At 52.1% G+C, this 126513-nt stretch overlaps 5 protein-coding genes across 20 annotated transcripts; 3 read left to right on the forward strand and 2 right to left on the reverse strand.

Annotated features, from left to right (window-relative positions):
* Window positions 1-403: 403 nt before the first annotated feature.
* Window positions 404-15904, reverse strand: GUCD1 (guanylyl cyclase domain containing 1). 8 transcript variants are annotated; one of them, XM_078336226.1, is made up of 7 exons: window positions 15605-15904; window positions 8132-8216; window positions 7486-7612; window positions 7124-7289; window positions 6158-6249; window positions 3477-3718; window positions 404-2746 (listed from the first exon to the last, which is right to left on the reverse strand). In XM_078336226.1, the coding sequence occupies exons 3-7, from the start codon at window positions 7578-7580 to the stop codon at window positions 2655-2657; spliced, it is 687 nt and encodes a 228-aa protein (XP_078192352.1). In that variant the 5' UTR covers window positions 7581-7612; window positions 8132-8216; window positions 15605-15904; the 3' UTR covers window positions 404-2654. The 8 variants fall into 8 exon arrangements, with proteins under 8 accessions (XP_078192352.1, XP_078192346.1, XP_078192341.1 ...); XM_078336220.1 differs by lacking the exon at window positions 15605-15904 and adding an exon at window positions 14604-14793; XM_078336215.1 differs by lacking the exon at window positions 15605-15904 and adding an exon at window positions 14604-14793 and having other exon boundaries at window positions 404-2749.
* An 85-nt stretch (window positions 15905-15989) lies between these two features.
* Window positions 15990-39550, forward strand: SNRPD3 (small nuclear ribonucleoprotein D3 polypeptide). 2 transcript variants are annotated; one of them, XM_002743599.7, is made up of 5 exons: window positions 15990-16085; window positions 16272-16346; window positions 18202-18343; window positions 29895-30087; window positions 34347-39550. In XM_002743599.7, the coding sequence occupies exons 3-5, from the start codon at window positions 18218-18220 to the stop codon at window positions 34406-34408; spliced, it is 381 nt and encodes a 126-aa protein (XP_002743645.1). In that variant the 5' UTR covers window positions 15990-16085; window positions 16272-16346; window positions 18202-18217; the 3' UTR covers window positions 34409-39550. The 2 variants fall into 2 exon arrangements, with proteins under 2 accessions (XP_002743645.1, XP_009006109.1); XM_009007861.5 differs by lacking the exon at window positions 16272-16346.
* A 10237-nt stretch (window positions 39551-49787) lies between these two features.
* On the reverse strand, window positions 49788-57610 carry LRRC75B (leucine rich repeat containing 75B). The gene is made up of 4 exons (XM_002743600.6): window positions 57400-57610; window positions 54361-54489; window positions 52771-52886; window positions 49788-50567 (listed from the first exon to the last, which is right to left on the reverse strand). Exons 1-4 carry the CDS (start codon window positions 57574-57576, stop codon window positions 50042-50044), a joined length of 948 nt encoding a protein of 315 aa, XP_002743646.1. The 5' UTR covers window positions 57577-57610; the 3' UTR covers window positions 49788-50041.
* GGT1 (gamma-glutamyltransferase 1) lies at window positions 53116-93467 on the forward strand. Of its 4 annotated transcripts, none has more exons than XM_078336127.1 (16): window positions 53116-53317; window positions 71137-71205; window positions 73739-73810; window positions 74027-74296; window positions 74860-75027; window positions 78013-78143; window positions 78280-78366; window positions 84450-84642; window positions 85017-85174; window positions 87033-87182; window positions 87986-88122; window positions 91906-92093; window positions 92323-92450; window positions 92551-92663; window positions 92755-92868; window positions 93158-93467. In XM_078336127.1, the coding sequence occupies exons 5-16, from the start codon at window positions 74864-74866 to the stop codon at window positions 93302-93304; spliced, it is 1710 nt and encodes a 569-aa protein (XP_078192253.1). In that variant the 5' UTR covers window positions 53116-53317; window positions 71137-71205; window positions 73739-73810; window positions 74027-74296; window positions 74860-74863; the 3' UTR covers window positions 93305-93467. The 4 variants fall into 4 exon arrangements, with proteins under 4 accessions (XP_078192253.1, XP_078192250.1, XP_078192258.1 ...); XM_078336124.1 differs by having other exon boundaries at window positions 73742-73810; XM_009007897.5 differs by lacking the exon at window positions 53116-53317 and adding an exon at window positions 67807-68053 and having other exon boundaries at window positions 73742-73810; window positions 74857-75027.
* Window positions 93468-96984: 3517 nt separating this feature from the next.
* Window positions 96985-119865, forward strand: GGT5 (gamma-glutamyltransferase 5). 5 transcript variants are annotated; one of them, XM_035267446.3, is made up of 13 exons: window positions 96985-97575; window positions 107611-107741; window positions 108007-108102; window positions 108544-108739; window positions 109354-109511; window positions 109983-110129; window positions 112809-112945; window positions 113311-113753; window positions 113913-114019; window positions 114155-114321; window positions 114458-114568; window positions 118843-118934; window positions 119407-119865. In XM_035267446.3, exons 1-13 carry the CDS (start codon window positions 97403-97405, stop codon window positions 119465-119467), a joined length of 2019 nt encoding a protein of 672 aa, XP_035123337.1. In that variant the 5' UTR covers window positions 96985-97402; the 3' UTR covers window positions 119468-119865. The 5 variants fall into 5 exon arrangements, with proteins under 5 accessions (XP_035123337.1, XP_035123357.1, XP_078192443.1 ...); XM_035267466.3 differs by having other exon boundaries at window positions 113311-113501; XM_078336317.1 differs by having other exon boundaries at window positions 109377-109511.
* Window positions 119866-126513: the final 6648 nt, after the last annotated feature.

Raw genomic sequence — 126513 nt, forward strand, 5'->3', positions numbered from 1 at the left:
CCAATGAGGCCCCTCCCAGAGACCTTGATCTGTCTCCCTAAACCCCACTTCTGCATGCTCTGAGGAGCCAGCCCCACTCAGGACTCACCATCCCACCCACTTTCGTCTCTACTGCTTCAACATCTCCCTCATTTTGTTGTGTCTCCTGTAATTGCATTTGTTTCAATTCAGTTGAGCTGAGCCACAAGGCCCTTCTACCTCCAGTACTGCCTGTCCAGGATGGGCACAAGCATCCAGGCCTCAATGGGATGGATGTGGCCCTAGAAAACAGGATTCCAGTCCCAGCTAAAGTGCGTATGGCAAGACAAGGACCTGGGTTCCTGTGTGCTCATGCTGAGAACTTGAGGACAGGAATTCTGCAGATCAACGCAGCGTCACAAAGGCCAGCCAGGGGCTGCCACCATTTTGCAGTGAGAATTTATTGAGAATGGCTCATTACAAACAAAATATATATAAAATCTCTGCAATGCAAAAGATCCCTTTCATGCCCCTGTGGCTATAGTGAACAAAGCCCACTGTCCCATGTGGCTTTAGGGGCTGTGCTGGGCCCCAGCATGTGGACAGGCTGGGCAGCTGTGGGTGCCATGTGCTGTGGGCAGAAGTCCCTGATGTCCAGGCTCCCCCTCCGGCCCCATTTTCATGACTTATGCAAGAATGCAACAGTGTGGCTTACATCCTGCCTCTGTGACCCTCCTTAGGCAGATGGGTCTTAAGAATGGGCAGCTTTCTCATTCATCTTCCTGGCAGGTGACGTTTTAACTTGTGGCATGGCCTGAGAAGCCATTCTCTGGGACCAGAGACTGAGTGTTTCTAAATATCCTGGATGGACTGAGGTGCTGGTACCACTCTCCATGAAGGTCACTGCCCAGTGACAGCCCTAGCAGCACGTGCACTGTGTCTGAATCAAATCTCACCATCCTGAAAACTTCCTTTCCTCCCACTGGTTTCCTTCATACAGCTAATCTCACAATTTTACCAGAACATCTGAAGATGCCCACACCCACAGCTGCTATGAATGGGTACTCCTGGGCCACCTGTCATTAAGGCAATGGAGATGAGACCAGTCTGGAGCCAACACCAGTCTCTGAAACCCAAAAGGGCTGCCCAGCTAATAGCACCTCCCTCGTGGTCAAAGGCTTTGTCTAGGGTTGAGGAGCAATTTGGCTGTGTGGTCTGACCACCCTCCTAAACAGAGCCCACCTCTAGCCCCAGTGTTACCTGGTGGGGAAGGGTCCAGCTGCCACCATGCCATGCCTTGGGCACTGTAAGACCAGGACCCAGGAGTGCAGGGATGGTGTCACTGTTGCTCCTTTGAGAATGATCCATTTCCCTTAGTTTTTTAGGTACAGACTGGGTTTCAAGGCCCAGCTCCACCACTGTCCTGGGCAGACTCCCCAGACTGGGCCAGCTGCCTTGTCTGTGAGGTGAAGGGGCGGGTACTCAAACCACCTGCCAAGTCCCTTTGTATGAAAAACAACTTGAGTTGGCTGACTGCCCTGTGCAGAGGTGTTAGTGGTTCCAAAGTACCTTCACTCTTGCTATTACTGTTTTACTTGAAGGTCATTACCCCTCAAAAATGAAAACTTAAATCTCAAAGAAACAACCCCTGATCCCAACCAAAAAAAAAAAAAAGGAAAGAGCTCTATGCTATTTGCTGTGTTGTATGATCCTGGGTAGGAACCCCTCTTCTCCATCAAGATAGAAGAGATCCTGTGCAACCTGGTGTGAAGACTAGGTTGGGTGGGCAGCTGCAGGCTGCCCCTGCCCATTGCTTTGGAGCACAGGCCCTAGCAACCAACCTTAAAGGACTAGGGGCTCCCCATCTCAGAGGGCAGACCCCACTGTCAGGATTTAGGCTGGTGTCGGGAGGCCTCCTGGGTGCGGGGATCCCTCTGGGGCTAGGGCTGTTCTTTATTCCCAGAGCACATGCTGCTGCCAGCCATCAGTGGGACCAGGCCCAGGTCACACCCCTGAGAGCCCTCCATCTGACAGAGCTGGAGGACCTGGAGGACTGTGGGGAGCTTAAGAGTCCCCAGGGACCAGGGCTCTGCATGAGCTGTGAGGTGTATCTATGCTGAGTGGCAGGGACCAGATGCCCTGAAACCAGCCACAGAAACTTGGGCCCATGGGTAGGCAGGAGGCAGTGGTGTCATCAACCATGGGGCATGGGGGCACTTCCAAGAAAGAGGAGCCTGGAGGGGTCCTCAGTGCTGGGGGGTTGGGGTCAGCTATCCAGACACTCACATACTGTTCTGACAAGTGGCATCTGTCAAGCGACTTCTCTCTCCAGGCTCAGTCCTGCAGTCTGTGGGGAGACAAAGCCTCTCTCTTGCCTTGGGTCTGGCTCAAAGGCAACAAGGGTACTGTCGGAGCTGGACTTTCTGTGGGTACAGCTGGAGTCAGGCTTGAGGTCTCGGGGGATGCTTCCGGCAGCCAGCAGGTGCTTGGGGTGAGGGACATGACAACACAGGGCACTGGCAGACAAAGCAGCTGTGCCACAGTCTCCCAGAGTTCCTGGGGCTCTGCCAGATGGGCTGAGGCTGCAGTTCCACATTCCAGCCCCAGCAGCCCCAGGCCTGGGCCAGGGCATCCTGAGTGGGCCCAGCTGGGGTGGGGATGGGGTCCGAGGGCCTGGGCACACCAGGCTCCTGGTGTCAGCTGTCCAAGTAGACAAAGAGGATATCCTCATCTGTGCCATAGCTCGTTCTGGCCTCCTCAAAGTTACTGATGCTGGTGCTGCACATTCCTGCTGGGGGTGGGGAGGGCAGAACAGGGTCAGTGGGTTGCATGAGAGCACCTACCCCACCGACAGTGTCCGGGGGAGCTGGGTGAGGTCTGTGTCCCACCCACTTGGCCACTCCTCTCAGCTCAAGCCCTCCACCCCCAGGAAGTCCTCCTTGTCTATTCTGGTCAAGAGCTTTCTCTGACCACTACCCAGTTGAGCAGTTGGAGAGGGTGAAGCCCAGAGGGGAAGAAACATGCTCTAGGCCACATAGATGGGTTAAGTCTATGTGATCAGAGTGTCTACGTGAGTCCAGTCTATGAGAGTCAGGGCAGCCCTTCCCTGTGCCCGGAGGGCAGTAGGCAGGCCAGGATGGGTCTACAGCAAGGGCTGGGTCTGGCCGGGCTTTTCTTTCTGAGGAATGTGCTGGCCATCCTGGGGTTTGGGGGAGGGGTGCAGCCTGTGCAACATGAGAGGGTAAGACAGGGACCTGGGCAATGGCGTGGGGCCAGCGGTGTGGGAGGGAGGGGTGGCTGGGGTATAGAGGAGGCTGGCACAGTTTGTGGCAGGTTTGCCTGCATGGCATGAAGGGTGGCCCCAGTGACAAGAGCCCAGGAGGAGCAGGGGCTTTGGGGAAAAGGTGGGGAAGAAGGCCCTGGCCACGTGAGATTGAAGGGGTGGGAATCGTGGGCACTGGGCATACAGAACAGTGAATGTGGACCACTCTGCTTCACCTGCCCCAGCCAGCACTCACGGTCGGCGTAGGCTGGATTGTTGTAGAAGATGCAGCCAGTGGCCCGGTTATAACCGCGCAGAACGATGAAGTGGCCCTGGTAGTCAGGAGTGCGGCAGAAGCAGCGGTGGCCACTGGGAGCGAAGCAGCAGTACTTGACAGGGCTGGAGCACAGGTCGCAGTGCAGCACCCCTGAATTCACCAGCACGATGGCTACATGGCCCTGCGCCAGGTGCGCCTGGATGTCCTGCACACTCACCGTGCTGTGGGCAGGAGGGGGTCAGCTGGTGCTGCTAGGCTCCCATTCCCCATCCCTCAACCAGATCCCTGCTTGTGCCTGTTTCTGTTACAAAGCTTGGGGATCAGCTCCTCTCCCCTTTGCCCTGAATTCCCTGCTCTGTCATTGTGGCCCAAGCTCAGCCTAGAGCCAAGCAGGGGAATGGTTGGGGTGTGTGTGTGTCTGAGTGTGCACAAAGATGAGCTGGCCCTGTCAGGCCCTTCATGGGGACAGTAGGTCAGCTCCAGGTGGGAAAAGCAGTACACAGAAACCACCTCCTGCTGTGCCCTAGCCTGGTTAGTGAATTCTTTTTGCCTGGCCATGTCTTTCCTCAACCCTAAATCATGGGTGGTTTACACTGAAAACTGCCAGCCCAATCTAATCTCCCAAATCTGAGCCAAGCATGGCTTAGACACTTTCAAAACCAAATGCTTCTCTGAAAGAGCTATTTTACTTTTTTCCTAAGGCTCCTTGTGGCATAAGGGGCTTCCAAGGAAGGGCTGGGCCACAGTGCTTCCAGTGAAACTCCAGCAGTGATGTCTGCCTGGAGCCCCCCTCACTGGCAGAAGGTGCTGCCCCACCTTGTGCCTTCCAGCAGGCAGCAAATCGAAATTAAAACCCAGAAGGGGGCTGGGCACAGTGGCTCATGCCTGTATTCCCAGTACCTTGGGAGGCCAAAGCAGGAGGATTGCTTGAACCCAGGAGTTAAGAGACCAGCCTGGACAACACAGCAGTACCCTGTCTCTACAAAAACATTTAAAAATTTACCAGGCATGGGGTGTGGTGGCACGAGATTGTGGTTCCAGCTACTCAGGAGACTGAGGCAAAAAGATCACTGGAGCCTGGGGCTGTAGCAGTGAGCTATATTGCACCACGGCACTCCAGCCCATATGACAGAGTAAGACCCTATCTCAAGAAGAAAAAAAAAGGAAAAAGAAAACACCCAGGGGGGCAGTGGGCAGATGGGTTTGTGGGCAGGGGGAGCTTTAGGCCAGGGGCTCCCGCATCTTTGCTGGTGGGGGCTGCTCACCCACTTGGGGCCCTCCCTAGGAGTGGCAGCATCAGTACCATGTGGCCTGGCCCAGCTTCAACCACGGCTGAGTCACGTGGCAGTTTGGATTGCTGCCTTGGCCACGGAAACATGCCATTTTTCCATTTGGTCTTTGAAACAAAATAGCTGGCTAAGTTCCCAGTGGCAGTGTACAAGAGTGGGATTTCAGCTATAGGGAAAAAGTAGGGGCTGGGCTGGAAGGAAAAGCTACAGGCTTCAAGGAATAACAAGCATGGGTTCAGATCATGGCATGGCCAAAATGCTGGGGTAACCTTGGGTGGCTCTCCCATCCTCAGTTTCCTCCTCTGAGAAACAGAGACCGCAACAGCTGAGGGCCGTTAAACAAACATGTGCTCCCTTTCCTTCCAATGTGTCCATGTGGTCAAAGGGTGAATGAAGATTCCACCCCCGCTATTTTCTTTTTTTTTTTTTTTTTCTCGAGTCGGAGTTTCGCTGCTGTTACCCAGACTGGAGTGCAATGGCACAATCTCGGCTCACTGCAACCTCCACCTTCTGGGTTCAAGCAATTCTCCTGCCTCAGTCTCCTGGGTAGCTGGGACTACAGGCGCGCACCACCATGCCAAGCTAATTTTTGTATTTTTAGTAGAGACGGGGTTTCACCTCGTTGACCAGGATGGTCTCCATCTCTTGACCTCGTGATCCACCCACCTCGGCCTCCCAATTTTCTAAATCACCTATCATGTGATTATAGTATGTCAATAATGAAAATATAAATCCACAAAGAAAGGGGAAATCTGAAAAGACTCGTGTCCAGGGAGCCTGCCCAGGACCTAGAGGCAGCAGGCCTGAGCCCCCCCACTCCCACAAAGCCCAGAAAAGAATGCCATTCACATCTGGGCAAACTGCAGCCAGGGTATTCCTAAATCCAGCCCCAGTGCACACAGATGAGAAGGGAGGGCCTTTGTAAGGTCACAGCAGCCCGCAGGCAGATCTGGAAGCCAGGCCTTCCTAGGTAGCCTACACACTGGGTCCTCCCTGATCCCCATCCCTTGTCAGTCACTGCACCAGGACACTCCTCTCAGGCCACTGCCCTTTCATTAGGGCTCTTGTGTTCTGTCCCATGCTGTCGTTCTGCAAGCAGCCCAAGGGCTGGCTGCAGTCTCTCTCACTCACCTGTCCATCCAGCACCTGCTCAGGATCTACCCTGGCCAGAGCCTGGGTCATGTAGCCCCACTGATCTCCATAAACCAAGGCTCAAGGGGGCAAGCTAGAGCCCATAGCCACCCGGGTAGCCAGTTCTGCCTGGCTCCAGAGTCCCAGCCTTTCCTGAACGCCATCCCAAGCCCTCCCCACTGCAGATCTATGGGTGAGCAGGAGTGAGAAGAAGGGCAGGTAGGAAGGTGGGGGGCTCACCATTTCTCCACCAGCACCTTGCAGGCCTTGGCTTGTGCAAACAGCTGATTCACCCGGGTCTCCTCCGTGTCAAAGTGCTTCCTGTAGAAGGACTAAACAGAGAAGAGGGGGTTGGAGTGGCCACCACTCAGGCTGTCTTCATTCCATTCGGATGAAGGAACTAAAGAGCGTGTTATGGAGACAGAGACAACAGAGGGCAGAGGAGCCACACCTGCCAGGGCAGACGGTACGTGCAGTTTGCCTATCTGCCCTAAGCAGGAGCAGAGATGTAGGACAGAGGCCAAAAAGGGGATGCTTAAGAGAGGGGTGGGCAGCTGGGCTCAGGTCACCTTCCCGGGGAGGACTGATCACCCTTGGGCTTGTACACTCTGGCAGGCCTGAGCAGTAGACTGTAGCGAATAAGCAAGGGGAATGAGGCTGAGCCACCTGGGATAGCTCCGCTGCAGCTTGGCTTAGCTAAGAGCTGTCCACGGAACACTCTGCTAGTGTGGCTATGGTGGCATTATTTTTCAAAAGGCAAAAAAAAAAAAAAGAAAAGATGGTATTTTGGTTTTCTTCTAGACTAATAATTACCCAGCTGAAAAGCTGACTCTCCTGGTGAAAAAAAAAAAAAGTGCAAATGATGGCCGGATGAGGTCAGTGAGAACTCAGAGGCTGTGTCCTGCCTTGTGCTGAGGACAGGAGGAAGTGGCCTCTGCATATTCTGAGGGTGTAAAAGGCAGGCGGACAGGAGCCAGGACTTAATACTTAGATCCTCTGGGCAAGCCAGACTGTAACGTCACCTGCTCTGACTGGCTCCCAAATCCTGCCTCTAGCCTCTTTGCTGCTGGCTCCCTGGTCTCTGCAGACCTGGGTATCTACCTGGGGGTCTAGGCCTTGACTGCTCCCTCTTCCAACTACTGGAACCAGGCGGCCTTATACCTCTGTGTGGCCTCACATGGGAAGGCCTGGTGGCTGGCCGCTAACCTGGTTCTTGTAGCCCTTGTCGACGCCCAGGGTCTGGGTACAGAAGCGGTGCCTCACGCCAAAGTGGTGCATCAGGTAGGCCAGGTCAATGGTCCAGATACTCCTGGTCAGCTGCAGCTCCTGCAGGGCTCTCTCAAACTCGCTGTCGTCCAGCTGGCCCAGGTACCTGTGGGCAGATGTGCTGGGGAGCTCAGCTTGCTCTCAAGGATTTAATGGTCTGGGTCACCCTCCCCCCACTGCCCAAGAGCCCCTGTCACAGGTCCCATTCCCCAGAAATCTCCCTCCTTCCTCATGAGACCCTAGGTCCTGCCCACACACTGCCCAGGCTGTGTGGGCACCATCCTGGCTCTGGAGTGGAGGACCTGAACTCTGCTTCCCACGTCTCTTCTTCTTCCTCTTCCCATGTGTCTTGTGACCTTGGGCAAGTTGCCGTCTTCTGTGGCCTCTTTAGCTTCATCTCTAAGATGAGGTCCTTGGATCACATCAGTGCTGTTCAAAATTTTAGGCACAGAACCCTTTTGTTGAATTTTATCTTGCTGGGAATTCCAGGAGGTAAAACAGATGAAGGTGCAGCTGCCCTGGGGTTCCAGGAAGCCAAATGAAAACTCTTGTACAGTGACTGCTACAGTCCCTCTTGGCTCTCGGTCCAGGTTTCTGTGATAGTCACATAGCCTCAGCTCAACGGTCAGCACCCATCTCCCAGAAGCCAGAGATGGGGGGGTGGAGGGCCTCCTGTCACAGTCACGGGGCTGCCTTGTGGGCCAGGCCTGGGCACCTGATACTTCCTGGCCACCCTGAATCCCCAGGCATTAACAGCATGGAGACCAGGAAGGCCTGGTCCATGCCTTGCTCGCTTTTGCAGGTAGGACTAGGCCCAGGTAGAAGCTTGGCCTCCTGTAAGCCCTAACCAAAGACAACTACATGGACAATGGATCCCATCCCAGTCTCAAGCCAGAGCAGGAGACGTAGATGGGGAGCGCCTGGGCCCCCAGTCCTGGCCCCACTCACCGCAGCACCATCCTGGAGCAGGCCAGGCCACAGTCCCAGTGGTAGAGCTGCTGGATGATGGGCACAGGCAGCTGCACAAAGTCCCCTGTGCAGAAACAGAGGGAGGTCATAGACCTTCAATGCAGAGCCCACCACAGCCACCCTCACAGGAGCCAGTGTCACTGCCTCCTGCCTAGACCCTGCAGAGGCTGCTCAGGGACCTTTCCGTAATCCTTCAGCTCGTCCCTCAAATCCAGGCTGCTATAATAGCAGTGATTGCCCCAAAACACCGGCCAAAGCAGGTCAGCCCTACTGAATTGAAAATCCTCCAGTGCACCAAGGGTCCCACATTTCTTAAGACCACCTTCATGGCTGCTGCCCTGGCACCCTCTGCCTCCTTGCCTCCGCTTGTCATGATCCCTCACAACCCCGGGGGCCTTTGAACATCTGGTCCCTTTGTTTGGACATACCTGGCTTCCCAGGTGTCTGAGCTATCTCCTGCCCTTGGATGTCATTTCTGCAGTGTTGCCCCTCTTGGGCCCAGTGACCCACATGTGCACTCATTGCCCGCCATGCCTACTCTTCAAAGTCCTCCTTTTGGTGGGAGCTCTGAGGAGAAGGAACAGGGTCTGATTTTTTTCTTTTTTTTAAACAGGGTCTTGCTCTGTTGCCCAGGCTGGAGTGCAGTGGTACAATCTTGGCTCACTGCAACCTTCGCCTCCCAGGTTCAAGTGATTCTCCTTGCCTCAGCCTCACGAGTAGCTGGGACTACAGGTGCGGTCACCATGCCCAGCTAATTATTGTATTTTTAGTAGAGACGGGGTGTCGCCATGTGGGCCATGGCTAGTCTCGAACTCCTGATGTCAGGTGATCCATCTGCCTCAGCCTCCCACAGTGGTGGGATTACAGGCGTGAGCCAACCCGCCCGGTCAAGAGGGACTGTTTTGCTTCCTGCTTTCATTCCAAGGCTGGCATATGGGAGGCACTCAGCAGATACATGTATCTGAGTTCATGAGGCCCCTGGAGGTTTGCTTGACTCCAAAGACTCCAGGCCCACCAGGGTGTGAGAACACGGCCAGGAGAAGGGAGCTGTCATGTGAGCTGTGTAGCATATGAAATATTCCTGCGAGCTCCATCCCCCACCAACCCTGGGCAACCTCTTCGTCTGTCTTTGCCAGGCTGTGAGGTAGAGCAGAAAGGGCCTGACCTAGCATTCCAGTCTCAACTGTGCCACTGGGTGGATGGGGGCTGGACAGCTGACTTCCTCTTGCTGGAATGAGTCTGGCCATCCCCAAAGGGGGGAGTTTGGTCTGATTCAGTTATTCAGTGGACAGATATTTCCCAAAAGCCTGGTGTATGTACTGGAGATACAGCAGTGACACAAAGTCACTATCCTGATGGACAGCAAAAACAAGCAAACATAAGAGAAAAATAGAGACCTATGCTGGGGGAAATGGTGGGGGTATGCCTTAGAGAGGATGGGGGAACAGCATGTGCTAAGGCCCTGAGGTGGGGGCAGATGGGCATGTGGCATGCAGGACCTTCCTCCACAGCCATCTCACGAATCTGGACAAAGTTCAGAGTCTAAAGAGGAAGGGACTTCTCTCTGCTGGTCACCACCCATTACTCACTCATGACACTCACTCAGCACATGAAAACCCAGCCCCTACTGTTTCCTCATCTGGCAGGCCTCTCCCAGACCATGTGACCAGCTCTGTGCAGAGCCACCCTAGGAGCCCTCCTGCTGTGCCAGCCCCATTTCCCCTCCGTCCCCTACGTGCACTATCTAAAACAGTCACTCACTAGTCCTCGGATCTGTCCTGGTCTTTCCAACCTACCCAGCTTTGTCTGAATCCCAAGTTCCTCCCTTCCCACATCTGACCTTCCCCAGCCTTCAAGGCCTGGCTCAGAGGCCACCGTTTCCAGGGCCTTCCCTGATCACAGGCTGGCTATACCCTTTCACTCATCTGTACTCCAGGCTTGAGTTCAGGCTTTGCCTCCTAGAATGTGGCCCTTGCAAGGAGCTTGTCTGTGCCCTCCTGGGTTGTGACCTATCACTGCTCCTGGCCTCTTTCTCCTCCACATGCAGCAGGGCCCATGGAAGGCACAATAGCATGGGCAATGCAGACCACCTGCTAGCTGGGTCGCCTGGCCTCTCTGTGCCTGCTTCTTCCCCTATGAAATGGACACCAGACTCCAGCCTGCAGGGTGATGTGGGTACTAAGGACAAGAACGTCTATAAAGCCCTTTGCAGGTGCTAATGTGAACCCTGCCCCAAGCTGGGGCCTGGTATGCTACGCCCAGACTGGGCTGAGGCCTCATTCCCTTCCTTCCTCTTACCCCAGATGCCTCCAAAAGACACCCAGGCTGTTCATTCAAGGCCCTCACATGTTCCCCTCCTATCACTGCCATGGATTCAGTGGCACTGACTCCTGCCTGTCCCTGCCCCAAATTCCATTCCCAGCACCTCTCCCACCTTTACATACAGCAGCCATAAGGATTCCCATTCACAGTTTCCCACTGCTCTTAGAATAAAGTTCTCACCTCTTACTGGGGCCTTGCCTAACCTGGGGCACTAGCCTCATCTCTATAAAAAATTTTTTATAGAGACGGGGTCCCATTATGCTGCCCAGGTTGGTCTCAAACTCCTGGGCTCAAGCAGTCCTCCTCTTGGCCTCCCAAAATGCTGGGATTACAGGGGTGAGCTACTGTGCCATGCCTGAGCAAAATAGTGAGACCTCACCTGTGGTCTAGTTAACCTGTTAACTCATCAAGGCTTCATTCTACCCCAAGGGATTTGCATGTGTGGCTCCCTCTGTCTGGACCTCTCTCCTGGCTGCTGTTCTCAAGGCTGTGTCCCTTCTAGTCATTCAGGTCCCAGCTCAAAAATCTCTTCTTAAGAGGTTTTTCTGACCAAGACTTTGAGAAATGAGGGGACTTTCCTTCAGCATCCTATTTGTTTCCTTCACAGTGCTTGGCAAAAGTAACAACAGCATCAAGCCACTCTGTCTCTAGACTGCAAGCTTCCTGAGGGCAGGTGCTATACTATCCTCTCCAAAATTCATGTTGAAACTTAATCTCCATTGTAATGATATGAAGACATGGGTGTGGAAGATATCCACAACCAAAAACAAATAAGAGGTGTGGCCTTTTGGGAAGTTATGAGGGCTCTGCCCTCATCAATGAATCAGTGTCTTATAAAAGGGCTGGAGGAAATTAGCATAGGCCATTTTTTTGCCCTTCTGTTTTTCTGTCATGTAAAGGCACAGTGTTCATCCCCTTTCTGTCCCTTCCACCATGTGAGGACATCTAGGTGGTACCACCTACAAGGAATGGGCCCTTACTAGACACAGAACCTGCCAGCGCCTTGATCTTGGTCCTCAGAGTCTGCAGAACTGTGAAGAATTATTTCTAGAGCTGGACACAATGGCACACACCGTAATCCCAACTACTCAGGCTGAACCAAGAGAAGCCCTGGAGTTTGAGACCTGTTTGAGCAAAATAGTGAGACCGCCATCTCCAAAAAAAAAAAAAAAGAAAGAAATTAAATTTCTATTGTTTATAAATTACCCAGTCCCAGGTATTTTGTTATAGAAGCACAAATGAACTAAGACAGCAGGAAACCTGCTAATGTTGTTCACTGTTATTCTCAGTCACTGGTGTTGGATGTTTAATAGTAACTCAATAAATATTTGCTGGAAGAAATAAACTTTTTTAGGCAGGGCACAGTGGCTCATGCTTGTAATCCCAGCACTTTGGGAGGCCAAGGCAGGCAGATGACTTAAGGTCAGGTGTTTGAGTCTAGCTTGGCCAACATTTCTTTTTCTTCAAAAAAAAGAAATGAACTTTTTTTTTCTTTTGAAACAGGGTCTCATTCTGTTGCCCAGGCTGGAGTGCAGTAGTGTGGCCAGAGCTCACTGCAGCCCTGAACTCCCAGGCTCAAGGGATCCTCTTACCTCAGCCTCCCGAGTGGCTGGAATTATGGGCACACACTACCACACTCAGCTAATGTAAAAAAAATTTTTTATAGAGATGGGGTCCCATTATGCTGCCCAGGTTGGTCTCAAACTCCTGGGCTCAAGCAGTCCTCCTCTTGGCCTCCCAAAATGCTGGGATTACAGGGGTGAGCTACTGTGCCAGGCCTGAAAAAATAAATTTACTAAGCACTCACTGTGTGCTAGGCTCTGGGGACACAAAGGTGACTAAAGACCCACCCAAGCCCTGGCCCCTGGGGACTCATATTCTGAAATAATTGCCCTCAGAGTTGAGCAATGGGGGAGCTCTACACAGGATGTTGTGCTGTCACAGTGAGTGCCTGCCTGTTCAAGAACCCCTCACAGCAGCCACACACTGCCTTTTGGTTTTTCTCCCCACGCTGTTTCCTCCCCAGCTTTTGCTCCCGCACATCTCTTAATCTAGGGGTGTCCAATCTTTAGGCTTCCCTGGGCCACACATAAACTACACTAACACTAATGATAGCTGATGAGCTTTAAAAAAATTGCAGAAAAAATCTCATAATGTTTTAATAAAGTTTACGAATTTGTGGGCTGGTGCAGTGGCTCACAACTGTAATCCCAGCAATTTGGGAGGCCAAGACGGGCGGATCACAAGGTCAGGAGATCAAGATCATCCTGGCTTACACAGTGAAACCCCATCTCTAGTAAAAATACAAAAAATTAGCCGGGTTTGGTGGTGTGTGCCTGTAGTTTCAGTTACTCAGGAAACTGAGACAGGAGACTCACTTGAACCTGGGAGGCACAGGCTGCAGTGAGCTGAGATTGTGCCACTGCACTACAGACTGGGTGACAGAGCGAGACTCCATTCTCAAAAAAAAGAAAAGAAAAAGTTAGTTTATGAATTTGTGTTGGGCCATATTTAAAGCTGTCCTGGGTCACAAGCTGCAGGCTGGACAAGCTTGCCTTACTCTGAAATGTTAATGTTGTCTCCATCCCTCTCACTCTCAGGACCCCTCAATACGGAGTCCTTAAAGAGACATCTGCTTTCCCCTATTGAACAAAAGGAGAATTCTTCAGTGGCAGATGGGGATGAGGTTGCATTTGCCTCTTCCCAGCCCTCGGCCCAGGGCAGGCACTCAGATATACTTGGGGAATGGAAGGCATTTTCCAAAAAGACCTCATACCTTGAGATGCCCAGGCCGACTTGTCACTTCAGTGTTCCACACCCCAGGCTTCCAGACTACAGCCCTCTGTGTGAGGGTCCCTCCTTACTCTGTGGCTTGGGCTGTGACACTGACTAGCTGGGCTATCTTCTGCAAGGCTGTGACTCTGCCCATGCCTTCCTGTGTTCAGTTGTAAAATATGGCACAGGACAGCAGCTCTCCAGGGTCCTCAGAAATTCAGCTGCCCCTCCTCCTCTTGCCCTGCTCTAGAATTCCTTGATCCAGAGGCCCAGCAGCCCCCACATGGCCATCTCCAGTCTTGGCAAAGGCGGATCAGACCTAGAGATGCTCATGTTGGGGGTGATAAGGTTAGGCGAGGCCTTGGCATTTGTCCCCATAACAGCTTTAGCCCACAGCCAGATGTTGATGCCTGGAGCCAAGGGGCTGCCTGGAAGGCCCTGGCCTGACTTTAGTGGTTGTCACTTAGGAAGACATGTAGTGCACTAGCCTTGAATACTTAACCCATCTCAGACTCAGTCTGCTCAGATGCAAAAATGCACATCCTAGTGGGCACCTACTTCAATGAGTCGTTATGAGGATTAACGAGGCATTGCATGTAAACAACTGCCTCAGAAAGCTCCCTGCGAATGTGAGCCATTCCTCCTCTGAAGCTCAGGAAAGACAAGCACCTTGTCTAAGATCACAGGGTTAGATAACTGCAGGAGGAGGAATGTAAATCCCCTACTCCAAACAGCAAACACAAAAGAAAACTCCCTGGGAGTGACACCTGAAGGTCAGGGTCCCACATGCTGTTGACCTCTTCCACAGTTGGCACTTCACCTGAGTTTACTAGCTAGCGCTCCGTTTCTCAACAGCCCTGCCCTTAAGCAGGACAGGAATCACGTCTTCCTCCTCCCCTACTTCTTGGGCAAGCAAACTAACCGCCAAGGCACTGAATACAAGTCCGGGTCTCCGCCCCAAAGGGGCTCAGGCTACCGCGTGGCAGAGGGAACCAGAGGGCGAAGAACAGGAGCAAGACAAAACGCTGAGTCTGGGAGGCCAGGACACCGGCCCTTCCATTGCTCGGTGCTCTCGGCCAGTTCCCTGCCCTTCTCAGCCTGTCTTCCACGGTTCCCCAAGGTACAGAAGCTCCCAAGGCGGCTCCAGCAGGACTTTTCGCTTCTGGGGAAGGTGGCGCCCCTGCTACCCGGACCCTCCCACCATGCTGACAAGGGTCGCAATCCTGCGAGTGTAGGGAAACCCCCACTGACTGGAGCGAGAAGGGTGTGGGGGCGAGGCGGGACCCTGCCCCGCACTAGGGCGGAGTCCCCCTCGTTCCCAGGGTGAGGACTGGGCCCACAGAGAGGCACTGACCGGGCTCGAGCGGTGGCCCCGCTGCCTCCGCCTCCGTCCTCATGACCCGGGCGGCGCGGGGCGCCCATGGCCCCAGCCCAGAGCGGGCTACAGCTTCCGCTTCGGCTGGGGCGGGAGGGCGGCCGGTGCGTCTCCAGTTCCTCCGCCGCCACCGCCGCCGATGCGGTGGGGAGAACTGGAGGCGGCGGCTGGGCCTCCCCAAGGCCCGCCCCGGCCCTTCTAGTTCGCGAATCTAAAGGCCCCGCCCCTTCCATAAGCCCCGCCCCAAACTTTGATTCTAGACGCCCCCAGTCTCTCGATTTAAGCCCGCCCCGGCCATTTGCCGCTTCTGCGTCGGGTGGCCCCGCCCCGTCGCCCAATCCTCGCGTAGACGCGCTGCCCACCAGGACACGGGCCCCGGAAGCCCCACCCCTTTCCTTGAGGCCCGCCCCGAAGCTCGTGCACTTAGTGCAGATGCTTCCTAGAGGTTCGTCTCTTCAGCAAACTCCGCCTCTGCCGTGACCCGCTCCTTTGCAGCCTTAGGTGTAAGCACCGGTCCCGCCCAATGCATTGCCGAAGCGCCAAACAACTCTCTTTTTATTTTTTTATTTTTATTTTATTTTATTTTTTGAGACGGAGTTTCGCTCTTGTTACCCAGGCTGGAGTGCAATGGCGCGATCTCGGCTCACCGCAACCTCCGCCTCCTGGGTTCATGCAATTCTCCTGCCTCAGCCTCCCGAGAACCTGGGATTACAGGCACACACCACCATGCCCAGCTAATTTTTTGTATTTTTAATAGAGACGGGGTTTCACCATGGTGACCAGGATGGTCTCGATCTCTTGACCTCGTGATCCACCCGCCTCGGCCTCCCAAAGTGCTGAGATTATAGGCATGAGCCACCGCGCCCGGCCACAACTCTCTTTCAACTGCCTTTAGGGATGATCCTGAGCCGGCCGCCGCCCTACTCTATACCTAATTTTATCCGTACGAGATACCTCGCCCCGCTCAGGGCGCCCCTTACCTAGCGGTGCCGGGATCAAAAAATTAAATTGTGAGGGGGAAGTCCTGGCCCTTGGCCCAACCTCCTGCTGCCCCGGGTCTGACGGCCCAGGCCCCGGGTCTGACGGCCCAGGCCCCGGGTTTCCGCCTTGCAGTCCAGCCTGTCCTTGGTGTGGGGTGCTTGGAAGTGCGAGCACCCTCTGCGGCTCGTTGCCGGCCCAAGGGTCGTTGTTTCCGGCGGCCCTCGGGCCCAGTTATCAGCCGTCTCTTCTGGTGCCGGAACTATCGTAGCGGTGCCCTAGTTTCCCAGCCGGCGGGCGCAGCGAAGAGGAAGCGGAGACGAGACCGCACTTACCAATGGGGAAAGGAAGGAGGTGGGCCCTGCGCGCTGCATTTTGGGAACGATTGGAATTCTGGGAGCTGGGCCCGCCATTCGCTGAACTCACGCCTTAGCCGTAGACTCATTTGCCGCCGCACCGAAGAGGAGAAGGAGGCCGGAGCTGGTGAGGCTGGGGACGGGCAAGGGGGGGTCGAGGGGCCACTCGCTGCATGGAACTCTGCGGGGCTCGGGGAGGGAAGAAAGCGGGAAGCTTGGGCCACCCAGACATCAGCGAGCATCGCCTCACTAGCGCCTAGAAGTAAGTTCATTAGCTTCAGCGTGCATGCTTTCACTTTTTGTATCTCTCCAGGTCAGTGTTTTTCAGAGCTTCCAGGCAGTAATCTTGAAGTCATTTCTGGTTGACTGTCTCCTTTCCCCAAATCCTGTGAGTGCTTTTTTCTGTTTATTTTTTCTTTTTGTTTTGGAGTAGTGATGGGTTTCACCATGTCGCCCTTACTAGTCTTGAACTCCTGGGCTCAAGGGATCTACCGGCCTCGGCCTTCCAAAGTGGTGGGATTATAGGTGTGAGCCACCGCGCCCGGCCGATCATTCTTTTAAAAGTTACTTGCATCTCTGCCTCCAGCCCCCTTTCAGGTAGTGGTCCCCTCATGGTTTCCACACTGTTGCAGAAGTTTTAACAAGTTTCTCTGCTTCTAAACCTTACATTCTATCCATTTTATAAATAAATGCTGCCACTTTTTTTTTTTATTCAAAAAAAATTTTTTTTCTTTTAAAGACGGGTTTTCACCATATTGGTCAGGCTGGTCTTGAACTCCTGACCTCAGGTGATCCGCCCGCCTCAGCCTCCCAAAGTGCTAGGATTACAGGTGTGAGCCACTGCGCCCGGCAGTGCTGCTGCTTTTTTCATTACGTCATTCTTTACTTAAAATCGTGCAGTGGTTCCCCACTATTTTCAGTATAAAATGTAGACTCCTAAAGCTGAAAGCAAGGGATCCTCACCAAAGGAACCTGTTTCTTCAACCTCACGTTCTCCTCTGTTAAGTGCACTTACGTTCCAACTTTGAGTCGTTGCTTATCTCAATAAAAAGTTCACTGCTTGATTCTTTTTTTTTTTTAAAGACGGGCTTTCACCATGTTGGTCAGGCTGGTCTTGAACTCCCGACCTCAGGTGATCCGCTCGCCTTGGCCTCCAAAGTGCTGGGATTACAGGCTTGAGCTACCACGCCTGGCTGCTTGATTCTTTTAATTAGGTCAAATCAGGTGATTTCCCTGATTTTCCTCCATGACAAGCATTTCCTGAATAGAGCATATTGTCACTTTGATATTTCCTCATCTTTGATGGTAAAGTAAGTGAGGGGTTAAAGGGCTGAATTAAAAGTGCAGCCCCCTCTCCTAGGTGTTCATGGGTCCTTTGGTCTGTATCTGCACCTTCCATAGGGGAGCCACTAGCTACATATGGCCATTGAGCACTTGGAATATGGCCACTGGGATTGAGACTGGGTTTTTTATTTTAATTTTATTTTGTTTTAAGTAAGTTTAATTTAAATAGCTACATGTGGACATGAGCTGTATTGGACAGCTCAGGCCTATATAATTTTCAAAATGTAATCATGTACAATTACGGTTGACAATAACAATGCAACAAATAACATTCTAACCCCCACTCCGCAACACGAACAGTATTCGCTAATGGTCATTTAGATGAAGATTAAGGGACATAGGGTAGTAGGGACATGTGGTTGATGGGAGAGGCTCTCTTTTCATTTCTATTTTTATCTCTGTCCAGCCCACCATTCCTTCTCACCCCACATCTTGCACATATTTGCCAGATAGTTTCCTCCAAGCCAGGAGCTGAGTTGTTTTTGTTTTGTTTTATTTTATTTTGTTTTTGTTTTTGTAGAAAATGTAGCTTTGGGCCGGGCGCAATGCTCACGCCTGTAATCCCAACACTTGGGAGACCAAGATGGGTGGATCACGAGATCAGGAGATTGAGACCATCCTGGCTAACACGGTGAAACCCCATACTAAAAAAGTAGCCTGACTTGGTGGGGCAGGAGAATCTCTTGAACCCTTGAGGCAGAGGTTGTGGTAAGCCTAGATTGTGCCACTGCACTCCAGCCTTGGCAACAGAGAGAGACTCTGGCTCAAAAAAAAAAAAAAATTCAGTTTTGGCATTTTTGCTAAGTTTTATGGAGGGCTAGGCCTTGAAGGAAGCACAGTATGTGCTGCATGCCTTCTCAGTCTCTGAATGATGAACTGACTGTTGCCTCTCTCATTAGAACTCTTCCTGCCAAGATGTCTATTGGTGTGCCGATTAAAGTACTGCATGAGGCCGAGGGACACATTGTGACATGCGAAACGAACACCGGCGAGGTATATCGTGGGAAGCTCATTGAGGCAGAGGACAACATGAACTGCCAGGTATCCTGCTTTGCACATGAGGCTATGTGGGAGGAATGGACCTGTGTCTCAGAGGAACGGAAAGGTGTGGGTTGGGGGTCTTTGAAAAAAAATTGTTCTCATTCAGCAATGATTTTCTTTTGTTTGTTTGTTTTTTATTATTTTTATTTTTCTTATTATTTTGTTGTTGTTATTTTTCAGCAATGATTTTCTGAGTGCCTAATGCATGCCAGGCACTGTTGTTACAGGCTCTGGGAATGTGGGCATGAACAAGGCACAGTCTTGAGGCAGGAAAGCCATTGGAGGTTTGGAATATTTTACTTTGTCCTTTTTGTTTTTTCCATCCCCAGAGTTGGGGGCCTATTTGAGGGAAGTGCTACTTCAGTAGAATTCTTCAGATTCAGAGCCATTATCCATTTGCCTTCACTTGCCTTGTGGTTAGCAGAATCTTCTCCCATACTGTATTTGTTTCCCTTTTCTCTTGGAGGGAGAATCTCATTTGATTATTGCAACTACCTTGTGAGGTAAGCAGGTTTGGTGATAGTCTTGACATCCATAAAATAGGGAGAGTGAGATTAAAGGACTCATCACTGATAATAAATAATGGAGTAGTTTCCTGATATGGTGTCCTTCTCATGGCACAACTTGGCCTTTTGCATAGTCATCTGAATTTTTTTTTTTTTTTGAGACAGTTTCGCTCTTGTTACCCAGGCTGGAGTACAATGGTGCGATCTCGGCTCACTGCAACCTCCGCCTCCTGGGTTCAGGCAATTCTCCTGCCTCAGCCTCCTGAGTAGCTGGGATTACAGGCACACACCACCATGCCCAGCTAATTTTCTGTATTTTTAGTAGAGACGGGGTTTCACCATGTTGACCAGGATGGTCTCGATCTTTTGACCTCGTGATCCACCCACCTCGGCCTCCCAAAGTGCTGGGATTACAGGCGTGAGCCACAGCGCCCGGCCCCCGTCATCTGAATTTTTAGAGTATTGTTTTTCAATTATATCTTTACACTTTCTTTGTTTAAACTGTTGGTTAAAAACTTGGGCTTGGGAGTCAGAGATGTGAGTTTGAATCCTAATTATACGACCTTAGATGTATTAACCACTCAGTTTTCTCATCTGTAAAATGGGGGTGATACTATTTTGGGTTCTTTGATATGGATGCCAAGACAGAAATATGCGAGGTATTTATTGGGAGAAATGACAATAAAGGAGCAAGGAAATAGTAGTAGGTAGGGAAATTTTCAGTCTATGATGCTGGTCTGGCTGGTGAAAAGAGAGGCGAAAGGAAGGAGGATTGAGCAGGAAGAGCCTTAGACTACAGCGTAGTTTTGAGGAAGTCTCAGCAAAGCAGCGATTGCTCATTAGAAGAGTCTAGCATGGGGCAGAAATGAGTGGACTCCTACCCCTGGTGTGTTCAGTTTATTGGCTGGCAGCCTGGGGAGAGAGTAGCCTCAGGTTGGATAAGATGGAGACTGCTGGCTTCCTGCACTCCTAATACCCTGTTCTCTTTTGAAGGGAGATCTGATTAGCACATCCCTAAGACTGCCACAGGAGTAATATCTACACCTCCAGGACTTTTAGAAAGATCAGATGAGTTATATGTGTGCAGTAGCTAGCTCAGTGTCTCACATATTGTGTTTAACATATGGTACCTACTGCTTTTTTCCAGATGAGAAGGTCAGAGAGGTAAAGCATCTCACACCACAGTCAGGCATCCTAACCATCCATTGCTTTGCAGGGATCATTTATTTGTGATTTTTCTGTAGCTGTGAGCGTCTGTCATCTTCCTGCAAGGTTGACAAGCTTGGTCAGTTCCCTGGCATGCAGAGGAGTAAATCTCTGGTGACTCAGGTTTATCGCATCACTGTTAATAGATCAGTTTATTGACAGTAGATAGGTTTATCATCTATAACTAGATTGTCAGTAGATCAGTTTATCATCTCTCTTTCATAGATCCAGTCCTGTGGCTTAAGGTGTGCTCATCCTGAGGAGAATGCAAGATTTGGGATAGTGAATCTTAATGTTAATGAGTTTTTCAACTAGCTATATGTATTTGGACGACTTGCTGGGTTTCCAGGGCCTTTGACATCCCGTCCGTAATGTGAAGGTGTCTAACCAGATGACCTTGGTGGTCATTCAGAGACGCAGTCAACATGACACAAAGGGCATAGACCTTGATGTCAGACAGATCTGGAATCTGTTTGTAGCCTGCCACCTACTGTGACTTAGGGTGAGATTTGGACCTCCTTCAATTCTCTGGTCCCTCCTCTAAATAGCTCATTGGCGGCAGGAGGAACCATAGTGCAGAGGATGCATGTCACATGCCTGACCATAGGTGGGGGGCAGCCACCTGCCTCTCCCTTCTTGTATTTGTATGTTAGTGCTGCCATAACAAAGTTCCACAGACTGGGCAGCTTAAGAACACAAATTTATTTCCTCATAGTTCCGAAGGTTGGAAATCTGATATCAAGATGTTGGCAAGACTGGTTTCTTCTGAGGGATATGAAGGAAGGATCTGTTCCAGGCGTTGCTTATAGATGGCTCTCTTCTCCCTGTGTCTTCACTTGGTCTTCCTTCTGAAGTGTTTCTGTCCACATCTCTTCTTATAAAGATACTAGGCATATTGGATTAGGGCTCATCCTAATGACTTCATCTTAACATAATTATGTCTGTAGAGTTGTGTTTTTTTTTGTTTGTTTGTTTGTTTGTTTTTGAGACGGAGTTTTGCTCTTGTCACCCAGCTGGATTGCGATGGAGCAATCTCAGCTCACTGCAACCTCTGCCTCCTGGGTTCAAGCAATTCTCCTGCCTCAGGCTCCTTAGTAACAGACTACAGGCGCCCACCACCACCATGCCCAGCTAATTTTTGTATTTTTAGTAGAGACGGGGTTTTACCATGTTGCCCAGGCTGGTCTCCAACTCCTAAGCTCTGGCAATCTGCCCCCCTCAGCCTCCCAATGTGCTAGGATTATAGGCATGAGCCACTGCACCCAGCCTTTTATTTTTTTTTTTGAGACTAAGTCTTGTTCTGTTGACCAGGCTGGGGTGCAGTGGTTTGATCATTGCTCATGGCAGTCTTGGACTTCTGAGCTCAAGAGTTCCTTTCACCTCAGCCTTCTGAGTAGCCGGGACTACCAGTGTGCACCACCACACCTGGCTAATTTTTTAATTTTTTGTAGAGGTGGGGTCTTGATATGTTTTCAGGCCAGTGTCAAACTTGTGGCCACAAGTGATCTTCCTGCCTTGGTCTCTCAAACTGCTGGAATTACAGGCATGAGCCACTACATCTGGCCTGTAACGATTCTTTTGTCTCTAAATATGATCACGTTCTGAGGTATTAGGACTTCAACATGAGAAACGCAGTTTAATCCATAACAGGATGTGGAGGCTTCACTGGGTCTACCAAAACCTAGGCACATTGAATAAGAGCCGGCAGACTGTGGCGTAGTTAAAGCCAGCAGTGGGCGAACACTGAACACAGTTGAGTGTGTTCAGCACATCTCAGGCTGTGAGGCTTATGGCTCTGGAGGTACACCATATACTGTCTGTCCTTCCTGGACCCAATCATTCTACCTTTTGGGAATGAGAACGTCCTCTTAGCAATTTTTCTTGCTTGTTCAGTAACGTTTTCTGTTACGAAAGTGGGGTGGGACTAGGTGTGGTGGCTACCCCTATAGTTTCAACACTTTGAGAGGCTGAGGCAGGAGATCACTTGAGCCCAGGAGTTCAAGACTAACCTGGGCAACATGGCAAGACCTTGTCTCTAAAAAAAATAAATTAGATGAATGTGGTGGCACCTTCTGACCCAATAAGCACCATTTCAGGGTTTCACATATACATATTTCCTTCTAAAAAAAAATACACACACATAAGAGACAGGTCTATGTTGCCCAGGCTGGTCTCAAACTCTTGGGCTCAAGTGACTCTCCTGCCCCAGCCTCCCAAAGTGCTGGGATTACAGGCATGAGTCAACGTGCCTGGCCATATTTTACATTTTCAAATGTCAAAAACAGCACTATGGTAACAGGGTTCCTTAAAACGACCTGAGGGAACATAAAAGCATATTTTGTATGGGGATGTTGTTGAGGACATCATCTAATAGTATCTCCTGTATCTGAGTGCCAGGAAATCCACCTGATTGCTATTTTAACTTAAGAACACCATGCATTTTGGAACTGATGATCTTCCCTGCTTAACCTTTCACTGGAATATACCTTTATATATATACAGGGATTCAGGTTTACATTTCTGGATACTGACTACTTGGCTTCATTTTATGTTCTACCCCAACTTACATGCACCATGAATCTATTTATCTATTTTTATCCTGCCATGGAAGAATCTTTTTAATTTTAGAGATAGGGTCTTGCTTTGTCACCCAGGCTGGAGTGCATTGTTGCGACCAGAGCTTACTGTAGCCTGAACTGCTAGGCATGCTCAAGTGATCCTTTTGCCTCAGCCTATGGAGTAGCTGGGACTACAAGTATAAACCATCACATCCAGCTAATATTTAAACTTATTTTGCTTTTTTTTTTTGGAAGAGACAGGATCTAACTATTTTTGAAAGGGGACAGAATAAAAAGTAAATACTAAAACCCCAAAACAGGGAAGGTGTGGCTCAGGCCTGTAATTCCAATACTTCGGGAGGCTGAGGTGGAGTGATCACTTAAGTCTAGGAGTACAAGACTAGCCTGAGCAACAGAGTGAGACCCTCTATTTAAAAAATAAATAGGCTGGGCGCAACGGCTTATGCCTGTAATCCCAGCACTTTGGGAGGCAGAGGTGGATAAATCACCTAAGGTTGGGAGTTAGAGACCAGCCTGACCAACATAGGACCCCCCCTCCCAGTCTCTATTAAAAATACAAAGTAGCCAGGCGTGGTGGTACATGCCTGTAATCCCAGCTACTCAGTAGGCTGAGGCAGGAGAATTGCTTGATCCTGTGAGGCAGAGGTTGCAGTGAGCTGGAATCATGCCATTACATTCCAGCCTGGGCAACAAGAGCAAAACTCTGTCTCAAAAAAAAAAAAGATAAAAATAAATAAAGAGAAATAATAAAACCCCAAAACAAGAAGTGCATATTCAGGGTAACTTGAATCTGTGCTCCCTAGTAAAAAAAGAAAAAAAAAAAGATAAAACCCTAAAAACATGCAGGGAAGAGTCCATACCAATAGCCAAAAGTTGTTTCGGTGGGACTCTCTCATCTTTTCCAAATCTTTGTGCTGTGCTTTTGTGTGTGTGCCTGTGAGACCTGGCTGGAGTGCAGTGGCGCCATCATAGATCACTGCAGCCTTGACCTCCTGGGCTCAAGTAATCCTCCTGCCTTCCCCTCCACCTGAATGGCTGGGACTATAGGCATGTGCCACCAGGTTCGGCAAGGGAAGGCAGGGAGCTTTTGTTCTGGTTCCCACAGCTGCAAGCCAAGTATCCACTAGTGGCCATTGCTGCAGGATTTGGCATCAGCTCTGCATGATGGTGCCCTACTTCTGTTGCTGTGAGCATCTCCTAAGGGCCCAGTGTGGATGGGGTTGAGCAGGGCCCCCTATTGCTCTTCATGGTGTCCTTTTTAGCTGAGTTTTATTTGTAGCAGAGGTGGGACATCACTGATCTCTTCCCATCCCAGGGTTGGATGGCTTAAAGCTAGAGGTCCCCAAATGGGAAGTTTCTGTTCTTGGCTATTTGTACTCACCATTAGCCTGAAGCATCCTGTTGATATTCAATGTCAAAGGGAAACTGAGGTTTTTGTTTTTTTTTTTAATCAAAATCAGAACAAATTAAGAAAGAATACTTGTAGTCAGATATTTGGTCAAATATTAAAAGCCATTAAAGGAGGTTTAAGATAAGGAATGAGTAGGAATAAACACAAAATTTATCTTATAGACTAGACTATTTATGTAGTTAATGTAGAGGGTAGTTAATGGATTTTAGCAGGAATCCCGTGTGAAAGGTTCCCAGAGGTTCCTTCATAGATTCTTACTGAACTCTAGAAGTGTTTTAGCCTAGCTAGTTGTGAACACTTAGGACACTTAGAACATCTCATAATTTTTTTTTTATGAGGGGAGGTTGTTGTATTTCATATACTCCAATTAAAAATAGAGTCATAAAATGGATAATTCACACAAGAAAAAGTATTCACACAAGAAAAAACACATTGTCATGTGTTGCCTGACAATGTTGCCTGATGTGTTCTGAGAGATGCATTGGGTGATTTTGTCATTGAGTAAGCATCATAGATTGTACATACATAAGCCTAGATGGTATAACTAGACTGTGTTCTACAAACCCTGTACAGCGTGTTACCATACTGATTACTGTAGGCAACTGGAACACAATAAGGTATTTGTATATGTAAACAAAAAAGGTACTGTAAAAATACAGAATTGTAATCCTATGGGACCACTGTCGTGTATGTAGTTTGTTGCTGACCAAAATACCATTATCCAGCAGATAAGCAAATAACAGTAAGAATGTCTAAACTTGAAAATTGGCAAAATAAAATTAATGCTACACAGGTTTCTTGCTACACTGCCAGTAGAAGTATAAATTCATATACCCTTTCTGGAAGTACATTTAACATACACCAGAGTAGAAGACTTAATTTTAGTTTAGAAACTCTAGGCCTAGCACACTGGCTCACATGTGTAATTTCAGCACTTTGAGAGACTGAGGTGGGAGGATCACTTGAGACCAGGAAGTGAAGGCTGCAGAGAGCTGTGATCATGCCACTGCGTTTACCCTGGGCCTCAGCGACACAGCAAGACCCTGTCTTAAAAAAAACAATAATTCTACTTTTAGGAACCAATTCAAAATTGTGGACAAATGTTTACGTGCAAAGGTATTCATTGCAGTGCTGCTTTTTTTTTTTTTTTTTGCTTGTCATTTATTTAAGAGACTGCCTCTGTCACCCAGGCTAGAGTTCAGTGGCATGATCATAGCTCACTGCAGCCTCAAACTCCTAGGCTCAAGCATTCCTCGCTGCTCAGCCTTCCAATTAGGACTACAGGTGTACACCACCTTTCCTGCCTCTGCAGTGCTGTTTTTAATAATGAAAACATGAAAACCAACATTTCTAATACTAGAGTTGAATAAATTGTGGTTAAAAAAATGGGGTGCATTATAAAGAATATTATTAATCTAGTAAAATTACATAGATGAATGTCTAATGTCTGTCAAAATGCTGCTGGCATAAGTGTGAGAAAAATAACAAAACTCCAAGGTATGTCCCCAATTTTGTAAAAATTGAACCAAATTATAAATGATACAAGCAAATACAGAGAGTATTGGTCATACCCATTTCACTATATTCTAAGTGACCTGTTAGAAGTTTTAGGGAGAAATTGGTATAGAGTTCTGCACAAGCAGACACTGCTTTTGGGGCTTTGACATGACCACCCAATCGCCGATGGGATTGTTTGAAATCTATTTTCTTGGCTGTGGCAGAATAGCCGTCTTTGGAAAAAATGGTCTCTATGCAGAAGATGGTATTGTGTCACTATATAAAAATTAGAACCCAAAAGAAACTCTTGGCTGGGTGCAGTGGATCACAAGGTCAGGAGTTTAAGACTAGCCTGGCCGATATGGTGAAACCCCATCTCTACTAAAAATACCGAAATTAGCTGGGCATGATGGCCCTTGCCTATAATCCCAGCTACTCAGGAGGCTGAGGCAAGAGAATTGCTTGAACCGGGACCCAGGAGGTGGAGGTTATAGTGAGCCGAGATCGTGCCAGTGCACTCCAGCCTGGGCTACAGAGTGAGACTCTGTCTCCAAAAACAAAACAAAACAAAAAGAAACTCTCCCCAAAAAAAAAAAAAGAAACTCTCACATGACTGGGCCAGAAAATTGCCCATAACTATTGTTAGGAAAGTTTTTGAAACCTCTGAATTCAATGTGGTTGAATTTTTTTAGATACCTAGCCCTCTAGGTTGAAGGAAAACCAGTTCTTTTAACTATTGTATGCTTTTTTTTTCCTGAACTGTTTGTGAGTGGATGAATGCATGGAAGCATTCATCATGCATCGGTTGGTATTCATATAATAGCAGTGGCAACCAAGTGTCTCTGCCTTTGTGTATGTGTGAAATTGTCCTAAAGAGTTTGTGCATTTCTGGTGTATTGACAGATGTGAGACACCGCAATGCACCTTCACAGTCCTGGAGCTAACTTTTTCCATCTTGGCCCCAGATATCTGAGAAACTCCCACCACTTTGACTATATTACAGATTCTCTCCCTCTCCCCCAGGATGTCATTTCTGTTGGGTACCTGGCTTATACCATCTGTTTCATTGTGGCTGTTGAGGAAAGTTGATTAAACTGGGTGTTCCTGCCTGGCTTTGATTAAAATCTGGTTCACTCAACAGTTGCTGTCTTTGGCGTATGATCCAAACACAGCTCAAACTTATTAGCAAGCTCTAGCAGGCATGTGTGCAGTGAGTCTGGGTTTTGTCTACAGTAAGCTGTTCTCATCAGCCAGTGCTGCAGGGAAAGTGAGAACCATAGTAAACCTGATTCTTAAGGTTGAAATAGGAGTCAAATGGTGCTGGAGTCTCCTGCTTCAGCCAGGACACAGTTCATTTATGGAAATGCCTAGATTAAGTCTTGTAACAGCTTCTGACGGGGAAGGAGTGAGATGTGCCCCTATGGTGCTGAAGGGAGTGTGGCTTGGCAATGGCACAGCTCCTAAAACACATTTTAAGTGTCAAGCAGTTTTAGCATTTACTGAGTCTCTATTATGTGTTAGGCAATAGAGACAGCATTTAGACATACTTTTCCTTGTTTACTTGGCTGTTTGTTTTTTTTTTTTTTCTTTTTAACGACAGAGTCTTACTCTGTTGCCCAGGCTGGAGTACAGTGTCATAACCATAGCTCACTGCAGACTTGAACTCCTAGGCTCCAGCCATCCTCCCACCTCAGCCTCCCATGTTGCTGAGACCACAGGCATGCACCACCACACTAAGCTAATTTTTTTGGCTTTTTGTAGGCATGGGATCTTGCTGCATTTCCCAGGCTGGTCTCAAACTCCTGACCTCAAGCAGTCCTCCCACCTTGGCCTCCCAAAGTGCTAGGATTACAGGCATGAAGCACTGCTCCTGGCCTAATTTACTTTTTAACAGTTTCAGGAAGTGCGATCAGATGAAGTGATTAAGAATGTGAGTTTAGAGTTAGACAGAACTGGGTTCAAACTCCAGCCAGGCCATGTAAGAGTGGTGTGATCTCAAGCAGGAGAATAGAGGGAAAGGCCTTGGGTTTCTGGGGACTGATCTGCCTCTGAATGGCTGTACCACTTCATCTTTCTACCTTGTAGGATTTTGTGGGGTAACGTGAGCTGCTGTGGGGAAATCACTTGGGCCAGCACTTGATATCTAATAAGTGCTCAGTAAATGTTGGCTTTGTTCTCTTGTATTTTCCTCAACTTTGTAGATGAGGGAACTGAGTCTGGGAGAAGCCTAAAAGTATACCTGGAGTTACACGTCTGACAAATGGCAGAGCTAGTTCTCACCTCTAGGTCTTCAGGCCTATTTTGTGTCTTCTACAGAGTCATGAGTGTGGCACAGCCCCCCAAAACCCTTCTTCTTTTTTTTTTTTTTTTTTGAGACAGAGTCTTGCTCTGTTGCCCAGTCTGGAGTACAGTGGTGCAATCTTTGCTCACTGCAACCTCCACCTCCCCACTTCAAGTGATTCTCCTGCCTCAGCCTCCCCAGTAGTAGCTGGGACTACAGGCGCCTGCCACCATTCCTGGCTGATTTTTGTATTTTTAGTAGAGATGGGGTTTCACTATGTTGGCCAGGCTGGTCTCAACCTCCTGACCTCAGGTGACACCCCTGCCTCGGCCTCCCAAAGTGCTGAGATCATAGGTGTGAGCCATCACGCCCAGCCCAAAAACACATTTTAACTGTCAGTCAGATATGGGTGAGCCTGAGTTGTATCTAGTTTCTCTCTTGGGTAGTCTAACTATACCTGGCATTCATTTGTGGCACTAGAGGTTAGGGGAAGTAAAGGATTGACAAGGACTTGGGAACTGGATGAAAATTTGGTAAGGAGCTGGGATTGGGGAGCCTGGAGCAGAAGATTTAAGGAAAACTGGAGCCCTGTTGCCCCAAAGGTAAAACAGTGATAGAGTGGGTGGAAGCTCTAGAAATCATTCCTCTAGAAACTGCTCATATGTATCAGGGTGGCCCCAGAGCGTAGTTTTGTTTGCTTTTTGAGAGGATCTTGCTCTGTTGCCCAGGCTATAATGCAGTGGTGCTATCACAGCTCCCTGCAGCCTCGACCATCCAAACCCAAGTCATCTGCCCACCTCAGCCTCCCGAGTAGCTGGACTACAGACACATGCTACCACACCCAGCTAATATTTGTAGAGACAAGGTCTCACTGTGTGGCCCAGGCTGGTCTCAAATGCCTGGGCTCAAGTGATCCTCCTACCATGACCTCTCAAAGTGTTGCTATTATAGACATGAGCCACCACACCCAGCCCATAATTGTTCTTTTCTCACTGAGTGTTCAAGCAGAGGCTGGGTGGCCAGTTAGCACTTGAGGAAAAGAATGAATGAGTATAAGATGACAAATCTGGGGAAACAAGCACATCTCCCAACAATACGGGCCGACCCATTCTGAGTAAGTTAGTCCTCTCACTTCAGAAAGTTCATACAGTAAAAGCTGCTTTTTCTGTAAATGTGGTGCTTGTTGAGGTTGATGCTGGCAGATTGGTGTCACCCTCCCATGCTAAGCTGGTCTCAACTCCAGGCTCCCCATTTGTCCAACCTGCAGTCTATCCATGTTGACACATTTATCTTAGGTCCTAAGTGCTGCCTTAACCCTGTTGATCTTTCCTCTTTCGACAAACTTGAGTGACCCCTTATCTGAAATAACAGCCCTGTCCAGGGTCATTATTTGACTCCTCTGGTCCTTGCATCCTGTAGGCTTCTGCCCAAGTGCCTGCTCTTTTCCTTGTAATCTCAGGCCCTCTATATAGGCCTTGTGGTACCTGTGCACGCTGGGTGTCCTCCATATCTCAGTCCCTAGTCACTCAAGCTAGAGGGTTCTGTCTCACCTTCTAGAGTATGCACTCTGGAGGGTCAGAACTGCATCTGGTATACACTCGTGACCTTTGTGGTGCCTTTGAAATCTGACTGCCAGGCAATGCAGGGGAAGACACGGTTTGGACCAGCAGTTTGAAGCTGTTTTAGTCAGGTCTAGCACCTTCAAGAGCTCTTCACGTTTGCTCAGCAGGCAGTACAGCACAGCTAGGGCTTTGAAGCTAGACCAGCTGGTTCAAATCTGGAGTTCCCTGCATTCCAGCTGTTTGACCTTGGATAACTGCTTTGGTTTTTTTTTTAACCCATAAAAATGGGAACACTCATACCCACGCTGGAGGTGTTGTGAGGACTATTCAGGTAAAGTGCTCAGTGCAGTCCCTGATATACACAGTTAGTACTGACCATTGCTGAGTAATTCACCAGCTTTGTCACAATGTCAATCTGCTTTTCAGGACTTAACCCTCCCAACAGTCAAGGCCCTCCCCACCACTGGTGCTGTTGACTGTTAGCTGATTAGCTGGTGATTTCCTTCCAGATGTCCAACATCACAGTCACATACAGAGATGGCCGAGTGGCACAGCTGGAGCAGGTATACATCCGTGGCAGCAAAATTCGCTTTCTGATTTTGCCTGACATGCTGAAGAATGCACCCATGTTAAAGAGCATGAAAAATAAAAACCAAGGCTCAGGGGCTGGCCGAGGAAAAGCTGCTATTCTCAAGGCCCAAGGTAGGTGCTCTTCATGCACAGGTTTTAAAATACAGGTTTGTCTTGTGTCTTATAGAAAGGGGCCTTGTTAACTGCCTGGGGATGAAGTGGGCTTGACCCCTGCTCTCTCCACACCCACTGCCACCCCTTCCCCTTGCAACATGGAGAGATCCTGTGAGGCCATGAGGCCTTGCCTGGCCTTCTCTGTCTTGCTGCATTGGATCCCAGTAACAGGGCTTACATAAAATCCAAAGAAAAAGAATTCATTATAGGAGATTTATCAACTCTTTCACTGAAGATAGGAATGCTGTCTTAATAATTGTCTTAAGAAGACAGTATTCCTGTGTTCAATGAAAGAGTTGATAAATCTATAATAAATTTCTAGGGGGCCCTTTTTTTTATTGTAATTTTTTATATTTTTTTGAGACAGAGTCTTGCTTTGTTACCCAAGCTGGAGTGCAGTAGCTTGATCTCTGCCCATTGCAACCTCTGCCTCCCGGGTTCAAGCAATTCTGCCTCAGCCTTCCAAGTAGCTAAGATTATAGGCATGCACTCCCATGCCCAGCTAATTTTTTATTTTTTATTTTATTTATTTATTTTTTTTGAGACGGAGTTTCGCTCTTTGTTACCCAGGCTGGAGTGCAATAGCGCGATCTTGGCTCACTGCAGTCTCCGCCTCCTGGGTTCAAGCAATTCTCCTGCCTCAGCCTCCCAAGCAGCTGGGACCACAGGCACACGCCACCATGCCCAGCTAATTTTTTTTTTTTTTTTTTTTTTTTTTTTTTTTTTGTATTTTTAGTAGAGACGGGGTTTCACCACATTGACCAGGATGGTCTCGATCTCTTGGCCTTGTGATCCACCACGCCTGGCATTTTTTATTTTTAATTTAATTTTGTTTGTGTGTGTATTTTTAGTAGAGATGAGGTTTCACCGTGTTGGTCGGGCTGGCCTTGAACTCCTGACCTCAAATGATCCACCTGCCTTGGCTTCCCAAAGTGCTGGGATTACCAGCGTGAGCCACCGTGCCTGGAGAGGCCCTTCTTTTTTACAAGTTCTGTGCAAGAGTCTGGGATGGCTTGCCCTTGTCTATCTTGCTGAGCAGTCACAGCACAGAGCAGATGAGCTGACTCATGACGCGTGAGGGCAGCATTTTCTAGGGAGACTGGGTAATGTGGATAGACACTGAGCATGTACTTAGGGAGATCTGACAGTGGACTTCCATTTTCAGAAATAAAGCCTTCCTTTAGTACATTCCAAAAGTAGGACGGTCCTTTTCCCAGTTTCCTAGTCTGGCCTTGCTTCTTGGTTAGCTTAATTTGGTTTTATATTTAGGTTCCTGAGAAGTTCTGCCATGTGGATCAGGTAACAAAGTATTTGCAGCCCTTAGAAACTGTCTTAGTGTTGGTTGAAAAAAAAATAGTTTGCAGGCAGGGAAGGCACTGGATTCTCCATTGGTATCTTTAGCTGCTATACATGTTTTATATAGGAAAAAAAGTCAAACTGTTTTTCCTCTGCTCTTACAACACAGCAAGCAACAAAGAAGACTTGTGTGACCAAGCAAGCAGTCAGTTCTGCAGTAGACACGAGCTGGGTGTTTTTCAGATCTGACATTATCTGTCTAGAGATAGCCTGAGAAGCCACTGGTTGAGGGCCTGGTCCCATAAGACTGCCCCTCCATTCCCCACTATCCCTAAGTACGGTCCTCCAGAACATCTGAATGGCTTCAAATCAGGGTTCTCACATCTCCCTCCTTAGGTTCAGTGAATTTGCTGGAGTAGGAATCACATACTTAAGTTTACTGATTTACAACAAAGGATTTTTTCTTTTGAGACGGCGGAGGTGTTTTTTGCTCTTGTTGCCCAGGCTGGAGTGCTATGGCGCAATTTCGGTTCATTGCAACCTCCGTCTCCTGGGTTCCAGTGATTTTTCTGCCTCAACCTCCGAGTAGCTGGGATTATAGGAATGCGCCACCACGCCCGGCTATTTTTTTTTTATAGTATTCTTAGAGGCGGTTTCTCCATGTTGGTCAGGCTGGTTTCGAACTCCTGGCCTCAGGTGAGCCACCACGCCTGGCCACAAAGGATATTTTATAGGCTGCAAATAAACAGCCACATGAAGAGATGCATGCATAGGGTGAAATCTGGAAGGGTCCCAAGCACGAGAGCTCTGTCCGCATGGAGTTTCCTCCTGGCACTTGGATGAGTTCTTGTTCACCTTCCTGTCGGGCTCCACGTGGTCAGCTGTCCCAAAGCTCCCCTAAGCCTGTCCTCTTGGGTCTTTTTATAGAGACTTCATTGGATAGACATGATTGAAGGATGGACAACCATGTGGAAATGCAATTAGACAAGAGGGTGTGATCTAATACTAATAGACAGGATGAGGAAACCCTACAAGGCCTGTCCAGATTCTTTTTTGGCCTCTCTGCAGCATTTCTTCCTCCAGGGCATAGGACATGACCTTTCTCTGGAGTGAGGTCTTGTGACCCACAATCAGATTAGGGTCCTGCCTTGGGCGGGTGGAAGGAGGGCAGGAGAAGTTTCAAGAGAGATTCTGTTTCCTGAGTCCTGCTTCTGAGGCCTAAAGTGCCCCAATGTTATAACAAAATACTATAACAAGGTCTACAGGAATTATGAGCCAAGAACCATGGATGAAAGCTCAAGTTTAAAGATGTAATAATAGTGTGTAATCCTTTGAAATGCCCTCCCCCCCAAAAAAACTAATCAGAGTATCTCCTTGCCCTTCCCAGGCAAGAGGCAGCTGTGAGAAGATAGAACCAAAAGCTCTGTACCTTTTGTCCTGGTGAAGGAAGAGTTTTCAGAAATTCTGGCTTTATGGCTAGAACTATTGCTCTTTCTGCTTCCTCAGGGAAGGGCCACCCTCATTGTCACCATCTTCTCTAGCAAAAGATACACCTTGTGGGTGTGCACTGCAAGGCCCTTGGCAGTGAGTGTGCCCAGGCCCACTGACTTCTGCCTGAGCCATCTGTGCCTCCCAGCCCTTTGCTGTGGTCCTGTCAGCTGGTGGGTGAGCTCTCTTCTCTTGCTCTTTGGGACAACTCCAAGGTCTGTATGAGCAGAGAGATGAGGCTCCATTTAGTAGCCATCAGAATATTTCATCTGTCCTTCAAAGCCTGTCCTATGCTGGAACCCCTGGGTTACAGAGGAGAAACAGCAGTTTTATCATACTGTTTATATGAAGAGTGTTTTGTTTTTGCTACTATCAAATAATTTTTTTTTTTTTTTGAGACAGAGTCTTCATCGCTCAGGCTAGAGTGTGGTGGCTCGATCTCAGCTCATTGCAACCTCCGCCACCTCCCAAGTTCAAGTGGTTTCTCTTTCCTTGGCCTCCCGGTAGCTGGGATTACAGGCACACACCACCATGTGCAGCTAATTTTTGTGTTTTCAATAGAGACAGTGTTTAGCCATGTTGGGCAGGCTGATCTCGAACTGCTGACTTCAAGTGATTCCCTCGCCTCTGAAAGTGATGGGATTACAGGCATGAGCCACCACACTCAGCCTGAAATAATTCTTTCTCACAAAAAAAAACACAAAAAATAGTATTACCCTTCATCAAAATATAATAGATGTTAACACCTAACTATATTTGTTTCAGAATTGAGAAAATGAATTCACTACATCTATAATGTTTTCTTAGGTCACCTGAGACCAGCCCCAGGAATTTGTCTTTTCTGTAGCTCTCAGACCACTTCTTTGCCCTCAGTATGCTACCTCCCAGCCTCTTGCAAAGAGCACTGTAGGACTGGAAGGCAAAGTCGTGGTACTAGCTCCTGCTCTGATGCCAGTCCCCAGCCCCTGCCGGTGTCTCCATCCCTGCTGTGAAATGCAGTGACCATTGGCCAGGCACGGTGGCTCACGCCTGTAATCCTAGCATTTTGGGAGGCTGAGGCAGGCGGATCATATGAGGTCAGCAGTTCAAGACCAGTCTGACCAACATGGTGAAACACTATATCCATTGTGGTACGTGCATGTAGTCCCAGCTTTTGGGAGACGGAGACACAAGAATCGCCTGAACCGGGGAGGTGGAGGTTGCAGTGAGCCAAGATTGCACCACACATTCCACCCTGGACAACAGAATAGGGCTGCGTCTCAAAAAAACAAAACCAAAAAAAAGTGGGGGAAATGGAATGGCTAGGGTGGTGTTGGACCAGGAGATCCTTCAGAACCCTTCTAACTGGTGTCCTAGGGCCCTGGCCACTCTGTGCTTTGAGCATTCACTGACCACACAGACCTGGCCTCATATTTTCTCTTCTTCCCTTTCAGTGGCTGCAAGAGGAAGAGGACGTGGAATGGGACGTGGGAACATCTTCCAGAAGCGAAGATAATTTTCTCCGTTGAACAGAACTTCGCCCTTTTTTCTTTTAGGTTATCTGAGTTCATTGGAGTAGGTGCTTGTGTATATGTTCTAGGTATTCTTTTAACAACTTTCTCTTTAGATCAGGGGAAATGTTAAGCTAAATAAATCTGGGGGGTTTTTTTGTTCTGTTTCGTTTGTTTTTTTTCCTTTGAGAAAATAAGTACTTTGTGTTCATTTGGAGTTTGCTTTGGCTAAATTTTGACACTCTGGGGGGTGTCCTGGGAGAATGCCAGTACTTTGAAATAGCACAGTTATTGATAAGAGTTGAAGCTGCTTTTCCTGGCCAGTTGCTGGTTAAGCCCCAGAAAAGTTCACCTTGGAGAAGCTCTGAGAACACACAGATTGTGTCTCATTCATCTTCAGACACAGGCACTTAGTGTGGCACTTTGTTCAGTTAACATTTGTGGAGGCCGGACACGGCGGCTCAAGCCTGTAATCCCAGCACTTTGGAAGGCCGAGGCGGGTGGATCACGAGGTCAACAGATCAAGACCATCCTGGTCAACATGGTGAAACCCCGTCTCTACTAAAAATACAAAAAATTAGCTGGGCATGGTAGCACGTGCCTGTAATCCCAGCTACTCGGGAGGCTGAGGCAGGAGAATTGCCTGAACCCAGGAGGCGGAGGTTGCGGTTAGCCGAGATCGCGCCATTGCACTACAGCCTGGGTAACAAGGGCGAAATTCCGTATCAAAAAAAAAAAAATTTTTTTTGTGGAATTGTCATCAGCTCAGCTTTAACAACACAGGTGACACTGGCCATTCAGGGGCCGGGCGTGGTGGATCACGAGATCAGGAGTTTGAGACCAGCCTGGCCAATATGATAAAACCCCATCTCTACTAAAAATACAAAAAGGTATCTGGGCATGGTGGCATGTGCATGTAATCCCAGCTACTCAGGAGGCTGAGGCAGGAGAATCGCTTGAACCCAGGAGGCAGAGGTTGCAGTGAGCCAAGATCATGCCACTGCACTCCAGCCTGGGAGACAGAGCGAGACTCTGTCTCAACCACAAAAACAGTAACAAAAGTAATTCAGGGGATCCTAGTTGCCAACTTCCTTGCCTCCTATACTGGCTACACAAGCAGTTTTGTGGTGATTTGGGAAAACAGATTCCTGTGAGCTTATCAGAGCATCTCAGTATTGATTGGTACATCCACATAGTTTTTAGTGTAGAACAGGTAACCAGCAGCTGGGCACAGTGGCTTGATTCCAACATTCTGGGAGGCTGAGGTAGAGGATTGTTTGAGGTCAGGAGTTCGAAACCAGCCTGCAAGACATAGTGAGACCCTGTCTCTAACAAAAAATTTGGAGATTAACTAGGCACAGTGGTACACACCTGTGGTCCTCACTACTTAGGAGGCTGAGGTGGGAGGATCACTTGAGCCTGGGAGTTTGAGGCCATGGTGAGCTATCACCTTGCCACTGGGCAAAAGAGCAAGACTTTGTCTTGAGTTTCTAATAAGCTATTTTTGGCTGGATGTGGTGGCTCATGACTATAATCCAAGCACTTTGGAGGCCAAGGCGGGCAGATCATCTGAGGTCAGGGGTTCAAGACCAGCCTGACCAACATAGCGAAACCCCGTCTTTAAAAAAAATTGTTTTTCTTTATTTTTGAGACAGTCTCACTCTGTTGCCCAGGCTGGAGTGCAGTGGTGTGATCTCAGCTCGCTGCAGTCTCTGCCTCCCAGGTTCAAGCAGTTCTGCCTCAGCCTCCTGAGTAGCTGGGAATACAAGCACACACCACCATGCCTAATTTTTGTATTCATCTTAATGGAGATGGGGTTTCACCGTGCTGACCAGTCTTGAATTCCTGACCTCAACTGATCCACTTGCTTCAGCCTCCCAGAGTGCTCAGGCTTGGATTACAAGGGTAAGCCACTGTGCCCGGCAAATTTGTTTTGTTTTTTTTTTTCTTTTTGAGATGGAGTCATGCTCTTTTGCCAGGCTGGAGTGCAGTGGTGCAATATTGTCTCACTGCAACCTCTGCCTCCCAGATTCAAGCAATTTTCCTGCCTCAGCCTCTCAAGTAACTGGGACCACAGGTGTGCACCACCACGCCTGGTTAATTTTTTTGTATTTTAGTAGAGATGGGATTTCACCACATTGATCTGGCTGGCTAACCTTAAGTGATTCACCTGCCATGTCCTCTCAAAGTGCTGGGATTACAGGTGAGCTACTGTACCTGGCCTGAAATCTTTATAAATGGAATTATTTCATGTAGAAGCAATGCTGCCCGCCAGTACCCTGCGTGGACTTTGTTTGTAAAAGTGGGGTCTCTTTGTTGCTCAGGTTGATCTTGAACTCCTGGGCTCAAGTGATCTGCCCACCTCGGCCTCCCAAAGTGCTGGCATTACAGGCATGAGCCACTGTGCCTGGCCCCTATGCGGACATCTTTCCCTTTTCCCTGCTGGTAACCTTAATTTGCAGACATTGATTTGCTGACATTACTGAAGCCTGCTAGGTAATTAATATAACAAATGAGAGGCTGGGCAGGGTGGCTCAACACCTTTAATCCCAGCACTTTGGGAGGCCAAGGTGGGTGGATCACAAGGTCAGGATATCGAGACCGTCCTGGCCAACATGGTGTGAAACCCCGTCTCTACTAAAAATACAAAAATTAGCTGGGCATAGTGGCAGGTGCCTGTAGTCCCAGCTACTCAGGAGGCTGAGGCAGGAGAATTGCCTGAACCCAGGAGGCAGAGATTGCAGTGAGAGGAGATCACACCACTGCACTCCAGCCTGGCGGACAGAACAAGACTTCGTTTAATAAATAAATAAATAAATGAGAGTGGTGGTTTTCAACATCAGCTAAGGATCTTGTTATAAATGAAGACTTCAGCCAGGCGTGGTGGCTCGCACCTGTAATCCCAGCTAAGCATGAGGCTGAGGCAGGTGAATTGCTTGAACCTGTGAGTCAGAGGTTGTGAGTGGACATCAGGCCATTGCACTCCCACCTGGACAAAAAGAGACTCCATCTCAAAAAAGCAAAGACTGCAAGGCCTATGCCTGGAGTGGGGCCCAGGAATCTGCATTTTAAACAATATTCCCTTTTGCCCCAGATAAGTGATTCTTACATAGACCTGAAGTCATATTTTGATCCTGTACTAGAATATGTTGTTTTAGTATAACCATTACTTAATTCATCATACTTTTACAGTAAACAGTACTTTGAATAATAACACATTACACTTAATAGTAGTGAACTTCATCCTGAATCTGAAAAGCAACTTTTGATGTGGTTCACCCTGGACCCGTCCAGGAGCACTAGCCTGCCTTTGACAGTAAACAGTACTTTGAATAATAACACGTTACACTTAATAGTAGTGAACTGGATCCTGGATCTGAAAAGCAACATTTGATGCGGTTCACCCTGGACCTGTACAGGAGCACCAGCCTTGCAGATTCTCCACACAGTGGAAACTGCCTATAACCCTACCTAGATCCTGAAAAGTGAAGGGGGTTCAACCTAAACTATGTAGCTTTGTGAATAGTTTTATATTCTGCATCTACAGGGGAAAAATCAGTTGACATATTGAAAGCAAGTTGTTCTGTAAGGTTTATTAGGAAAAACAGCCCCCCTACCCTGCCTTTACCCTACTGTCCTTGCCTCACAATTGTCCTTCCAACTCTTGGTTGATTTGTTTGTATCTACCTCCATGTCTCAATATGAACATGTTTTCATGGCTATTCCTTGATGGTTTTTTGTCTGCTTGTTTTAAAATGGTCTCACTCTCACTCTTCCCCCAGGCTGGAGTGCAATGGCTTAATCATGGCTTGCTACAGCCTCAGCCTTCCTAGGCTCAGGTGTTTCTCTCACCTCAGCATCCCAAGTAGCTAGAAATACTGGCATGTACCACTGTGCCCAGCTAATTTTTGTATTTTTTGTAGAGACAGGGTTTTGTTATGTTGCCCAAGCTGGTCTTGAACTCATGGGCTGAAGCCATCTGCCCGCCTCAACCTCCCAAAGTGCTGGGGATTATAGGTGTGAGCCACTGCACCCAGCTGGCATTATCTTTGGAATCCTCTCTTCCTCCTGCTCACCAGAGGGATATACTTCCTCTCACCCATCTCCCTGATATTCTGGTTAGATCATATTCAGTGTTAAATTATTAAGATGTGGTTAAACTTTTGAAAAATATGATGGTGTCATATAGACTAGATTACTGTGGAACTTTTCTCTGAAAGTAACTTTTCCCTTTTGCATTTTTATCTGCTTAGTTTTCTATTTGTCTCTGATTCAACCCCAATCTTATCTAAAGATCATGACACTTCATTTATCAGTTATTATTCTTGACCCACCCCAATCCGGACTGGTTTCCACCTGTGCCTGGTGTGTCGCTGTCATCCTGGACACTCCCCACACTGCTCCTCTGTTGAATCTCTTGTTTTCTGTATAACCCTTTATGTCCTTATTTTGGGGGAGTACCTTCATGTCTAAAAATGTGCTCGCACTTCATTTGATTGGGTATGAGATTCTGTGTTGGAATTAGTTTCCTTCAGAATTTTGAAGGGATGGTTACTTTGCCATCTAGCATTGCTGTAGAGAAGTCTGAAGTGATTTTGAGTCCGGATCCTTTCTATATGACTGGGTTTTCTTTCCCTTCCGTCACCACTGTTCCAAAATTTCACAATGATGTATTAATACCTGCCTTGGTGAAGGTCTGTTTCTGTGCCAGGCACCTTTTTGAGTGGATTTTTGTCCTTAATTTCTGGGAAACTTTGTTGAATTCTTTGTCAGTGATTTTCTTCCTTAGGTTGTCTGTGGTTTTTCTTTCTGGAATTTCCGTTACTCAGATGGTGGACCCAGACTTACCTCTCCTCCCTGTGTGTCCCCACTCCAGTTTTTTTGTCTTTTGATCTTTATGGAAGATTACTCCAAGTTGATTGTTCCTTTATATATGTACATATATAGATACAGTACCTTTTTCCTTCATGCAACATGTTATTTTTGAGAATATGAATATGCTCTGTAGAAGCTTTCATCTCTGTCTTTTTGCTTTCTGTTCTTCAGTTTAATCTTTCATGTTACAGATTTTCTTTAGCTGCCTGGCAAGCATTGGTAATCTTGCTTATATTTAAGAGTGGAGTATTAAAAAGAATATGTGCTTGTAAGCTGATCTTATTGAGCTTCTTTGGGGAAATCCCCTGTGTCCATACTTCCAGGACCTTGCTCTGGGCTGGACGGGTTCTCTGGGAGAAGCTTTTGATCTCATATCGGCAGGGTTCACTATGAGCTGCTGGATTGAGAGCTCTTTTGGGGAAGAGGGCTGAGAGTCAGCATTCTATTATGTCCACATTGAGTTCATCCTCCAGGTCTCTGGGAGGGCTTCTAGTTCAGAAACCTTCTAACCCCCTCTGGAGAACAAGCTTCCAACTTTTTTGCCAAGATTGGGGAAGTCAGGTCATGTGGAAATACAAATGTTTAAGCAAGATTTTGCTTTTTTTCTTTGAAAATATATTACTTTGAAGAATAAGGCTGGGCATGATGGCTCATGCTGATAATCCCAGCACTTTGGGATGCCAAGGTGGGCAGATCACCTGAAGTCAGGAGTTCAAGACCAGCCTGGCCAACATGGCGAGATACTGTCTCTACCAAAATTACAAAAATCAGCCCAGTGTGGTGGCACATGCCTGTAATTTCAGCTACTGGGGAGGCTGAGGCAGGAGAATTGCTTGCACCTGGGAGGCGGAGGTTGCAGTGAGCAGAGATTGGGCCACTGCACAACAGTCTGGGCAACAGAGCAAGACTGTCTCAAAAAAAAAAAAACAAAACGGTGAGATTTAAAGAAGATAAAGACTAAAGGATGATGTCATAGAAAGGTAACGAGACCAGTATTTAAAATAAATTCTGGTTCTGAGTGCCACCAAGACCACCTCTTCCAGTCTCTTGTTACCTGTACAAGGGACGGTGTGGACTCACTTGATTCACTGATAATGTGACGTGGTAAAAAGCCCCATAAAACTGCATACCTCAGCTTTCTGTCGAAACTGCTGTCTATAACCCAAATGTGAATAAGTAATTAAGGACTGTGATCCCCACCCTACCCAGACAATGTGTAGACGAATGCTAATCTTAGCTTTTGTGAACCACTTAAGGAACAATCAGAATGTCCGGAATCCCCTCACCCCCATCCCCGCTCCTCACCCTCATTTCCGCCCAGAAGGTGATTTGCAGAATCTACTAGCCCTCAGAATGTTTCAATCCCTTCACCCCCACCCCCGGAGCTGGTTTACGGGTATAAAAGTCTTGTCACCCTCTTTTCCAGGCCACGGGTTGGAGAGACGTGAGTCCTCCATGGTTGCCGGCAATAAACCCTGCAATTTGGCATACTTTTGTCTTAGTGTTGACTTTCTATGCTCGGTCCGGTATAACAATACTATTCCAGCTTCTACACTAGTAGAACCATAACCTTAAAAAAATGAAAAGTGCCAGGCACGGTGGCTCAAGCCTGTAATCCCAGCACTTTGGGAGGCCGAGGCGGGTGGATCACGAGGTCAAGAGATCGAGACCATCCTGATCAACATGGTGAAACACCATCTCTACTAAAAATACAAAAATTAGCTGGACATGGTGGCGCGTGCCTGTAATCCCAGCTACTCAGGAGGCTGAGGCAGGAGAATTGCCTGAACCCAGGAGGCGGAGGTTGCGGTGAGCCTAGATTGTGCCATTGCACTCCAGCTTGGTTAACAAGAGCAAAACTCTGTATTTAAAAAAAAAAAAAAAAAAAAATACAGGAGTTTCTTGCAACTAGCCAAGATGAAAGTAATTGATTTATCATTGTACCTGAAAAAACACACACACAAAATAATATGAAACAGTGGTTTTCAAGGCATTAGACATTGATGGAGAATAATCCCTGAGGAACAGAATAAAGGGAGTTGTACAGTTGCTCCAGCTCACTGCATTCCAAGAGTCTCCAAGCAGTGGCACAGTGAGGGGGACTGATGCTGACCAACCAGCCTGCCTGTGTTGAAGAATGAGAAGCCACCAAGGCAGCTAAAGTTATAGGACACAATAACAGAGAAGAGAGCCGCGCGGAGAACTCAAGAGATATGCAGTGGATCCCTTTTGAATATTCACCAGAATACTGATCAGCACACGAATGCGAGGAAGTTAACAGGCTGGGGAAGACCCAATAAAAAAGAATTGGAACAGCGCTTGGCGTCATGCTGGGCTGAGAATAGTACCTTTTCGTCAGACAAAAAATTCACAGTACTGGCCAGGCGCGGTGGCTCATGCCTCTAATCTCAGCACTTTGGGAGGCCGAAGCGGGTGGATCATGAGGTCAAGAGATCGAGACCATCCTGGTCAACATGGTGAAACCCCATCTCTACTAAAAATACAAAAATTAGCTGGACATGGTGGCACGTGCCTGTAATCCCAGCTACTCGGGAGGCTGAGGCAGGAGAATTGCCTGAACCCAGGAAGTGGAGGTTGCGGTGAGCCGAGATCGCGCCATTGCACTCCAGCCTGGGTAACGAGCGAAACTCCGTCTCAAAAAAAAAAAAAAAAGTTCACAGTACCCCATATCCTGTGAACTGAGATTTTTGTCTGACTGGTAGGAATGTGTTGCTTTAAGATGTGCCATATCTGATTTTGTTTTAATCAGATACAGTGAGACATGGAGACAGCTGCCTTGAAAGAATGTATTACAGGCCGGGCGCGGTGGCTCACGCTTATAATCCCAGCACTTTGGGAGGCCGAGGTGGGTGGATCATGAGGTCAAGAGATCGAGACCATCCTGGTAAACAAGGTGAAACCCCGTCTCCACTAAAAATACAAAAATTAGCTGGGCATGATGGTGCTCACCTGTAGTCCCAGCTACTCAGGAGGCTAAGGCAGGAGAATTGCTTGAACCCAGAAGGCAGAGGTTGCGGTGAGCCAAGATCGTGTCATTGCACTCCAGTCTGGGTAACAACAGCAAAACTCTGTCTCAAAAAAAAAAAATGTATTACGTTCTCAAAGAAGGGGACATACCATACGTTACATGGGCCATATGGGGAAATACCAGCCTGAGTCAGGAGACTGGAGAACCAATGGCGGAGCAAGACCCAAAGCCTTTATTGTGGTTTTCTTTTTTTCTTTTTCCTTTTTGAGACGGAGTCTTGGTCTGTCGCCCAGGCTGGAGTGCTGTGGCGTAATCTCAACTCACTGCAACCTCTGCCTCCCAGCTTCAAGCGGTTCTCCTGCCTCAGCCTCCTGAGTAGCTGGACTACAGGCACGTGCCACAGTGCCTGGCTAATTGTATTTTTAGTAGAGATGGGATTTCACTATGTTAGCCAGGATGGTCTTGATCTCCTGACCTCGGGATCTGCCTGCCTCGGCCTCCCAAAGTGCTGGGATTACAGGCGTGAGCCACCGCGCCCGGCCAGTCTGAATAATTTTCAGCTGGCTTATAGGTGGTCTCCCAGCAAGTACCTTGCCCCAAGGTGATTGAGGGCAAAGGAAATACTGGCTTAGTATGTGAGAATTAGATAAAGGAGGCAACTGGGGGTATGGACGTTGGACTGGTTGATTTGTATATGAAAGACACACTGCCAAGCAAGTTTGCTATCTCTAGGAATTAGCTAACCCTGGGAGGAGCAGCCTCCAGGATTAGCAAGGCCCAAGATATCAAAGCATCATAAAACAGAAAACAAAAGTCATGATTAACACGAATATCCAGGAAGGTCTTGTCTCGTAAATGAGGAATAATTAGCCCAAGAGTAAGCAGCGGACCTGCATAGCAGTCATAAAAACAACACATTAAAGCATCAAACTGTTTTTCCAGACCAACTAAATGTATCTGAGAACAAGATTCAAAAAGATTCGTAGGAATATAAAAATGTCCAGTACCCTCCAACAGTAAAATTCACGACGTCTGGCATCCAGTCAAAGATTACTAGGCATGGAAAGATGAAGGAAAGCACACCACATGAGAATAATCAAGAGACCCAAAACTACACAGATGTTAGAATTAGCAAAGAAGGTCATTAAAATTATAACTGTATTTTACATATTTTAAAAGGTGAGCAGATTTTAAAAGAACACTCCCTGATTTCAAGAATTATTATAAAGCTGTACTGAACAAAACAGCATATTTCTCAAGTTAAATAAATAGATCAAATGAACAGAGTAAGAGTCTGAAAACAGGCCGGGTGCAGTGGCTCACATCTGTAATCCCAGCCCTTTGGGAGGCCGAAGTGGGCAGATCAACGGGGTCAGTAGTTCAAGACCAGCCTGACCAACATGGTGAAACCCCATCTCTACTAAAAATAGAAAAATTAGCCAGGCGTGGTGGCGCATGCCTGTAATCCCAGCTACTCAGGAGGCTGAGGTGGGAGAATCGCTTGAACCTGGGAGGCAGAGATTGTGGTGAGCCAAGATCATGCCATTGCACTCCAGCCTGGGCAACAACAGCAATATTCTGTCTCAAAAAAAAAAAAAGTCTGAAAACAAATCCCCACATGTATATAAAATGAGTTGTTGCAAAGGCACAAAGATAATGCACTGAAGAAAGGATAGCGTTTCTAACAAATGGTGCCAGAACAACTGGATTTCCATATGCAAAAATCCCCCAAAACTTGGGTCTGTACCTCACGTCATACAAAAAAAAAATAATCCTGAATGGACCATAAACCTTAAAACCTACAACCATAAAACTTCCAGAAATGAAACCCTAAACCTTGGGTTAAGCAAAAATTTAGAATCGAAAGTACCAACCATGAAAGACCAAACATATATTAGACCACCCAAATAAACTGCTTTCCAAAGCCACTGTTAAGACAAACCACTAACCACAGAATGTTGGCGAAGCTAAGTCTAATAAAGGATGTGTATCCAGAATATGTAAACAATTCACAAAGCTCAATAATAAAACGGGGAAAGAATCTGAACAGACTTGAGAAGATACAGATGGCAAACACGTGCATGAAAAGATGTTCACATCATAGGCCAGTAAGGAAATGCCAAATTAAAGCCACAGCGGTTCTACTACACACCCAGAACAGCTAACATTTAAAAAACTGACCATAGGCCGGGTGCAGTGGCTCACGCCTATAATCCCAGCATTTTGGGAGGCCCAGGTGGGTGGATCACGAGGTCAAGAAATCGAGACCATCCTGGTCAACATGGTGAAACCCCGTCTCTACTAAAAATACAAAAATTAGCTGGGCATGGTGGTGCACACCTGTAGTCCCAGCTACTCGGGAGGCTGAGGCAGGAGAACTGCTTGAACCCAGAAGGCGGAGGTTGCAGTCAGCCGAGATCACGCCATTGCACTCCAGTCTGGTTAACAACAGCGAAACTCCGCCTCAAAATAAATAAATAAATAAAAAACTGACCATGCTATGTGCTGTTGAAGATGTAAAGCACAAGAACTGCCGTGCACTGCTGATGGAAATGTAAACTTGCACCACTACTTTGGAAAACAGTTTGGCAGTTTCTTAAAACATTAAAAATACATGTGCCTTATGATCCCGTCATTCTACTCCGAGGTATTTATCCAAGAGAAAAGGAAATACATGTCCATGCAAAAACTTGTACATGAATTTTCATAGGACCTTTATTTGTAATAGCCAAAACCTGGAAACAACTCAAATGTCCATCAACAGATGAATGGATAAATTGTGACATGCCCGTCCAGTGGAATACTCAAGAATAAAAAGGAGCTATTGACACACCAGTGAGTCTCAAAATAATTATACTAAGTGAAAGAAGCCATATAGAAAAGAATACATCCAGCCTGGAGTGGTAGCTCACGCCTATAATCCCAGCACTTTGGAAGGCCAAGGCGGGCAGATCACTTGAGGTCAGGAGTTCAAGAGCAACCTGGCCAACATGATGAAACCCCATCTCTACTAAAAATACAAAAATTAGAGGGGCGTGGTGGCAAGTGCCTGTAGTCCCAGATACCTGGGAGGCTGAGGGAAGAGAATTGCTTGAATCTGGGAGGGGGAGGTTGGAGTGAGCTGAGACTGCACTCCAACATGGGTGACAGAGTGAGACTCCACTTCAAAAAAAAAAAAAGTATAACCTATATGATTCCCTATATCCCAAAATCTAGAAATGCAAACTATGGAAACAGAAAGCAGATCAATTGTTTTTGGACGGCAGTGGGCAGGGAGAGGTGGGAGGGAGGGATTACCAATAAGCATGAGGAAACTTTTGGGGTGACAGGTACATTTACTATCTTGATTGTGATAGTGGCTTCATGGATAAATATATATGGCAAAATGTATCATATTGCACACTTTAATCTTATAACGCTTGGAATGTCTATTGTGTTTCAATTCTTCCTCAATGAAGGGTTTTTTGCCTTTGTTTTGTTTTTTTGAGATGGAGTCTCACTCTGTCATCAGGCTGGAGTGCAGTGGTGAAATTTCGGCTCACCACAACCTCTGCCTCCCTAATTCAAGCGATTCTCCAGCCTCAGCCTCCCTAATAGCTGGGACTACAGGCACGTACCGTAACGCCTGGATAATTTTTGTATTTTTAGTAGAGATGGAGTTTCATCATGGTGGCCAGGATGATCTCGATCTCTTGACCTCATGATCCGCCCTCCTTAGCTTCCCAAAGTGCTGGGATTACAGGCGTGAGCCACTGCGCCCTGCCTGCAGGGTAATTTTAAAAAATAAAATATTATTTTTAAAAAACATATATAGTGCATAGTTGGAAAAGAAAATACTAGTTTTCATGGGTGATCTCTAAGTGGAAGAAGTGCATTTTCCTTTCCTTCCATCTCCCAGAGAAAAACCTCTGTGCTGGGTTGATATCAGCAGCTGGAATCAGTTGCCCAAGACTGGATTCTCAGGATGAAGACTGTCAGCAGAGGCTGACCTTTCCTGCGGGCTCATGTCCTAAAGCACCTTATTTGGGCACAAATATCCTCCCTTTTAGGACAGAAAAGAAGTTCTCCAGTCTTGTGGAGCACAGTATCTTTTCTACATATTTCCTTTTGATATTCTCAGCATCCCTGCAAGGCAATCTGAAGTGTGAGGAGCCTCAGACCCAGGGAGTTGAAGGCAGGCTGCAAGAGTTGGATGCAAATGCTGCACCCCTGGGCCTGGGCTGCCTGGGTTTTACAAAGCCTGGGAAGTGCTACCAAACCCATTCCTCACTAGTCTCATAATCCTGTGGGAGAGCAAAGCCCACATCATCATGGCCCCCCGCTCTACCTACCTGCAGATCAGAAAACTGAGGTCCATGGGGGTTGTCAGGACCTGGTTTTACTCCAGGGACAATGAGGCTGGAGGTCTGTTCCCTATAGCGGACCATGATGGTCCTCCTGCTTCACATGGCCTCTTTGGAAGGGGCTTGCTCATTTACGGGAATCCTGGGGTCGAACAGCCCCAGTGACAGCCCCTGGGATGGCTACAGGAGAGGCAGCAGCATGCAGGCGTTAACTAACATCACAGACTGACACCAGGCCGCCTGGGCTTACATCCTGGCTCCTCCAGTTCCTGGCTCTTTGACCTTGGAAAAGTCCTCTTTCTTTCTTTTCTTTTCTTTTCTTTTTTTTTTTTTTTTGAGACAGTGTCTTGCTCCATCACCCAGGCTGGAGTGCAATGGTGTGATCTCGGCTCACTGCAACCTCCGCCTCCCAGGTTCAAGCAATTCTCCAAGCACCCACCACCACACCTGGCTAATTTTTTGTTGTTGTGTTTTCACTAGAGACAGGGTTTCACCATGTTGGCCAGCCTGGTCTCAAACTCCTGACCTCAGGTGATCCACTTGCCTTGGCCCCCAAAGTGCTGGGATTACAGGCATGAGCCACTGTGCCCTGCTGACAAGTCCCCTTAACCTCTTTCTGCCTCACTCAACTCACCGGGAAAACAGAGCACCTATATCCTTCAAAGAAGAGAATTAAAGGAGTATAAGGCCATCAGAACAGTACCTGGCCCAAGGGAGGCTATGGAAGTGCATGTTAAATTTAAAAAATGGCTTCATCTCTGGCCTAGTACCAAAGATTTGGGTTCCTGCCATTGCCACCCAGAGAGTCCTGGGTGGAGGCCCTGCTGACATTGAAGAGTGCCTGCCCTGCTCCCCTCAATGCGGTAGACACTTTCCAAAACTTACGTCATCCTCACTCCAGTGGGATAATGGGAGGCTTGGTGTACCTCGTTCCCAAGATGAGGGAACAGGCCCCAGGAGGACCACATCACCAGCAAGTGACAGGCTGGGAACAAGTCCAAGCCTGTCTGCCTCCAAGACTGAGCCTGAATAAGGACCGGCCAGAGTACAGCCCACCTGCTTCCTCCTCCGTCTAGAGCTTAGGCTGGAGCTGTCCTAGCCAGTGCTCTCTGCCCTACCAGCCTGCATGAGCCACAAGCTGCCATTTCCTGGAGCTCAGTGGCCCTGTCCTAGACAGCCCTGCTGGAGGTCATGAAGGCCCCGAGAAGGCTGTGAACACCTGCATGGTGATGAGCCCAACCTTCCCACTTCTCTTGATCCGTTTCAGGCTCTGACTCCGCTACAGCATCGTGTGCTTCTGTCTGAGAAGCAGAGAGACTGAAAGTATCTGCTGCCGCCTGGATTCTCCCAGAGCTTTCCTGGGACACCAGCTCAGGTCCTCGCAAATCATCCTGGTAGGAATCTCTCAGAGCAGTGATGGTGGAGGGTTTGTGGGCTGGCTTAGTGTTGGGCAGGGTGTCAGGAGGGCACAAGGGACCGGAGAGCTTGTCGTTTCTCTGACAGGACTTTCAGGGAGCGCTCAGCTGCCTGCTTATGTGACACGTTTACCAGCTTGCCTGGCTGGCTCTCATAGTTTTGATTTAAATAATAGATTGCTCACACAATAAGTGCATGTTGATTTAAGCTTTCATTTTCTCACAGTCCTTCTCTCTGCTGGCCCTTCCCACCATCTACCCCATTTTGCCTTACTCTGGGGAGCCTGAACCCCCTGTTCCAGAGTAGGGGCATAGAGAAACACTTCCATGGCTTCTGAGCTGCTGGGCAGGGCCAGTCCTTAAAACAAGGAGAGCTGGGAGGGGGCTGGCCCCAAAGATCGGGTGTTGAGAGCTGGAAGTCCTATTTAACAGAGGGGAGAGAGCAAACTCTGAAAAGGGAAGGACCTGGTCAGGTCCCACAGCAAGTCAGGGGGCCGAATGGCGATCTTCAGTCTCTCCAAAGCCTTTGGGCAAGGAGGCTGCCTAAAGCAGTGAGATCAGTGGGGCCTAAGGAAAATCCTTTTCCTTACTGCCTCTCTCCCAGTGGGACCAGACACCATCCTGTCCTCAACCTTCTTGGCCATCTCCCTTCTGTCCTGAGAGGCTGTAATGCATCTGGCCAGCCTGGGAATGTGCTGGAATTCACGCATCACGGGGGATGGATGTGCCGCTCACAGTCCCCTGTGGGCCAGGGCTGTGAGGGAAGATCGGAGGTGGTGGGCTGGGGTGTGTAGGCCCAGGAGGACCCCGCCTCCTCCTTAGCCTTGGAGCCTCCCTCTGCTGCTGAGTCTCTCATCTAGCAGGCCCCCACTGTGCCCACACCTTACGTCCTGGCTCAGCATGCGACTTCCTCACTCTGGGCCTCAGTATCCCCCCTGGACATCTCTAAATTCCTTTTCTGCCCATCTCCTGGTTGAGCTGAACTGTAACTCCCCACACAGGGCCGAGGGTGACTGTGGCATTAGGCTTCTGGCTGGGAGCCCACTCTGATGGTGCTTGGGAAGGAAGGGAGATAGTACCCCATGACAGGGGCAGCCCTAAAACTACTCCTCCCCCAAGACCCCTGCTGTTGGCTATGCCTACCTCCACCCTCTGCATGCTCTCCCACATAGGGACCCCCAAGGCCTGGAGGGAAAACACAAGCACTTTGCTCTGGCCTGCTGAGTCTCCTAATTGCACAGAGCTGCCCCTCACCAAGTACAGGAGAGGCCTGGGGCTGAGTACTGGGGGTGGCAAGCAGCACTGTACCCTGTGGGAGGCAGGCACCAAGTCTTCCCACTTAGTCGGCTGTGGCCCCTGCTTCTGATCTGTGCAGCCTCATCCCCAGCCCAAGGGGCCCTGGTGGTGAGACTGGCAGCCTGGGCTCAGACATGAGCTTGCCGTGGGGTTCCATGTAGAACTTTGCTCCACCTGGGGCTCCCCGCCAGCTCCTTCACAGCTCCCCTTCTCAAGGAGCCCAAGCCCTGCCCAGATGTGAGGGCCTGCTCCCTGGAGGCCTCCTCTAACTCTCCAGCACATGGGGATGGACCCAGGACCCCCACACCTTGGACTCCATGGGAGACCTGCCCAAGGAGCACCTGGGGGAAGGTCAGTGTGACCTTGGCCCCTCCCTTTTGGATAGACAAAACCACCCCTTCTCCCTGCCCCAGCACCAGGGCTGTTGCTCAGTGACCCTGAGGTTGGTGATGTAGAAAAGTACAGGTGGGTGTCACTCTTTATTGTGGGGTCCACACTGTGGGTGCTGGGGCCCCTTCCACTGAGGGAAGGCTGAGACTCTAGCCGGGGCTGGCCATCTGGCCTCCTATGAGTCCATTCTCCTTCTGTCCCCTTAATCTCAAGATGAGAATTTGTACCAGATTTCTGGGACCTGTGAGTCCTCCTCGACCTTCATCGCCCACTATCCCATGTGCTTGAGAGCATCGCAAGTCAGTAGCAATGAGCCAGGTGGGTGGTGTGTCACCTGGCGCAGCAGACCTGTGGCTCAGGTCCCAGCCCAGCAGCTGTGGAGTCCCAGCTGGAGGCAGGGGTGGTAGTCCCGGCCACACCGCCCTCAGGCTCAATGTCCAGGCCCTCGTAGATGGTGGGGAGTGAGGTGCGCTGGCTCAGCCGCCGGCGCAGGCCCACCAGCAGGGGCTGGGGGAGGGAGGCCACATCCACGTTGTTGCCCAGGTCCACCCAGGCCAGTGCAGGGAACTTGGTGGTGTCCTTGATGGCCTCGGTGAGCTCGCGGGCAGCGGCCCGCGTCAGCCGGTTGCCGTTGAGCAGGAGCTGGGTGAGGCGGGGCAGCACCCACAGGCTGGGCAGCAGCAGGTGTAGCAGCTCGTCACTCAGCCCTGTGAAGCTCAGGTCCAGCACTGCCAGCCCAGTGCCGTGGCTGCCCAGGTAGTGTGCGACGTGCTGCATGTCCCGCGCCGACAGAGGGATGCCTGAGAGGTCCACAGTCTCCCCTGCCAGCGGAGACTTCTGAAGGCTGCTCTTGAGGCTATGGGAGGGTGGCAGGCGGGGATGAACTAGGCAACCAAGCAACTGAACTCTGGGCTGAGCCTGTGTGTGAGGCTCCATGGATGGAGTCACTCCAGGATGGAGTGTCTAAGAGGGACCCACAGCAGAGTGAGCTACTGGACAGCCACCGCAGACACCAACCACAGACAGTGACCTGTTGGGAACAGCCCAGGCCTACAGTCTGGCAAAGCCAGGTTCAGACTCTTTTTTTTTTTTTTTGAGACGGAGTTTCGCTCTTGTTACCCAGGCTGGAGTGCAATGGCGCGATCTCAGCTCACCGCAACCTCCGCCTCCTGGGTTCAGGCAATTCTCCTGCCTCAGCCTCCTGAGTAGCTGGGACTACAGGCACGCGCCACCATGTCCAGCTAATCCTTTGTATTTTTAGTAGAGATGGGGTTTCACAATGTTGACCAGGATGGTCTCGATCTCTTGACCTTGTGATCCACCCGCCTCGGCCTCCCAAAGTGCTGGGATTACAGGCATGAGCCACTGCACCCGGCCCAGTGGCCACCACTTTCTAAGTGGGTGGCCATGGCAATGCTTGGAGCCTGTTTCCCCTTTGGTTAAAATGGGATGTGATGGTTGTGAGGATTACATACACACACAATAAGACTCCATCTCCATGAACTTTTTTTTTTTTGAGGTGGAGTTTCACTCTTGTTGCCCAGGGTCAAGTGCAATGGCATGATCTAGGCTCACTGCAACCTCCACCTCCCGGGTGCAAGCAATTCTCCTGCTTCAGCCTCCTGAGTAGCTGGGATTACAGGCACACGCCACCATGCCTGGCTAATTTTTTATTTTTAGTAGAGATGGGGTTTCTCCATGTTGGTCAGGCTGGTCTTGAACTCCTGACCTCAGGTGATCTGCCCACCTCGGCCTCCCAAAGTGCTGGGATTACAGGTGTGAGGCACTGTGCCCCACCCTCCATGAACTGTTATTTGAAATCTCATGGTGTGCCCAGCAGCTCCATACCTGTTACAGCTGCCATCTCACTTACTTTTCAGATAGGTGAAGTAACTCTTCCACGGTCACACACCACTAAGGGGGGAACCAGGTCCCCAAACTGAGACGCTCTGACTCTTGAGCCCACATGTTTTTTTCCTGTGCCCCTCTGAGGTTGATTCTTTTAGGGTAGGGAGAAATTCTTCTATGAAGGGATAGATATTAGGCAGTACAGGGTGCCAGGGCTAGAGAGGGACAGGCGCAGGGTAGTGCAAGGGGAGATCCTAGGTGTGCAGGGGACCTGCCCTGTGGAGGGCTCCCTGTGTTCTCAGTTAAAAGGGAAGTTCAGAGACTGAGAAGGACTCTCCCCGTGTGGCTCCAACCCTCTAGGTCTCTCCCGTTATCTGAACAAAGCCCACTAGGCAGATAGGCCTTCTGGGGGACTGAGAACAGTGAGCACACCCCGAGGACCCCCATTTGCCATGTCAGGGAATAGCCTTGTGGAGTCCAAGCACAGCGTGGCCCACTAGGCTCAAGGTGGGACAGCGGTGGCAGGCAGATGGGGAGACCTCATGAGGTAAGCTGCTGGCAGCAGTTCAGTCCCCTGGGCCTGGGTGCCTGTGGCCAGCTCTGGGCTGAGCCTGTGCATGAGGCTCCATGGATGGAGTCACTCCAGGATGGAGTGTCTGAGAGGGACCCATGGCAGAGTGAGCTATTGGGCAGCCGTGGAGGCCTTGGCTTTAGGCAGCCTGGCAGTGGCAAAGAATTCCCAACAAGGTACAGGAAAATCAGGTAGAATGCGGCCTTAGGCAAGCCACTTTACTTCTCTGAACCTCAATATTTCCTTCCCTGTAAAATGAGAATCGTGATCCAGAATCTGCTCCCCCTGCAACCTGATGGGAAGTCTCAGCTGAAGATGCCTGCTGAGGTCACCTCGGCTGGTGGGTGGCTGGGGTGTCCAGGCCCTGTGACAGGCCAGGGATTGAGGGACACATGAATGGCAAGAGGCAGGACTGTCCCATGGGAAATGGCAAACTGGTCATTCAGAGGGTACAGCTCGGCTTGGGGACCATCTGCTGCCACAGGCCAGGCTAACTTCCAGGATAGGGCCTTGTGCGGACCAGGCGAGGGCCTGATTAGGTGGGATTTCAGTACCCGCCTCTTGGTGAGAGTGCAGGTGTCAACCTGAGAAGGGACCTTGGAGGGGCAGAGAAGAGGGGCAGTGGCTGGGTTCCCCTTACCAGCTCTGGGTCTTCCTTGGGCGCAGGCTGGACTCCTGCTGCTGCTTCGAGTGGGGGGTGAGGTGGTAGATGAGCTGTCGGCAGATCTTGTCCGAGGACTTCCAAAGCTCATAGTCCTGTGGGAGGGCAGTGTCACCATGATGAACCTGAGCCCCTCCTGCCCACCTCAGGGCCTTGGGGAGAGGGGCCTGGGCAGCCAAGTGTGTGTGTGAGCACAGCTGTGTACCATGGATCATGGAGCTGCCCACCAGGGCCTCCCCCTCCCACCCCTCAACCCGGCTGTGGCCTGGCACAGAGCCAGGGGAGGCTGCCCTCTGGGAGCTGGACAGGCTGGTCCAGTCCCGCAGTGCCCGGCGGGAGGAAGCCCAGACAATGGGCCCTTGTTCCCTGTCCTCAGGCCCAGGGCCAGCATCTCGGGCTATCAGCCGGCTGCCTGCCCACCCTCAGCACCCCTCGGGGACTTGCCACAGGGGGAGGAGGCCAGACCAGGCCCCTTGAGGGATCCCTGCTCCACTGACGCCAGTCCCAGGGAGTGGGAACAAGCCAGGTCAGCATGTTCTTCTTCCTCTCACTCTCCAAGCGAGACTGCGGCTATGGGGTCTGGGTCTGGGCTGACAGGGCTGGGGGATGTGATGTTTCACAGCACCACCACCTGGCTCGCTCTCAGTCCTAACGGAGCTCTCGCAGAGGCCCAGCTCGGGGTGGAATCCAGGGTGCGCAGCCCATAAAGCTGGCACTGAGCATGCTCCACTGCATCCTTTATCCAATGCCTCTGTGAGCAGCCCCAGGAGCAGGCGGCGCACACAGCGGCTGCAAGCCCGGGCCGGTCCTGTGATGACTGTGGGCTAGCCTCAGAGTCCTCGGGGCCGACTGCACACAGACCTGGGTGTTCAGAGTTGGCAGGGCTTGTAGCGGACACTGTTGTTTCAGTTGGGGGACTCACTGTGACTAGGAGTCTGGGGCCTGTGGCTGGTCACAGCCACATATCCTGGGGCTGTGTTGATGCTCACAGCAGGACATCTGCAGGTGCCATCAGAGTGGGGTTCTGGGCGGCTGTAGGGTGCAGGGTGCAGGTGGCAAACTCCACCCCAGCAATGAGGAAGGCCTCGCTTGTGACCCCAGCTGTTGTGGGGTGAAGCAGTGAGCACCCGTCCCCAAAGGTGTCTGTCCAGGATGGAGACTGGTGGACAGACGGGGGGCTCTAGCCCAACTGACGAGGGCAGCTCTCTTCTGGCCCAGGAACCGAGGCTGGGAGTCAGGTTCCGTTCTTGGATTTCTCAGAACAGTCTGTGTCCCGCAGGGTCCTGTATGACTTCTGCCCAGCTAGAGTCTCCCCTGCCTGGGTCCCCAGGCCTAGTGCACAGTGCTGCCACTGAGAAAACGGGTCTCCCCAGGATTTTGAGGGTCCTGCAAAGCACTTGCTCTAGCTGGTGACCAGCCTAATATACTGATGCTGGCATTGGGTCTCAGACAGGGACAGTGACTTGTCTAAGGCCACACAGCAAGCCACAGAAGGACCTAGCCTCCCAGCTCCCAGCCCTGAGCTCTGCTGGCCCCTGTCCACCCTGGGCCCATGCCTACCAGCCTCACCTTCTTGGGGCACTGCAGGTCCCGGGCCAGGTTCACAAGGAGGTCATGGGAGATGGGGTCAACCAGGTTGAGGAAGGCCACATCTCTGTAGAGGATGTCAGTAAGGAGGGTCCCCTCAAGGCCCAGGTCCTGTGAGTGGTGAAGAGAGAGCTGAGTGAGCCAGTTGGGTTTTCCATCTCCAGCCCCCACCCCCAGCCAGCCAGATGCTGCTTATGCCTGTTCCAGTCTCTCCATCTCCTCCCTAAGGCTTGTTGGCTTCTCCCCACAGGCGGCCATAGGCCAAGTGTCCGGTGGCAGGTGGACCCTTTCTTTTTTTGCTTACTTATTTTTTGAGACGGTCTCGCTCTGTCACCTAGGCTACAGTGCAAGTGGCATGATCTCAGTTCAGTATAACTTCTGCCTCCTCAAAGGATCCTCCCACCTCAGCCTCCTGAGGAGCTGGGGCTACAGATAGGCACTACACTCAGCTAATTAAACAATTTTTTTGTAGAGATGGGGTCTCACTATGTTGCTCAGGCTGGTCTCAAACTCCTAGGCTCAAGCGATCCTCCCAAAGTGCTGGGATTACAGGTGTGAGCCACTCGGCCTTGGTGGACCCTTTAGATAAGTAGAGGGGAGGGACATGGGGCCCTCGGGGGTGACACACAGATCCCACAACCCTTAGGCCAGTTCCCTGGAGGCCAGATGTGGTGCTATCACACTGCCTTCTCTGGGGTTAGGGCTTGTCAGTGGGATTCTTTGGGGTCCTCCTCTTATTGGGGGGTCTGCTCTTATGACCCCTCAAATTCCTCTGTCCCCCAGCAGGACATCTGCTCACAGCATTCCCTTCAGATCCTGTGCTTTCCCACCTATCCTTTGGTTTTCCTGAGCTGTGGCCAGCATCTGTTTGCAGACAGTCCCATGGGGGTGGACCTCTCCCTCTGCTCAGATGTCTCAAAGGCATCCTACTCTGAAGCTGGTCTAACCACCCATGCCCCAGCTCAGTATAGGGCGCTTCCATGCCGATCTTCGCAGGCACTAGGGCCAGAAGCCCTGGAACCCCCCAGCACTCTTCCCTCCTCCTCTCTCCCCCAATTCATCTAGTCATCCCTTTTCTCTCCCCACCGCTCCTGCCAAGATTCAGACCTCCAGCCTCCTTTCCTACCCATCCTGCACCCTACTACCACCTGCACAGACCTGCCTTGGCCTTCCTGCCTCACTCCTCGACTTTCTCTTACTAGCTACTCCCACAGGCCTGGTAGGCTGAATACTCTCAGAGGGTCTCTCTCTCTCTCTCTCTCTCTCTCTTTGAGATAGAGTTTTGCTCTTGTAGCCCAGGCTGGAGTGCAATGGCGTGATCTCAGCTCACTGCAACCTCCACCTCCCGGGTTCAAGCAATTCTCCTGTCTCAGCCTCCTGAGTAGCTGGGATTAGAGGCATGCACCAGCACTCCCGGCTAATTTTGTATTTTCAGTAGAGATGGGGTTTCTCTATGTTGGTCAGGCTGGTGTCAAACTCCTGACCTCAGGTGATCTGCCCACCTCAGTCTCCCAAAGTGTTGGGATTAAAGGTGTGAGCCACCACACCCAGCTCAGAGGGTCTCTTTAGAGGACACATTGACAGCTGATGGGGCAGTCACAGCCAAGAGGGGCCTCTAGACCCCATGTGGGCCTTCTCCAATCCAAAGGTGATATGCTCTGTGCATCAGTCCCAAGCACAGGAAGTTGGGCCAGGGTTGGGGGTAGTCGGTGGGTCACAGCTACAGGGTCCCTGCAGGTTATGGAGCAGGACAGGCCCGTCACTGGAACTCAAATCCTAAGCTCTGAGACACAGAGAGGTGACCTATCTGGTCTCTGTCCAGTTTTCCAGCTAAAATGCCTCACTAGCTCCTTGGGCTCCATACACCGTCCCAGACTGAGATGCATGCCTCTGGGTGTCTGGCTGATTCAGTGCTCCTCTGCTGTTTGCCAGAGATGCCAGCTAGGGAGGATCCAGAAGGAAGGCTGGCTGGTGAGCCTGGCAGACCCAGACAGGGCCCCAGACCGCAACCTGCCAGCCTGCCTTCCTCTGATTTAGACAGCTCCTCTTAAAGGGACAGATCCATTTTTCCAGCCTGCTGAACCCAGAGTTGGAGGAGATGGAGAAGGGAAGAAAGGAAGAAGGGCTCTGGCCCTGGCTTGCCCCATATTTTCTCTGTGGGCCCTGGGATGACCACGTGTCTCCATGCCTCAGTTTCCCCATTTTAAATTACCTTCTGCAGGCCAAACACCTGCATGGCTGACTTCCTGCTAACTGGATGGGGCAGGTAGTGGTGGCAGCTGCTGCAGTGGGTAAGGACAGCATAGTGAGGGAAGCGGCTTGCCCAGGTGATGGGGGGACCAGCATCCTGGGACAACCCAGGGCTTGGGATCTGAGTTTAGAGTACCTGGTGTGTGTAGGACCAGGGTCACCACCGGACCGAGTGTTGTGATGCACAGATGCTGGCGGTGTGTACTCTACCGGCAGGAGCTGCCTGTTGGAGGGCTAGTGATGCATGAGGTGGCTCTGTGTGGGCTGTCATGGTGTCTTGGGGTGAGGCTGCACCTGCACACCATCCCTGGGTCCTCTCTCCAGGGTCCAGTGCCTCCCCAGTCCTGGAGGAGGGGGAAGGTACCCTCTTCCATTGTCCCTCAATACCAGATGATTCGACCTCACTTGCCACTCCTGCCGGCCCCTCCCATCTTGCCAGGGCCTGAATCTGGGCTCTTACTCCAGGCTGGAGCCATCCTCAACACAGAACTCTCAAACCCCAGAGACCCGAACACACTCAGCGGCCTCCTCCTCCACATACGGTCCGCCGGCCTCCCCCAGCCCTCACTCCAGCCGACCGCCCTCTCGCCCAGGCAAGACCTAGCGCCGCTGCAGCCCGTCGCGCCCTCGGAACCCGCCCGCGAGCGAGTCCGAGATCAGCTCAGCCTCGCCTCCCGGCCGATCCATGCCCACAACCCACAGCCCCGCGCCTCCCAGACCCCCAGTCCCTGCCCGGCCGCCAGCCCCGGGGCGGCCGGCTCCTTCTCTCGCCTGGCGCAGGAGGCACAGCAGCTGCCGGGCGCGTTCCGGCCGCCGCTCGCGGAGCGTGGACTGGATCTCGCGGAGCCACCGCACCCGGCGCTCGTAGGGCGCGGGCCCGCAGCCGGCCGCCGCCCCGGTCTGGGAGCCCGCCACAGGCCGGGCACGCCGGCCCAGCCGCGCCCCCATGGCCGCCGCGCGGCGGGGGCCGAACCCACAGAAGGCAGGGCTGTCTGCGCCCCGCGCCCTCGTCCCCCAGGCCCCGCCCCTCGTCGCCACGCCCCCTCCCCTCCTCGTCCAGGTCCGAAGGCTGAGCGCCCGCCCGGAGCCGCGCCGGAGCGAGGCCAGCGGGTTCCTAGGCTTGGGCTGGTCTCACTGGTGGAGGCCCTGCCCGCGTCAGCCTTGGCACTAGAGCTCTGTCCCGAGGGCTCGGAGCCGCCAGGGGAGACGGAGAGCTCGGCAGGGACGAGGTGGCTTTTGGCACCTCTCTACCCTTCGGCCCCAGTGCTGATGGGAATAGTCACTTTGACCGTGCAAAGAGCATTCCAGGCGGCCTGGGGGTTCCACTGCTTGTGCCAGCATTAGATATTGCCCCCACCTGCTTTTAGAAATCTGCCCTGCATGGTGAAACCCCGTCTCTACGAAAAGTACAAAAATTAACGGGTGCCTGTAATCCCAGCTACTCGGGAGGCTGAGGCAGGAGAATCGCTTGAACCTGGGAGTCGGAGGTTACAGTGAGTTGAGATTGCACCACTGCACTCCAGCCTGGGCGACAGAGCAAGACCCCGTCTTTTTTTTGTTTTTGTTTTTGTTTTTGTTTTGAGACGGAGTTTCGTTCTTGTTACCCAGGCTGGAGTGCAATGGCACGATCTCGGCTCACCGCAACCTCGGCCTCCTGGGTTCAAGCGATTCTCCTGCCTCAGCCTCCTGAGTATCTGGGACTACAGGCGCACACCACCATGCCCAGCTAATTTTTGTATTTTTAGTAGAGACGGGGTTTCACCATGTTGACCAGGATGGTCTCGATCTCTTGACCTCGTGATCCATCCACCTCAGCCTCCCAAAGTGCTGGGATTATAGGCGTGAGCCACCGTGCCCAGCGGATACCCCATCTTAAAAAAAAAAAAAAAGAAAGAAACAAAAAAGAAATCTGCCTTGCCGTAGGCATTTGTGGTGTAGGGCCTGCTCATGCTGCATGGACACTCCTGCACTGGCAAATATTTACTGCCACCTGCTTCTTGGTTTGGGGCAGGCCCCCACCTCTTACCGTAGCCCGGGAAATAAACCAGATGAAGAGTGTGGTTAACCGTTAAGCCCAGCTCTGGGCAGGCTGGCAGCAGGCGAGCTGCATCTGCCACTGGCTTCAATCTTCCTCCCTGACAAGGGGTGGGGGGGGGGCAGGCAGGGTGAGGAGGGGGTCCTGGATCCTCTGAGGACCAGGGTAAGGTATGGAACCACCTGGCTCAAGGAGTATCTCACTTCCCAGGGCTCCCTCAGCAGAGGTGTAGGTCTCTGTTGGAGGCCTGCTGGGCCCCTGCAGCCCCAATCCCAGCTCTGGGACCCTCACATCTCCTGGGTGGGGGACGTTTGAGGCACTGAAATGCAGCCCCCACTTCCCCAGGCAGGGAACATGTGTCTAGCCTGTGAGGACGGGAGGACGGGTTCCTGTTCTGCAGGAAGGGATGAGCACTGTCCGAGGGTATATACTGAGGGATGACAGCCAAGCTCCGTGTGTGTGTGTCTGTGTGTGTGCGTGTGTGTGTATTACACTATAAAGATTCAAGGTTTCTTCCTTTGGGTTAAGCCATGCCTGCCCAGAGATGGCCGTGGGGACAGGGTAGGGTGCTAGGCTCGGAGACAAGGCAGAGGACAGCAGGATGTCTTAGCCCCTTGACCATCCACGGACCCCCCAACCTCTGCTGGGCCTGTACCTGCACCCCCTTCTCCCCTGGCACTTGCCAGCTGGACCCAACACTCTCTCCTCCCACTCCAGTGCAGCCAGTATTGTCCTGGGGCCACCTTGGCACCACAGGTTTCCTCCCTGGCAAACCTGCATGACGGGCTTACTTGCCCTCCCCCAGGGCCAAGGCACTGTTGCTGAACTGAAGTGGCGATGGGGTCAGAGCTTTAAGCGGCAGCCCCAGTGCCCCAGGGACCTCTCAGACCCCCTGCCCAGAGCAGGCAGCCTGGTAAGCCCTCCTCCCCTTCCCTTGCAGCCTCAAAGCTGGAGCCAGAGCTGGGAGGGCTCCCAGATTCTGACCATATCCTCCCAGAGGCTGAGCCAGGCCTGGACACTGTCCCCTCAAATGTGAGAAGACTGGGCAGGGGAAGGGGAGGGAGGAGGGGATGGAGGGCTGAGCCTGGTAGCATGAAAGGGGCAACCTAGCCAGTGGTATGGGGGAATGCCCAGAGCTTAGAGTCCTGTGGAAGGCAGAGAACTGCCCCAGCCCCCGCCTCTCATCCCCCACCCTCTGTGTCCCTGGCTGAGAGGTTCCTGGAGGACATTTTTCCAGCAAAAGAGGGAGGGTGGTGTCTGGGCCTAGATCCTTGGATGGGCTTTTCCCTACCTGCTGTGCGGGGTGCCTAGGGTGAGTTGGCTCTTGGAGACAATTTCTGGCCTAACCTGACTTGGACAGGAGCCCCCAGAGGCAGAGCTATCCCTTCCGGCACGGGGACGTCGTTCCAACTCACCAGGAATGATGTCTCTCTGGGTTACCCTGAGCAGCAGAGCTGTGTTGAGACCCCATGGGGTGGAGGGATTGCAGTGCTGTCCTCTCGGCTTCCAGGGCTGATGTGGGAGTGCGAAGACTTGTCCTGGGTTCTATAGGGTAGCCCTATCATCCCTAGGGAGTCACTGAGGTGGGAGGCTGGGGGCTGGAGAATCCAGCAGGGAAGAGGCTCTGATGGGAGCATACTCGGCCCCAAGTGGGACCTGCCAAGAGACATGAATTGGTGATAACCACACCTTTGGAGCCTCAAGCCCTCTGCCCCCCATGTGGTAGCCCAGTTCAAAGGAACACAAGGTCCAGCTGGCCCAGTGGGCAAGTAGGGCTGGAAATGGACTTGCACTGCCTCTGGGTCCTTCTCTACCCATGCAGTGGTAGAGCCCAGGAGGGAAAAAAGCCAGCTAAGGGTTAATGTGATCTCAGCAAGTAGCTGGGTAGCACTGAGCCTCTTGGTAGCCACTGCAAAGAAGGATACAGAATGGTTTGGGGGCATTCACTAGGAGCAAGGAAGCAGATGATACTCTATAGAGATAGGATGTCTTCCCTGTATGTCTGTGTGGCCTTCACGTGGCCTTCCTTATTTTTGCAATTCGGTCTCACTGTGTTGCCCAGGGTGGTCTTGAATTCCTAGGCCCAAGCAGTTCTCCTGCCTCAGCCTCCCAAGTAGCTGGGATTTCAGGTGAGTGTCACCTTGCCCAGCTCATATGGCTTCTTTATAAGAACTCTAGCTACTGGATTTAGGGCTCATTCTAATCCTGTATGATCTCATCTTAACTAATTACTTCTGTAGAGACTATTTCCAAATAGGAGCATGTGAGGAAAAACCAACTCAAACTGTGTTTTTTGGCTGGGTGCGGTGGTTCACGCCTATAATCCCAGCACTTTGGGAGGCCAAGGTGGGCGGATCACTTGAGGCCAGGAGTTTGAGACCAGCCTGGCCAACATGGCGAAACCCTGTCTCTACTAAAAAATACAAAACTTAGTCGGGTATGGTGGCGTGCGCCTGTAGTCCCAGCTACTCAAAAGGCTGAGAGGCAGGAGAATCACTGGAACCCAGGAGGTGGAGGTTTCAGTGAGCCGAGATCCCACCACCACACTCCAGCCTGGGCAACAGAGCGAGACTCCATCTCAAAAAAAAAACAAAAAACAACTGTGTTTTCCCTGCATTCTCACAAGACAACAATCAGCACAGACATCTGTGACCAAATGTGTGGGTTCTCCCCATGCCCCAGCAAGAATCAATTCCCACAAGACCACCCCCCATCCCACTAGTCACAAGTCTGGGCCTTGGGAAAATCTGACTAACTAGCTTCTAGTTGGGGTTCCTAAGGCCCCCTCTTTGGGTTCAGTTAATCTGCTAGAGCAACTCACGCAAATCAGGGAGACCTGTTTATTGGTTTATTTCAAAGGATGTTTTATTTCATTTTTTCCTCAGCCATACTTTATCATCAATTAAAGTCAGTAACCCGAAGGAAACTTTAAAGGCTACAGACAGGCCAGGTGCGGTGGCTCACACCTGTAATCCCGGCACTTTGGGAGGTGGCAGTGGCAGATCGCTTGAGGTCAGGAGTTGGAGACCAGCCTGACCAACATGGTGAAACTCTGTCTCTACTAAAATTACAAAATTAGCCAGGCGTCGTGGCAGGAGCCTGTAATCCCAGCTACTCAGGAGGCTGAGGCAGGAGAATCGCTTGAACCAGGAAGGCGGAAGTTGCAGTGAGCCAAGAGGGAGCCTCTGCACTGCAGCCTGGCTGGCAGAGTGAGACTTTGTCTCAAAAATAAATAAATAAAATAAAATAAAGGCTACAAATAAACCAGTCAGATGAAGAGATACATAGGGTAAGGACTGGAAGACTCCCAAGCACAGAAGCTTCTGTCCTGGTGGAGCTGGACACATATATGAGTTGGTTTTTTTTTTTTTTTTTTGCTCCGGCTGGAATACATTGGCACTATCTCAGCTCACTGCAACCTCTTCCTCCCGTGCTCAAGTGATCCTCCCACCTCAGCCTCCCATGTAGTTGGGACTTCAGTCATGTGCCACCACGCCCAGCTAATTTTTTTTTTATTTCTGTAGAGACGGGGTCTCTCTCTGTTGCCCAGGCTGGTTTTCAACTCCTAGGCTCAAGCCATCCATCTACCTCACCCTCCCAAAGTGCTGGGATTATAGATGTAAGCCACTGCTGGCCGTGGATGGGTTGTTGTTGTGTTTCTTTTTTAGTTTTTTTTTTTGAGGTGGAGTTTTGCTCTTGTTGCCCAGGCTGGAGTGTAATGGCACAATCTCAGCTCACTGCAACCTCTGCCTCGCGGGTTCAAGCAATTCTGCCTCAGCCTCGTGAGTTGCTGGGATTACAGGCATGTGCCGCTGTGCCCGGCTAATTTTATATTTTCAGTAGAGACAGGGTTTCTCCATGTTGGTCAGGCTGGTCTCAAACTCCCGACCTCAGGTGGTTGGCCTGCCTTGGCCTCCCAAAGTGCTGGGATTACAGGCATGAGCCACTGCCCCTGGCCGTGGATGAGCTCCTGTTCACCTTTCTGTCAGTCTCCACATGTAGTTCCCCAAACCCTGTCCTCTTAGGCTTAAAAAAAAGAATTAATTAAAAAATTAAAGACAGGGTCTCACTATGTTGCCCAGGCTGGTCTTGAACTCCTGGTCTCAAGTGATCCACCCACCTCATCCTCCCATAGTGCTAGGATTACAAGATTAGAGAGGCCTGCTGTCAGGTGGCTAGGTAGATTCCGAGTAAGTCTGAGAAGATGCATTTTAGTAAAAACAGCTAACCACCTGACAGCTGGCATCCATCCATTCATCGAAGATTGTTGGGCACAGTGGATACTGTGGAGAAGGCAGCAGTAGCAAGCAGCTGGCCTGCCAAGTGGGGTTCAGTGCCAGAGGGCTTCAGGAGGAGGTAGCATTGTGGTTGGGGTCTGAAGAGTGCCTCAGGCCATGACAATGGAGCCAGTGCAAAGTCACAAAGACCAGGAAGGAGCAAGATGGAAGGACAGTTCATATCCAGGTGCCCCCCTCCAAAAAAAAAGAGAGAGAAAAGGACAAGCGCCAGCAAGGTAGGACAAGGGGGTCTTTGGAGTGTTTTTTTTTCCCAGTGGGGCAGGGGCATGCTCAGATTTGTATGCTGAGCACCGGGGCTGCAGTAGGGAAACAGCAGAGGGGCTGGGACCTGTGATTGGTAGTCTCTCGGTGAGAGGACTGGCCCATGGGGGCTGGCCATCAGGTGAGGTTGGGAACAGGGTGTAGAGGTAGGAGCAGCTGGACAGGACCACTGACAGCGTGGGTATCTTGGGCTGCCACGTCCTACAGACTGTTTGTGGCCATCTTGGGCTGCCAAGATAGCCATGCTATCAGTGGCTGGGGTTGCGTTTGAACCCAGGGACTCTATGGCCCATGCCTCTGCCATCCTGCCTCTGAGTTTGGGGGTTGGACTTGGTCCATCAAGGGCCAGACCAGTCCTGCTGTGGGGTGGCCACACCGGGCTAGACTCTGGCTGCCCTGCCACTGGTTGGAAGTCTGGGGAGGAAGCTGCTTAGCTACCTGGTGTGTCTGAAACGTTAGTCAGTGGGGCACAGACTGGTCAGTGAGATCAGTCCTGAGCCCAGCATCCAAGAAGTGAAGGAGGTCCAGAAGGTGCTGCTAAGAGGTGGTGGGAGGTCCCCAAAAGCCCAGGTGAGAGCATGATGTGCATGGAAAGGGCTGGGCAGTTCTGGCATCAGTGAAGTCACAGGGGGCTGTGGGTGAACAGGTGGGCTTGGGCGTGCCACCATGGAGGCCTTGAGACAGCAACGCTCTCCCAGAGACCAGGCCATGGGATGCTGAGGCTTGGACAGTCTTCCTCCACCCCCACCCCACTCTTGGAGCTCCCAGACACTGCAGATAATTACCAGTTGATGTGATAAATACTACCTGTGGAGGGTGCCGTGGGCAGGGAGGACAGGGCGGCCAGGAGGGGGCTCCTTTGGGCCCTTGCTCTGAGCTGCTCATCAGGAAAGGAGAGAAGCTGCTGTGGGCACAGTGTCAGAGCCTGGTCAGACCTGTGAGGCCTCAAAGTAGTGGGTGCTTCCTACAGACTATGCGTGGCCATCTCAGTGAGTCCACCCAGGAACTCTTCCAGTTATCCCTGCTCTCCAGGTAGGAAACTGAGGCCAGGAAGGGAAAGGCTGCCAAGATACCCACGCTATCAGTGGCTGGGGTTGCATTTGAACCCAGGGACTCTAGGGCCCATGCCTCTGCCATCCTGCCTCTGAGTTTGGGAGTTGGACTTGGTCCATCAAGGGCCAGGCTGCAGGGCACTCTGGGGCACTCCCAGGCATTAACGAGCTGGCAGTTCTGAGAGCCCACACACTTGGCCATGCTCCAGCCTGTGTCCTCACATCTAAGGTGGGTAATGGAATAGCAAATGCTGTAAATGGCATTTGCTGGGGCATAGGCCAGGCTCTGGGGGCACAGGAGCTCTGCCCATGCCCACAGTTGGCCTGTATTTTGCCTCCCTCCATCACAACTGCATGACACCAGCCCTTTCTTTCTTTTTCTTTTCTTTTCTTTTTTTTTGAGAGGAGTCTTGCTCTGTTGCCCAGGCTGGAGTGCAGTGGCGCAGTCTCAGCTCAGTGCAACCTCCACCTCCCAGGTTCAAGCAATTCTCCTGCCTCAGCCTCCCAAATAGTTGGGATTACAGGCATGCACCATCATGCCCAGCTAATTTTCTTATTTTTAGTAGAGACAGTTTCTCTATGTTGGTCAGGCTGGTCTTGAACTCCTGACCTTGTGATCCACCTGCCTTGGCTTCCCAAAGTGCTGGGATTACAGGCATAAGCCACCACACCTGGCTTTTTTTTTTTTTTTTTTTTTTGAGATGGAGTCTCACTCTAGCCCAGGCTGAAATGCAGTGGCACAATCTTGGCTCACTGCAACCTCTGCCTCTGGGTTCAAGTGATTCTCCTGAGTAGCTGGGACTACAGGCACGTGCCACTGCACTCAGCTAATTTTGTATTTTTAGTAGAGACGGGGTATTACCATGTTGGTCAGGCTGGTCTTGAACTCTTGACCTCAGGTGATCCGACCCCTCAGCCTTCCAAAGGGGTGGGATTACAGACGTGAGCCACCGCGTCCGGCCAACACCAGCCCTTTCATTGAACTGAAGTCTTCCTTCCGTCCCTTCAGTGTGGTCTTCTTGGCTCAGAGGGGCTGTGGCCAGGTACCGGATCTGGGGTGGCCCCTGCTTCTCTGCTCTGTGGCCTTAGACAGTGGGCAGAATCTGAGGCCAGGCACACCTGAAGCAGGTGGACTGTCACAACCTACAGCAGGTGTTACAGAGGCAAAGTGGGGCTTAATGCTGGGAAGAACTTTCAAACCAAACACAGTCCCGCTGTCTTTGGAGATAGTGAGCTCCCCATGGGGGAAGGTGTGCAAGCTGACCTCTCTGGGATGCTGGAAGATCGAGACCAAATATTTGAGATTCTGTGATCCTGATATTGACTCAAATGCTATGATGCTTGGATTTGAAGTCAGTTTCATTTAGCCAGTTTACCAAGTGTCTCCTTGGTGCAGGACTCCAGGGGACACAAAACGTCTTGGATAATATTGGGTTTCTGGCTCCCAGGGGGTCCTGAGATGTCGCTCCAGTGGTTCTGGAGTATGGGCCAGGCATGGCTTACATCTGGATCTATCTGCATCGCTCACTCATTGAGAGGCTCATGACTGCAGTTCGGGATGTCACGCCCTCATGCACCTCCCCACCCTGCCCCACCATGGCCCTCACCCTGATCCCCTCAGGGCACGAGGCTTTCTGGGTGATTCCTGGTACTCAGTGTGGTCGGCTTCCTGGACCTGACAGTGGCGTGGGGCAGCATGAGACACCAGTTACAGGAAGAGGTTTGCACAGTCTTCCTGGTGTGGCACACTCAGGCAGTTCCCTTCCTGTCTCAGGTTGCAGATTCCTATGCCAGGAGCTCCCTTCTTGCCCCAGATACAGAGGTGGAGCAGATCCCAACTTATTGAAACAGACAGGGCTTTGGAGGCCATGGTGGGCTCATTTCTCAGAGGGGCAGTCTGGGTGGATGCTGAGCCAGGTGCTGGACTATCCCTTTGAGCCTCCTGTCTGGCCAAGGCCCCGAGGCACTGTGGGCTGCTGGTGCCAGCACACAGGGGTGATAAGGAGATGAAAGTCACTGGGATGGTAGGGTGGCACCTGCCCCGGGCTGTGTTGGCAGCTGCCCCTGGCTGGAAGCCAGCTTGGCCCTGGAACCCTTCTCAGGGAACAAGAACACAGAGAGCCAGCTCAGCCAGCCTCCACCTCACACCCCAATCAGCACTCCCTTCTTCCCAGGACCCCTGCCCTCTGCCCAGATCCTGGAACCGGCCAAGGAGCTAATGGACACCCACCAGGGTCTTAATGAGTGAGCCAAGGTTAATGGTTACTGGATCCAGTGACATATTCACCAGCCTCCCAGGGCTCTCAAAGTCCAGACTGACCTGGCCTTGAAGGACTTAGCTCAGCCACCTCCTTTTCCAGCCTTGACACCTCAGGGCTTAGTGAGGGCTTAGGGTGGTCAAGAGGTCCCCTGTAGCCCTCACCGCCTGGAAAAGCCTCCAGTTCCTGGCCCTCAGGCTCAGGTGGTTCTTTCAACCTAGCAGGTCCTCCCCAAATCCAATCCCAGCTTAGGCTGGATTCCCAAGGCCCCTATTCTGGTACCTGCCCCCCACTAGGGCTCTCCCCGCTAGGCTGACAATACTGTCTCATGCCCAGCCAGGTCAGGGCTCCTTGAGAGAAGAATCTGGAGGGGCCAGGATTAGATGGGACAATGAATGATGGAATAAAATAATGAATTTAAGTGTGTGCCTTGCTAAGAGTGACAATTCTGGCAGAATGAGACCATGTGTGGACCTCAATCTGAGGGCTGAGAGGCTTGGGCCTGCCAGCCCTGTGGGGGCACCCACCCCATCTCGTTGAATGTGCCAGAGCAGGTGAGGGCATGATGGATGGAAGGGCCTCATCCCCCTGCTTCCACTGCCTGGGGTCCTCTGTCAGCCTGCCTGCTCAGACCCCTGAAATTGGGGGTTGAGGAAGGACCCTTCTGAATCATGTGACTCCCTTCAGTCCAGGTGACAAGCGTCCTTGGAGTGACAGCCCCTAAGGCCCCACCTATAGCCCTGAAAGTTGGGGAGAGGGCCTGTTAGGAGAGGCCTCCCCTGCCCTGGGGTTGTAGAGGTAATCTAGGCTCCTCAGACCTTGCGGGGCCTCAGATGCCTACAACTCCAGCCCCTCCTGACATGGGCATCTGGCTGCACCCCAGCTCTGTGGCCCTATCTCCCAGGGAACCTTTAGTCTAATCTGCCTCCCGCTGAATCCCGGCCTTATTCAGCCCCACCGAGGCCTTCAGAGCTCAGGTCTCTCATTCAGGGTTTGAGACCCCACCTGGCTCAGAGAGACCTGCAGCCGTCCCAGATCACACAGCCCCAGGGATGGGACCAGGAGCCAGCCCTTGTCCCACCTGGAGCAGTTCCTGTGCCTTTAAAGCCTTCCCCTCCCCCTGCCCCCAGGCCTCTTGAGCGAGGGAGAGGGGAGGAGCTGGGTCACAGCTGGAAATCTTAGCTAGGTTTTGGTGTGTTGAGGGACGACCCGCCCAGGAGTCACGTGAGCCAGGGAGTGAGGGCCTCTGGCTGTGCCCCAGCGCTGTGTGACCCAGAGGCACCACTCACCCTCTCTGAGCTGCTGGACATCATAGGTGGGGAAGCTCAGACCAGGGGACTCCCAGGAGTGTCTGGAGGCCTGAGTTCCATTCCCAGCTCTGCCATATGCTTGCTGTGCCCTAGAGGAGTTTCTCTTCCTCTCCGAGCCTCGGTCTGTGTGCCTGTGCAGTGGGAGCGAGTTGCACTTTAGGGTGAAGGAGGCAAGACTCGTGTGGGCACATCCTGCAGGAAGATCTCACAGGTGGGCAGAGCCCTGGGTTCTTTATCCGACTGGGTCTGGACTGGGGGCCTCTATTTCTTGGCTGATAAGTGGGTTTGAGAGAGGTATGCGGGTGGGTGAAGGAGGGCTGGGGCAGTCACCTGACTTAGGTGAAGAAGCCCTTGAGAGAGGCGTGGCTTCTTGGAATTAAGGGAGAAGAGTGCAGCATGGAGAAACTGAGGTCTGGGAGGATCTGGCAGCCCTGAGTGGGGGTGGGGGTCAGCTCTGGAGTAGAGAGCCAGAGCTGCGAGGGGTTGGGGGACACTGTGTCCTTGGGCCATGCTTGCCCCACTCCTGGGCTCTGTGGCTGTAGATTGCGGTGGAGCAGGGTGGGTTGTGCAAGGGGTCATTGCCCAACTCCAGGGGGCATCCGCCATCTCTCAGCTATTTATATAGAGAGCTATAGAGTTCTTCCGATGTTTTCCGGCAGGTAGTGGCTATTATATCTTACTGAAGGGGTGCTTTTTTCTAATTCTCAACTCTGTGCCGCAAGGGTGAACAGTGTGGGAGACGGATTCCAACCCCAGGTCTGGTCAGTAAGCGTCTGGTCCAGGGATACACACGGGCCTGGGGAAGCCGCAGAGATCTGTGCGTTCTCATACCCAGGGATAGTGATTCCATGCTAGAGACTGGCAGTTTTGGGAGTGGTGGGTCTCGGGCTCACCTGCAGGTCTGCAATCTTCTGGGGCCAGCTGACATTGGTAAATATCTTTTGTCTAAGCTTGTTTCCTGCCTGTGAATGGGTTGGGGCTGTGCTCTGGTTTCACCCTTGTGGCTCTGGGGTTGTAGTGACAAAGCCATCGAGCTGGGTTGGAGGATTAACTGGCAAGCTTCAGACTGGCTGCAGTACTACCTCTTCATATGCCCCTCTCTGCTGCGCCCTGCAGAGCTGCTCTGCTCAGCCTCGATTCGGCTCAGCTGTGTGTGTGTGTATGTGCCTGCACATGTGTTTGAAGTGGGTGGTACTGACATCAGAGTCAGTGTCTCTGAGTGAGTGAGGCTTGCATATTTCTGGGGACAGGGAACTCACTACCCTATGTGCCCAGGACAAGAGCTGTGGGGTCTGGAGAAGACTTCTAGGCCAGCCCCTGCAGTCTTTCCTCAGGTGACATGGCTTCCCCAGACCCACTCCCCACGAGGTGCCCTCTCCGCATTCAGGAAGGGCTGACTGGGCTAGAATGTGACACACTCAGCATGTGAGGAAAAGCCTCCTTCATTCTGTAGGTCCTATCTCTGTTGATATGGCCTTTGATAAAGTGCCTCCCGTCCTGTCCCCCCTCTCTGGAATCCACAGCTGCTTCCAGACTTCATGTGTGTCTCACTGCAGGCAGCCCTGTCTTCCTAGTTTCTCCAGCCAGGGTTTTCCTTCTGGGGTCAGCTGCGGGGGTCTGGGCCATCCCTTGCCCACTCAGATGTCTTCCTGCCCACCTGCTGCTGTGAACACTACAGGTCTTGTATGCTCTTAGGCAGAGAGGAAACTGCTGAGCAGGCCAGGGCAGAGGACAGAGCCCTGTGGCTCTCCACTCTACACCCCTCCCAGCTGACTGCCGTGGAATGCAGCCACTAAGGCAGGGCCAGATCCCCTGATGTTCCTGTCTGCTGTCTAGCCTTCGGGACAGGTCGCAGGGCCTTGGTTCCTGCCCTGTCATCTTCCCAGTCACCCTGATCTCCACAGGGAGGGGTGCCCAGGGAAAGGGCTGGGTCATAGCACCTCCACCCTAGGGCTATTGAGGATCTCACAGTTGTGTGCCTGGTGGTTTCTGTCCAGAGTCCATTTGAGAGCAGCAGGTGACAGGACAGGCCTATGCTGGCTGTGTGACCCAGGCAGGCAGCAACATTGGGTCAGCCTTCATGTCCCCTTCTGTCAGCTGGGGCAGCCTGGAAGCATGATTGTGGGGCAGGTGTTATGGGCACAGAATAGCCCTCAGGTGGAGGCTGCAGGGGCTCTCCACCACTGCAGGCACAGTAGGCCCAGGAGCAGGGGAGGGAGCCATGACTTGGGGAGCCTCTGGCCCATATCCTCGCAGATGAGGGCCACAGGGGAATGGACAGCAGTGTGCAAGGTCCCCTGGGCTGGGCCCGCAGCTGTTCCTGTTTCTTGGGCTGGTCAGAGACATGCAGTAACTTGGAGTAGTTACCAAGTAGTCAAGCCTACACTGCTGGGCTGCGTGAGCTTGGGCCAGCTCAGGCCCTCTCTGGGCCCTGCCTCTGTGGGCTGTTCAGGTAGTTCCTTGGGCCTGCGGGCTGATGTTTCTGGATGTGCAGCAGAATGGGTATGCACTCAGGGCCTCAGGCCATATTCTCAGACACCTCTTTGGCATTGACAGCAGGGTGTGGTGAGGCCCCTTAGGCTGGGTTCTGGTCTGGTGACAGGGCCACCGCTACTCCACTGCCTCCAGAGCCATCTCTGGGACATTGGCTGTGAGTTCAGATGTTCTGAACAGGGACAGGGAGAGCCAGAGGGGGACCCAGGCTGGGGCTTACTAGAGAGGCTTGTGGGCAGACAGCGCCCTTTGCAGGGAACTGAGTCTGGGAGGGGGGAACCCCTTTCCCCCCACCCCCCCGACCCCACCACAGCACCTCCCACCTGGGACCTTCCCAGGGCTGCATGAACTTTAGTCACCTGGTGACAGGCCGAGTGACCATGCCAAGTCACTGTGAGCCTCCTTGCTGCTGTGACGTCAGCCTCCCCCGTCCTCCCAGCCAGGCTGGACCTCTGGGAGAGGCCTATCTGTCCTGCACCCTGTGCAGACGCCTTCCACTGTCCCCCAGGGCTGCTGTGCATTCCCTTGCTGGCCTGTTGCCCCCTCTGGGACTAGGTAAGCTCATGGGTTCTCTAGTTGCTCCTGCTCCTTCCCTGCCTCAGCTCCTCCTTGGAGGTGCCCACCCCCAGATCCCAGTCTCAGTTGGGAGGCCCCCTGAGGAGCTCTGCAGGGGGCCGCAGGCGTGGCTCTGAGCCGCTCTGGAGAGCGGGGGGGGGGGGGGGGGGGGGGGGGGGGGGGGGGCTTGACCAATTCTGTGGCCGGGACTTTCCCAGGCTGACAAGCCTGTCTCTTCCTCCCCAGAGGGTACAGCCCAGAACTGTCTTCCGAGAAAGAGGTGTTCTCCTGGATTCTCACTGTCCCAGGCCTCAGGTAAGCCCATCAGGGTCACAAGGAAGGGGGTCTGGGTTTGAGGCCAACCATGGCATCTGAACCACTTTCTAGCCTCAGTTTCCCCTTGTGTGTGCCGCTCTCACACTGTGGGTTGGCTTGGACATTCTTTCAGTGAGTCTGGAGAGAACTTAGGGGTGGAGGGATGGGAAATGGAAATCCAGGACCTCAGCAGGGGGTCTTCCTCTGGGCTGGCGACATCTGCCTGTGGGAGGCTGGGCCCACCCTCCCTTGCTGACATGCCGCGGGAGGAGGCAACAGGGCCCAGCACTGCCTACTCCCCTCCCCACAATTCCCAGCAGTCCGATCCTGGCTGGGTGCACCCTGCTTCTCGAGGAGCGTACTTGGGCCTTTGGGTAGACAGATTAACAGACCGGGGAGGCTGGGTTACGGTTGGCCCACCCCATGGTCCTGTTGGGGGGCTTGGCTCATGACCCCAAGCCTGGGAGAGATGAGGTCATGCCCTCCAGGGCATGACCCGGCCCAGTGGATGGGACTGGGGAGCTTCCTTGGTAGAGGGGGCTGTGGTGCTAGGATAGGGGCACCGACCAGGCCAGGCCCCTGCCTCATGACATGTGATGGGAATGTTCTTTTTTTCTGTTTTTGGTTTTTCCTTTTTTATTTTTTGAGATGGAGTTTTAATCTTTTTTTTTTTTTTTTGAGACAGTCTCGCTCTGTCACCCAGGCTGGAGTGCAGTGGTGCAATCTCAGCTCACTGCAACCTCTGCCTCCTGGGTTCAAGCGATTCTCCTGCCTCAGCCTCCTGAGTAGCTGGGATTACAGGTGCATGCCACGACGCTCAGCTAATTTTTTTTTGTACTTTCACTAAAGATGGGGTTTCACCATATTGGTCAGGCTGGTCTTGAACTCCTGAGCTTGTGATCTGCCTGCCTTGGCCTCCCAAAGTGCTGGGATTACAGGCGTGAGCCAGTAGCCACTGTGCCTGACCTGGAGTTTCACTCTTGTTGCCCAGGCTGGAGTGCAGTGGTGTAATCTCAGCTCACTGCATCCTCCGCCTCCTGGTTTCAAGCGATTCTCCTGCCTCAGCTCCTGAGTAGCTGGGATTTACAGGCATGTGCCACCATGCCTAGCTAATTTTTTGTGTTTTTAGTAGAGACGGGGGTTTCACCATGTTGGCCAGGCTGATCTCGAACCCCTGACCTCAGGTGATCCACCTGCCTTGGCCTCCCAAAGTGCTGGAATTACAGGTGTGAGCCACCACACTCAGCCCTGTGATGGAATGTTCTGTATCCATAATGGATGCTGCACATTGCCTGCCCAGCTCCTGAGGCCCCTTGAACCTCTAGGTATGGCTGTCTCTGTCAGGAACCCTTAACCCTGACCTGGACTCCCTGCTGGGACCCAGGGTGTTTGGTGGCCAGAGGGCTGTCAGGCCTGGCGAAGGGTGTGAGCATGGAGGAGACAGGGCCTGTTCCACAGTGGGACAAACAGAGCCCTCTAGCTACTTTCTGGGAGACTGAAGGGCAGGTGCTGTTGGAAGGATGGAGTGCAGGCAGGGGCTGGCAGGGAGTTCAGGTCAGAAACAGGTGGTGCCTGGATTCAGGCTATGGTGGCCAGGGTGGGGATGATGGGCTGCTTTGGACTCTGTGGGGGATGTGGGTGGTGGGCTGCCACATGGCCACTGCCAGGCCCCTCTGCTCTTGGTGTCTGCGTCCAGGGCTGGGAGGAGTCAAATGTATCACACAGCTGGGAGCAGTGGCTCATATTTGTAATCCCAGCACTTTGGAAGGCTGAGGTGGGCAGACCACGAGGTCAGGAGATGGAGACCATCCTGGCCAACATGGTGAAACCCCATCTCTATAAAAATACAAAAATTAGCCAGGCATAGTGGTGCACCCCTGTAGTCCCAGCTACTCAGGAGGCTGAGGCAGGAGAATTGCTTGAATCCAGAAGGCGGAGGTTACATTGAGCTGAGATTGTGCCACTGCACTGCAGCCTAGGCGAAAGAATGAGACTATCTCAAAAAAAAAAGTGTCACACTATTGGCCCCATGCCCACCAAGCCTGGGGAAGGGAATGCCCTTCCATGATGGTGTTTGGATGTCCCCTGTGTAAGGAGGGCACAGGGACTCCATTCCTAGACCACCTCTGGGACACTGTGTCTGGCTCCAAGATCCAGACAGGCTGCACTGGGACAGGATGGAGCAGACAGAGGGAGCCCAGCTTGGGGCTCATTGGAGGGGTTTGCTGGCAGACACTGCCCTTTGTGGGGAACTGAGTGTGGGAGAGGGAACCCCCACCTCTGTCACCACATCCCTCTTCCCTGTTGGGGTAATACCTGTCACCTACTGCCACAGCCATGAGACTTCGCAAGGGTCACTGCCATCCCTCACTGCACAGCCCAGAATGGGTCCACAGGGGACATATCAGGCAGCAGGAGACTTGTGCCACTCAGGCCTCCTGGGGTGTCCCCAGTGCAGCCATGATGATATTTGCAGCCACCATTCACCGAGCCCTTCCCGTAGTTTAACCTACCCTATTCACAACTCTCCTAGCAGCAAGGCAAGCGAGGTGCTACTGTCAGCCAGGCTGGACCGTTAAGTTATTTGCCTGAGGCCCCACGGCAGGTGAGTGGCAAGTCCAGCCTCAGAGCAGGGAAGGCTGGCTCTGCCCCCTGGGCCCCCTTTGCCATGCTCACCACATGCACATCCTGGGCTTGTGCAGGAATGCCCTGTCCCCTCTCTGCCCTTCCCTGTATAGAACCCTCTTTGGGCTGTGCCTGGGAAACATGCTGGGAGAATTCTTGGAAACAAGTGTGTTACTGATAGACTCTTTGTCTCCAGACTTCCACTGGAGGCTGAGAAAGGCAGAAGGAGGTCACATCGAGTCCCCCAGAAAGGACTGGGCTACTCATGCTTCTGGTAACCACCCTTGATCTTCAGGAGAACGAGAAGGCTGCCTGACCAGTGAGTCTCTGAAGAAGATTCTGTGACTACAGGCTCCTGCAGAGTGTGAGGGAGACCCAGTGATATCCTCAGCTGTTTCCACCAAATCCTTCCTTCTTTTGTGGCCAACTCCTCAGGCAAGGCAGGGGCCCCGTCTGCTGGTGGATGGTAAGTCCTGGCCCTGTGGCTGCAAATCTGCTGATTTCAGGGGAAGACTGTGGGGTGCTCCCATTGTGGGCACTATGGAAGCTGAACCCCATGCTCCAGGTGGAGTGAAGGGCTCTCAGGGGCTCCTGGACAGTGCCAGGCTCTGGGCTGAGGTGGGGGACACAGGAGAAACCAGGCCAGGCCTGTCCTTACGGGAGCTTCTCGCTAAGCAGTGAAGCTTAGCACTGTGAGGAGGTAGGCAAGGCCTTGCAGAAAGAGGGGTGTGGAGGTCTGGGGGCTCCCAGGAAGGGCCCCTGCTGGAGATGGGGGTCTTACCAGGATGGGCTCTGAAGATAAGCAGGGAGGATTTGGGAGGGCAGTGATGAGGCCCGGAGCTCCTGGCAGAAGGCATGGCCTGGGCAAAGGTCTGGGGGCCGGACGGCCTGCACGTGTTCTGGGAGGCGGGAAGGAGACACAGGGCTTGTGTTTCTGAGGCCCTACGTTAGACTGTGCCCTGTTAGGGAGGGGCCAGGGAGTGCCTGAGGCCAGGCCTGACCCTGCTCCTTACCCCGTGGGTGTAGCAGAGCCATGAAGAAGCAGTTAGTGGTGCTGGGCCTGCTGGCCGTGGTCCTGGTGCTGGTCATTATTGGCCTCTGTCTCTGGCTGCCCTCCACCTCCAAGGAACCTGCCAACCACGTGTACTCTAGGGCTGCCGTGGCTGCGGATGCCAAGCGCTGCTCGGAGATTGGGAGGTGAGCGGGACAGGGCATGGGGGCATGGGCCCTGGAAACTGGGCAAGCCAACCTGGGCAATACTTTTGCTCCTCTGAGACTCTGTTTCCCCACATGTAAGCAGGCTGCCTGGACATAGGGTGTCCCATGTGCATAGAGCTACCTGTTCTTTGCTTGGGCTCTCAGTATGCTCTAGGAAGGGGATGGTGACCCCGAGAGCAGGATGTGGGTCTCCTAGAGTCCAGCAGGGACCCTTTTCTCAGTTTTAAGAGTTTCTGTCTCTTTAGATAAACTCCACTGTTTTGTGGTTTGGTTGTTACTTTTTTTGCTTTTTATTTTTATTATTTATTTATTTTCAGACAGAGTCTCGCTCTGTCGCCCAGGCTGGAGTGCAGTGGCGCAATCTCAGTCCACTGCAACCTCCGTCTCCCAAGTTCAAGCGATTCTCATGCCTCAGTCTCCCAAGTAGCTGGGATTACAGGTGTGTGCCACTACACCCAGCTAATTTTTGTGTGTGTGTGTGTGTTTTCTGAGACAGAGTCTTGCCTTGTCACCCAGGCTGGGGTGTAGTGGTACGATCTTGGCTCACTGCAACCTCCACCTCCCAGGTTCAAGTGATTCTCCTGCCTCAGTCTCCCGAGTAGCTGGGACTACAGGCATGTACCACCTCGCCCCGCTAATTTTTGTATTTTTAGTGGAGATGGGGTTTCATTATGTTGGCCAGGCTCGTCTTGAACTCCTGACCTTGTGATTCACCCACCTCGGCTTCCCAAAGTGCTGGGATAACAGGCGTGAGCCACCATGCCTGGCCTAATTTTTGTGTTTTTAATAGAGATAGGGTTTCACCTTGTTGGCCAGGCAGGTCTTGAACTCTTGACCTCAGCTGATCCACCCATCTCAGCCTCCCAAAGTGCTGGGATTACAAGTGTGAGCCATTGTGCCCAGCTTATTTCTCTTTTTAAAAGTGGGGCCTTACTCTGTCACCCAGGCTGGAGTATAGGGTAGTGATCATAGCCCACTGCAGCCTCAAACTCTTGGGTTTAAGTGATCCTCCTGCCTCAGCTTCCTAAAGAACTGGGATTAGAGGTGTGAGCTGTGGTCTCTACTGTTTTATTCTTTTAGACTCATTTCATGTTATATGCAAAGATCAGTTCCCTCTTAAAGACTTAAACAGAAAAAATGTTATGTTTTTGCTTTTTTGAGACAGGGTCTTGTTCTGTTGCCCAGGCTGGAGTGCAGTGGCGTGATCATAGCTCACTGCAGCCTTGAACTCTTGGGCTCAAGCGATCCTTCCACTTCAGCCTCCTGAGTAGCGAAGACTACAGGTGTGCATCACACCTGACTAATTTAAAAAGACTGTTGTGTAGAGATGAGGTCTCATTATATTGCTCGGGTCTTGAACTTCTGGTCTTGAACTCCTGCCCTCAAGTGATCCTCCACCTTGGCCTCCCAAAGTGCTGAGATTACAGGTGTAAGCCACCATCCCCAGCCAGAAAAAAAGTTATTAATAAAATATAACAGTTTCCATTTTTGTCCCAATTATAAAAGTCATATACATTTGTTTGCTTGAAAAAGAGGAAACTAAGCTACTGGCTGGGCACAGTGGCTCATGCCTGTAATTCCAGCACTTTGGGAGGCCGAGGTGGTGGATCACCTGAGGTTGGAAGTTCGAGACCAGCCTGACCAGCATGGAAAACCTCTGTCTCTACTGAAAACAAAAAATTAGCTGGGCGTGGTGGTGCATGCCTGTAATTCCATGTACATGGGAGGCTGAGGCAGGAGAATCACTTGAACCTGGGAGGTGGAGGTTGCTGTGAGCCGCAATTACACCATTGCACTCCAGCCTGGGCAACAAGAGCGAAACTCCGTCTCAAAAACAAAAAAGAAAAAGAGGAAACTGGCTGGGTGCAGTGGTTCACCCTGTAATCCCAGCACTTTGGGAGGCCAAGGCGGCAACTGAGTGAAACTCCGTCTCAGAAAAAAAAAAAGAAAAAGAGGAAAACTGTGATCCCACTACTTTGGGAGGTTGAGGCGGGAAAATTGCTTGAGCCCATGAGTTCGAGACCAACCTGGGCAACATAGGGAGACCCTGTCTCTACAAAAAAGACAAAAAATTGCCAAGTGTGGTGGTTCATACCTATAGTCCCAGCTACTCAGGAGGCTGAAGTGGGAGGATTGCTTGAACCCAGGAGGTCAAGGCTTCATTGAGCCGTGACCGTGCCACTGCACTTCATCCTCGGTGACAAAGTGAGACCCTGTCTCATAAAACAAAGGCCAGGCACAGTGGCTCACACTTGTAATCCCAGCACTTTGGGAGGCCAAGGTGGGGATCACTTGAGCCCAGGAGTTCTTGGACAGCCTGGGCAACATGGCAAAACCCCATCTCTACAAAAAGAAAAAAAAAAAACAGAACAGCCAGGCACAGTGGCTCATGTCTGTAAACCCAGCACTTTGGGAAGCTGAGGTGGGCATATCACAAGGTCAGGAGTTCGAGACCAATCTGGCCAACATAGTGAAATCCCATCTCTACTAAAAAATATAATAAATTAGCCAGGTATGGTGGTATGCACCTGTAATCACAGTTACTTGAGAGGCTGAGGCAGGAGAATTACATGAACCTGGGAAGTGGAGGTTACAGTGATCTGAGATCATGCCATTGCACTCCAGCCTGGGCGACAGTGCGAGACTCTGTCTCAAAAAAACAAAACAAACAAAAAATTTTCCACGTGTGGTGGCATGTCCCCATAGTCCCAGATGCTTGGGAAACTGAGGTGGGAGGGTCAGTTGGGTCCAGGAGGTTGAGGCTGCAGTGATCTGAGATCACACCACTGCACTCCTGCCTGGGCAACAGAGCAAGACTCTGTCTCAAAAGAAAATAAAACAGAAATCTGAAAACTCAAATGGACTTCTCTTCCATCCTCCTTTGGGGAGATGGGCGGCAGGGTGTGTAAGCAGGGCCAGGATGGAAGCCTGCAGGTTCTCACCCCTTCATGTACCATATGGCAGGGACGCACTGCGGGACGGCGGCTCTGCGGTGGACGCAGCCATTGCCGCCCTGTTGTGCTTAGGGCTCATGAACGCCCACAGCATGGGCATTGGGGGCGGCCTGTCCCTTACCATCTACAGCAGCAGCACTCGTGAGTACTTCTGGGAGGGGTGAGGGAGAGGGGTCGGGGGTATGGGTTGGGCAGAGGCACAGCTGGGGGGACCCTTGGGCTCATGCGGCATGGAAGGTTTGGGTGAGTCTGCCTGCCTACCTGCTTCTCCTTCTAGGAAAAGCTGAGGTCATCAATGCCCGCGAGGTGGCCCCCAGGCTGGCCTTTCCTACCATGTTCAACAGCTCCGAACAGTCCCAGGAGGGTAAGCCGCCTGCAGGCTTGGGGCGTGGGTGCAGAGCTGCCCGAACCAAGGGGCAGGGGCCTTGCTCACCAGAGCCTGGCCTTGTCAGGGTCCAAGGGCAGTTCTAGCACCCCTCATCCCTTCCTGGCTCCATAGCACCCTCCCACAATGAGTTGTCAGGACCATCATCACCAGAGTCAAGGACTGGGAGCTTCTGTTATTTCTCCCAAGGCCTGGCCACCCTGTGCAGCACATGAAGAGAATAATTATTACACTAACAGCCCTCATGGACCAGGGCTCACTGGGGCCCACACTCTGTTCCATGCTTTTCACCCATGAGCGCCTCATACCCTTCCCTGCTCCTTTGGGGTGGGGGATGCTGTGTGGATTCCTATTTTACACATGGGGATGCTGAGGCCCAGAGAGGTCATGCAAATCAGCTGAGGTCACACAGCTGGTAGGTGGAAGCTAAAACTGAACCCAGGCTCTCTATACCCTGCCTTTTTAACGGGCATCCTATTCAGTTCATTCATTTGTTCATTTGTGGGGATAGCACTCTAGAGCATGAGGTGTGAGGTGTGGGGATAGCACTCTAGAGCATGAGGTGTGAGGTGTGGGGATAGCATTCTAGAGTGTGAGGTGTGAAGTGGAATTTCTCTCTTTTTTTTTGAGACGGAGTCTTGCTCTGTTGCTAGGCTGGAGTGCAGTGACATGATCTTGGTTCATGGCAACCTCTGCTTCCCAGGTTCAAGCGATTCTCCTGCCTCAGCCTCCTGAGTAGCTGGAACTACAGGTGTGCACCACCACATCTGGCTAATTTATATATATATTTTTGGTTTTTGTTTTTTGTTTTGAGATGGAGTTTCGCTCCTGTTACTCAGGCTGAAGTGCAATGGCACAATCTCGGCTCACCGCAACCTCTGCCTCCTGGGTTCAAGCAATTCTCCTGCCTCAACCTCCCGAGTAGCTGGGATTACAGGTGTGCACCACTATGCCAGGCTAATTTTTTTTTTGTTTTTTGTATTTTTTTGAGCTGGAGTTTCGCTCTTGTTACCAGGCTGGAGTGCAATGGCGCGATCTCCGCTCACCACAACCTCTGCCTCCTGAGTTCAATTCTCCTGCCTCAGCCTCCCGAGTAGCTGGGACTACAGGCGTGCGCCACCATGCCCAGCTAATTTTTGTATTTTTAGTAGAGACAAGGTTTCACCTTGTTGACCAGGATGGTCTCGATCTCTTGACCTCGTGATCCACCCACCTTGGCCTCCCATAATTTTCTATTTTTAGTAGAGACGGGGTTTCACCATGTTGGCCAGGATGGTCTCAATCTCTTGACCTCATGATCTGCCTGCCTCAGCCTCCCAAAGTGCTGGGATTACAGATGTGAGCCACCGAACCCGGCCAGAGTCTCTCTTTTCTAATCTGGTCTTAGTGGAGAGGAGGCCCCCAAATTCCCCAGGTACCTGAAGGGAAGCCACTGTCTACCCAGGGCACAGCTCAAAGGAGGCAGAATGGATTGTGGGATAAAGGTTGGAGGATGGATGGGCTCAACAGCTCACTCCTGTAATCCTAGCACTTTGCGAGGCCAAGTCAGGAGGATCCCATGAGCCCAGGAGTTTGAGACTGGCCTGGCAACATAGCAAGTCTCCGTCTCTATAAAAAATGGGAAAAAAAATTAGCCAGGCATGGTGGTCCCAGCTACTCGGGAGGCTGAGGTGGGAGGATCACTTGAGCCCAGGAGGTTGAGGCTGCAGTGAGCCATGATTGTATCACTACACTGTAGCTTGGGCAACAAAGCAAGACCCTGTCTTAAAAAAAAAAAAAAATGGCTGGCAGGGTGGTTCATGTCTGTAATCCCAGCAAATTGGGAGGCTGAGGTGGGTGGATCACTTGGAGTCAGGAGTTCATGACCAGCCTGGGCCAACATAGGGAAACCCTGTCTCAACTAAAAATACAACAATTAGCTGGGCATGGTGGCATGTACCTGTAATCCCAGCTACTTGAGAGGCTGAGGCAGGAAAATTGCTTGAACCCAGGAGGTGGATGTTGCAGTGAGTGAGCCGAGATCACACCAGTGCACTCCAGCCTGGGCAACAAGAGCGAAACTTCGTCTCAAAAAAAAAAAAAAGTTGGAGGATGGAGGGGCAGGGCACAGTCACCATAGCAAGTCTTACACCTCAGGTGGGGGTCCTGGGTGGTGCCCCTTGGAGTCCTCTGCAACATACTCAGTCTTTGATTTTTTTTTTTTAATGCTCATTGAGAAACTCAGCATCTGTAGACATGAAGATGCTCAGGGTAAGAGAAATTGAGGGAATCATATGTTTGGCACCTTGTGGACACAGAATCATTTCTGTAACTAGAACATACTGAGCGTCTCTTAAAGCATCAGGTGCTGTTCCTGAAGCTAGAGTGAAAAACAAAGACGGCAGATGAAATCTGTGACACTCCAGGTGGGAGGAGAAACTAGGCAGGTTGGGGTGTGCTACGGGCTGTGGAAAAGCAGACCTTCCCGGGCATGCTGCCTTACGCACTTTGGGAGGCTGAGGCAGGTGGATCACGAAGTCAGGAGTTCGAGACCAGCCTGCCCAAAATGGTGAAACCCCATCTCTACTAAAAATACAAAAAATTAGCTGGGACCAGGTGTGGTGGCGCATGCCTGTAATCCCAGCACTTTGGGAGGCTGAGGTGGGCAGATCACAAAGTCAGGAGTTCAAAACCACCTGGCCAACATGGTGAAAACCTGTCTCTACTAAAGATACAAAAAATTAGCTGGGCGTGGTGGTGCACACCTGTAATCCCAGCCACTCAGGAGGCTGAGGCAGGAGAATTACTTGAATCTGGGAGGAGGAGGTTGCAGTGAGCTGAGATTGCTCCACTGCACTCCAGCCTAGGAGACAAAGCAAGACTCCACCTCAAAAACAAAACAAAACAAAACAAAACAAAACAGATCTGGAGTGCCTCAAGATGTGGGACTCTATGAAGGGTGACCTAATCAGGGAAGGGGACATCTGAGCAAAGACACAGAGGCAGAAATGGGGTCAGGGGAGCTGTACAGTGTCTGGGGGGAAGACCTAGTGATCCAGATGTGATGGGCAGGGACAGAGCCCTGTGGGGAGCTGGGGAGGCTGAGAGTAACCGCCCAGGTTGTGTGGGATGTCTTAGGTCTTGGTGAAACCCTGCCGCTCATCTGAGGGAAGTGGGGCCCGTGGAGTATGTGAGTGGAGGGGGATGGATCTGGCCTATGGACCCCTTGGCTTGCTGTGTAAGGGGCAGAGAGCATGCTAGGACCTGTCCAGAGGTCACTGCAGTAATGCGTGGAGACGGTGGTGGGAAGTGGCCGATGCTGGATGGACACACTTGGAAGTGGAGCCTGTGGATTCGAGGACAGATTGGGTGTGATGCTTGTGTAGGGAGTCCCAGAGGACCCCAGATCTTTTATCTGTACATGGATTGATGGGGTGACCCTAATGGAGACAGTCAGGGCTCTCAGGAAGCAGGTCTGAGTGGACACTCAGGAGCTCGGTTTTGGACACATTTATGTTTGAGATGCCCCTTTCCTTTCCCTTTCCTTTCCTTTTTTTTCCTTTTCTTTTTTGAGATGGTTTTACTCTTGTTGCCCAGGCTGAAGTGCAGTGGTGCAATCTCAGCTCACCGCAACCTCCACCTCCTGGGTTCAAGCAATTCTCCTGCCTCAGCCTCCTGAGTAGCTGGGATTGCAGGCATGTGCCACCATGCCTGGCTAATTTTGTCTTTTTAGTAGAGATGGGGTTTCTCCTTGTTGGTCAGGCTGGTCTTGAACTCCCGACCTCAGGTGATCTGCCCACCTCAGCCTCCCAAAGTGCTGGGATTACAAGTGTGAGCCACTGTGCCTGGCCTAAAATGCTTTTTTTGAGTAGGCAGGTAGATACTCGGGTCTGGCAATCAGAGGAGCAGTCAGGCCAGCTGGTAAATTCAGGAGTTGTTAGTGCATAAATGGAGGCTGAAGCTCAGTTGTCAGGCAGACCAGCAGGAGAGAGAGCAGAGAGCAGGAGCTAGGATGGCAGGCAGGGGAGACTCGGGTGGAGCCAGGTGCTGGGATGCAGGGCTGGCTTGCAGGGAGAGTGATGAACCCAGCAAAGCTGAGAGGAGGCACTGGGTCTGGCAGTGTGGGGGTCGCTGGAGAGCTTGGCCAGTGTGGTGGCATGAGAGCCTGATTGGCTTGAGGTCAGAAGAAGATCGTTTTTCTGATATTGATACAATATTTCACATATTTATGGGTATATGTGAGTGTTTGTTACGTGCATAGAGTGTCTAATGATCGAGACAGGGTACTTGGGGGCTCCATCATCTTGAGTATTTATTATTTCTGGGTATTAGCCTCATAGTCCTCTCTTCTAGTTACTTTGAAATCTATAAAATCCTGTTGCTAAGTATCATCCCCTGGTCTGTCAGCAAACATTAGAACTTCCGCTGTCTAACTGCAAGGTGGAAGGAACTGTGTGCTGGGTGTCAGACCTCCCAGGACATATGTGCAGCTTCGAGGAATTGAAACCACTGGCTCTTGGAAACATGCCAGGCCTCAGGGTGGGAGAGGTAGTTCTAGGGCAGTAGCCGCCAAGCCTGGGAGCAGCCAAATGGCCCCCATCATCTCTGGTGAGAGCAGGAGAATACCTGGGGGTAGAGGCCATAGTTGTACCTTTCTGGGCAAAGGGTGGTGTCTGTAGTGTCCATATGGGCAGTGGGGCTCGGGGATGAGCAGGCCCAGGGGTCTGTTTCCAGTTACCTCCTCGAAAGTCAGAACCGGAAGGCAAAACCCCTTAGAGGCTGGATATATCTGTAATCCCAGCACTTTGGGAGGCTGAGGTGGGAGGATCGCTTGAGGCCAGGAGTTTGAGACCAGCCTGACAACAAAGTGATACCCATGTCTCTGCAAAAAATTTTTCAGATTACGCCAGGTGCAGTGGCTTATGCCTGTAATCCTAGCACTTTGGGAGGCTGAGGAGGGTGGATCACCTAAGGTTAGGAGTTCGAGACCAGCCTGACCAACCTGGTGAAACTGAAAATACAAGAATACACAAAAATATCTACTAAAAATACAAAAATTAGCTGGGTGTGGTGGCATGTGCTTGTAATTCCAGTTACTTGGGAGGCTGAGGCAGGAGACTCGCTTGAACCTGGGAGGTGGAGGTTGAAGTGAGCCGAGATTGTGCCACTGCATTCCAGCCTGGTGACAGAGTGAGACTCCATCTCAAAAAACCAAACAAACAAAAACCCTTATAATTGGATGGGAGAGGGGACAGGACAGAGATTAAGGCTCAGGTCTTGCTTCTGGGGCAGTAGAAAAGAGGAAGGGTGCCCTTTCTTGGGGCTGGCCGGGTCTGGAGGGTGGCCTGTGCTTGAACTGGGTCAGGGCGGGACCTGCTCTTTCTTTAGCACATTCTGGTAGAGCCCATGAGTCTTACAGGATAAGGCCTTGTGGTCGGCGAGACGGGAGGGGGTCTGGCTTGGCACAGTATTTCAGACATACAGGCACCTGCACAGAGAGACACCTAATCCTGGGACAGCAAAACCTACCTCCGTGCTGCCGCTTCCCCTCCTGCGACCTCATCAGACGTCCCTGATCCATGTGCACTCCTGCCTGCTGAGCCCAGACATGACCTTAAAAATCCCCTTCTTGGTCAAGAGATCGAGACCATCTGGGCCAACATGATGAAAACCCCATCTCTACTAAAAATACAAAAATTAGCCAGGTGTGGTGGCTCGTACCTATAGTCTCAGCTACTTGGGAGGCTGAAGCAGGAGAATCCTTTGAACCCTCCCTGGTGGAGGTTGCACTCCAGCCTGGTGACAGAGCGAGATTCCGTCTTCTGCTGGACATGCTGGTTCATGCCTGTAATCTCAGCTACTCAGGAGGCTGAGGTGGGAGGATTACTTGAGTTCAGGAATTTGAGACCAGGCTGGGCAAGATGGCAAGACCCCATCTCAAAACAGAAAAAAAAAAAAATCTTTCCTCCTAAACCTCATTGCCCCAACTGTAAAACGAGTCAGGGAATGTGCCTGGGATGCCGCCTTCGAGAGATTCCCATGTCCGTCATTCAGGGCCGCTAACTGTGGCTCTCTCTCCCCAGGGGGGCTGTCGGTGGCAGTGCCTGGAGAGATCCGAGGCTATGAGCTGGCGCATCAGCGGCATGGGCGGCTGCCCTGGGCTCGCCTCTTCCAGCCCAGCATCCAGCTGGCCCGCCAGGGCTTCCCTGTGGGCAAGGGCTTGGCGGCAGCTCTGGAAAACAAGCGGGCCGTCATAGAGAAGCAGCCTGTCTTGTGGTATGTCTGTGGGTGTGGCCCCTGACACAGGCAGAGCCCCCACAGCCCAAGGCCCCTACGGTCCCCGAGCGGCAGTGGAATGGCCCTCTGCCTTCGGAACCCTGCATAAGTAATGGGATGAGGAGGTACAGACACTTCCCACCATGTGTGGGGATGCATTCTGAGCCTGGGGTCTCAGTGGCCACTGTGGTCGGCCATGTGTCCTGAGTGGCAGGGCCACTAGGAGGCTGGCAGGATGAGCGCTGAGTGATGGAGCCACCCACCTGTGATAGGCACTGCCCCAGCTCTCTTCCGTTCCCGTGTGGTCGGGTGGGGGTGGCAGTCTAACTGAGTCTACCCCGCCTTCTGCCTCACGTGAGCTCCCCCTGCCCCAGTGAGGTGTTCTGCCGGGATGGAAAGGTGCTTCGGGAGGGGGAGAGACTGACCCTGCCGCAGCTGGCTGACACCTACGAGACGCTGGCCATCGAGGGCGCCCAGGCCTTCTACAACGGCAGCCTCACGGCCCAGATTGTGAAGGACATCCAGGCGGCCGGTGAGTGGGTACCCTCAGGGGCCTGGGTGAGGAACCTTGCATTGGAAACCCTCAGCTGGGGCCCAGAGCCCTGCGGTCCTCCCATCCTCCCTGAGCCTGCAGGAATTTCCTGGTCAGTGGCTGGCCATGTGAATCCATAGCTCTTGGTATGTCAAAGCCAAGAGAGGCCATGCAGTCCAGGAGAGCAAGTCCCTGGTGGGGTAAATGCAGGCAAGAGCCAGGGCTAGGGAAGCACTAGAATACAATCTGAAGATCCAGGAGGACTTCTTGGAGAAGGAGGTGGCTGGGCTGCAGATAACTTCATTAGGCAGAGAGGAAGGGATTCCCAGCAGAGGAACAGCTGGGCTAAGGCCCAGAGAGAGGGGTCTTTGATTCACCAGGAGGGTCCCAAGGGATGAGGGTCACCTTGCTAGAGGCATGGGGAAGGGACTTTGTAGGGCAGGGGTCCGGCGCTTGGATGTGGCTTTCTTCAGGTAATTCTTGTCACTGTTTCATGGAGGAGGGTGATTAGCATGTTGACCTGTACCACTGAGGCTGGAAACTGGCATGCCAATATCCTGTCTGTCTGGAGTTGACTCCGGGAAAATTAAGAGACTCCCTCCCTCCCATTCCCTAACCATTCATCATGAGAAGAGGCTAAGCAGCAGGGATACCAGAGCAGGAATTCTCCCCTTAGAAACCCTCTGAGCTGGGCACGATGGTGCACGCCTGTAATCCCAGCACTTTGGGAGGCCAAGGTGGGTGGATCATCTGAGGTCAGGAGTTCAAGGACAGCCTGGCCAACATGGTGAACCCCCATCTCTACTAAGAATACAAAATTAGCCTGGCATGGTGGCGTGCGCACCTGTAGTCCCAGCTATTCTAGAGGCTGAGGCAGGAGAACGGCTTGACCCCGGGAGGCAGAGGTTTCAATGAGGCAAGATTGCGCCACTGTACTCCAGCCTGGGCGACAGAGCAAGACTCTGTCCCAACAACAACAAAAAAATCCGAAATTAGCTGGACATGATGGCTTGTGCCTGTAGTCCCAGCTAACCGAGAGGCTGAGGCAGGAGAATCGCTTTAACCCAGGAGGCCGAGGCTGCAGTGAGCTGAGATCACACCACTGACTGCAATCTAGCCTGGGCGACAGAGTGAGACTCCATCTCAAAAAAAAAAAAAAAGAGAAAAGGCCCTCTGAGGCCAAGTTGGCGTCTCATGCCTGTAATCCCACTTTGGGAGGCTGAAGTAGACGTTAAGTCAGGAGTCCAAGACAAGCCTGCACAGCACAGTGAAACTACAAAACAAAACTGAGACCAGAGTCTCATATATATAGTGGGGGTGGGGAACCGTAAAACATAGCTTCAAAGCATAGTGAAAAGAAATAGAGCAAGACCCTACAAAAAAGTTAGAATTTGCTGAGTGTGTTGTGCCACCTGTAGTCTCAGCTGCTGGGGAGGATCTGCTGGAGGATCACTGGAGTCCAGCAGTGATTAAGGCTATGATTAAGCCGCTGCACTCCAACCTGGGTGACACAGCAAGATCCTATCTCTAAAAAGAAAAAAAAACAACTCTCTGGCCACAGAGGAGAGAAGGCAGCCAGGAAGTGAGTGAGCCAAGCAGGTGGAGGTCAGATGGCCCAGGGCCAGCTGTGGGGTGAGCAGTGTCAGGGAGACAAGCTCAGGAGGGGGTGAGGATCCCAAGGAGGTGAGGTTGCCTGTGGCCTCCTCCCAGGGCACAGTCCCACCCCTCCAGTAGGGCACTCTGTTCTCCCCTGCAGGGTGCAGGCTTTTCCCCACCACCATGGTGTAGCCCTGCCTGCCCCCAACGCCACTGCTGCAGCCCCATTCCTGCACCCATGTGAGCTGCTGTCGCATTGCAGGGGGCATCATGACAGCCGAGGACCTGAACAGCTACCGTGCTGAGCTGATCGAGCACCCGCTGAACATCAGCCTGGGAGACGCAGTGCTCTACATGCCCAGCGCACCACTCAGTGGGCCTGTGCTGGCTCTCATCCTCAACATCCTCAAAGGTGAGCAGTCCTACCATGGCTCTTCAATGTGGCCCGTGACACAGCCTCTCTCCCCAGCCCCACCCCTGCTGCATCCCTGATGGCCGGGTCCCCCCATGCCGCGTCTTTCCATCATTGAGCCCCCAGGGAGTGCCCATGCATCACTGGTTGCCACGTCCTGCAGGAGGCATTACAGAGTGACCGGGGACGAAGAAGGCAATGCTCAAGGGCTGGAGGAACAGGAGTCATCAGGAGGGAGGGAGGTGCAGGAGCTCAGGGCTGCAGGGCCTGGTCCAGTGGGTGTCGCCGCCACTTGGTCACTGCATGGCCAGAGCTGATGTGTGTCCTTAGGTCCAGGCATGGGAAGCCCTCACTCTCACCACAGCCCTCTGAAGCAGCTGCTGCTATTGGTTATTAAATGCTCCTTGAAGCCAGGTGCGGTGACTCACGCCTCTAATCCTAGCACTTTGGGAGGCTGAGGCAGGCGGATCATGAGGTCAGGAGTTCGAGACCAGCCTGGCCAATATGGTGAAACCCTGTCTCTACTAAAAATACAAAAATTAGTTGGGCATGCTGGCAGGTGCCTGGAGTTCCAGCTACTTGGTAGGCTGAAGTAGGAGAATCACTTGAACATGGGAGGCAGAGGTTGCAGTGAGCCAAGGTCGTACCACTGCACTCCAACCTGGGCAAAAGAGTGAGACTCTACCTCAAAAAAAAAAAAAAATGCTCCTTGAGGTGGGCAAAGTGGCTGAGGGAGCTGTTAACCATCTGAGGCCCTCTGAGCCCTGGGGATCACCAACGTGCACCTGGCTCTCATCAACCAGGGTACAATTTCTCCCGGGCGAGCGTGGAGACCCCTGAGCAGAAGGGCCTGACGTACCACCGCATCGTAGAGGCTTTCCGGTTTGCCTACGCCAAGAGGACGCTGCTTGGGGACCCCAAGTTTGTGAATATAACTAAGGTAAGGGGAGGGGCCTGCTGTAGAGGTACCAGCTGGGCCTCCCAGGGCTGCTGCAGCCTCACATGCTTTATGAATCCATTCCTGCCACAAACTTTGATTGCGGACCTACTGTGTGCTGGGATGGATTGGTGGGTGACCCCCAGTCTTGGCCTCTGCCCCACAGAACTCACAGTTTGGGTAGTCAGTGGCTACATTCCTACCTCAGGGCCTTTGCCCATGCTGTGGGTCTTGAGTGCTCAGTGCTGAAGTGAGGAAAATAGGGGGCACTGCAGCCCTCCGGCATGATGAGAAGGATGGGCAAAGCCAGGTGCGGTGGCCCACGCCTGTGATCCCAGCACTTTGGGAGGCTGAGGCAGATGGATCACGAGGTCAGGAGTTCAAGACCAGCCTGGCCAAGATGGTGAAACTCCGTCTTTACTAAAAATACAAAAATTAGCCGGATGTGGTGGTGCACACCTGTAATCCCAGTTACTCAGGAGGCCGAGACAGAGAATTGCTTGAACCTGGGAGGCGGAGGTTGTAGTGAGCTGAGATCACACCACTGCATTCCAGCCTGGGTGACAGAGTGAGACAGATGCCACCCTCAGCCCTGTACTGCCTGACCCATGTACTTACTAGGTGCCCCAGCTCCATGCTGGGTCCCTATGAGACCTCTGCCATATCCCTTCCCACTGAGGATCCTCACACCCCTCCTTACTTAGTCAGGTCCTTGGCATTCCCAGGCAGACCTGCATACCCCCCCACACTGACCTGTGACCTCCCAGGAGGGGCATCAGCTGCCCGGGACGTGTCTTGTCTTTCCCTGTGAGCATTCTGAACCTCTGACTCCCCTGCAGCCAGTGACCTGGTGTCTTGTCTCTCTGAGGGGACAGGGCACTACAGCGTGTCCCCTGCCCTCCCTTTTGGCTAAAGTCAGCTCTTTTATCCACTCACTGGCTCAGTGTGCTGTTCCTGCAATGCTCCTCTCTGCCTCTGGCCATTTTCCCCTTTATAATTTTTTTTATTTTTTATTTTTTTGAGACAGAGTCTCACTCTGTTGCCCAGGCTGGAGTGCAGTGTCATGATCTCAGCTCACTGCAAACTACACCTCCCACATTTGAGCAATTCTCCTCCCTCAGCCTTCCAAGTAGCTGGGACTACAGGTGTGTGCCACCACGTCTGGCTAATCTTTTATATTTTTAGTAGAGATGAGGTTTCACCATCTTGGCCAGCCTGGTCTCGAACTCCTGATCTCAGGTGATCCACCTGCCTCGGCCTCTCAAAGTGCTGGGATTACAGGTGTGAGCCACCTCGTCTGGCATTTACACCTTTATAATGAATCATTCCTGAAAGAAAGGCAGCTGTTGTTGCTCCAGAAACTTCCATCTCCTGCCGCCTTCTGTCCTCTGCTCCTCTCAGAGCAAACATGGCCGGGCTACGTCCTCTCTCCCTTCAGGCTAACGCCTCCTGCTCTATCCCCATACCACCAGATCGCCATGTCCAGCCTCAGTTTCCCCATCAGCAGCATCTCACATAGCTCACCACACTCTCCTCATGTTTTCCTCTTGCAAATTCTCACACTTACACAAATATAAAACAAACAAACAGACCACCCAGGTGTCACCATTCCCTTTCTCTGGAGTGTGCAGTATGGACGTTTCTGCCAGATTCCTTACTGTCTGTCTCTACCCACATCTACTGGTATTCGTGTTTTCTCTGAGTGATTAGACAGGTTGCTGATGTCACACTTCAGGGTGTGTCTGCCAAGAGTGACGACTTGAACATACCACAGCAGGATATCCGGGTGACACATCTGTGTCCCTTCTCTTTACCTACAGTAGGCGCCCTCGGCTGTTTTGTCTCTGTCATCCAGGTTGGAGTGCAGTGGCGTGATCTCAGCTGCAGCCTCAACCCCCAGGGCTCAAGAAATCCTCCCACTTCAGCCCCCTGAGCAGCTGGGACCACAGGCACATGCCCCCACACCTGGCTAATTTTTGTACTTTTTTTTAGTGTCAGGGGCTTGCCATGTTGCCCAGGCTGGTCTCAAACTCCTGGGCTCAAATCCCAAACTCCTGGGCTTAGCCTCCCAAAGTGCTGGGATTACAAGTGTGAACCACCACACTCAGACTGTTTTTTTTTTTTTTTTTGAGATCGAGTTTCACTCTGTTGCCCAGGCTGTGCGATCTTGGCTCACTGCAATCTCTGCCTCCCAGGTTCAAACGATTCTCCTGCTTCAACCTCCCAAGTAGCTGGGATTACAGGCCTGAGCCACCATACCTGGCTAATTTTGTATTTTTGGTAGAGACGGGGTTCCTCCATGTTGGTCAGACTGGTCTCAAACTCCCGACCTCAGGTGATCCGCCCGCCTTGGCCTCCCAAAGTGCTGGGATTACAGGCGTGAGCCACTGTGCCCGGCCTTCTCAGCCTGTTTTGTTGATTTTTAAAGCCGAGGCAGTCGTCTTGGAAAATGTCTCATGTCCTGGACTTGCCTTTCTGTTTCCTTGGGAGCAGATTCAGACAGAACATCTTTCCCTGGCGTTGGCCAGCTAGTCTGTGGGCTGTTGCTGAAACTCTCTTGAGGCACTCTCTTTAGGCCCGTCCTGTCTGCCCCCTTCACCTCCTCCTCTCCTCTTGGTCAGCCCTCACCACTGCCTTGAAGACCCTGGCCAGGCTCGTGGCATTCAGCAGCCACTCAATGTCAATACCTCCATGTTCATCTCTCAGCCCGCCCTTGCCCACACACGTAGGCCATGCTTATCTGGGCACCCATGCTTTTCAGGTCTGATGAAGTAACCAGAATCAAGCTCCTGACCGTCCCCACACCTGCCCCTTCTGCGGGGTTTACCTCCCTAGTCGGGGCCATCCTTGATTCTTCTCTTTGTCCTACCCAGGGCAAGCCATCATCTCTCGCCTGGTTGACACCCGCAGCCTTTGGACTTTATCCTTATCCCCCTCACAGCCACCAGAGGGACCCTGTGAAAACATTCCCCAGACTGCTCACCCTGTGCCCTAAGCCTGTGTGGCACAGAGCAAAACCCAAAGTCCTTATGGGACCTAGGAGGTCCTGTGGGATGGGCCCCAGCCTGCATCTGCATCCTCTTCTCCCCTTCATCCCATTCACACTCTGCCTATCAATCACCAGCCTATACCACCTGCCTCAGGGCCTTTGTGCTGACTATTGAGGCTGCATTCCAGGCTCTTTTCAGACATTGCCTCCTCTGAGAAGCCTTCCCTGACCACTCTGTCCATACCTCATGCTTCTGCATTCCCCTTACCGTGCACTGACCATTTAAGCTGCATTTCAGGCTCTTCTCAGACATTGCCTCCTCCGAGAAGCCCTCCCTGACCACTCTGTCCATACCTGTGCCTTTCCATTCCCCTTACCTGGCTTGTGGTTTCAGCACTTTCCCCATGTGCATTTGTTTTTTCTGGCATGAGGGCGGGGACCTAAGTGTCTGTTCCCTGTTGATTCCCCAGTGCCAGGCATGCAATGCAAGCTCTAGAAACATCTGCGTGAATGAACAACTGATTGAATGCACTAAAGGTCTTGAGGCTGAGGGCCAGGCAGACAGACATTCAGAGTTGCTGGAACTCGACACTGGGGCTGGAGACAGGGAGTCATATGTGTCACACAAGGTGGCTGGGCCTGCGCTTGGGCCCTGGGGAGACACAGAAGCCTGTGGGTGCCGGAGGGTTGTGGTCAGAGTCACAGTTGGGGGCCTTCTGAGACCTGCTTGCACAGCCCTGTGCCCCCTCCGCACCCTCCCTCCTCACCTCCTCAGGCCAGCTCTGGGGTCTCGGCAGGTGGTCCACAACATGACCTCCGAGTTCTTCGCCGCCCGGCTCCGGGCTCAGATCTCTGACGACACCACCCACCTGACCTCTTACTACGAGCCCGAGTTCTACACGCCGGATGACGGGGGCACTGCCCACTTGTCTGTCATCGCAGAGGACGGCAGTGCTGTGTCTGCCACCAGCACCATCAACCTCTAGTAGGGGCTGCTGGGCCGCCGGGGTGGGGCAGGGCCAGGGGCGGGTGGCCCAGAGACTGCCCGCTTATCCAGGAAGGTGACTCCATCACCTTTTGTCCTGGTGGGAAACAGGCCCTGCCTTGGTAGCTTGCTCTGGGTCTCACAGGAAGTATGTTTGAGCCTCAGTAGGTGGATGGGACCAGGCTGGGCCGAGCGAGGCTGGTCACTATCTGACCTGGCTGGGCTGTAGCTTTGGCTCCAAGGTCCGCTCCCCGGTCAGCGGCATTCTGTTCAATGATGAAATGGACGACTTCAGCTCTCCCAACATCATCAACGAGTTTGGGGTGCCCCCCTCACCCACAAATTTCATTCATCCAGGTAAGGGGTGGAGGTCTGGGGGTGGGGGACTGGGGTGGAGAGGGACAGGTGTCTGGGCAGGCAGCTGACCGGCATCCCTGTCTTCTCCCGTCGGCTGCAGGGAAGCAACCACTCTCATCCATGTGCCCGACGATCATGGTGGGCAAGGACGGCCAGGTCCGGATGGTGGTGGGAGCTTCTGGGGGTACACAGATCACCACGGCCACGGCACTGGTATGTGTCGCCCCTTCCCTCCCTGGTGTTGCCTGCCCCACCCAACCCCGCCCAGCCCCTAGGCCATGCTGCTCACACCCCCATGCCCCAGGCCATCATCTACCACCTCTGGTTCGGCTATGACGTGAAGCGAGCTGTGGAGGAGCCCCGGCTGCACAACCAGCTTCTGCCCAACGTCACGACAGTGGAGAGAAACATTGACCAGGTGGGCCGGGGGTTGGGGAAACTGAGTCACGGTGTGGGGCCACAGTGCATCCTGGGCTGGAGGCCTGGATCATCATAGAGCGGACAATGGTTGGTGTCCTCTGTCTGGTACCTGGGCCATCTGGAGCTCCTGTGCCATGAAGGCCAAGCCACCTGCTCCAACGAGACCCCTGCTCTTCTTGATCTCCTGACCCCAAATAGCACCACCTGGGCTGAGGCCTGTGACCACAGGCATGGTTCAGGTGGCATATGGAACACTGCTCAGGCCTCCCCTCTCCTCCCACCCCCAGGTAGTGACTGCAGCCCTGGAGGCCCGGCATCATCACACCAAGATCGCGTCCTCCTTCATCGCTGTGGTGCAGGCCATCGTCCGCACGGCTGATGGCTGGGCAGCTGCCTCAGACTCCAGGAAAGGCGGGGAGCCTGCTGGCTACTGAGTGCTCGGGGCAGACAAGTCCCACCAGCAATCCAGGGACAAGATACTCACCAGGGCCAGGAAGGGGACTTTGGGGGATGTGCCTCCCCTGTGAGCAGCAGAGCAATACAATAAATGAGGCTGCTGTGCCAGGCTTCAGGCAGCCTCCCTGGTCTGGCTCCCCACTCTCTGGGCCTCTGTCCTGTGTGTAAAATGGAGCCATCTGGCTGGGGAGGAACGGAGAGGTGGGATTCAGAGATCTTCACACTGCAGGCGCTGGAACGAGCTTCAGCATCTTCAGCACGGGGAGAGCCAGGCGCATGGCTGGGGGCCGGGGGCAGGTCTGCGCCAAGCCCTGCCCCACCCAACCCTGAGCACTAAGACTTGGGGACAGGCCCTCCCTTCCTGGGGCTGGGCAGCGACACTACCTAGGATCAGCCACCAGAGTGCGCCACGACCCTAGCACTTAGGCAGAGGGTGGCCAGCTGTTGCCAGGAACCCCGGGCGCCTTCTCAGACCCGCGGGCGTCCAGCTAACCCTGCCGAGGACACAGGGAGGTGAAGCTGAGGTCTGAGGAGTGGGGATTGGGCAAGAGGCTGAAGCAAAACATCCCAGTCAGAGCCAAGCCCTTGGAGGGGGGTGCTTTCCAAGTGCAAGCCCAGAATGAAACCCAAGCTTGTGATTCTCTCCAGAGGGAGGCCTGTTTCTCAGGGAACAGCAAACTGGAAGAGGTCCCCAGATCCCAGGGATCAGGGCTTGGCCCAGCTGGGGATACAGCCCAGAGGGAGTGGGTCTTGAAGGGATCAGCTAGACACGGTGGCCTTCACCATCGGCAGCCCCGCCAGGCCTTCCTCCCTTGTCCTCTGCACACACGTTTTCCAACACTGGGGAGGGGTTCTGGGCAAGGCTGGTGGAGGTGGGCTGGTGAGGGGTGGTGGTCACAGCCCAGCACCTGGATATCGCCAGGGGCACTGGGGCCAGGGACCACATCATGGCTCTTGTTCAGGAGCCTGAAAACCTGGTGACTGCAAAGGGCCCACAGGCAAACAGGGTTTTGTGCCTGCCAAGGAGAGTTCCACTGGGTCTGAGCCCTGGAGGGTTCTGCCTCTGGGACTCCCCAGGGGTGAGATGGAGGTGGGCTTAACTGGTGTACAAGTGACTCCTCAATCCTTATTTACTTAATTTTTTTTTGAGACAAAGTCTCAGTTGTCCAGGGTGGGGTGCAGTGGCATGATCTTAGCTAATTGCAACCTCCGCCTCCTGGGTTCAAGCAATTCTCCTGCCTCAGCCTCCTGAGTAGCTGGGATTACAGGTGTCCGCCACCATGCCTGGCTAATTCTTTTAAATTTTTATGACAGTTGTGATTTCACTATGTTGGCCAGGCTGGTCTTGAACCCCTGACCTCAAATGATTTGCCTGCCTCAGCTTCCTAAAGTACTGGGATTACAGGTGTGAGCCACTGCACCTGGCCTATGTAATTAAAAAAAAAAATTATTTAAACAGCCAGGCGCGGTGACTCAAGCCTGTAATCCCAGCACTTTGGGAGGCCGAGGCGGGTGGATCACGAGGTCAAGAGATCGAGACCATCCTGGTCAACATGGTGAAACCCCGTCCCTACTAAAAATACAAAAAATTAGGTGGGCATGGTGGCACGTGCCTGTAGTCCCAGCTACTCAGGAGGCTGAGGCAGGAGAATTGCCTGAACCCAGGAGGCGGAGGTTGCGGTGAGCCGAGATCGAGCCATTGCACTCCAGCCTGGGTAACAAGAGCAAAACTCTGTCTCAAAAAAAAAAAAAAATTTATTTAAACAAATAGAGATGGGGTCTCATTCTATTGACCAGGCTGGTCTTAAACTCCTGACTTCAAGCAGTCCTTCCATCTCGGCCTGCCAAAGTGCTAGGATTATAGCGCCCGGTCTCAATTCTTATTTTTGCCTGAGAGGAAAGGCTGTGGCCCCATTTGCAGGGAGAAGACTGAGGCTGGAGGGGCAGGCCTTGCTCTGGCTTGTGCAGCAGCAAGAGAAGTCAGAGCTGGCCACGAGGCCTCCAGGACCCGACACACCGATGGGGCATACCATGGTTCTCCAGGTCTCATGGGGCTCAGCCCAGGACTACCTTGGGGAGTGGGGGGCTTAAATCCTCTCTTTCCTTCTCATCGCCCCTGCCCCCATCATTTCCTGAGTAAGGACTTCAGGGATGTCCCTCGCTGTGCCTCTAGTCAGGACCAGAATGACACCCATTCCTTTCCCTGGGCCTTTGCTCAAGCAGTCCTTGCACCCTGGCCTCTGCCTGCCCAGGATGGTGGGGAGAGGAGTGGGGGCATCCCCCAAGCTGCTGTCGCCACTGTCCCTGCTGTCCTGGCCTCTGGGCTTCGAGGGCTGCAGTGGGTGGGTGGGTGGCCTGGCCTGGGCCCAGGAATGTGCTTTGGCTCCTGATTGAACAATGTCACTGAGGCTTGTGAGTCGGGTGGGGTGGGAGGAGGCATCCACAGGCCCCCTACTGTGAGAGGCAGCCGTGGGAACAGCCTGCCTCTAAACAACCACTCTGACCCAGGCTGACCAGGGGCTTTGGCTGGACATAGGGGCCTGGCAGGCTGTGTGGCCTGTAAGGACACAGTCTGTCTCCGCGCCTCAGCTTCTCTGATGTCCAGGTTGAGGGCTCTGATTCCAGGTGTAGACATCTGGAGCCGGCAGTGCTCAGCTGGAAAGGAAGTGGGGAGGACTGGGGGAGCTGTGTGGGAAGGTGTCCAGCCCACATCACCTGCACCCAGGCTAAGCCTGGTCAACGGAGCCCCTCAGTGGGTTCTCACTCTCCTGGTTGCCTCTCAGTTAAGCATCCTGAGGCCTGGGGAGGACAGGGCCAGGCCAGTGTGCCCAGGGAGGAGGGGACACTGTAATAGCGGATTTGGATTCAGGAAAGCAGACTCGCAGCCAGGGTGGGGGAGAGTTGCAGGCGGGGTGTGGTGGCTCAGCCTCCCTCCCTGGAGGCCCATGCTGCATTTCCAGGACAGCAAGTCCCAGGCATGGATGGTCCCGGTGCCAAGGGCTAGAGGAAAGGTGTCTGCATTCCCCACATGAGCATCTTGTAGTCATCAGCATCTGGTGCTCTCAAGTCTGCCTGTTCTCTGTGCAGACTGGGAAGCCCTTGGTCACACTGGGGAACTGGGGGACCCAGGCCAGGCTGCAGAAGCATAGAGACTTGAACCCAGGTCCTGAGTGATACCACCTTGGGTCCCTTTCCCTCTCCCTCTCCCTCTGTTCAGCTCTGCCTTGACACTGCCTGGGCTGGGCCATGCAGAGAGGGTTAGGGATAGAGAGGGTTAGGGCCATGCAGAGAGGGTTAGTGGGAGCTGGGGGTGGGGCTCCACTCTGGGAGGGGGGCAGCCTGGCCGGTTCGTGGGGAGAGAGTTGCTCTGCTTTCCAGGGAGCTGCCGGGAACCCAGGGAATGGTGTGGAGGTTCTTGGGAGCCCTGCCCCCACCTAGACCGCAGTGCTGCAGGCACTTCTCAAGCACATTGGGACAATGTGGCCCTGGGCTCTGGCGGGTAGCAGGCGGGGCCTCGGGACCCACCACCAGTGGGGGCGTTAACACAGCAGCTGGCTTCACTAGGCAAGGAAATCTCCCCTCTGACTGGGGCTTTGCTGACTGGCCTCCTGCCAGGAATCAAGCATGAACTGAAAACTGGAAGTTGAGGCGTGAGTTCAGCCACTCCGTAGCGTGCACTTGGGGAAGGCAGCAGCTCGCCACAGCTGCCGGCCACCAGCCACCTATCCGTTCACCCATCTGTCCATCTGGCAGCCCGCGGTTCAGACCTGTCTAACTGTCCCCATTCTGTAAGCCTGACTGTATCTGACCATCTTTCTCTTACTATCATCTCTGTCCAGCTGTCCCCATTCTGTAAGCCCGACTCTATCTGACCATCTTTCTCTTACTGTCCTCTCTGTCCAGCTATCTGGACTGTCTGTCAGTCCATCTTCGTGTCTGTCTCCAGCCCCACCTGTTTGTCCAACTGTCCAATTACCTGCGAGTCTATCTGTGCATCTTCTTGTCCCTTCATCTGCCCACCCATCTGTCCCTCTGTCTGCCCACTGGCCTCCCCTCTCCTCCTGGGCTGCGGAGCCATGGCACGGGGCTGCGGCGCCACAGTCGGTCTGGCCCTGCTGGGGCTGGGGCTGGCGCTGGCTGTCATTGTGTTGGCTGTAGTCCTCTCTGGCCACCAGTTCCCCTGTGGCCCCCAGGCTTTTGCCCACGCTGCTGTTGCTGCTGATTCCAAGATCTGCTCAGATATTGGACGGTGAGTGAGAGGTGGAAGGGAGCTGAGTGGCCGTTGGCAGCCAGCCCCTCCTGGAGAAGACATGTGTGTGTTTGTGTGTGTGTGTGTGTGTGTACGTACATTGGCCCAGGAAGCAAAAGCCATGTGGCTACCACCTGCAGGGCTTGGGCACAAGGAGGCAGCCTCAGGACCTTTGCACAGAACAGGTGGCAGGGTGTGCCTGTAGGGCAGATGGGGATTTAGGGACAATGGTGGTGTGTGAGTCTATGCCTGGCTCCAGGGTTCAGAAGGCCCATTTGCATATCCCATTTGGGAACCAGTCTGTTCCCGCCTGACCCTGCTAGCTGGTACAGGCCCCTCCAGTTCTCCAAGGCTGGGGTCTTCTCCCAAGGTCATAGGTGAAGGAGTTCAGAGGATCTCTGTGCAGGTACTGGACTGCTGGGGTCACACGATCTCTCAGTCCTGGGATACCCAGCACCCCACCCCTCACATCCCCTCTCCCTGAGTCAGGGCCTGGGTCCCGTGAGCTGAGTGACTGATACTTGGTGCCCTGGACAGCGGGGATTTCCCGACCTCTTCCAGGAAGCCCAGCCCAAGTGAGGCCTCCGCTGTTGCCGTTGCAGAGCGGGAACACACAGGATGCCCCTTCCTGCCCCCAGCCTCCCACTGGGCCCACAAAAGCTACGGCAAGCAGCCCCTCCCTGCCAGCCACCTGGTCTGCTTCCCAGAAGTTCTGTCTTGCAGGCTATTGGAAGGGTTCCAGTGCTTTGTAAACTGAAGGGAACAGCACTCAAGCAAAGGAGGCTGTTCTCTCTCTTTGTTCATTCATTCACCTTTTCATTCGTTCCTTCCTCCCTCCATTCCCCCGTCTGTCCATCCTTCCCTGCCCTGATTGCTCTGCCGCCCTCCAGCCCCTCGTGACCTGGTCCGTCGGTTTATCTTCAGGGCTTTCTGCCTCCTTCCACAGGGCTGAGAATGGCAGCTCAGGGACAAGTGGGGGCTGGTGACAGCTTGGCCTCCCCAGTGGCTCCCAGGGGATTCGAGGGATTGACGTCAGTGGCCACCCCGGGCAGTGCTCCGTCTCTGCTCAGGAGGACATACAGAAATTCGGCACCCACATAAACTTGAAGTCACAAAGATGCAAATGAGACTGAGGTCTCAGGCACCAGAGACCACCCGTGGGCACGTGGCCTTTAGGAATGGGGACCTGCTACCACAGATCTCCCAGTGGAGTCTGGACCAGCTATGCCTCCCAGAGTGACTGTTTGGGGGTCTCCCAGGTCCTGCTGTGTGCGTGAGGGTCAGTGGTTGAGTAGGGATCTCTGCTCTAATGCTTCCTCCACCCATACTCCCTCCAATTCTCCCTTGGTGAAGAGATAGGATGTGGTTTGCAACAGTGTTTTGTCAAACGACTCTCTCCACTTCCTGTTTAAAGAAACAGGGAGTGGAAGAGAGCCTGGGTCTGGCCCCAGCTGCTGCTGCAGAACAGGGGTCACTGGACTCTGGGACCCTGGCCAGGCTGGCTACCGGCCTCAGCAAGAGGCCTGCTGCAGCGTCCTCCTGGCCAAGATGCCTCCTTGCAGGGGCCGCTGGCCATGCTGCCGCAGGGTCTGCTGGGGCCACCAGAAGCCCGTGCTCCTAGTTCCATCTCTCCCCTCTGTGCTTACCTCTCACTAGCAGGCCCTCCCAGAGTCCAGTCTCCTACTCTTTTTTTTGTTTGTTTTGAGACGCAGTCGGGCTCTGTCACCAGGCTGGAGTGCAGTGGCACGATCTTGGCTCACTGCAACCTCTGAATCCCGGCTTCTAGCGATTCTTCTGCCTCAGCCTCCCACGTAGCTGGGACTACAGGCACACGCCACCACACCCAGCTAATTTTTTAATTTTTAAAAAATTTTTAAATTTTTATTTATTTATTTTTTTAGAGACAGGATTGCGCTATGTTGCCCAGGCTGGAGTGCAGTGGCTATTCACAGGTGCGATCCCACTACTGATCATCATGGGAGTTTTGAGACCTGCTCCGTTTCAGACCTGGGCAGGTTCACCCCTCTTTAGGCAACCTGGTGGTCCCCCACTCCCGGGAGGCCATCATATTGATGCCAAACTTAGTGTGCCACCACGCCCGGCAATTTTTGAATTTTCAGTAGAGATCAGGCTTCGCCATGTTGGCCAGGATGGTCTTGATCTGTTGACCTCATGATCTGCCCACCTCGGCCTCCCAAAGTGCTGGGATTACTGGCATGAGCCACCGTGTCTGGCCCTGTCTCCTACTCTATCAGCACCAGTTTTATTCTTTGGATTCTGCTATAGCCAGAGCCCCTGGGTGTGGGTCCCTAAGGCTTATGTGAGTCTGGACCCAGCACTGTGCCTAGTAGACACACAAAAGGAGCACAGTGACAGTGAGGTATCTCATCTCCAGCATAATGTCTGTTTTGATCTTTGTAAAAAAAGGTGATTTTTGGCTGAACGCGGTGGCTCACGCATATAATCCCAGTACTTTGTGAGGCCGAGGTGGGTGGATCACTTGAGGTCAGGAGTTTGAGACAAACCTGGCCAACAAGGTGAAACCCTGCCTCTACTAAAAATACAAAAATTAGCCAGGCATGGTGGCGGGTACCTGCAATTCCAGCTACTCTAGAAGTTGAGGCAGGAGAATCTCTTGAACCCAAGAGGCATAGGTTGCAGTGAGCCAATATTGCACCACTGCACTTCAGCCTGGGTGACAGAGCAAGACTTGGTTTCAAAAAAAAAAGTTTATATTTTTGTTCTAATGGTTATCTTAACATCTTCATTCTATAGTTATATGTTTTACATAAATATGATAGCTATATAAGATATAGTACCCCTAGTATTTTGTTTTTTTGGACATTCTATTCGCTCCTGATGGTTAATTTATGTGTCAGTCAACTTGGCTAATCTATGGTGCTCCGTTATTTGGTCAAATGCTTGTCAATATCTTACTGGAGGTTATTTCATAGATGTGATTAACACTGACAGTTGATTTCAAGTAAAGCAGATTACCCCCCCTTCATATGAGTGGGCCACATCCAATCAGTTGAAGGCCTTAAGAGCAAAAACCGAGGTTTCCTAGAGAAGCAGGAATTCTGCTTCAAGATGGTAACACAGATGTCCTGCCTGGGCGTCTGGCCTGCTGACTGCTCTACAGATTTTAGCTTCTAGCCTTCAAGATCAGCTCTTACCTGAATTTACAGCCTGCTGGCTTGCCCTATAGATTTTAAACTTGCTAGTCCCCACAATCACATGAGCCAATTCCTAAAATAAATCTCTCTCTGTCTATGTATAACCTATTGGTTTAGTTTCTCTAAAAAAACTTTTACCTCCAGTTTCCTGGATGTTAATTCTGAAACTAGCTAGTAACTTTTTTTTATTTTTTCTGAGACTGAGTTTCGCTTTTGTTGCCCAGGCTGGAGAACAATGGCACCATCTCGGCTCATCACAACCTCTGCCTCCGGGGTTCAAGCGATTCTCCTCCCTCAGCCTCCCTAATAGCTGGAATTACAGGCTCCCACCACCATGCCCAGCTAATTTTTGTATTTTTAGTAGAGACGGGGTCTTGACATGTTGCAAGGGCTGGTCTCATACTCCCAACCTCAGGTGATCTGCTCGCCTCGGCCTCCCAAAGTGCCGGGATTACAGGTGTGAGCCACCACACCCGGCTGCTAGTAACTTCTTTTCAATGATGTGCCTCTTATCTCTAATAATACTTTTCTTCTTAAAGTCTACTTCATTAAAAATACTTATGCTGGGCACTTTGGGAGGTAGAGGTGGGTGGATCGATGAAGCCCAGGAGTTCAAGACCAGCCTGGGCAACTTGGCGAGACCCTGCCTCTACAAAAAAATATGAAAATTAGCCGAGTGTGGCTAATATAATTCTAAGTTGGCACACGTATAGTACCAGCTACTTGGGAGGCTGAGATGGGAGAATCACTTGAGCCTAGAAGGCAGTGATTGCTGTGAGCCAAGATCACATCACTGCAAGCAGCCTGGGAGACAGAGTGAGGCTGTTACCAATTTATTTGGGTTGAAAGCCACCACCAATCTGTTTTCTGTGCCTATTCTGTTTCTTCTTATCTCCTCTTACATCTTGTTTTGCATTTATTATTTTTATTATTCAATTTCCTCCCACTCTATTAGTTTTGTAACTGCGCAGTCTGGAGTTATTTTATGATAGTAGCTTACAACATGCATCCTTCACTTATCAAAGCCTACCATGAGTTAGTACTTTTTTTTTTCTTTAGACAGAGGAAGTCTCGCTCTTCTGCCCAGGCTGGAGTACAGCGGAGCAATCTCGGGTCACTGTAACCTCTGCTTCTGGGTTCAAGCAGTTCTCCTGCCTCAGTCTCCTGAGTAGCTAGGCCCACAGGCGTGCACCACTACGCCTGGCTAATTTTTTTTTTTTTAATAGAGTCAGGGTTTCACCATGTTGGTCAGGTTGGTCTTGAACTCCTGACTTCAAGGGATCTGCCCACCTTGGCCTCCCAAAATGCTGGGATTATAGGCATGAGCCACCGCGCCCAGCCTTTTTTTAATTTATTTTTTATTTTATTTTATTTATTTATTTAGTAGAGACAAGGTTTCACCATGTTGGCCAGGCTGGTTTTGAACTCCTGACCTTAAGAGATCCACCTGCCTCAGCATCCCAAAGTGTTGGGATTACAGGCACGAGCCACTGCACCTAGCCTCTGAGTTAATACTTCTATCCTCTTCCTAGTCAGTACAAGAACCTTGCAACAGGAACTAAATTTACCCTCTAATGACTTATATGCTAATATTTTTGTGTATTTTAAATATATGTGTATGCATATATGTATCTGTGTGTTTTGTGTGTTTTTAATTCTTATTTATGTTGAGAGTGTACAGCTCTGTAGAAGTAAAGAGAATTGGCCAGGCGCGGTGGCTCACGCCTGTAATCCCAGCACTTTGGGAGGCCGAGGCGGGTGGATCATGAGGTCAAGAGATCAAGACCATCCTGGTCAACAAGGTGAAACCCCGTCTCTACTAAAAATACAAAAAATTAGCTGGGCATGGTGGTTCGTTCCTGTAATCCCAGCTACTCAGGAGGCTGAGGCAGGAGAATTGCCTGAACCCAGGAGGCGGAGGTCATGGTGAGCTGAGATCGCGCCATTGCACTCCAGCCTGGGTAACAAGAGCGAAACTCCGTCTCAAAAAAAGAAGGAAAGATAAAAAAGTAAAGAGAATTGTACAATGAAGCCCCATGTATCCACTCAATTTCAACAGCAATCTTCTGGCCAGGCTAATTTCATATATACTCTTTCCTGCCTCCCTCCACCCAACATTGTTTCAGTGCAAATCCCAGATATGTAATTTCACCCATGCATATTTCAGTATGTTTTGTTTATTTTAAACCTCACAAGACATCATTGTTTTCTATACTACTATAATTTTATACCAATAACATTTATTTAGATTTACCTCTTCTGTTACCCTTTATTTTTTATTTATAAAAATATCTTTGTGAAAAAATGTCTTTGGGCACACAGTCAAGGATCTCTTGAGAGCTGAGAGCTGTGCCATGGGCAAAATAAACATATATATATTCTTTCACTTTTTTTTTTGAGACAGAGTCTCGCTGTGTTGCCCAGGCTGGAGTGCAGTGGCACAATCTCAACTCACTGTAACCTCTGCTTCCTGGGTTTAAGCAATTCTCCTGTCTCAGCCTCCTGAGTAGCTGGGATTACAGGTGTGAGCCACCATGCCTAACTAATTTTTGTATTTTTTTTTTTGAGACAAAGTTTCACTCTTGTTGCCTCGTCTGGAGTACAATGGCTCGATCTCAGCTCACCACAACCTCCACCTCTGTGGTTCAAGTGATTCTTCTACCTCAGCCTCCCAAGTAGCTGGGATTACAGGCATGTGCCACCACACCCAGCTAATTTTGTATTTTTAGTAGAGACAGGGTTTCTTCATGTTGGTCAGGCTGGTCTCGAACTTCTGACCTCAGGTTATCCATCTGCCTCGGCCTCCCAAAGTGCTAGGATTACAGGCATGAGCCACTGTGCCTGGCCATATTTATTTTATTTTAATTTTTTTTGAGACAGAGTCTCACTGTGTTGCCCAGGCTGGAGTGCAGTCATTGGCGAAATCTCAGCTCACTGCAACCTCCATCTCCCTGGTTCAAGCAATTCCCCTGTCTCAGCCTCCTGAGTAGCTGGGATTACAGGTCAATGCCACCATTCCTGGCTAATTTTTTTGTATTTGTAATAGAGACGGGGTTTCACCATGTTGGCCAGACTGATCTGGAACACCTGACCTCAGGCAATCCGCCCGCCTCAGCCTCCCAAAGTGCTGGGATTACAGGCCTGAGCCACCATGCCTGGACTGTTATTTTTTATTTTATTTCATTTTTTTTTTTTTTAAACAGAGTCTCACTCTGTCACCCAGGCTGGAGTGCAATGGCATGATCTCGGCTCACTGCAACCTCTACCTCCTGGGTTCAAGTGATTTTTCTGCCTTAGCCTCCCAAGTAGCTGGGATTACAGGTGTCCATCACCACACCCGGCTAATTTTTCTATTTTTAGTAGAGATGGATTTTTGCTGTGTTGGCTAGGCTGGTCTTAAACTCCTCATTTCAGGTGATCTGCCCACCTCTGTTTCCCAAAGTGCTGGGATTACAGGTGTGAGCCAGTCCCAACGCCAGCCTAAAGGCAATATCTTTTTTCCTCTGGATGCTTTAAAAAGTTTTGTCTTGCCTGATGTGGTGGCTCACGCCTGTAATCCCAGCACTGCGGGAGGCCGAGGTGGGGGGATCAGGAGGTCAAGAGATGGAAACCATGGTGAAACCCCGTCTCTACTAAAAAATACAAAAATTAACTGGGCATGGTGGCGGGTGCCTGTAGTCCTAGCTACTTGGGAGGCCAAGGCAGGAGAATTGCTTGAACGTGGGAGGCGGAGGTTGCAGTGAGCCAAGATCATGCCACTGCACTCTAGCCTGGCACCTGGTGACACAGCAAGACTCTGTCTCAAAAAAATAGAAATAAAAAGCTAAAAAAAAAAAAAAGAGAAAAAAAGGAGTAGTGCTCAGTCTGTCAGCCTCCTCAGGCTTGGCCGTCGCCTTGAGAGGAATGTCAGCCTTGCTTCTCTGCAGCCCCGTGCTTCTCTGCAGCCCCCTGCTTCTCTGCAGCCCCGTGCTTCTCTGCAGTCCCGCGCTTCTCTGCAGCCCCCTGCTTCTCTGCAGCCCCGCGCTTCTCTGCAGCCCCGTGCTTCTCTGCAGCCCCGTGCTTCTCTGCCTCCTACGCTGTTAAGCACACGTTTTCTATTTGCTGGGCTTTTCTAGTTCTCTGTGGGAAGTGTGGTCTGAATTACAGTCTCCCATTACCGTGAAGTCTGATTTACATTTAACAGATTATTTTGTTAAAATGTAAGGGAGCAAGGCAGACACTGGGGCCTGGGTAGGAGGCCATTGCAATAACCCAGGTGAGAGAGGTTGGTGGCTTGGACCGAGGTGGTGGAGATGGAGTCACTTGGTGGGTTGGATGTGGGGAAGGAAGTGACCAATCCAAGATGGTTCCAGAGTGTAGACACTGAGCAAAAAGGGGGAGTGGTTGTGTCCATTTCTAAGTCAGTAAGGACTAGCAGAGGAGCCATTTCGTGGGGAGGTTGGAAGGAAAATCAGAAGTGCAGTTTAGATCACGATGTGTTTGAAATGTATCTTAGATACCCTGAGCAGGTGTCTTGTGCATAGCTGGGGATAAGCACCTGGAGTGTAGGGAGAGGATTGGCTGGAGATAAAGCTGGGGAGTTATCGGCACACAGGTTGCATCTCCTGCCGTGAGCCTGGATGGGCTCGCCCAGGGAGAAGATATAGATGCATAAGGACCAAGAACCAAACCTGGGACCCCAAAAATCATGGGACCAGGGAGGTGGGAGGAAAACCAAAGCCTGGCAGGGTTGGGGAGGTGGGTGCAGGGACCCGGGTCTGTGCCCTCTTTGGACCATTGTCCCCATTTTTCCCTGGAAGCCAAGATGGTTGACTAGGCTGGAAGCAGGCAGGTTGGGAGAGCAAGGGCGCACTCCATTTAGTTAGGTGAAGACTTTGTCCGGGATGGGAATTTGAAGTGTTTTTTCTCTTCAGTTTGTCATTTGGCTTTGTTTATGGTGTTTTATTCTTATTAAAAATTAGTGTTTATGCCTGACTTGTTTATTTCCTGCTTCTGGCTTTGTGCTGTCTTTCTCATTCCAAGATGACGTGTGTCCCTGCGGAGCCCATGTGTGCTACATGTGGGCCCAGGGAGGGACACGTGGCTCAGGAGCTGGGGAGGGTTTCTGTCCAGATGCCAGGTCAGGCCACAGATGCCTGAGCTGAAGAAGGGTGCTGCGGTCAGAGGTCCCACAGGGTGGGTGTAGGGACCCATGTCCACTCCCTCTTTGGCCCTTGGTTTCGCCATCCACAACTGGGGTTTAAATGCTGGCTTCTTGAGGTCCTGGGGAGGATTCCTGGGTGTGAGGGAAAAGGTTGCCCTCCGTGAGCTGTGCAGTGCTGTGCCCCAGGGACAGGGATCATCACAATGTAGGCCAGGCTGACCAGCCGCTCACAGCTGAAGGGCCCACGTCTTTCTGCCCATGGACAGATGGGGAGGGGTAAGCCAGAGCAATTCTTTTCTTTGAGATGGAGTTTTGCTCTTTCACCCAAGCTGGAGTGCAATGGCGAGATCTTGGTTCACTGCAACCTCTGCCATACCATTTCAAGAGATTCTCCTGCCTCAGCCTCCCGCGTAGCTGGGATTATAGGCCCCTGCCGCCACACCCAGCTAATTTTTGTAATTTTAGTAGAGACAGGATTTCACCATGTTGGCCAGGCTGGTCTTGAACTCCTGACCTAGTGATCCACCCACCTCGGCCTCCCAAAGTGCTGGGATTACAGGTGTGCGCCACCATGCCTGGCCTCTTTTTTTTTTTTGAGACAGTCTTGCTCTGTCGCCCAGACTGGAGTACAGTGGCATGATTTCCTCTCACTGCAACCTCCGCCTGCTGGGTTCAAGCAATTCTCCTGCCTCAGCCTCCCAAGTAGCTAGGATTACAGGTGCTCACCATCAAATTCAGCTAATTATTTTCTTTTCCTTTTTTTTGAGACGGAGTTTTGCTCTTGTTATCCCGGCTGCAGTGCAATGGCGCAATCTCGGCTCACCGCAACCTCCGCCTCCTGGGTTCAGGCAATTCTCCTGCCTCAGCCTCCTGAGTAGCTGGGATTACAGGCACACACCACCATGCCCAGCTAATTTTTGTATTTTTAGTAGAGACAGGGTTTCACCATGTTGACCAGGATGGTCTCGATCTCTTGATCTCGTGATCCACCCACCTCGGCCTCCCAAAGTGCTGGGATTACAGGTGTGAGCCACCGCGCCCAGCCTTCAGCTAACTTTTTTTGTATTTTTAGTAGAGACAGGATTTCACCATGTTGGCCAGGCTGGTCTTGAACTCCTGACCTCAAATGATCCACCTGCCATGGCTTCCCAAAGTGCTGAGATTACAGGAGTGAACCAATGATCCCAGCCTAAGCCAGAGCATTTTCATAGACTCAGGGGCCCAGGAGAAGTTGTGGGGCCCATCAGCCCAAGCCTCATGCCCTAGTGTCAGGGAAAGATCCTGGGGTCACCTGCCAAAGGCCAGCCTTGAGGTAATCACGGCCAGAGTGTCCCTAGTGAGATGGGGAGTGGAGTTCCAGGGTGGGCTCCTGGTGCCACTGTGAGTGACTGAGAGGTGGCCTAGGCCTGGTTCTGCCTGTGGAATATGAGCTGCTGGGAGCCATGGCAACAGAAGCACTTTGCAAACTGAGAAGCCCCTTATCTATGGCAAAGGTCAGTGTAAATGGCATCACATTTTGCAACTGTAGAGTACTATGGACCTGTGAGCAGCCAGGTTTGATGGAGAAGCCTGGTTGTGTTCTCTGACCTAACCTGGGGTTTGGTGGCAGTAGATGGGCCACCTTCATCACCACTCGCCAATGAGTGCTAGCTGAGCAAGCCTGGCGGGGAGACAGGGAGGGGAGCCCCACCACTGACTCTGTACCATGTCGCCTAGAGCCATCCTCCAGCAGCAGGGCTCCCCCGTGGACGCCGCCATCGCAGCTCTGGTCTGCACCAGCGTCGTCAACCCTCAGAGCATGGGCCTGGGCGGAGGGGTCATCTTCGCCATCTACAATGTGACGACAGGTGAGCCCACACGTGACCTGTCATGGGGAAGACGGGCTTGTGCACACCAGTGCGTAACCCCTTCTTCAGCCAGTCCCATTTTCTCCAGCCAGTCTCTGGGTGGTCTTGGGCCCCCTGCTCTGCCCCCTTCACCTTTTGTGTCAACTTCTGTCCCTATGTTAGCCCCAAGTCCGTTTCATAGTGTAGAGATGGAAACTGAGGCCTAGAGCAGGCCGGAGGCTGTCTGTGGGGTCCATGAGCACTCACCTGCCCTGCCCTATTCCAGGGAAGGTGGAGGTCATCAACGCGCGGGAGACGGTGCCAGCCAGCCACGCTCCGAGCCTGCTGGACCAGTGTGCACAGGCTCTGCCACTGGGCACAGGTGAGGCCCCATGGGGGAGTCCCCCACTCCCACCCCCCAGGTCACTAGGACTGACCAACACACACCCCCAAAGGAGCAGCGCCTCATGGACCGCAGGGAATGGGAAGGCCCCACTTGGGAAGGGGCTCTTTGAGGTGAAACAGGGAGAAGAACCAGGCTGGACAAAGGCCTGGAGGCTTCAGTGGAGATGGGTTGGTGGGGCAGGGCGGGGCAGGGTGGGGAAGGGTGGGGCACCTGGGGCCAGCTTCTGCAGGGCCCCATGGGCCTGGCTGTGGACTTTGCGGGGAGCCACAGATAGTTTGAGCAGGGCGGGGTGTGGTTAGGTGTGGGCTCCAGAAAGCTGACTGGCTGCTGTAGCTGGGGGGCCACACGCAGGGGTGATGGAAAACCCGTGGGAAGGCCTGGAAGCCACAGGGTGGGGGTCTGGGATGTGCCATGCAGGGACCCAGTGGATCGGGGTGCCTGGGGAGCTCCGTGGCTACGCTGAGGCCCACCGTCGCCATGGCCGCCTGCCCTGGGCGCAGCTGTTCCAGCCCACCATCGCACTGCTCCGAGGAGGGCATGTGGTGCCCCCTGTCCTCAGCCAGTTCCTGCACAGCAGCTTCCTGCGGCCTTTCCTGCAGGCATCAACCTTGCGGTGAGCCCCACTGGGTGGCCCTGGGCTCCTGGTTTCAAGGCCATATCCTGTCTGGGCCCAGTCCACACCCCAGCTCTGCCTCAGTCCCTCCTGCACTGGAGGGTGGACACTCAGGGGGTTCAGGGGACCTTAAGACCAGGACAGAGGAGACTTTTCATAGCCCTTCTGGGTCCATGTGGCAAATAACTCAGGAAGTCAGGCTGGGGGGAGTTCATTGCCCAAGTGACAGGACTCCAAGGTGTGGATTTGGGCTCTGCCACCTGCCCTGGGGCCCCGGCCTCCTTCTCCCTCTCTCTGGCATGGCAGGAGGGCTTCAACTGCTACTCTCACCCGCCTGACCCAGCCCACTGACAGGCCCTCCCAGGAGTGAGGGGATGACAGACACTAGGTGGGAAATGTGTCCTCCCTGGACCAGGGCCATGAACAGGGTGAGTGGTGTCAGCACACCACCTCCTAGAGAATCTGTCCCCCGGTGTCCACCCCAGTGCCTTGGGACCCTGGGCCAGGGAGCCCTGCACTATAGGGTCCTGAGGACTCCACCCATGAGAGCCCTGGCAGGAGTGAGGCTGCCTCTGGGACCTGGCCCCACCCTGAGGCTGCCCCCCACCCCCCAGCCAGCTCTTCTTCAACGGAACAGAACCCCTGAGGCCTCAGGACCCACTCCCATGGCCTGCACTGGCCACCACCCTAGAGACCGTGGCCACAGAGGGCGCAGATGTCTTCTACACGGGGAGGCTGGGCCGGATGCTGGTGGAGGACATTGCCAAGGAAGGTCAGCCTCCCTGAGGTCCCATACCCTGTCCCTGCTGGAGAAAGAGCCAAGGTCCAGGTGCTGGGGGTTGAGGGCAGACTTCTCCCCAGGCCCTGAGGGAGTGCCTGGGGCTCCGAGAGGCCATGCACCTAACACGGCTGGCCTAAGGAGTCCTGTGGTCCAGGACCTTGGACAGCAGAGCCTGCGGGTTAGGGTCATGGCGGGCTTGGGCAGCTGAGCTGTCCACCCTTACAGGCTTTCAAAGGCCAGCTACCTCTCCCATCTTCCTCTCCCTGTCCCTGCCTCTGGTCCACCCCTCCACATCTGGCTCCAAGGGTCCTGTCCTGAGGCTGCTGCCTACAGACCTATCATCACCCTTTGTCCTCGAGGCTAGAGGATGAGTGGAATCCCATTGTGTGACCTGTCACCTGTGGTTATTCCTCCCTGCCTCAGTTTCCCCATCTGTTCATGGAGTCCTCTCTCTCACCCCAGGGAGCCAGCTGACACTGCAGGACCTGGCCAATTTCCAGCCCGAGGTGGTGGACGCCCTGGAGGTGTCCCTGGGGGACTACACCCTGTACTCACCGCCATCGCCTGCAGGGGGTGCCATTCTCAGCCTCATTCTCAACGTGCTGAGAGGTAAAGCCGCTGCCCAGAGCCCTGGCCCCCTGGGAACCTGGACTCCAAGCCCAGCCACGTCCTAGTTCAGCCTCCTCATCCATAAACCGGGTTCACAGACCCACAATGCAAAGACAGGGCTGTGGAAACAAGGATGGTGGGTTTTAAAGCTGGCCTCTGGCTCGGTCCATACATGAGACTTTGCTGAAGGGGTGACATCATTCATCCAGAGTCTTCCTCCCACTAGGTGACCAGTCCCAGACATAGAAGCAGGTGGGCTGTGCAGGTGGTAAGCTGCCCATCGGGGCGTGCACCCAGGGAGTGAAGCTCAGCGCAGCCCAAGGCAGCCTGTCAGGGGTTCCAGCAGTGCCGAGGCCTGGGGCTACCTGCGCTGGATTCATATTAGTGTCCTGTGTCTGCCATTACAAATCACCACAAGTTTGGTGGCTTCAAATAACAGAAATGCATCCTCTTAGAGCTCTGGAAGCCAGAAGCTCAGTATCTAGTTGTCCACAGGGCTGCATTCCCTTGGGCTCCAGGGGAGCATCTCTTGTTTGCCTCGTTGACCTAAATAAAAAACAGAACAAGGCTCTCAAAGAAAATGATGTTTATTCCAGAGTGGGCCTCACAGTGGGAATACCCATGCTAGGGTAAACTGTGTGCGTGGCGATTTCTGAGCTCTTGGTGCACCATCACCTGAGCAGTGTGTGCTGTACCTAGTATGTATTCTTTTACCCCTCACCCCCTCCCAGCTTTCCCCTCGAGTCCCGGGAGTCAATTATATCATTATATAATTCTCTCTCTCTCTCTCTCTCTCTTTTTTTTTTGAGATGGAGTCTTACTCTGTCACCCAGGCTGGAGTGCCAGGCTATGTTTTGCATTTTTTTTTTTTTTTTAGTAGAGACGGGGTTTCACCATGTTGGCCAGGCTGATCTCAAACTCCTGGCCTCAGGTGATCCACCCACCTCGGCCTCCCAAAGTGCTGGGATTACAGGCGTGAGCCACCGCGCAGAGCCCATTATATCATTCTCATGCCTCTGCATCCTCATAGCTTAGCTTCGGTATATAACTGTTTTGAAATGATTATCCGTGGCTACTAGGATCAGTGGTAAGGGTGGCACCAGTCTAAAGCTGGACAGGCCATTGCTGGGCAGCTGTCCTTGCAGAAGTATTTTTTGTATAAGGTTGTGATGGTCTTTGTGTGAGGTTGTGAGGTGTTTTCTTTTTGAGACAGGGTCTTGCTCTGTCACCTGGGCCAGAGTGCAATGGCACTGTCAAGGCTCACTGCAGCCTCAGCCTCCTGGACTCAAGCAATCCTCTCACCTCAGCCTCCCAAAATGCTGGGATTACAGGCATGAGCCACAGCACCTGGCGGAGAACGGGGCACTTGTGCACGAGAATCCTCTCTTCATGGCCTTTCCTTGGCTCTATTTTTCAGAGTGTATTTTTTTTTTTTTTTTTTTGAGATGGAGTCTCACTCTGTTGCCCAGGCTGGAGTGCAAGAACGTGATCTCGGCTCACTGCAACCTCTGCCTCCCAGGTTCAAGCTGTTCTCCTGTCTCAGCCTCCCCAGTAGCTGGGATTACAGGCACCCGCCATCATGCCCGGCTAATTTCTGTATTTTTGTCCAGGTGGGGTTTCACCATATTGGAGAGACTGATCTCGAACTCCCGACCTCAGGTGACCAGCCAGTCCCAGGCTCCCAAAGTGCTTGAATTAATGGCATGAGCCACTCCACCGGGCCGCAGCTCCATTTTGACAGTTTTCACAGCCTCTTCCTGCTTCTGGTGGCACCAGCATTCCTTGGCTTGTGGCTGCCTCACTCGTCTCTACCTCTGTGGAAATACTGGTTTCTCCTCTGCTCTGTGTGTCCTCTCCTCCATGTGTCTGTCTTACAAGGACACTGTGATCACATTCAGGGAGCATCTAGATAATCCAGGATAATGTCCTCCTTGGGCCAGGTCTGGTGGCTCACGGCTGTAATCCCAGTACTTTGGGAGGCTAAGGCGGGTGAATCACTTGAGGTCAGGAGTTGAAGACCAGCCTGGCCAACATGGTGAAACCGCATCTCTACTAAAAATACAAAAATTAGCCAGGCGTAGTGGCACTCACCTGTAGTCCCAGCTACTTGGGAGGCTGAAGCAGGAGAATCACTTGAACCCAGGAGGCAGAGATTGCAGTGAGCCGAGATCATGCCACACACTCCAGCCTGGGTGACAGAGCAAGATTCCCTCTCAAAAAAACACAAAAAAGCCCAGGCATGGTGGCTCACACCTTAATCCCAGCACTTTGGGAGGCCAAGGCAGGCAGATCACTTGAGGCCAGGAATTCAAGACCAGGCTGAACAACATGGCAAAACCCCGTCTCTACTAAAAATACAAAAAAACCTAGCTGGGTGTGGTGGCGAATGCCTATAGTCTTAGCTACTCAGGAGGCTGAGGCACAAGAATCACTTGAACCTGGGAGACAGAGGTTGTAGTGAGCTGAGATTGCGCCATTGCACTCCAGCCTGGGCAACAGAGCAAGACTCTGTCTCAAAAAAAAATCTTTACCATACTTTGCCACTTAAGGTAATAAGTGCTGTATAAGGTAATATTCACCGGTTCTGGGAATTAGGATGTGAGTGGATCTTTCTGGGGGGTGGTCAACATTTAACATACTACGTAGGATGACCCCCACCTGTGCCCCAACCCCCGCTAGGGTTCAACTTCTCAGCAGAGTCTGTGGCCAGGCCTGAAGGGAGGGTGAACGTGTACCACCACCTCGTGGAGACGCTCAAGTTTGCCAGGGGTCAGAGGTGGAGGCTGGGGGACCCTCGAAGCCACCCGAAGCTCCAGGTGAAGTTGCTGAGGTTGCTGGGGCTGGCGGGCTACCCTCCTCCCTGGTTCAGGACTTGGCATGAATGGAGGGTCGGGCCTGGCCGGGGGAGGTTGGAGGGATATGTATGTGGTTTTAGGCCAGGGCAGTACTGAAAGGGACCCCGGGGTGGCAGTTACAGGGGTCAGGGGTAGGAGTGGCACCATATTTCAAAGGACCTGGAGGGTGGGCAGAGTCTAGACCTAGCCTGGGCTTGAGGGAGGCCTGGCCACAAGGTCAAGGACAAACTGGAGACAGCCCCCATGGGGCTGAGCGCGTCCTGCCCTTGGTTCTCCGGGCCCCGACTGGCCCCTCACTGACCCTGCCACCTGCCCACCCACCCCAGAATGCCTCCTGGGACCTGCTGGGGGAGGCCCTGGCCCAGCTCATCCGCCAGCAGATCAATGACCGGGGGGACCACCAGCTCAGCCACTACAGCCTGGCCGGGGCTTGGGGCCATGGGACAGGCACCTCCCATGTGTCTGTGCTAGGGGAGGATGGCAGTGCCGTGGCTGCCACCAGCACCATCAACACACCGTGCGTGGGGCTTGGGGGAAGGCGGGTGGCCACTCCTCCTCTCCTAGACCTGCACCCTCCCGACCCCATGTCCCCTCACTTGTCCCTGTGGGGCAGCACCTTGCTTTTGCCCTCTTTCTCCTCCTCTATTTCAAAAGGGGCCCCCACCCCGACATCTCTGGCTGGAAAAGCTGCTGCTGGGGTGGCCCCGAGCCAAGATTTACCTGGGATTGGGTGGTCTCGCTCAGAAGGCTGCCCTGATATGGGGCACAGGTGGGTGTTTGGGGGCCCATCCTGGGTGGTGCCAGGGAGTGAATAGTGGCTCCAGCATGTTTCAGGGCAGCTGTGAAAGGAGGGGGTCCTGCAAGGTGGGTGGGGCATTGTCTGGTGGGAGCCCGGGCCCCAGCCCAGGCTCTGCCTCCGCGGCTGCAGCTTTGGAGCGATGGTGTACTCACCACGGACAGGCATCATCCTCAACAATGAGCTCCTGGACCTATGCGAGAGATGCCCCCAGGGCTCCGGCACCACCATCTCGCCTGGTGAGAACAAGGCTTCCCACTTGGGCTCCACAAGGGCCCCCACACCAGGGGAGAAAGGGAGGGGGCTGGGCTGGGGCTGCATGCTAACCCCTGGATAGGTCACCACACTGGCCAAGACACTGTTTGCTCAAGCAGAGAATGGAGACAGGATGGGTGGAGCTCCTGGAAGGTGCTGGCCCCCAGTTCCAGGCGAGCGTCCCCCGTCCTCCATGGTGCCCTCCATCTTGATCAACAAAGCCCAGGGGTCGAAGCTAGTGATTGGTGGGTCTGGCGGGGAGCTCATCATCTCTGCCGTGGCCCAGGTGAGTCTGGGGCTCCTGGCTCCAGTTCTCCTTTCTGGGCAGTACACTGTCTGATTCTCCCTAGGGTGGGGGCGTGAGGGCTGATATAGGGTAGCGGGTACCCCCTTTCTCCCTGCATCCCTCATCTCTCCCCCAGGCCATCATGAACAAGCTGTGGCTTGGCTTTGACCTGAGAGCGGCCATCACAGCCCCCATCCTGCATGTCAACAGCAAGGGCTGTGTGGAGTATGAGCCCAACTTCAGCCAGGTGAGGTTGAGGTCCGAGCTGGATGCCTAGGGCCAAGCCCACCCCCCAAGTCCATGCCGCTCAAAGCCACCTGGGAGGAATTCAGTCACTGAGATTCTTAGGCCAGGTACACTTCAGCTTTGGGGGCCATAAGAGTCGGGGACCTTGATGGGTAAGGCTATCAATGGCCTCCAGGCCAGTTCTGTGGCCTCTGAGACAAAGAGCAGGGTGTTGTCTACACTGCTCCCCGGCTAAGGATCTCAGCGCCTTGGTCTCTAGTCTGTGGTTTATGCCATTTTTCAGAAGTGAGTTTTCCTGGCTGTGGCCTCTCAGACTCTCCCTCATGGTGACTTTTTCCCTGTGTGGTTTGTAACTTAAATTTGCAACTTTATTTGTAACATAGGTTGTTTTTCCTGTGGGAGTCTGTAAAGTGATTTTGTTCTGGGGCACTAGGGCATTGGTGAAAATTTTTACACTCTCTCTATATATATATTACTATGTATTTGAAACAGCATCTCACTCTGTTGCCCAGGCTGGAGTGCAGTGTTTCGATCACAGCTCACTACAGCCTTGACCTCCTGGGCTCAAGTGATCCTTCCTCCTCAGCCTCCCAAGGAGCTAGGACTACAGGCGTGTGCTACCATGGCTGGCTAATATATGGATTTTTAGTAAAGACGAGGTTTCCCCATGTTGGCCAGGCTGGTCTCAAACTTCCAACCTCAAGTGATCTGCCTGCCTTGGCCTCCCAAAGTGCTGGACTTACAGGCATGAGCCACTGTGCCCAGCCCTCCCTTGACTCTTGACTGAAGGACCTTTGTCCTAGTAAATATCAATTCTCAGGACCTTTCACTCTGAGGACCTGAAATGCTGAGAATTTGGGAGATGAGAGGACAGTCTGGGGACTGGGATTCCTGGAATCCAGTGACTCACAAAGCTAAGGTTCTCAGCTCCCTTGGGGAGTTGGAATGTCAGCTACTCAGGTCTAGGGCTTTCCACGGAGTACATCCTAAACTCTGGGTTGGAGACTTTGGGTCCCTAAGGGCCTTCACAGCTAAGGCCTAGGGACTAGGGTGAGGAAAGTATTTGATCCTGGGGGTCTTGGAGTCTGGCCAGTGGACTCTGAGAAATGGAGTCTCTGAGCACTGAAAGTCCAGCTTTGGCTTCAGCAGTGAGGATCTTGGCCTTCAAGTCTAAGGACAGTGGGCAATTATTACGTCAGGCACGGGGAACTTACAGCCAAACACGTAGGGCTCCGAAGACGTCACTTGCCCTGTCAGCAGCTCAGGCCATGTGGCATCACCTGATGACCTCGGATCAGAGGCCCTGGTCTTGAGGAGTGCGGAGCACTAGGGCCTGCGTACCTAGATGTCTCTGGAATCTCAGGCCCTGCTGGGTAAGGTTCTGGGGCCGTTAGTCTTTTTTTTTTTTTTTTTTCTTTCGTTTGTTGTTGTTGAGACAGTTTCACTCTGTCACCAGCTGGAATACAGTGGCACGATCTCGGCTCATCCTCTGCCTCCTGGGTTCAAGCAATTCTCCTGCCTCAGCCTCCCGAGTAGCTGGAATTACATGCCCATACCAACATGCCTGGCTGATTTTTGTATTATTAGTAGAGATGGGGTTTTGCCACGTTGGCCAGGCTGGTCTGGAATTCCTGACCTCAAGTGACCCGCCTGCCTCGGCCTCCCAAAGTGCTGGGATCACAGGCGTGTGTGACTGTGCCCAGCCAAGTTCTCAGGTCAGTAGTCTTAAATGGTATCTGGAAACATGGGGCCCTAGTGGCTCAGGGCCCTGTCCTCTAGGACTTTTGCCCCTTTATAGACTGGTTGTGTGTGAGGACCATCACCCAGGGCAAGGTACTTGGCATCTTTGAAACAAGCACAGGTGGCCAGGTGCAGTGGCTCACACCTGTAATCCCAGCACTTTGGGAGGCCGAGGCAGGCGGGTCACTTGAGGTCAGGAGTTCCAGACCAGCCTGGCCAAGATAGTGAAGCCCCATCTCTACTAAAAATACAAAAATTAGCCGGGTGTGGTGGCGGGTGCCTGTAATCCCAGCTACTTGAGAGGCTGAGGCACAGGACTGCTTGAACCCAGGAGGTGGAGGTTGCAGTGAGCCAAGATCATGTCACTGCACTCTAGCCTGGGCAACAGAGCGAGACTCTGTCTCAAATAAATAAATAAATAAAAAAGAAACAAGCACAAGGCTAGGGGCTACTTAGGTCTCTGACTTCCTCAAAGTCCACAAATTTAGGGTCTTGGGCCTGAGCCTGTGGCCTCCGCCCCGAGTGTCTCACATGCCGGGCTGAGTGTGCTTTTAGCTTAGGTGTCTAATTTCCTTGGGTACTCAGGTCCTTATTCTTGCTGAATTCTCCATCAATAGGGCCCTAAACTTGTGGGTTCCTGGGTGTCTAAGGTCTTGACATAGTGTGTTGAGATCATAGGTCTTTTTTTTCTCTTTGAGACGGAGTCTCGCTCTGTCACCAGTCTGGAGTGCAGTGGCGCAATCTCGGCTCACTGCAACCTCCGCCTCCAGGGTTCAGTCGATTCTCCTGCCTCAGTCTCCCGAATAGCTGGGATTACAGGCATCCACCTATAATCCCAGCTATTCCCACTGCTCCCGGCCAGAGATCATAGGTCTTTTTAAAACATTTTTTTGTGACAAGGTCTTGTAACCGCCCAATGGGTTCCCCTTGCTGGCTGCCTGGACAGAGCCAATTCATCAAGGTAGGGGAATTGCAATAGAGAAAGCATAATTCAGACAGAGCCCGCTGGACGGGAGACCGGAGTTTTATTATTACTCAAATCAGCCTACGCAAGCATTCGGGGAGCAGAATTTTTTTTTTTTTTTTTTTTTTTTTTGAGACAGAGTCTCGCTCTGTTGCCCAGGCTGGAGTGCAGTGGCATGATCTGAAACCTTTGCCTTCTGGGTTCAAGCAATTCCCATGTCTCAGCCTTCTGAGTAGCTGGGGTTATAGGTGCACACCACCACGCCCAGTTAATTTTTGTATTTTTAGTAGAGACAGGTTTTCTCCATGTTAGCCAGGCTGGTCTTGAACTCCTGACCTCAGGTGATCTGCCCGCCTCAGCCTCCCAAAGCGCTGGGATTACAGGCATGACCACCGCGCCTGGCCAGAGAGCAGTGTTTTTAAGGACAGCTTGGTGGGTTGGGGGAAGCCAGTGAGCCAGGAGTGCTGATTGGTCAGGGATGAAATCATACGGAGTTGGCTGGGTGCAGTGGCTCACACCTGTAATCCCAGCACTTTTGGGAGCTGCGGTGGGCGAGTCACCTGAGGTCAGAAGACCATCCTGGCCAATATGGTGAAAACCTGTCTCCACTAAAAATACAAAAATTAGCTGGACATAGTGGCAGATGTCTCTTAATTCCAGCTACTCAGGAGGCTGAGGCAGGAAAATCACTTGAACCTGGGAGGCAGAAGTTGCAGTGAGCTGAGATCGCACCACTGCACTTCAACATGGGTGACAGAGCGAGACTCCATCTCAAAAACAAAAACCCTCCAAAACCCAGGAAATCATAAAATCATACGGAGTTGAAGCTGTCTTCTTGTGCTGTCGGTTTCTGGGTCAGGGGCACAAGTTTAGATGAGCCAGTTAATCAAACTGGATGGGGCCAGCTGATCCCATCAAGTGCAGGGTCTGCAAAATATCTCAAGCACTAATCTTAGTAGCAGTTTAGGGAGGGTCAGAATCTTGTAACCTTCAGCTGCATGACTCCTAAACCATAATTTCTAATCTTAAGGCTAATGTTAGTCTTAAAGGCAATCTGGTCCCTAGGCAAGTAGGAAGTCTGCTTTGGGAAAGGGCTGTTACCGTCTTTGTTTAAACTATAAATGAAGTTTCTCCCAAAGTTAGTTCAGACTACGCCCAGGAATGAACAAGGATAGCTTGTAGGTTAGACTCAAGATGGAGTCAGTTAAGTCAGATCTCTTTCACTATCTGAGTCATAATTTTGCAAAGGCGGTTTCAGTCTTGCTCTGTTGCCCAGGTTGGAGTTCTGTGTCACAATCAAGGCTCACTGCAGCCTCAAACTGCTAGGCTTAAGGGATCCTCCTGCCTCAGCCTCCTGAGTAGCTGGGACTACAGGCACAGCACCACCACACCCAACTACTTCTTATTTTCTTAAAAAAAAATTTGTTTTTAATAAAGATGCGATCTCGCTGTGTTGCCCAGGCTGGTCTCAAACTCCTGAGCTCAAAAGATCCTCCTGCCTTGGCCTCCCAAAAATCTGGGATTACAGGTGTGAGCCACCACGCCTAGCCCAATTTTTGATTTTCTTGTAGAGACAATGTCTTGCTTTGTTGCTCTGGCTGTTCTCAAACTCCTGGCCTCAAGTGATTCTCCTGCCTTGGCTCCCAAGTGGCCGAGACTATAGGTATGTATCACCACGCTTGGCTTTTCTTTTTTTTTGAGAGACAGGATCTTGCTGTGTTGCCCAGGCTGATCTCAAACTCCTGGCCTCAAGTGATCCTCCCTCCTCAGCCTCCCAAAGTGTTGAGATTACAGGTGTGAGCCACTGCGTCAGGCCTCAGTGTCTAAGTCTTGAGAAGCCACATCCTCCATTGAAAGCCCCCTGAAGTCAGGTTTGCACTTCAAGGCCCTGGTGTCATTGGATCGAGGACAGACATGAACTTTGGGCTGGGGTGGTGTCCTCCGTGCCTCATCCCTGGAGGCTGAGCTTCTCCTCTGCCGGCCTTTGGCTCTCATCCACGCTCCCATCTGTGTCCTCAGGCCCGCTTCCCCTCAGCCTTGCCTTTATGGTTTTTGTCATTTCTTGCAGAGGCCTCTCTCTTCTGGAGACAGGCTGAGCTGCCCTCTCCTATGAACCTGCTTTCTCTCCTCTCCAGGAGGTGCAGAGGGGACTCCAAGACCGCGGCCAGAACCAGACCCAGAGGCGCTTCTTCTTGAACGTGGTCCAGGCTGTGTCCCAGGAGGGGGCCTGTGTGTATGCCATCTCGGACCTGAGGAAGGGTGGGGAGGCCGCAGGCTACTAAGACACTGTTCTGCCCAGAGCCGAGGTCCTGTCCCCTCATGGGTCCTGCGTCCAGGCCGGATGTGGCTGAGGGACCCAGTACTCTGGTAGGATCTGGACCCCTGGCAGGGGAGTTCAGCTGAGCGTGGAAGAGGTGGCAGAGACCAGTTGGCAAGATGGGAGACTGAGCCTCCTCCCTGACCTCCTTTCCCAGAGCTCCTGGTGGCCCTGAACTGGCCCCTCAATCCCTTCGAGGACTTCTTGCCCAGGCCACTCTCCCACCCTTTCAATCTGTATATCCTCCAGTCCAAGATTAAAGAAGAGGCGGACCGTGGCCTGATTCCATGGTTCTGAGTATGAGAGGGGACCCTTGGACAGTGCACAGGCTCCTACGGTTCTCCACATTGCACCTGCATGTAGGCGGGGAAACTGAGGCTCGCTGACCCGCCAAACCTCAGCCAGGCCACCCCTGGACAGAGGCAAGCACCACCCCCACCCCCACAGCCCACCACTCTGCTCAGCCCATCTCAGTAGTGTGGCTGGCCCCAATCCTGCGTGCTGGTTAACTGAAAAATCACACAATTTATAAATTTGGAAAGGAGACTTTTTTTCTTTCTTCTTTTCTTTCTTTCTTTCTTTTTTTTTGAGACAGAGTCTTGCTCTGTCATTCAGGCAGTGGTTCAATCATGGCTCACTGCACCCTCAACCTCCTGGGCTCAAGCCATCCTCCTGCCTCAGCCTCCAAGTAGCTGGGACTACACGAGTGCAACACCATACCTGGCCAATTTTTAAAATTTTTTGTAGCGACAGAGTCTTGCTGTGTTGCTCAGGCTGATCTTGAATTCCTGGTCTCAAGCTATCCTCCCTCTCCGGCCTCCCAAAGTGCTGGGATTACAGGTGTGAGCCACTGTGCCCAACAAGACTTTCTTTTTTTTCCCTGCAACTTTTAAGTTCAGGGGTCCATATGCAGGGATGTGCAGGCTTGTTACATAGATAAACATGTGTCTTGGTGGTTTGCTGCACAGATCAACCCATCACTGAGGTATTCAGCCTGGCGTTCCTTAGCTCTTCTTCCTGAAGCTCTGCCCATATCCCCCGACTTTCTTTTTTTTTTGTTTTCTTTTCCTTTGAGACAGAGTCTCACTCTGTTGCCCAGACTGGAGTGCAGTGGCACGATCTCAGCTCCCTGCAACATCTGCCTCCCAGGTTCAAGTGATTCTCCTGCCTCAGCCTCCTGAGTAGCTGGGATTACAGGCCATCACATCTGGTTCATTTCGTTTTTTGTTTTTTGTTTTTATTTTGAGATGGAGTTTCGCTGTTGTTACCCAGACTGGAGTGCAATGGCACGATCTTGGCTCACCACAACCTCTGCCTCCTGGATTCAAGCAATTCTTCTGCCTCAGCCTCCCAAGTAGCTGGGACTACAGGCACGCACCACCATGCCCAGCTAACTTTTGTATTTTTAGTAGAGACGGGGTTTCACCTTGTTGACCAGGATGGTCTCGATCTCTTGATCTTGTGATCTACCTGCCTCGGCCTTCCAAAGTGCTGGAATTATAGGCGTGAGCCACCACACCCCGCCCCATTTCATATTTTTAGTAGAGACGGGTTTCACCATGTGGCCAGGCTGGTCTTGAACTTCTGACCTCAAGTGATCTACCCGCCTCGGCCTCCCAAAGTGCTGGGATTACAGGCATAAGTCACTGTGGCAACTTCATTTGTTGTAAAAGGGTTCAGCCTTCAGGGTAGCCATCTGCCACTTTCAAAAGCAAAGCCTCTGGCAGAGACCAGAGACAGGCATGTCTAAGGAGAGGTTGGGGCAGGAGCTGTATGCTGAAGGAGTTGGCTAAACATACATATTCAACAGGTTGCAGGGAGAGCTATGAATATTCATGAAGGTGGTCCCGACACATGTATATTGAACGAACATGCATGTAATATAGGACCCATGTTCGCTGTAGGATGGAGGCAGTGGAGACTTTAAAATGTATTACAAGGCTGGGTGCAGTGGTTCACGCCTATAATCCCAGCACTTTGTGGGACTGAGGTGGGTGAATCACTTGAGGTCAGGAGTTCGAGACCAGCCCGGCTAATATGGTGAAACCCTGACTCTACTAAGAATATAAAAATTAGCTGGGCACGGTGCCGGGTGCCTGTAATCCCAGCTACTTGGAAGGCCTAGGCAGGAGAATTGCTTGAACTCAGGAGGCGGAGGCTGCGGTGAGCCAAGATGATGGGACTGCACTCCAGCCTGGGTGACAGAGTGAGACTCCATCTCAAAAAAGAAAATAAGGGGCGGTCGAGGTGGTTCATGCCTGTAATCCCAGCACTTTGGGAGGCTGAGGTAGGTGGATCACCTGAGGTTGGGAGTTTGAGACCAGCCTGACCAACATGGAGAAAGCCTGTCTCTATCTAAAAATAATTAATTAATTAAAAATAAAATATAATGCATCACAATTAGGCCCCATCCGTCAAAATATCTTTTCAGGGCCTGAAGGCATGTAAGTGAGCAGCCTCTGAAAACCAGCCAAAGCCAGTTCATGGTCAATGATCCCTTCTCAGGAGAAAGTTACTGAAATTGGTCTCATGTCAGAGCTGTAGTTATGGCGGGAGGAACAGGGGATCAGTGAGTCAGCATCTGTGAGCTGGATGAGCTGCAAAGTGGATTAATGTTGCTTCAGGCCAGAGCTTGTAGCTGCTGGAGAAAAAGGAAAAGCTCGTTTGTAGTTAAAACACAGTTTATTCTTTAAGTGCAGGGGTGCATGAATTAACCCTTGCCTGGCTTGGCCTTGGGTCCTCTTTATAATTTGGTATCTTATTGCACAGAGTCTGGATTTTTCTTTCTTTCTTTGTTTTTTTTGAGATGGAGTCTCGCTCTGTCACCCAGGCTACAGTGCAGTGGCTCACTGCAGCTTTGTCTCCTGGGGTCAAGCCATCTTCCCATCTCAGCCTTTCAGGTAGCTGGGACTATAGACACAAACCATTGTGCACGCCACCATGCTCAACTGATTTTTTTTTTTTTTGAGACAGCTCACTTTATCACCCAGGCTGGAGTGAAGTGCAATCTCAGCCCACTGCAGCCTCGACCTCCTGGGCTCAAGCAATCTTCCCACCTCCGACCCCCAAGTAGTTGGGAGTACAGTTGTGCGTCACCACGCCCAACTAATATTTTGCTTTTTTTTTTTGTAGAGATGGGGTTTCACCATGTTGCCCAGGCTGTTCTCAAACCCCTGGCTTCAAGCAGTCCTCCTACTTCGGCCTCCCAAAGTGCTGGGATTACAGGCATGAGTCACTGCGCCTGGCTCCCATCCATGTTTTGGATGAAATGATTCTTTGTTGTTAGGGGGCTGTCCCCACACTGTAGCATGTTGTGCCAGTGTGATGCAGTAGCGCCCCCTACCACACACGCCCTGTCATGACAACCAAAACTGTCTCAAGACAGTGCCACATCCCCCCTGGCTGAGAACAGCTGCTGTAAACCAATAGGCCCCTAACTTCCATAAACATCTTTGCCAGCTGCAGGGCGGGTACATGGTGCTCTCTGGGGATCTCGATAGAGAGATCTGGGACTCCTACCTCTCCCTGATTCCTGGGAACATTGGGTGTTCCTACATCACCCCAAATGTGCCACAGAGGTTGTTTTAGTCTTCCTGGGCTTCGATAACAAAAATACTGAAAAGTGGGTGGCTTATAGCATTTTATGGAAATTTATTGCTCACAGTTCTGGGGGCTGGGAAGTCCAAGATCAAGGTGCTGGCAGGTTTGATGTCTTGTGAGGGCACGTGTCCTCATGTATGGCAACTTCTAACTAACATGGTGGAAGGAGCTAGCTCTCTGGGGTCTCTCTTGTTTATTTACTTTAGAGACAGGGTCTTGCTCTGTCACCATGGCTGGAGTGCGATGGTGCAATCACAGCTCACTCCCATACCCGAGATCTTCCCGCCTCAACCTCCTCAGTAGCTGGGACTCTAGGTGCATCCCACTGTGCCCAGCCGCTGGGATCTTTATAAGGTGCTAATCCCATTCATGAGAGCTCTACCCTGATGACCTAACCACATCCCAAAGGCCCCAACTGCTAATACTTTCACATTGGTTATTAGGTTTCAACTTGAGAATTTTGGTGGGATAGTGAGCCCACCTGGATAGTCCAGGATAATCTCCCCGTCTCCAAACCCTTAACTTCAAAGTCACTTTTGCTATATGAGATCTAATCATGGGTTCCAGGGATTACTTTGGAGATCGTGTATGGGAGAGGGGCTGCATGGGGCTCGTTCCTAATTTGGGCTTGATTGTGTGGCTGGAAAGGGTGATCTGGCAGGCTAGGAAGAGGGTCTGGGGGCAAAAGGTGACTCACTTTGAGATGAGGGGGCCAGGCCGGCCCACCACTTGGGCAGACCTGCCTCAGCATGGACTCTCGTGGGCTGCTGCCAGAACTCAGGCAGATGTGGGACCACCAGCTTCTCCTGGGATCTGGCTTTGGGAGTGAGTGGAAAACACATCTTTGAAAACAGCAGGGCTGGGTCAAGGTCCAGGGCGCAGAAATGATGGGTTTAGAGAGAAGAAAGGGGTCTCTGGGAGTGCTTCAGTGTGGTGGGATCCAGAGGCCGACCTCACACCATCAGGCCCCTCCGTGTGGTGGCCTCACCCTAGACAGGCTCCCAGGCCATGGTCCCAGTGGCTTCAGCTGAACTGCACGGTCTGCAGGGTGACAGAGCATCCCCCTTTGCAGTTTAACCAAGGTCCAAGGTCCAGCTCTTAATGGGCCCCCTCTGAGCAGTCTTCATGGGCACAGGAGGGCTGGGGAGAGGTGGTTGGTTCAGGTGTGTGGGGCCACCTTGAGAGCTGTTGGTAGCAGCCACTTGTCCCAAACACTTTGGGCCAAAAAGGAAAAGGAAACCAAAGGAGGAGGAGGCTTCTAGGCACAAACCTCAGGTGCCCCATGGTGGGAACCTGGCTCTGTGCTCCCAGACCACACCCGCCCCTGGGCCAGGATGCAGGGAGGCAGCCTGGCTCTCACCTGGGAAGGCCGGCCAGTCTCTCCCATCAGTGCCTCCCAGCGGCACCCACAGAGCATGATAACTTTGTCCCTGAGTGTCGGGGAGAGGAAAAGGGGCTCCTGTTGCCCCCAGCAGGGTGCAACCCTGGCTCCATGGTGCCTGATTCTGACTCACCTGCAGAGTGAGGGTGTGCTCCCTGGACCCTTGGCCAACCCTGGGGCTGCCACCCACCCAAGAAGGCTTGGTCACCACTTGTGAACTGATGTGTCACCATGTTGGCTTTGGCCAAGCTCAGACCCACATACCTGACCAAGCCCCCCAACCCTCTCCATCTGGACAAGGTTTTCATGCACCCTGGACTCAATGTGCCAAATGGAAGTCAGCCCTGAGGCAGTTGGAAGCTCTCCGGTGCCCACCTCGCCTCCTTCCTGTGCTGCTCATGGAACCCTCGCTCTCCCCTCCAGCGGTGTAGTTCAGCTCTGGCTCCACTTCCTTATCTCTTTTCAGTCTTTTTGCTGCCGGCTCGACCGTAGTCTACTCCCCATTCATAATGCAATAAGCTTTGGAAAATGCACGTCTGACCCTGCCTGGAGGTAGTGTGAAGACTTCCTTGGTTCCTGAGGACCCTGGAGGAAGCCCATTCCTCTCCTTCCCTGCTCATCCCGCCCTGGTGGACTTGCACAGGCCCTGCCCCCACATCCATTCTGCACCACCCGCCGAGCCAGCCAGTGTACATTCCCAGTCATGTCAGAGACTCTTACAGCTGGCCCTTGAAACATCTTGTTACAGAGAGGGAATCAACACACAAAGGGCAGCATCTTCCAGTAACGCTGTAATGAGCACAGATCAGACCCTACTGGGTACAGCTAGTGCACGGCTCAGAGGAAAATTTGTTGCTTAAATAGTTACATTAGAAAATAAGAATCAAAATAAATAGGCCAGGCAAGGTGGCTCACGCCTGCAATCTCAGAACTTTGGGAGGCCGAGATTTTTTTGTTGTTGTTGCTGTTTTTGTTTTAAAATATTTTAACTTCATTATTATTCTTATAATATTATTCCAACAGACTATATTTAAGTCAGTGATCACTAACACAGAACACGACAGGGCAGACAGCAGCCGAGCTACTTGCAAGACGTGGCCTGTCGGGCCGGGGTTGCTGACACGCACGACGGTAGCTCACACACTGCTGCCGTCAGCACGGGCTGCGGCAATAGGGACAAGACAGATGCCGTGGACTCTAGGAGCTATTTAATAAATATCATCCAAAATATCATCCACCTCAGGTGGATCACCTGAGGTCAGGAGTTCAAGACCAGCCTGGCCAACATGGTGAAACCCTGTCTTTACTAAAAATACAAAAGAATTAGCCAGGTGTGGTGGTGGGCACCTGTGATCTCAGCTGATTGGGAGGCCGAGGCATAAGAATTGCTTGAACTTGGGAGGTGGAGGTTGGAGTGAGCCAAGATCCCACCACTGCACTCCAGCCTGGGTGACAGAGCGAGACTCTGTCTCAAAAACAAACAAACAAAGAAAACCAAAATAAAATACCTTATTTAAGAAGTCAGTAAAGGAGCCTGGGCACAGTGCTTCCTGCCCATAATCCCAGCACTTTGGGTGACGTGGACATTTTGCCCAGGATTTTGTCAGCACGGAGTCAGCAACTGTCCCTATTTTAAAACCGCCCCTGTTTTTGCTATAACTGCCTCTTTCTGCTTCTGTACCTCAGCTTATTGCTTACTAACTGAAAAGCCTGAAGGAAAACTGCCGTGTCGTCTAAAACCTACTGTGTTGTCTAAAGTCCTGAGTTACTTCCCTTCCCCTTTACCTATAAAAACTGTGTACTTTTCTTAGCCGGGGCCCAGACTTTTGGGTGTGAACACTTCTGGGCCCGCGGGCGTAATAAAGCGTGTTCCCCCGATCCCGAGTGCCACTTGGGTTTCTTGTCAGGAAAAATTTTCCAGAACATGAGAGGCTGAGGCCGGCC

Source organism: Callithrix jacchus, chromosome 1 (assembly GCF_049354715.1).
Source record: "Callithrix jacchus isolate 240 chromosome 1, calJac240_pri, whole genome shotgun sequence".
NCBI classification, from domain to species: domain Eukaryota; kingdom Metazoa; phylum Chordata; class Mammalia; order Primates; family Cebidae; genus Callithrix; species Callithrix jacchus.

Excerpts from the sequence above, each read along its gene's own strand:
- SNRPD3 (XM_002743599.7), top strand. The coding sequence starts at position 18,218 with ATGTCTATTGGTGTGCCGATTAAAGTACTGCATGAGGCCGAGGGACAC. Across the intron at positions 18,344-29,894 it reads AGGACAACATGAACTGCCAG|ATGTCCAACATCACAGTCAC; the intron begins GTATCCTGCTTT and ends ATTTCCTTCCAG. Across the intron at positions 30,088-34,346 it reads TGCTATTCTCAAGGCCCAAG|TGGCTGCAAGAGGAAGAGGA; the intron begins GTAGGTGCTCTT and ends CTTCCCTTTCAG.
- LRRC75B (XM_002743600.6), bottom strand. The coding sequence starts at position 57,576 with ATGGGGGCGCGGCTGGGCCGGCGTGCCCGGCCTGTGGCGGGCTCCCAG. Across the intron at positions 54,490-57,399 it reads TGCTGTGCCTCCTGCGCCAG|GACCTGGGCCTTGAGGGGAC; the intron begins GCGAGAGAAGGA and ends CACCACTCACAG. Across the intron at positions 52,887-54,360 it reads ACCTGCAGTGCCCCAAGAAG|GACTATGAGCTTTGGAAGTC; the intron begins GTGAGGCTGGTA and ends GCCCTCCCACAG.
- GGT1 (XM_078336127.1), top strand. The coding sequence starts at position 74,864 with ATGAAGAAGCAGTTAGTGGTGCTGGGCCTGCTGGCCGTGGTCCTGGTG. Across the intron at positions 78,144-78,279 it reads CATCTACAGCAGCAGCACTC|GAAAAGCTGAGGTCATCAAT; the intron begins GTGAGTACTTCT and ends TTCTCCTTCTAG. Across the intron at positions 87,183-87,985 it reads CATCCTCAACATCCTCAAAG|GGTACAATTTCTCCCGGGCG; the intron begins GTGAGCAGTCCT and ends CTCATCAACCAG.
- GGT5 (XM_035267446.3), top strand. The coding sequence starts at position 97,403 with ATGGCACGGGGCTGCGGCGCCACAGTCGGTCTGGCCCTGCTGGGGCTG. Across the intron at positions 113,754-113,912 it reads TGCCCTGATATGGGGCACAG|CTTTGGAGCGATGGTGTACT; the intron begins GTGGGTGTTTGG and ends CCGCGGCTGCAG. Across the intron at positions 114,569-118,842 it reads ATGAGCCCAACTTCAGCCAG|AGACAATGTCTTGCTTTGTT; the intron begins GTGAGGTTGAGG and ends ATTTTCTTGTAG.
- GUCD1 (XM_078336227.1), bottom strand. The coding sequence starts at position 14,857 with ATGGAAGGGGCGGGGCCTTTAGATTCGCGAACTAGAAGGGCCGGGGCG. Across the intron at positions 3,719-6,157 it reads AAGGTGCTGGTGGAGAAATG|CACGGTGAGTGTGCAGGACA; the intron begins GTGAGCCCCCCA and ends TCCTGCCCACAG. Across the intron at positions 2,747-3,476 it reads CAATCCAGCCTACGCCGACC|GAATGTGCAGCACCAGCATC; the intron begins GTGAGTGCTGGC and ends CACCCCCAGCAG.